We start from the raw sequence: 144,179 nt of genomic DNA on the forward strand, positions 1-144,179 counted from the left end.
GGGCGAGGATTGGTTTTAACACCTTTTCTTGGTGGTTGCTCTCCTGGGCGGAGGAATGTTGTCTTTTGTGTGTAATGTTTTGATGGAACAGGTGGCAACTTATTGGTCATGTTACGCTTGTCTTCCAATGCTAAGGCCAAACATCGCAGCACCTGGTCATGGCGCCAAGTAAACCGTCCTTGGCTAAGAGCCACCTTACATCCTGTCAAAATGTGCCTTAATGTTGCAGGTGATGAACACAAAGGACATGAGGGATCCTCTCCTACCCAGAGGTTTAGGTTCTGTGGTGATGGGAGAACATCATATGTTGACCTGATGAGGAAACTGATCCTGCTCTGTTCCATTGACCATAGGTCTTGCCAGCCAATCTTGCGTTGTTCCACACTCTCCCATCTCATCCATTCTCCCTGTTTGGCCTGGGAAATGGCCTTTATACACCTCATCCTCTCCTCCTGCTTCTGCACCTCGTTGACTACCAGCTTCCTTCTTTGAGCTGGGGCCGCCTTGTGCCATGTAGGAGGAGTTGAACTGAAACCAAGACCCCCTCTTCCATGCTGAACTTGCCCCATGATATCACCAATTCGAAGGGCAGCCTTTGCATCTTCCACAGCTTTCTTTGCCGCCCACTTTCTTCCAGTTTTCAACACAGGTGCTGCCTCCCTTACGCATTTATCGCGTGACTCTACTAATGTCATTTCCAGTCTGACCTTGGCGCACTTAAACTCCTCGGTTAGAGCAGAGACTGGTAGCTGCAGTATTCCTTTACCATAAAGTCCCACTCTGCTGAGGCAGCGTGGAACTCCCAACCATTTCCTGATGTATGAACTGATTAAAGCTTCCAGCTTCTCTACTGTTGTCAAAGAAACCTCGTACACAGTCAGTGGCCACAGCAACCTCGGCAGTAGACCAAACTGAAAGCACCAGAGTTTTAGTTTACCTGGTAGAGCGCAGCTGTCTATGCTCTTCAACCCTTCCACTGCTTGTTGTCTAACTTCTCCCACACAAACTGTGTCCTTTAGATCCCCGTCGTACCATCTCCCAAGACTCTTCACTGGCTTCTCAGACACTGTTGGTATTGCCTCACCATTAATGAAGAATGTTTTATCTACTACTTTGCCTTTAATTATAGAGATGCTCCTTGATTTAGTGGGCTTGAATTGCATTCGTGCCCATTCAATGTTATTGGTTAATTTGCCCAATAATCGATTAGTGCAGGCTACTGTTGTAGTCATGGTTGTCATGTCATCCATGTATGCTCGAATTGGTGGTAGTCGCATTCCAGAAGCCAAGCGCTCTCCTCCTACTACCCATTTTGATGCCCTAATGATTACTTCCATTGCCATGGTAAAAGCCAGTGGAGAAATGGTGCATCCTGCCATTATTCCAACCTCTAGGCATTGCCATGTAGTGCTGAATTCTGAAGTTGAAAAACTGAATTGCAAATCTCCAAAATAGGCTTTCACTAAATTTGTTATTGTCATCGGTACACTGAAAAAATCAAATGCTGCCCAAAGTAGTTCATGTGGCACTGAACCATATGCATTAGCCAAATCCAGGAATGTCACATGGAGCTCCTTCCTCTCCTTTTTAGCTGATTGAATTTGTTGCCAGATCACATTGATGTGTTCTAAGCAACCTGGGAAACCTGGAATGCCCGCTTTTTGTATTGAAGTGTCAATGAAGCAGTTCTTTAATAGGTAAGCTGACAATCTCTGAGCAATAATGCTGAAGAAAATCTTGCCTTCTACGTTTAATAGGGAAATGGGACGAAACTGACTGATGCTTGTAGAATCTTTTTCTTTAGGTATAAAGACTCCACCTGCTCGGCGCCATGCTCTTGGTACAACCTGTTTTTCCCATGCCACTTTCATCAATTTCCACAGAATTCGTAGAACTCCTGAAGCACTCTTGTACACTCTGTACGGAACTCCATTAGGCCCTGGAGATGATGAAGCCCTTGCTTAACATTACATTCTGATGGTACGTACAGACGCACATGGAGTGAGTCCCAGAAGCTCCAGGCAGTATGCACCATTTAGGCCGCAGAGCTGCAAATGACGAGAACCCAATCTTCTTGTCGCTCTTGGAAGGTACGATGGGCCTTGCGAAGGTCGACAAGCATTAAGTGCTTTGGCTTCTTCACTTTCTCTCCATTGATACGCACAGTTACCACCTGTTTTGCTCCTGGACATACGTGACTCACTTCTTGCTCTTCGTAGAAGACTCGTACTTTCGTCAAAGTCCAACCACGTTTAGAGTCAGGCTTCGCCATCAAACCCTTATCCTTTTTTTTAGCTTACGTGCCAGCTTGACTTGATGAACTGACCATGACTCGGGTGCCAGAGTCAAAATCTGGACCTGTAGTTCCTTCGAAGTAGTCGAAGAAAAGGCGTCTTTGAGGTTCTGAAGCACATGATCACTGTCTGGCTGTGAACAGGCTGGCTGAGTGGTGACGTCAGACCCAGGAAAGGAAACACACAGGGCGGTGAAATGAAATGATGAAGGTGCTTGCTTGCGCCGGTTTATTATAAATAAAAGGTTTAAACAAAACACAACATAGGACACGGCACTTGACGCCAAAATAAACAGACAGATAACCAAAACGAACAGACACTAACACACAGGGACGAACACTAAACAAACAAGTACCGTGCTGGTCCTCCAGCACCACGTAGCAATTGGTTATTTACTTTTTTACTCTCGTCACTCCCATTCTTTTGCCCTGAACACACAACCCAGTGCAGCCAATCTGCAGGTCTTTTATATTCTGGCCGAGGGGTTAACTAGCTAGTTATTATCTTATTAGCCCTCGGCCAGAGTCTGCACAAGTTTAAAAATGATCTGCGAATATCAGCTAATTAAATACTCAGTAGCTGATCAGTCACGCATATTCACGATGTTCTAAAAACACACAAAAACAATAACACACAATGGTGGCACTTTTGTCTGCGGCGCAACAAAAATAATACAATAAATCATAATATAATAATGATAATACAAAACATACGAATATACAAATAATAATACACGGGCGAGGTGAACCCCGTAACACTGGCACACTTGGAACATACGCTGGATTGGATGTACTCCAAAAGCCAACACTTTTGAAAGATTACAATTTCTGAACTCAGCAGGCCCGAAAACCCCCAGGTGAATTTTTCTAGCAAAATCTGAGACGGTCGGGCAGCAAAATGCCCCTTTTCTGGTTGAGTTGGCGTGGAATGACTCATGCTTCATCCACCCATTTCCAATGGGTGGATGAAGCAGGCGTGTGGCAGTTCTGCCTATGGAGAGTGCTCTGTGCTGCTAATGAACTTTGCAGATTTCAATTAGTTGTATAATTGAATACTAATCAGTGAAGCACAATGTTTCTGCATTTTTTAAAAGTAGAAATGCTCCGGTAAACATGAATATAAACACAGTGCTGTACATCCAGATTATCCTGTGCATTGTTTCTCCAGTCAACAATTGATACATTCCTTACATGCAAAAACTAAGGAAGAAAACAGTCTACAAAAAGTGCCAAGCCAAGTAAAGTTATACCGAGTCCCTTTGGATACGTTTTATGTTGGCTTTAATAAAAAGTTTATCATTGTTAGTTATTCTAGGTTTTTTTTAGGTTAATGTTTTTGATGTTGTAAACATTTTAAATGGTACACAATTATGCTGAGCTGGGAAGTAAATGGTAACGTGATAATCATTTACAGTGCAGACGATTTTGGATTATTTATAATAACTTTGCCCAATAGAAAGCGAATACATGTGTTTTCAGAGAGATTCTGTGCATCCAGAAAATTGTAATTAAACATTCATGTTGCCATTGAATCTGATTCTAACCCTTTGGAATTTCTGAAGCTACTGCATTCCCTAGATTTTGTCCAGCATGTTAAAGATCATACGCATAATTGTGGCCATACTTTAGATTTCATAATTTCTAGTGGTTCAGTTGTTCAAAATGTCGAAACTATTGATTTCACTATTTCTGATCATGCCATTCTTTTCTAGATTAATTTGCCTTTAACTGCAAATAGTCTGAATGTGGCAGAGCAGGGCTCTGCCCTTAGAAATACTGGCAGGGAAGGAGTTAAATTCTCCTCCCTGCCCAGATTGATTGCTTCAGGTGGGAGCAATCAGTCAATTAATTATTCAATTATGGACTTAGCCACCTGGCATAAAAGGAGGCCTCAGCCTCCCAGTTAGGAGGAGAGTTCTGGAAGGAGAAGAAGAGTGTTTTTGTTTGTGCTGTGTTTTATTAGTTATTGAATCCAGTGAAGGCAACGCCCAGCCTGGAAGCCTTAATTTGTAAGTTTAGTTTTGTGTCTATTTTGTGTTTTGAAACCTTTTTGTTTGGCCCTCGTGCCTGTTTATTTTGTATTTTTGTTTATTAAAAAACTTTATTTTTGAACTTTATACTGTCTCTGAGTCTCAACCTCTGCCAATCCTGTCACAGTTGGTGTCAGAAATGGGATAGCGCCACCTGGAGGCTCCGAGCAGTATTTTTTTTTTTTTTTGAGAAATGGGGAAGAAGAGCAGACAGCGGCAAAGGCAGGAGATGCAGCAGCCGAAGAAATGTAGGCTGCTGCAACAACAGCCACCCCAGCTGGAGGACCCAGCCAGCTTTTTTCCCTGGTGCTCTTGGTGCGGGAAGGTGGATCATCGGTGGAGGTCCTGTCCAGATGGGCCACCAGCTGACTGGTGTGGGCGCTGTGAGGCGGATGGCCACAGCTGGGCAGGATGCCCCCACAATCTGGACCAGGAGCAGCTGCAAACCCCGTCCTCGGCAGCCACCCCACCACTTCCAACATCACCGCCTTCACCACCATCCCAGGAAATATGGGACTGGTTGATGCACCCTGAGGCGGACCTCTCCCACGACCCCCCCCCCCCCCCCCATAGTTATCAACACGCTGTGGCGTCGAGATGGGGGGAGGTGGGAAAAGTGGGAGGAACAGCATCACCCGTCGTCCTTCGCAGAGCTGGCCCTGATGGTCGTTAACTACCTGGCGGTAGATATGGGAGAGCCCCCAGTCATTCCAATAAAGAAGGTGGAGCTGTCTTCCCGAGAGCCAGAGAGGGGTGAGCTGTCGTCCCGAGAGCCAGAGAGGGGTGAGCCGCCGTCCCGAGAGCCAGAAGGGGAGGAGCCGCCGTCCCGAGAGCCAGAAGGGGAGGAGCTGCCGTCCCGAGAGCCAGAAGGGGAGGAGCCGCCGTCCCGAGAGCCAGAAGGGGAGGAGCCGCCGTCGCCCAGAGAGGGGGAGCCCGAACGTCCACAGCCTGAGAGGGAGGAGCCCGAACGTCCACAGCCTGAGAGGAAGGAGCCCGAACGTCCACAGCCCGAGAGGGAGGAGCCCGAGCGGGAGGAGTCGGTGCGTCCACGGCCCGAGCGGGAGGAGTCGGTGCGTCCACTGTCTCTCCCTCCACCGCCAGCAGAGGGGGAACAGCTGGAGCTGTCTCTCCCTCCATCGCCTGGGGTTGCCTGCCTGTCCGCACCGCCTGGGGTTGCCTGCCTGTCCGCACCGCCTGGGGTTGCCTGCCTGTCCGCACCGCCTGGGGTTGCCTGCCTGTCCGCTCCGCCAAGGGGTCCAGAGGGTCCAGCGTTGCCAGAGGGGCCAGGGGGACCCGCATCGCCAGGGGGTCCAGAGGGTCCAGTGCCGCCGGAAGGACCAGAGTTGCTGTTCCCGCCTCCGCCAGCAGAGGGAGACGAGCTGCTGTTCCCGCCTCCGCCAGCAGAGGGAGACGGGCCGCCGTTTCCGCCTCCGCCAGCAGAGGGAGACGGGCCGCCGTTCCCGCCTCCGCCACCAGAGGGAGCCTGGCCGCCGTTCCCACCTCCCGAGGGTCCGCTGCTGCTGCCGTCGCCTCCCGAGGGTCCGCTGCTGCTGCCGTCGCCTCCCGAGGGTCCGCTGCTGCTGCCGTCGCCTCCCGAGGGTCCGCTGCTGCTGCCGTCGCCTCCCGAGGGTCCGCTGCTGCTGCCGTCGCCTGGGGTCTTCGGGGATCCTGCTTCGCCTGGGGTTACTAGGGATCCTGCTTCACCTGGGGTCGCTACACTGTGGCCGGAGCCCCACGGAGGGGAGTTGTATTGTAACACTTGAATGTATTTGTATTTGCTTGCAATTGTAAGTTGCCCTGGATAAGGGCGTCTGCTAAGAAATAAATAATAATAATGAAGAGGGGGAGGGAGGTCAGGAGACCAGCTCCCACTTTCGCGGCAGGATAGTGTGTGGCTGGAGCCCCGGAAGAGGGAGCTGCCGGCCACGAAGAATTGGGTGGTGCCGGACATCCCACCATGGCCACCCCCATGGACACTGTGCTTCCCCCTCTTCCGGGACTGAGACTGAGGGGGGAGGTGGTCATTTAGGCCATGTTGTGCTTGGCACAAGGGGGGGGATATGTGACCGGGGACTGCCCCGTCTTTATGAACGTGGTTGGGACTGGCAGGGAGGGGGATAAAATTCCTCCCTGCCAGGAAAACATGTGAGAATGTGGCTGGAGCCCTAATTGAATAATCAGCAATTATTGATTATTTGGGCTCCAGCCACAGGGGATAAAAGCCAGGGGAGAGGCCCTGGCTAAAGGGGGAGAGTTCTAGAAGGAGAAGCAAGTGTTTTTCTGTGTGTGCTGTTTTTGTTCATGTGGCAAACCAGTGAAGGCAAGGCCCAGCCTGGAAGTCATATTTTTGTAAGTTTTGTTTTGTGTGTTTTTTTTGGTGATTGGAAACCTTTTTGTTTGGCCCTTGTGCCTATTTATTTGATTATTTTTGTTTATTAAAAAGCTTTATTTTGAACTTCAAACTGTCTCTGAGTCTCAACCTCTGCCAATCCTGTCACACTGAAACATACAATTAAAACACGGGTAGTTCATTCTTCAACTGCTGGAAAGTTTTCTGAGGCATGGAGTTCATCTCCACTTCCTCAGTCTTTATCATTAGATGGGCTGGTTAACACCTACAACACCCTGACTGGTATCACAGATGCTGTAGCAGTTAAAACTCAGAGTGTCTTTAAAATAAACTTTGGTTTGGTTTACAGAAGGCATGGTTTAAATTGAAAACTGAGGGTTGTAAACTGGAACTGAGATGGAACGAATTTAAACTGCATGTTCAATACTTTGCATGGAAAAGCCATCAGGAAAAATATAGCAAGGCTCTGGCATTGTTATTATTCTGATTTAATTAAAACCAATAAAAACAGTCATAGGTTTATTTTTGCTTCCCTAGATAACGCTGTATGTGCAGCAAATACCAAAACATGAAATACAGACTTCACAAGTTTCCCATTATACTAAGTTGTAATTGAGGTACACGTATAACCCTACACACCTGTCTGTTACATGCACAGGAGCTGAGAGTCTGTAAACCTGAACTGTCTCGGCCTGTCCCGGTGGTATGCCAAATAGTGTCTTCGGAAGAAAAGTGCCGTTTGGTCACCCTAGTAATAACGACTTTAATGGGTAAGTAGGACGATTTGAAAGTGATGACAGTAACTTTTAATTTTTTATCGATTGATTCGGAATTAAACATGGTTTATTAACATAGGTATTTACTGTCAAAATACTGTAAAATAAGTTTACATGTAGAACGCCATAATAGACAAAACAAGCACAATTTACTGTCGATCACGCCATACCATGCAAAAGAGCATATTTGGATAGGATTCTTCAGTGTGTTGCCAGTTACCATGGTGCTAAACATCACGGGAGCGGTGCTTCGCACATAATGCCGATTCCTTGTTTTGTTTTCTCATTTTTTTGCCGCCCCCCCTAAACTAGTTTGCCTAGGCCTTGCTCGGGGCTTTGGATTACGTGTTAGACTTTAGCAGTCTCTCATCAGAACTAAAACTAGACAGGAGAAAAGGACTAAATAACCGTTTTGACCCAGGTGGCCTTCCATAGTAATAAGAAAGGAGACGCGTGTCAACACAAGCAAATATGGAAGGCCATCTGGCTCAAAAACACATTATTTATTTCGAACACGTTTCACATATTTAGTGCACGTATTGATTTGGACCAATCAGAATAATAATAATAATATCTTTATTTTTATATAGCGTCTTCATAGTGGACCACCATCACAAAGCGCTTTACAGAGGTAGGCTGTGAACTGTGCATTATATGCAGAGTCACTTACAATAAGACATTGATTTAACATCTCATCCACAGGATGGAGCACAAGGAGGTTAAGTGACTTGCTCATGGTCACACAGTGAGTCAGTTAGTGACAGGAGGTGGGATTTGAACCGGTGACCTTCTGGTTACAAGCCCTGGACTTTAACCACTGCATGGATGTCAAGTCTCAATAGGAAATTGATGGTATGTTTATCTCTTTATTTCACCTTAATTTTGGTCAAAGTGACAGGGAGCGCCACACGCTGGTTTCGTATTTCTGTAAAATGATGCTTCTTTGTTTGAATAATGTTGACCAATAATAATAATAATCACATTCAGACACTAACTGAAGATTTTATTAAAACTGAAAATCAATTAAAAAAAAAGTATATTAAATTCTCAGTATTTACAAAGAAATATGTGTAGATGTATTGTATTAATGATTTACATGTTAAACCAGATCGCATATAAACATTCACTGTTAAATGTCATTTTTTGTAGTGTGTGGTGTATCCAGACTATTTCTTTGTTTTATTTATTTAATTTCGTCTCCAAAAAAAGGAGCAAAAGCAGACAGTATTTTCTTTTCATGACTAGCTACAGTTGTGTTTTTTTTTATGTACTCGTGCTGTATTCGTGTCATTTGCTCCAGGTGTGCATAGCCCTTAAGTCTAGGTCATGTGCAAAAATCTTGATCCCTCACCAGTACACCCCCCCCCCCCCCCCCCCAAACAAAATCTAGTGGTCTAGGTTAAGGTTTTTCGTCAATCTAAAGGTTTTTCAGCAGGGGTCTCACTGATATGAACACTCAGGGGTTGACATGCTACTGGACCACACTGCCTCCTAACATAGTACGTGTTCTAAATAAATGTAAATCACCTATGTATTTTCTACATAGGGGCTGGTCATTTTACAGTAGTACCATGTCATGCCAACGTAGTCACTTGTAATGACTTTGTATTTACAGTGTAATTACAGGAGTAGCCAATCACCTTCAGGATAACATCTATTCAGACATGAAACACACAGACAAGAATAAGGACAATTGCAAATATGGCGGAGAGACATTTTCTTATATGGTGTAAATATATATGTGCTGCCGATTTAGGGTTACCAGGTGTCCCAGGATTTGTTGTACAAAACTATAGCAATATTTACAGCCGTTGTTTAACTTTTAAATTATGATTAGTTTATAATTAAACAGTTATTTTAAATCCTTTCGAGTTGCTATGGAGTCTCAGTGAATTGAAGAAACAACATCTGCCAACTTCCTGACTCAGACAATGTTGACGGTGTCACGATTCACTTTATATTCAATTATTAGTATGAATTTCCAATTATCGCCACGAATTGGGTGGAAATGGCAAATGTAAGGCGATTTTTAATTGGATAATTTATTACACCAACTATTTTCTTTAAATTCATTGGATTTTATTAAATTTTCAGTGATATGATTGGCCAAATTAGTAAGTGTAATACTTAAAATTTCAACATGTACTAAATAAAGATGTGAATCATTAAATCAGTAGGAATAAACAGTAAAGTAGCAGCATGGTTACAAGATAGAAAGCAGAGAGTTATAAACAGAGGTCAGGCATCAAACTCGAGTCACGTAACAAGTGGGGTACCACAGGGATCAGTATTGGGACCATTGTTATTCCTAATCTATATAAATGACCTGGAGCAGGTTATGCAAATTTGCAAACAGCACAAATCTGGGAGGGGTAGCCAACTTTAATAATACAAAGAGATTTACACAAGGTTCAAGCTTGGGCTGACACATGACACATTACATGTAATGTGAATAAATGCAAAGTCATGCACATAGAGTGCAAAAACTCTGGGTGCAAGTACAAGATGAACAGGAACGAAATAGAGGAATCTATGTATGAAAAGGACTTGGGGGTCGTAGTGGATGAAATATAGCCAAGACAGTTGAATTCAAAGCTAGAGTTATATTAAAATTATACAATGCACTGGTACGACCACACCTAGACTATTATGTCAAGTTCTGGTCCCCATCTCATAAGAAAGACATTGAGGCATTGGAGAGAGTACAGAGGAGAGCAACACGATTAATTCCAGGATTAAAAGGCATGTCATATGAAGATAGACTAAAAGAGCTGAATCTGTATAGCCTAGAAAGGAGAGCCAGAGGTGACTTAATAGAGGTATTTAATAAATGTCAAGGGGTTTAACAAAGTAACTGCTGAGAATTATTTTTCACAGGTCACAGAGAACAGAACCAGGGGCCACAGGTGGAAGCTGAAGAAGGGCATATTCAGAACCGAGGAGAGAAGGAGCTTTTTCACAGAAAGGGTGGGGAACCATTGGAACAGGCTGCTGGACAGAGTTGTTGAAGCAGAGACTATTGGATCCTTCAAGAATAGACTAGATGCTGTCATGAACAATACTGTATAACCCTCTCTGTGACCTTAATAAGACCTTTAGCTAGCCACCTGGAGGGAGGGCTGTCCGTTTAGCCATGGATTCCCAGAGGTTTCATTCTCCTCCTAACCTGGTTCGGGGGTTTTTGTTTTTCCTCTCCCAAGTGTTAACGGACCAGTCCTGTGGTTGCTTTTAATGTATTTTTCTGCGCATAGTACTACTTTGTGTATGATGTGAAATACGTGAGTGTAAACTACAGTAGGCCTCCTCTGATTTTGGATGTGTGGTTCTTAGAGCTGTATTATTGCTCAGGATACAATGAAAACAGGACGCAAGCAGGACATGTCTTTTAAATTGGCAGCAGTGCAAAGTTAAAACGGTTAGCAAATGTCAAACTAAAGGTGAATAATTACACAGAACCACAAAAAAGCAACGTGGTGAAATGAACTTCTAAGAAACTAGCAGAGCAATATCCCAAACAATCTCACGAAACTTGGGGGAGCAGCTTTAAAGAGAATCAGACTTCAAATTAGCCAAAGCCTTTTGGTTTTGTGCAGATGCAATATACCTCTGCATCCCCATGATAATGCAAACCCTAAAGGGAGGGCAGCTTCCAGTTTGGAGATGCAATATACCTCTGCATCCCATGATAATGCAAACCCTAAAGGGAGGGTAGCTTCAAGTTTGGAGATGCAATATACCTCTGCATCCCCATGATAATGCAAACCCTAAAGGGAGGGCAGCTTCCAGTTTGGAGATGCATGAAACCCTTATTTGCAGCTCTTGCAGTAGCTGCCCTGCGGTGCTGAACAGGTCCTGTGGTCAACAGTGTAGATGCAGAACAATCCTCTAATCTTAATGTGCTCAGGGATGACATCAAACGTGAAGTTGTAATGTAGGTCTTTTAATACTAAACCACAGCGGTGTTTAAATAGACAATAACGAAAAAGATATTGTTGTAAAATTCTCAATTTACAATTACTATAAAAAATGTATTTCAGTGATTTTTTTTTTTTTTTTAACATCGGACAAGGAATACATGTTAATTTAAAACATTCTTGTTACGGTTGTTTTAAAAGGTACTGTTAAAAAAAAAGTTACATACATGAACTAGATGTTTATTTAGCACAAATATTTAAATATTACGATATAGAAAAGCCTTCTATTCCTCAATCCACACTTTTTTTTTTTAATAATTGCCTCTAAACTTACAGGAACTTTTTGAAATACTCTGCTTGGCCAAGTCCCAGGTAAAATCACACCACAAGCAGACTGGTCACATTTTATCACCTCATTCCCATTCTTTAGCCAACTCACGCAAAGCCCTCTGCAGGACGTGCGCCCGTTTGTGTTAAAGGTTACCTTGTGTTCCATTCTCGAACATCCTCTGTGCAACATGGACTATTTTCATGAAAGAAAAAGAAAGATAGTCTGCCTAAGTAGTCTGTTTTCCCTTTTTCATTTATTTTAGTATTTCTAAATGTATAGTTATTAGTGATGCAACAATTAATTGATCCATTGATTATTGAACACCTGGCCTTAGATTTCCCGAGCTTAGATTAATCGATACATCAAATTAGAGTCTCCTGTTACCAGTTTGCATTAAAACCTTCAGTGTGTGAGAGTGCTCTTCTTTTAGTGCTAGTACGGTAGATAAACAATGTCAGCGCGTTCCTAGGATACACACATTTGGCCTCTACATTCACTTTGGACAAGCCAAATTAGAAGTAGGCCTATTGTATTCACGTTTTCTTGATTTAAAAATAATGGCAATACGTTGTTTTTTTTGTTTTGTTTTGTTTTCCAAATGGAAGAAACTGACAAAGATTGGTCATTTTGGGGGCTTAGGGTTAGGGTTAGGGCAATATTATATAAAAAGAATCTGAATTTAGTACGGTAGTTAAATTAGTCAGGATTTGTGAGATTAATTCAAATGTTTTGCTTTGCTTAGGACAGAAAATGTTACCAGTAATGAACAACCATAGTTCAGATAGAAATGACTTCTGTTAAAATATAGTATTTTTTATTATGATAACGATGTTAAAAGGGACATCTGATATTCTTTTCAGTTGTTAAAAACTCAAGTCATAAGAACATAAGAACATAAGAAAGTTTACAAACGAGAGGAGGCCATTCAGCCCATCTTGCTCGTTTGGTTGTTAGTAGCTTATTGATCCCAGAATCTCATCAAGCAGCTTCTTGAAGGATCCCAGGGTGTCAGCTTCAACAACATTACTGGGGAGTTGGTTCCATACCCTCACAATTCTCTGTGTAAAAAAGTGCCTCCTATTTTCTGTTCTGAATGCCCCTTTATCTAATCTCCATTTATGACCCCTGGTCCTTTTTTCTTTTTTCAAGTCAAAGAAGTCCCACGGGTTGACATTGTCTATACCTTTTAGGATTTTGAATGTTTGAATCAGATCGCCGCGTAGTCTTCTTTGTTCAAGACTGAATAGATTCAATTCTTTTAGCCTGTCTGCATACGACATGCCTTTTAAACCCGGGATAATTCTGGTTGCTCTTCTTTGCACTCTTTCTAGAGCAGCAATATCCTTTTTGTAACGAGGTGACCAGAACTGAACACAATATTCTAGGTGAGGTCTTACTAATGCATTGTAGAGTTTTAACATTACTTCCCTTGATTTAAATTCAACACTTCTCACAATATATCCAAGCATCTTGTTAGCCTTTTTTATAGCTTCCCCACATTGTCTAGATGAAGACATTTCTGAGTCAACATAAACTCCTAGGTCTTTTTCATAGTTCCCTTCTTCAATTTCACTATCTCCCATATGATATTTATAATGAACATTTTTATTGCCCGCATGCAATACTTTACACTTTTCTCTATTAAATTTCATTTGCCATGTGTCTGCCCAATTTTGAATGCGGTCTAGATCATTTTGAATGACCTTTGCTGCTTCAACAGTGTCTGCCACTCCTCCTATTTTTGTGTCGTCTGCAAATTTAACGAGTTTGCTTACTATATCAGAGTCTAAATCATTAATGTAGATTAGGAATAGCAGAGGACCTAATACTGATCCCTGTGGTACACCACTGGTTACCTCACTCCATTTCGAGGTTTCTCCTCTAATCAGTACTTTCTGTTTTCTACATGTTAACCACTCCCTAATCCATGTGCATGCATTTCCTTGAATCCCTACTGCATTCAGTTTGAGAATTAATCTTTTATGCGGGACTTTGTCAAAAGCTTTCTGGAAATCTAAATAGACCATGTCGTATGCTTTGCAGTTGTCCATTTTCAATGTTGCATCCTCAAAAAAGTCAAGTAGGTTAGTTAGACATGATCTCCCTTTCCTAAAACCATGCTGGCTGTCTCCCAGGATATTGTTACCATATAGGTAATTTTCCATTTTGGATCTTATTATAGTTTCCATAAGTTTACATATAATAGAAGTCAGGCTTATTGGTCTGTAGTTACCTGGTTCAGTTTTGTCTCCCTTTTTGTGGATCGGTATTACATTTGCAATTTTCCAGTCTGTTGGTACAACCCGTGTCAAGAGACTGTTGCATGATCTTGGTTAGCGGCTTGTAAATAACTTCTTTCATTTCTTTGAGTACTATTGGGAGGATCTCATCTGGCCCAGGGGATTTGTTTATTTTAAGAGCTCCTAGTCCCTTTAACACTTCTGCCTCTGTTATGCTAAAGTTATTTAAAACTGGATAGGAACAGGTCGACATGTGGGGCATGTTGTCCGTGTCCTCCTTTGTAAAAACCTGTGAAAAGTAATCATTTAATATATTTGCTATTTTTTTTTCTTGATCTATGATTTTGCCATTTGTGTCTCTTAGACATTTAACATCCTCTTTGAATGTTCTCTTGCTGTTATAATATTGGAAAAACATTTTGGAATTGGTTTTAGCCCCCTTAGCAATACTGATTTCTATCTCTCTCTTGGCCTTTCTAACTTCCTTTTTGACTTGTGTTTGCAGTTCCAAGTACTCTTTCTGTGTGCTTTGTTTTTGGTCCCTTTTAAACGCTCTGTAAAGTGCCTTTTTTCGCTGAATATTTTTTTTAATTGATCTATTAAACCATTTTGGCCATTTTGTTTTAGATTTAGATTTGTCTACTTTTGGGATGTAATTGTTTTGTGCCTCTAGTACTACATTTTTAAAAGACAGCCACCCTTTTTCTGTGGATGTTTTCTCTATTTTACTCCAATCTACTTCTATTAGTCTCTGTTTCATACCTTCATAGTTTGCTTTTCTAAAATTGTAAACCTTAGCTTTAGTCATTACTTTTGGGGTTTTAAAAAATATTTCAAATGAGACCATGTTGTGGTCTGAGTTTGCCAATGGCTCTCTGACCTCTGTTTTAGTTATTCTGTCTTCATTATTTGAAAAGACTAAATCAAGGCATGCCTCCCCTCTAGTCGGTGCCTTGACAAATTGCGTTAGGAAGCAGTCATTTGTCATTTCCACCATTTCAGTTTCGTCCATCGTGCCCCCCATTGGGTTTTCCCATTTTATATGGGGGAAGTTGAAATCCCCCATTAGTATGGCTTCTCCTTTTCTACACGCATTTCTAATGTCATTGTACAACAGATTATTTTGCTCAGCGTCTGAATTTCTTTTCTGAAAGTCCTTTGTATTTCTTTTATTTTATAATTGGAAGTGTTCTAATTTGAATGTAAGCTGTGTCTTTGTTTAACTTTTATGCACAAGTGTTTTTAGTTATTGGATCTTCTATTAAAACAAATGTTTGTTCGTTATTTTGAAAAATAAAACATGCATTGATAATGCATTGATTATCGTTGATAAATGCCTATACAATAATCAAATAAGAAATGAGATTGCCGATTGCACTACTAATAGTTATGGATGATAAAAATGTTGTAGAACGCAAGTACAGAGTTTTCAAAGCAAGTCAGTTGCAGGAAACTAAAGCACTCAACAGTGAAAGTGTATGTGACCCCTCTTCTGAAACAGGGGGACAGGTAACCAGTGTCTTGTATATACAGTAGAACTCCAGACTGGTGCGCCACACTGTCATGAAGGACTAGAACAGGGATAGATCAAGTTAGCCATTCCAGCCATGTTCAATGATTTATTGAGCCTCCCTCCACCAAGGTCCAAAAGTACTTTATAAACTCCTTGTAGCAGAGGCACCTGGAGTAGAATGACCCTCCAGAACCAGAGGAATCCACCCTGATGTACAAAGCCAGTCAGCTGGAGAGGAGCTGCTAGACAGAAGGACCATTTCCCCACTATAACTGTACAGTGTGAGAAATTCAGCTGCAAATAAAATTGAACTAAAATCCACAAAAGCAAAAGCCCCATCTAAAACCACCCAAGAGAAATCTTTGCAGAGCAGTATATTGGGTGAAAGCACTGTAACTGGAAGTCATCTAGGTTGAATGGGAAAACACTCAAGTGGTTTGCTGTAAATAGATTTTATTTCAGTCAACCGACAGCCACTGTGTTACAGGTTTTCCTTACAATGGATATTATTAATGGAGTACAGTTTTATCCAGCAGTTACAGAGCAGAATACAGCCAGTCAAACAAGAACACTCTCCATAATGTTGGGTTCTTTGAACCTGTGGTGATAATACTTCTTTACACTTGTAAAAGATATCTTTGATTCTAAATGGTACAATTCAACCATTTTCTTAATAAACCCAACCCCTGGCTTCCCTCTCCTCTCCCACCCACAAAAGCGCTTCTTTTTCACAGCTGATATTGACTTAAATAAAAATGCAGAGATCGTTCATGCATAGTTTTTATTTTTTTGTAAAAAGCATGTCTAAAGTACACACATTTATACGCAAGATACATACTAAAATGCGTTCATAACTGTAGAACGTACTACAGCCTCTACCTGGAATGAATAATTTTTGGGTAAACTGGTATACAAGTAACAAAAAAAAAAAAAAAAAGTAGTTTAAAAAAGCAAAGCAGTTTGTATCAGCCCTGTTGATACCCCTGTATCCCACTGAGATGTATGGTCTTCTGAAATGAATGATCAAAACCTTAAACCCAGATAAATGAACATGCACATCATAAAATAAAATCTACAAGTTTGCTTACATGGCTTCATGTGTTAAATATGAGCACTTGCTGGTTCTTCCGTACTGTGATATGAATGCATTTCAATGTGTACCTTAGCCAATCAACCCACACTAACTTTGGGAAAGAGAATTTGCCTTTTTGTTTTTCAGATTTACACAACCCCCTTCCCCACCCCAAGCATCCCCTATTACACTTCTTGTCTTGCAAACTCAAAACTCTTTAGTAATGTCCTTTAATATTTTAATGACGGCTGTACTAATTCCTAAACCAAAAGCCTTTTAACCAGCAAATGGCTTATGGGCCAGTCGTTTGCTTGCGGCGAGAGAGGCAGTTTAGTTTAGTTTAGTTTGTGTTACACCTTCTTCAGCCCCCTTCCCATCAAACAAGCAAAGACGGTCATCACCATCTTGGGCTTCACCTCGACGAGGTCGTCCGGCAGGGCGTACACCCGGGCCCCGATCTTCCTGGCCATGGACACGGCATACCTGCAGGGGAGGAGAGGGCTTGCGTTAGTCCCTAAGGGAGTGAAGACCCACAGACAGGTAAATCACTGACACACCCCACCCCCAGCTATCACTATCCCTATGACCTGCAAACACTGCATGAATGTCGGCTCTGAAATACCGATGCCTCAATATAAACCCCAGGGTCTGAAACGCTCAATGACCCGTCCTGAAGAAGTACTAACAAGGTTTTACAGAATGAGCGGTGCTCTAGACAAGTAAAACTCTGAGATGGACCAATGTAGGTCACACTCTCTCCCTGCCGCTATATGGGTATTGTCCACACTATCTGATGTTCAGGTATTTTCTTTGCAGTAAAAACCACTGAACAAATACACCAATACTATGTACACAAATACACCAATTCTATTCACACACTTACTTGGCGTTTTCTTGCTTGTCTTCATCAGAAAGCTTCCCAGTCTTCACCATATCATAGTCAATGCAGCCAGGCTGAATGGCATCAATCAAGTCAACAACAGCCAAACTTGTGCTAATTTCTTTGTCCTAGTAAAAAAAAACAACAACAAGACAACAGTTAACAAAATAAACATCTAGAGCATAGTACCACTAGTAACTAAAGAAAAAATATATATTGCATACCCATTTTTAAATTAACATGTAATACACGTAATGCAATAAACTTTATGCCAATAGGCAAACCTACGAAATTCACATTTGAGTCCATCCAGAGAGTAGATGGGAAGTACTGAATTGAAGCCCAGTGAATTACAACTCTGGCATATCTCATACCGGCAAGGATTCCGAACAAGTTCTGTACCTTAAAGCTTTGGATCTTGGTTTTCTTGTCAGCCGCAGACAGAGTCGAGTTGACCCACTTTACAATGATATCATCGTTAACTTTGGCCCCATCTTCACCGAGGTCCTCGAGCACATTGAGTGTGTATCTGCAGGGCAGGACGGGAGAGTTAGTACAGAGGAGCACACACACACAGCTAGCAGAGGAGCACACACACCCACAGCTAACAGAGGAGCTCACACACACAGCTAACAGAGGAGCTCACACACACACCTTAGCCAATCAACCCACACTAACTTTGGGAAAGAGAATTTGCCTTTTTGTTTTTCAGATTTACACAACCCCCTTCCCCACCCCAAGCATCCCCTATTACACTTCTTGTCTTGCAAACTCAAAACTCTTTAGTAATGTCCTTTAATATTTTAATGACGGCTGTACTAATTCCTAAACCAAAAGCCTTTTAACCAGCAAATGGCTTATGGGCCGGTCGTTTGCTTGCGGCGAGAGAGCTAGCAGAGGAGCACACCCACAGCTAGCAGAGGAGCACACCCACACAGCTAGCAGAGGAGCACACACACACAGCTAACAGAGGTGCACACACACAGCTAACAGAGGAGCTCACACACACACAGCTAGCAGAGGAGCACACACACACACACAGCTAGCAGAGGAGCACACACACACACAGCTAGCAGAGGAGCTCACACACACACAGCTAGCAGAGGAGCTCACACACACAGCTAACAGAGGATCTCACACACCCAGCTAGCAGAGGAGCACACACACACACACAGCTAGCAGAGGAGCACACACACAGCTAACAAAGGTGCACGCACACAGCTAACTGAGGAGCACACACACAGCTAACTGAGGAGCACACACACAGCTAACAGAGGAGCTCACACACACACAGCTAACAAAGGTGCACGCATACACACAGCTAGCAGAGGAGCACACAAACAGCTAGCAGAGGAGCACACACACCCACACAGCTAACAGAGGAGCTCACACACCCAGCTAGCAGAGGAGCACACACACCCACACAGCTAGCAGAGAAGCACACACACCCACACAGCTAGCAGAGGAGCACACACACACACAGCTAACAGAGGAGCACACACACACAGCTAACAGAGGAGCACACACACACACACAGCTAACAAAGGTGCACGCACACACACAGCTAACAGAGGAGCTCACACACACACACACAGCTAGCAGAGGAGCACACACACAGCTAGCAGAGGAGCTCATACACACAGCTAGCAGAGGAGCTCATACACACACAGCTAGCAGAGGAGCACACACACAGCTAGCAGAGGAGCTCATACACACAGCTAGCAGAGGAGCTCACACACACACAGCTAGCAGAGGAGCTCACACACACACAGCTAACTGAGGAGCACACACACACAGCTTACAAAGGTGCACGCACACACAGCTAACAGAGGAGCTCACACACACACAGCTAGCAGAGGAGCACACACACAGCTAGCAGAGGAGCACACACACACCCACACAGCTAACAGAGGAGCTCACACACCCAGCTAGCAGAGGAGCACACACACCCACACAGCTAGCAGAGAAGCACACACACCCACACAGCTAGCAGAGGAACACACACACACAGCTAACAGAGGAGCACACACACACAGCTAACAGAGGAGCACACACACACACACACAGCTAACAAAGGTGCACGCACACACACAGCTAACAGAGGAGCTCACACACACACACACAGCTAGTAGAGGAGCACACACACACAGCTAGCAGAGGAGCACACACACACACACACACACACACACACAGCTAACAGAGGAGCTCACACACCCAGCTAGCAGAGGAGCACACACACCCACACAGCTAGCAGAGGAGCACACACACCCACACAGCTAGCAGAGGAACACACACACACAGCTAACAGAGGAGCACACACACACAGCTAACAAAGGTGCATGCACACACACAGCTAGCAGAGGAGCTCATACACAGCTAGCAGAGGAGCTCATACACACACAGCTAGCAGAGGAGCACACACACAGCTAGCAGAGGAACACAAACACACAGCTAACAGAGGAGCACACACACCCACACAGCTAACAGAGGAGCTCACACACACAGCTAACAGAGGAGCTCACACACACACAGCTAGCAGAGGAGCACACACACCCACACAGCTAACAGAGGAGCTCACGCACACAGCTAGCAGAGGAGCACACACACCCACACAGCTAACATAGGAGCTCACACACACAGCTAGAAGAGGAGCACACACACCCACACAGCTAACAGAGGAGCACACACACACAGCTAACAAAGGTGCACGCACACACACAGCTAGCAGAGGAGCTCACACACACACAGCTAGCAGAGGAGCACACATGCAGCTAACAGAGGAGCTCACACACACACAGCTAACAGAGGAGCACACACACAGCTAGCAGAGGAGCACACACACACAGCTCGCAGAGGAGCACACAGCCACAGCTAACAGAGTGCACACACCCCCAACGCTAACTGAAAGCACACACACAGCTAGCAGAGGAGCGCACACACACACCTAGCTAGCAGAGGAGCACACACACACAGCTAGCAGAGGAGCACACACACACGGCTAACACAGTGCACACATACCCAACGCTAACTGAGTACACATACACCCAACGCTAACTGAAAGCACACACACAGCTAGCAGAGGAGCGCACACACACAGCTAGCAGAGGAGCACACACACAGCTAGCAAAGGAGCACACACACACAGCTAGCAGAGGAGCCCACACACACAGCTAGCAGAGGAGCCCACACACACAGCTAGCAGAGGAGCCCACACACACAACTAGCAGAGGAGCCCACACACACAGCTAGCAGAGGAGCACACACACACAGCTAGCAGAGGAGCACACACACACAGCTAGCAGAGGAGCACACACACAGCTAGCAAAGGAGCGCACACACACAGCTAGCAGAGGAGCGCACACACAGCTAGCAGAGGAGCACACACACAGCTAGCAGAGGAGCGCACACACACATCTAGCTAGCAGAGGAGCACACACACACAGCTAGCAGAGGAGCACACACACACACAGCTAGCAGAGGAGCACACACACACAGCTAGCAGAGTGCACACACACACAGCTAACAGAGTGCACACATACCCAACGCTAACTGAGTGCACACACACCTAACGCTAACTGAAAGCACACACACAGCTAGCAGAGGAGCACACACACAGCTAGCAGAGGAACTCACACACACAGCTAGCAGAGGAGCACACACACACAGCTAGCAGAGGAGCGCACACACACAGCTAGCAGAGGAGCGCACACACAGAGCTAGCAGAGGAGCACACACACCCACAGCTAACAGAGTGCACACACACCCAACGCTAACTGAAAGCACACACACCCAACGCTAACTGAAAGCACACACACAGCTAGCAGAAGAGCACACACACACAGCTAACAGAGGAGCACACACCCACAGCTAACTGAGTGCACACACACCCAACGCTAACTGAAAGCACACACACAGCTAGCAGAGGAGCACACACACTCAGCTAGCAGAGGAGCGCACACACAGCTAGCAAAGGAGCGCACACACACAGCTAGCAGAGGAGCGCACACACACAGCTAGCAAAGGAGCGCACATACAGCTAGCAGAGGAGCACACACACACAGCTAGCAGAGGAGCGCACACACACAGCTAGCAGAGGAGCGCACACACACAGCTAGCAGAGGAGCACACACACACAGCTAACACAGTGCACACATACCCAACGCTAACTGAGTACACATACACCCAACGCTAACTGAAAGCACACACACAGCTAGCAAAGGAGCGCACATACAGCTAGCAAAGGAGTGCACACACACAGCTAGCAGAGGTGCGCACACACACAGCTAGCAGAGGAGCGCACACACACAGCTAGCAGAGGAGCACACACACAGCTAGCAAAGGAGCGCACATACAGCTAGCAGAGGAGCGCACACACACAGCTAGCAGAGGAGCGCACACACACAGCTAGCAGAGGAGCGCACACACACAGCTAGCAGAGGAGCACACACACACAGCTAGCAGAGGAGCACACACAGAGCTAGCAGAGGAGCACACACACACACACACACAGCTAGCAGAGGAGCACACACATAGCTAGCAGAGGAGCACACACACCCACAGCTAACAGAGTGCACACACACCCAACGCTAACTGAAAGCACACACACCCAACGCTAACTGAAAGCACACACACAGCTAGCAGAAGAGCACACACACACAGCTAACAGAGGAGCACACACCCACAGCTAACTGAGTGCACACACACCCAACGCTAACTGAAAGCACACACACAGCTAGCAGAGGAGCACACACACTCAGCTAGCAGAGGAGCGCACACACAGCTAGCAAAGGAGCGCACACACACAGCTAGCAGAGGAGCGCACACACACAGCTAGCAAAGGAGCGCACATACAGCTAGCAGAGGAGCACACACACACAGCTAGCAGAGGAGCGCACACACACAGCTAGCAGAGGAGCGCACACACACAGCTAGCAGAGGAGCACACACACACAGCTAACACAGTGCACACATACCCAACGCTAACTGAGTACACATACACCCAACGCTAACTGAAAGCACACACACAGCTAGCAAAGGAGCGCACATACAGCTAGCAAAGGAGTGCACACACACAGCTAGCAGAGGTGCGCACACACACAGCTAGCAGAGGAGCGCACACACACAGCTAGCAGAGGAGCACACACACAGCTAGCAAAGGAGCGCACATACAGCTAGCAGAGGAGCGCACACACACAGCTAGCAGAGGAGCGCACACACACAGCTAGCAGAGGAGCGCACACACACAGCTAGCAGAGGAGCGCACACACACAGCTAGCAGAGGAGCACACACACACAGCTAGCAGAGGAGCACACACAGAGCTAGCAGAGGAGCACACACACACACACACACAGCTAGCAGAGGAGCACACACATAGCTAGCAGAGGAGCACACACACCCACAGCTAACAGAGTGCACACACACCCAACGCTAACTGAAAGCACACACACCCAACGCTAACTGAAAGCACACACACAGCTAGCAGAAGAGCACACACACACAGCTAACAGAGGAGCACACACCCACAGCTAACTGAGTGCACACACACCCAACGTTAACTGAAAGCACACACACAGCTAGCAGAGGAGCACACACACTCAGCTAGCAGAGGAGCGCACACACAGCTAGCAAAGGAGCGCACACACACAGCTAGCAAAGGAGCGCACATACAGCTAGCAGAGGAGCACACACACACAGCTAGCAGAGGAGCACACACACACACAGCTAGCAGAGGAGCACACACACACAGCTAGCAGAGTGCACACACACACAGCTAACAGAGTGCACACATACCCAACGCTAACTGAGTGCACACACACCGAACGCTAACTGAAAGCACACACACAGCTAGCAGAGGAGCACACACACAGCTAGCAGAGGAACTCACACACACAGCTAGCAGAGGAGCACACACACACAGCTAGCAGAGGAGCGCACACACACAGCTAGCAGAGGAGCGCACACACATAGCTAGCAGAGGAGCACACACACCCACAGCTAACAGAGTGCACACACACCCAACGCTAACTGAAAGCACACACACCCAACGCTAACTGAAAGCACACACACAGCTAGCAGAAGAGCACACACACACAGCTAACAGAGGAGCACACACCCACAGCTAACTGAGTGCACACACACCCAACGCTAACTGAAAGCACACACACAGCTAGCAGAGGAGCACACACACTCAGCTAGCAGAGGAGCGCACACACAGCTAGCAAAGGAGCGCACACACACAGCTAGCAGAGGAGCGCACACACACAGCTAGCAAAGGAGCGCACATACAGCTAGCAGAGGAGCACACACACACAGCTAGCAGAGGAGCACACACAGAGCTAGCAGAGGAGCACACACACACACACACACAGCTAGCAGAGGAGCACACACATAGCTAGCAGAGGAGCACACACACCCACAGCTAACAGAGTGCACACACACCCAACGCTAACTGAAAGCACACACACCCAACGCTAACTGAAAGCACACACACAGCTAGCAGAAGAGCACACACACACAGCTAACAGAGGAGCACACACCCACAGCTAACTGAGTGCACACACACCCAACGTTAACTGAAAGCACACACACAGCTAGCAGAGGAGCACACACACTCAGCTAGCAGAGGAGCGCACACACAGCTAGCAAAGGAGCGCACACACACAGCTAGCAGAGGAGCGCACACACACAGCTAGCAAAGGAGCGCACATACAGCTAGCAGAGGAGCACACACACACAGCTAGCAGAGGAGCACACACACACACAGCTAGCAGAGGAGCACACACACACAGCTAGCAGAGTGCACACACACACAGCTAACAGAGTGCACACATACCCAACGCTAACTGAGTGCACACACACCGAACGCTAACTGAAAGCACACACACAGCTAGCAGAGGAGCACACACACAGCTAGCAGAGGAACTCACACACACAGCTAGCAGAGGAGCACACACACACAGCTAGCAGAGGAGCGCACACACACAGCTAGCAGAGGAGCGCACACACATAGCTAGCAGAGGAGCACACACACCCACAGCTAACAGAGTGCACACACACCCAACGCTAACTGAAAGCACACACACCCAACGCTAACTGAAAGCACACACACAGCTAGCAGAAGAGCACACACACACAGCTAACAGAGGAGCACACACCCACAGCTAACTGAGTGCACACACACCCAACGCTAACTGAAAGCACACACACAGCTAGCAGAGGAGCACACACACTCAGCTAGCAGAGGAGCGCACACACAGCTAGCAAAGGAGCGCACACACACAGCTAGCAGAGGAGCGCACACACACAGCTAGCAAAGGAGCGCACATACAGCTAGCAGAGGAGCACACACAGCTAGCAGAGGAGCACACACACACACAGCTAGCAGAGGAGCACACACACACAGCTAGCAGAGTGCACACACACACAGCTAACAGAGTGCACACATACCCAACGCTAACTGAGTGCACACACACCTAACGCTAACTGAAAGCACACACACAGCTAGCAGAGGAGCACACACACAGCTAGCAGAGGAACTCACACACACAGCTAGCAGAGGAGCACACACACACAGCTAGCAGAGGAGCGCACACACACAGCTAGCAGAGGAGCGCACACACATAGCTAGCAGAGGAGCACACACACCCACAGCTAACAGAGTGCACACACACCCAACGCTAACTGAAAGCACACACACAGCTAGCAGAGGAGCACACACACTCAGCTAGCAGAGGAGCGCACACACAGCTAGCAAAGGAGCGCACACACACAGCTAGCAGAGGAGCGCACACACACAGCTAGCAAAGGAGCGCACATACAGCTTGCAGAGGAGCACACACACACAGCTAGCAGAGGAGCGCACACACACAGCTAGCAGAGGAGCGCACACACACAGCTAGCAGAGGAGCACACACACACAGCTAACACAGTGCACACATACCCAACGCTAACTGAGTACACATACACCCAACGCTAACTGAAAGCACACACACAGCTAGCAAAGGAGCGCACATACAGCTAGCAAAGGAGTGCACACACACAGCTAGCAGAGGTGCGCACACACACAGCTAGCAGAGGAGCGCACACACACAGCTAGCAGAGGAGCACACACACAGCTAGCAAAGGAGCGCACATACAGCTAGCAGAGGAGCGCACACACACAGCTAGCAGAGGAGCGCACACACACAGCTAGCAGAGGAGCGCACACACACAGCTAGCAGACGAGCGCACACACACAGCTAGCAGAGGAGCGCACACACACAGCTAGCAGAGGAGCACACACACACAGCTAGCAGAGGAGCACACACAGAGCTAGCAGAGGAGCACACACACACACACACACACAGCTAGCAGAGGAGCACACACACACAGCTAGCAGAGGAGCACACACACAGCTAGCAGATGAGCACACACAGCTAGCAGAGGAGCACACACATAGCTAGCAGAGGAGCACACACACACACAGCTAATAGAGAAGCACACACATCCACAGCCAATTGGGTCATGTAAAAAACAGATGCCCTTATATTTCATTTATTAACAGTGATGGGCCAAATATTCAAAATAAACACTGCTTGAAATGTCCTCTACAGCAAAAATATTCTTATTTGTTTATATAACAGAATTACTGTAAAAAGATATCATGCAAAGGGAACCAATGAATGAATGAATGTCTGAAATAAATACAAGGCAATGTGAAGGGTTTGTTTTACTCCAGAGAGATTTGGTTTTCTACAATATGGTACAAATTATACTTTTGTTTTCCATCTAATTTAAAATGAATATTTGAATATTTGTTAATTTTAATAGAATGTTTAAACATGAAAACCCATGTCTGTCTCAGCGCACTTTATTAAGTAGAAACAGGTTAAGTGGACAGCCACTGCTTATATATCAAATCATGATGTGCAACACATTAGGCACAGAACAGAAGGAGAAAAAAGTACTCTACCGTCTCATTAGCTGCCACACCAGCGCCAGGGTCAATGTTGCATTGCCATCATTCAGGTCCTGTCCACCAATACCCACCAGGGAAAACTTAGCAGGATGTTTACCCAATTCAACCGCATAGTTGCAGTTTTCCAGCTGAAAGAGGACGGATAATGTTAGTCAGGAGTGAAATTCCCAACAAGAAAGTGCAGGCAGCCAGATGGAGCAGACCTTTGTTTTTTTTGTTTTTTTCGCACATGTAAACAACGAGTGCCAATTAATAAAACTACTAAAATGTATAGATATCGGTACACGATACATTAATACAAAACAAGCCTTAAATAACTGACCAATTATAACCAATTCACCATAAACAAGGAAGCTAAAACTACTAAAAGCTTTGTACTCTCATCTGCATGTATCACTTAGTCATGTACTGTAATACATCTTACATGACAAGCATTATGAAATATTACTCTATGCAGTAACTGCTGTAGAGAGGGGATTTTGTTTCAGCATGTCCTAAAAAGAAAATATAAAAAAATGTGCTGTGAACAAATTATAGAAAAAGAAAACTGTGCTATGAACACATTATAGAAAAAGGTCCAAGTTAACAATGCACACTAGCAGCTGACATACCTCTATCTTTTAACAGGCACTACTCTATTTATTTTTTTACATGACTTTACTTTTACGATTGACAGCATGGATTAGATTATATGAATATATTGTACAACATGTATGCACATGTTTTGAGTTGTGTTTGTGAAGTGTGACGGAGTACACCCCGCCCCTGTTATTATTTGTATATATGTATGTTTTGTATTGTTATTGTTATTATTATTATTATTATTGTATTTGCACACGGGCGGACAAAGCCGTCCGTCCTAATCATTATTGTGTTTATGTGCGGGCGGTCGAGCACCGTCCGTTTTTTAGTATTTGCTGTCTGAGACCAGCGAGAGAGCCAGTCTTGTAATGTGTAGTAGGTGGGTATGGGGTTAAAACCCCTTCCCTATAACTCTCGTGGGAATGTGGCTGGAACCTTAAGGTAATTTATTAATAGGTAATTAAGGCTCAAGCCACGAATATAAAAGACCCACTCTCGGCTCAGAGGGGGTTGGATGTTCAGAAGTGGAACGAGAGCGAGAGTGAGAGAGAAACAAAACTAAAAAGATTCCAGGAACAGTGACAGCAACTTCCCAGCCTGACCTGGGATCATATTATTTTGTGTTCGTGATTATTTTTGTTTAACCTTTTTATTTCGCTCTGTGAGCAAGTGTTTTGCGTTTAAATATTTTATTTATTTTTTGTATTTAAATAAACGGCGCAACCCGCGTCTTTTTGCCTGCAGTACTGCCTTTGTGTTTTTGCTTCCTGACTCTGGCCTGACGTCACCGCACGTCCACCCTGTCACAGAAGTTTAGACACTTTTACTGCCTGTATCGGATGCTGACTGCACCTCTCTGAATAAATGACAAATGTATCAGCTATACATGGCAGCTACAAACCAATAACTCCCAAAACATTCACAACTCCACCATCTCAGCAGAGGAACCAAGCTCACCTTTTTCATATTGGCACCAAGTTTAGGGTATGGGGGTTTGTTAACTTTGTTCCAGTCAACTGGAACCTTGATCTTTTCATAGAGCTGGAGGATAACCAAGGCATCCTGCAGGTCACTGCAAAACAAACAGACAAAAACAAACTGTAAAAGAAAGACACCACCACACCATTCGAAACATACCAAACTGTAAAAGAAAGACACCACCACACCATTCGAAACATACCAAACTGTAAAAGAAAGACACCACCACACCATTCAAAACATACCAAACTGTAAAAGAAAGACACCACCACACCATTCAAAACATACCAAACTGTAAAAGAAAGACACCACCACACCATTCAAAATATGCCACCACAAACCTCAAGGCACAAAACAAAGTAAACATTTGCTTCTGCTCATTAAAAGGTGCTTCTGCCATTCACTTGTAATAGAAAACAAATGAATACAAATAAATGAGTGCAAACAGTGAAAATGGTGAGACCCCCTGTATAGAGACAGATAAGAGACCCCTCTGTACAGAGACAGATAAGAGAACCCCTGTATAGAGACGGGTAAGAGACCCCTTGTAAAGAGATGGGTAAGAGACCCCCTGTATAGAGACGGGTAAGAGACCCCCTGTATAGAGACGGGTAACCGACCCCCTGTATAGAGACAGATAAGAGACCCCTCTGTACAGAGACAGATAAGAGACCCCCTGTATAGAGACGGGTAAGAGACCCCCTGTATAGAGACGGGTAAGAGACCCCCTGTATAGAGACGGGTAAGAGACCCCCTGTATAGAGACGGGTAAGCGACCCCCTGTATAGAGACAGATAAGAGACCCCCTGTATAGAGACGGGTAAGAGACCCCCTGTAAAGAGACGGGTAAGAGACCCCCTGTAAAGAGACGGGTAAGAGACCCCCTGTATAGAGACGGGTAAGAGACCCCCTGTATAGAGACGGGTAAGAGACCCCCTGTATAGAGACAGATAAGAGACCCTCTGTATAGAGACGGGTAAGAGACCCCCTGTATAGAGACAGATGAGAGACCCCCTGTAAAGAGACGGGTAAGAGACCCCCTGTAAAGAGACGGGTAAGAGACCCCCTGTATAGAGACGGGTAAGAGACCCCCTGTATAGAGACGGGTAAGAGACCCCCTGTATAGAGACAGATAAGAGACCCCCTGTATAGAGACGGGTAAGAGACCGCCTGTATAGAGACGGGTAAGCGACCCCCTGTATAGAGACAGATAAGAGACCCCTCTGTACAGAGACAGATAAGAGACCCCCTGTATAGAGACGGGTAAGAGACCCCCTGTATAGAGACAGATGAGAGACCCCTCTGTACAGAGACAGATAAGAGAACCCCTGTATAGAGACGGGTAAGAGACCCCCTGTATAGAGACGGGTAAGAGACCCTCTGTATAGAGACGGGTAAGAGACCCCCTGTATAGAGACGGGTAAGAGACCCCCTGTATAGAGACGGGTAAGAGACCCCCTGTATAGAGACGGGTAAGAGACCCCCTGTATAGAGACGGGTAAGAGACCCCCTGTATAGAGACGGGTAAGAGACCCCCTGTATAGAGACGGGTAAGAGACCCTCTGTAAAGAGACGGGTAAGAGACCCCCTGTAAAGAGACGGGTAAGAGACCCCCTGTATAGAGACGGGTAAGAGACCCCCTGTATAGAGACGGGTAAGAGACCCCCTGTATAGAGACAGATAAGAGACCCTCTGTATAGAGACGGGTAAGAGACCCCCTGTATAGAGACGGGTAAGAGACCCCCTGTAAAGAGACGGGTAAGAGACCCCCTGTAAAGAGACGGGTAAGAGACCCCCTGTATAGAGACGGGTAAGAGACCCCCTGTATAGAGACGGGTAAGAGACCCCCTGTATAGAGACAGATAAGAGACCCCCTGTATAGAGACGGGTAAGAGACCGCCTGTATAGAGACGGGTAAGCGACCCCCTGTATAGAGACAGATAAGAGACCCCTCTGTACAGAGACAGATAAGAGACCCCCTGTATAGAGACGGGTAAGAGACCCCCTGTATAGAGACAGATGAGAGACCCCTCTGTACAGAGACAGATAAGAGAACCCCTGTATAGAGACGGGTAAGAGACCCCCTGTATAGAGACGGGTAAGAGACCCTCTGTATAGAGACGGGTAAGAGACCCCCTGTATAGAGACGGGTAAGAGACCCCCTGTATAGAGACGGGTAAGAGACCCCCTGTATAGAGACGGGTAAGAGACCCCCTGTATAGAGACGGGTAAGAGACCCTCTGTAAAGAGATGGGTAAGAGACCCCCTGTATAGAGACGGGTAAGAGACCCCCTGTATAGAGACGGGTAAGAGACCCTCTGTAAAGAGATGGGTAAGAGACCCCCTGTATAGAGACTGGGAAGAGACACACCTGTATAGAGACAGGTAAGAGACCCCCTGTATAGAGACGGGTAAGAGACCCCCTATATAGAGATGGGTAAGAGACCCCCTGTATAGAGACTGGGAAGAGACACACCTGTATAGAGACAGGTAAGAGACCCCCTGTATAGAGACGGGTAAGAGACCCCCTGTATAGAGACGGGTAAGAGACCCCCTGTATAGAGACGGGTAAGAGACCCCCTGTAAAGAGACGGGTAAGAGACCCCCTGTATAGAGACGGGTAAGAGAACCCCTGTATAGAGACTGGGAAGAGACACACCTGTATAGAGACAGGTAAGAGACCCCCTGTATAGAGACGGGTAAGAGACCCCCTGTATAGAGACGGGTAAGAGACCCCCTGTATAGAGATGGGTAAGAGACCCCCTGTATAGAGACGGGTAAGCGACCCCCTGTATAGAGACAGATAAGAGACCCCCTGTATAGAGACGGGTAAGAGACCCCCTGTAAAGAGACGGGTAAGAGACCCCCTGTAAAGAGACGGGTAAGAGACCCCCTGTATAGAGACGGGTAAGAGAACCCCTGTATAGAGACGGGTAAGAGACCCCCTGTATAGAGACAGATAAGAGACCCTCTGTAAAGAGACAGGTAAGAGACCCCCTGTAAAGAGACAGATAAGAGACCCTCTGTAAAGAAACGGGTAAGAGACCCCCTGTATAGAGACGGGTAAGAGAACCCCTGTATAGAGACGGGTAAGAGAACCCCTGTAAAGAGATGGGTAAGAGACCCCCTGTATAGAGACGGGTAAGAGACCGCCTGTATAGAGACGGGTAAGCGACCCCCTGTATAGAGACAGATAAGAGACCCCTCTGTACAGAGACAGATAAGAGAACCCCTGTATAGAGACGGGTAAGAGACCCCCTGTATAGAGACGGGTAAGAGACCCCCTGTATAGAGACGGGTAAGAGACCCCCTGTATAGAGACGGGTAAGAGACCCCCTGTATAGAGACGGGTAAGAGACCCCCTGTATAGAGACGGGTAAGAGACCCCCTGTATAGAGACGGGTAAGAGACCCCCTGTATAGAGACGGGTAAGAGACCCCCTGTAAAGAGACCCCCTGTATAGAGACGGGTAAGAGACCCCCTGTATAGAGACGGGTAAGAGACCCCCTGTATAGAGACGGGTAAGAGACCCCCTGTATAGAGACGGGTAAGAGACCCCCTGTATAGAGACAGATAAGAGACCCTCTGTAAAGAGACGGGTAAGAGACCCCCTGTATAGAGACAGATAAGAGACCCTCTGTAAAGAGACCGGTAAGAGACCCCCTGTATATAGACATGTAAGAGACCCTCTGTAAAGAGATGGGTAAGAGACCCCCTGTATAGAGACTGGGAAGAGACACACCTGTATAGAGAGAGGTAAGAGACCCCCCTGTATAGAGAAAGATACGAGAACCCCTGTATAGAGACGGGTAAGAGACCCCCTGTAAAGAGATGGGTAAGAGACCCCCTGTATAGAGACAGATAAGAGACCCTCTGTAAAGAGACGGGTAAGAGACCCCCTGTATAGAGACAGATAAGAGACCCTCTGTAAAGAGACCGGTAAGAGACCCCCTGTATATAGACATGTAAGAGACCCTCTGTAAAGAGATGGGTAAGAGACCCCCTGTATAGAGACTGGGAAGAGACACACCTGTATAGAGAGAGGTAAGAGACCCCCTGTATAGAGATGGGTAAGAGACCCCTGTATAGAGACTGGTAAGAGACACACCTGTATAGAGACAGGTAAGACACCCCCTGTATAGAGACGGGTAAGAGACCCCCTGTATAGAGACAGGTAAGAGACACACCTGTATAAGTGGTTGACGTGTGGATTCACACCAAGAGAGTTCATCCAGTTGCGGAAGGTCCTCTCCTCTCGGGTCTCACCTGGGAAAAACAAATTCAGGGTCAACTATTTAGAAGTTGACAGGGCAGTTTATTCAATTCATCAAACTGGTGTCGCATCTAAATACTGCTACTGTCTAAAAAACACATATCCAACCATGCATGTTGGTCTCTTATGTTTGTTTCTGCCTGTATCAGGTTCAAATTTGAATAGTTTAAAGCAAAGTGGTATTTAGCCCCATCAACTGAAAAGAACCTACAGTGTTGAAACTCTGTCTTCTTGACCTCCTCTACTGGCCGACTGGTCATGCCTTCCCTTCACTCTTCCCATCCACCCACGCCCACTCCTCCTCCTTCCTAGCCTGTCTGTGGTGGAACCAGCTACTGGAGAACTTCAGGACTGCTCTGTCTCTCACTGCCTCCCGCCACCTCCTCAAGAACCACCTGTTTAGACTGCACTTGTACATCTCTTGATCTACCCCGCCTACTCTGCACTGGACTTGCCTGACCTCAGCACCATGTTACTGGACACTCAGCTGATGCACTATCCTGCACTATTGCACTACTATCTTGTCACTGTAGATACAAATACATTTGCATTAATTTTCACTTAAAAAACACTGAGTTGTAATGATTTACAGAAATCGGAGCATTAACTTCCATCTCCCAAATAGGTTACACAGACACGCTGACAGGTGTTACATAGACACACGGACAGGTGTTACACAGACAGGTGTTACACAGACACACAGATAGGTGTTACACAGACACACGGACAGGTGTTACATAGACAGGTGTTACACAGACACACAGACAGGTGTTACAAAGACACGCGGACCGGTGTTGCACAGACACACAGACACACAGATAGGTGTTACACAGACACACAGACAGGTGTTACACAGACACACAGACAGGTGTTACACAGACACACAGATAGGTGTTACACAGACACGCGGACAGGTGTTACACAGACACACAGACAGCTGTTACACAGACACACAGATAGGTGTTACACAGACACACAGACAGGTGTTACACAGACACACAGATAGGTGTTACACAGACACGCGGACAGGTGTTACACAGACACACAGACAGCTGTTACACAGACACACAGATAGGTGTTACACAGACACACGGACAGGTGTTACACAGACAGGTGTTACACAGACACACGGACAGGTGTTACACAGACACACAGACAGGTGTTACACAGACACACAGACAGCTGTTACACAGACACACAGACAGGTGTTACACAGACACACAGACAGGTGTTACACAGACACACAGACAGGTGTTACACAGACAGGTGTTACACAGACACACGGACAGGTGTTACACAGACACACAGACAGGTGTTACACAGACACACAGACAGGTGTTACACAGACACACAGACAGGTGTTACACAGACAGGTGTTACACAGACACACGGACAGGTGTTACACAGACACACAGACAGGTGTTACACAGACACACAGACAGGTGTTACACAGACACACGGACAGGTGTTACACAGACACACGGACAGGTGTTACACAGACAGGTGTTACACAGACACACAGACAGGTGTTACACAGACACTAGTCTCTTGTTTTTTTAGCTGAGAGAATAAACTTGAAAAAGGTCCGAAACGAGGCATCTCCTGGATTCTGGGATTTCACATCATTTCCATCAGCTTATCAGTTGTATTACTATCTGTATTCAGCACCTGCTCATCAATAAAGCTACATTGCTATGGGTTCCTCAGGGATTGCATAATAAACGTGCTCATGTCCTCCATCAATCTGAAGGGATATCACTGAATCTCATTCCAGCCACTCAAGGACATTCATTCCCAGCAAAACTTTGTGTTTTCTGAAACCTTTTCAAAATGATTTTCAATATTGCAAATTTACCACCTGGAACATACATCTCTAATACAAAAACTAATTGTGTTTTTTTCAGGTTTAATAAATGTTATTTTGTAGCCAGAAAAAAAAAGTTTATCAGACATCAATTTTTAAATCTGCAGAGAACAAGGCAAGAATTCTCATGTTTGAAAATGAACCTACGTACATGCAATATAACAAAGAGCCTCTAGGTGGAGACATAACATCAACTTCAGCTGTTAGGACATTTATTATTATTTTTCTCTCTCAACAATTTGATTTAATAAGAAAACTAATAAATAAATAAAAACACAGTCTGGGAGTTATTTTCACATTTGTTGTATGATGCTACTGAATCACATAACTGCATTAGTGTAACAGGCTGTGTTGTGTGACACTCTGCCATTACAGACTGTGTGTCCTGTCAGTGAGAGGAGGTTAAAAGCTCTAAACCCATGAATGCAGATGATCTTGGCTCTCTTGCATTGTGGTTTAGAAGCTCGTTTGCGGTGCATGGGGTCGCCAGTTCACGCCCAGCATCAGCCCCATTACATTCGCATACTGAATATTTCTGTAGAACACAGAATTAACGTGGGTGCAATTTTTTTCTGATTGAAGCTTCCCTAATATACGATACAAACAGCCCCTATTAAGAAAGCAAACTTGATTTATCATACAAGTTTAATGTGGATTCCAATTAACACAACTCAACATGCATACTGCTCTAATACAATATCCTCGCTAGCCATGCTTACCAACAGTGTTTGAGCTGCAAAACAAAGAGGGTCTTAAAGCCCTTTAAGGACGTGATGCTGTAACACGATCATCCTGAAGTGTCATTCTGCAACCGTGATCGGGTAAACACGATTAATACATGCACTTCATTTCTTTGACTTACTGGTCATCATACTTTCTAACACAGCTTGTTTACGCTTATAAAATGGGTATTTTAAATGATTGGTCAAAACAGGTCACATGGGGGTGTTGATATTACAGCTTATTACCATGGGTCGGCACTTCTTTTCAAACGGGGCAAATCACTGGTAGATATCCATACGCCACTAGAATTTTGAAGAATACCAAAAACGGCAGACATATTGGAATTAAATCGCAATAAATATGACTGTCAAGATTCATGTAAACGTTGACCTTTTGGGAAATTGAAGTGTATGTGAATATAAAAATCAATTTAAAGCTCGCCATTCTGATCGCCCTCCGCTCCTTCTCCCTGAACTACAGCGTTTCCCTCTCTCATTCTGAAAATAAACAGTTTTTTAAAAATATCTTAAACGTTCAGCTTTTTAAACAGATTTGGGTCACTCTTAAGAGACTCTGGTGGTTAAATGGATGTTTTGTTGCCGTTGCTCCCGGTCTGTCTGTCTGTTGTTCTCCTCTGGTCGGTCTGCCTGCTGTCACCGGTCCCACCCCCTGCGCTGCTGTGTGATCTGATGCAGAATATTTAGAAATGCACACCTTTCTCTGCACATACATTCGTCCAGGGACGATGGTATCATCTCTTCTGCTGTGCCCTGCATTGTTTTAAATTGTTTAACACGGGCCCAGCAGTTCTCCACATTGTCCAGCCATAAACTGCAGTCAGTTTGATAAGTAACCAGGTAATGCAAATAACATCTTTCTCACCACTGTGAAGCGGTAGCACAAATATGGTATGGATACTGCACTACCCCAGATAACCGTTGCAGGTCTTGTGAGGAAGGGTCGGTGTGATTTAAAGGCAGACTCATTTGTGCTGTGTCATGATGAATATGGCCAGTAATATTTTACATTAAAATGTAATGAACAAACCAAGAATTACAAGAGGTATAATTAATCAAATAAAGAAAAACTGCACTTTTAAATGGATGTTCAATTCAACATCTAGAAATCGTTTTTTTTTTTTTTTTAACTTTTTTCTTAGCTCAGTTTTAGACAAAAGGCTATTTAATAAAAAGGGTTTTTGTTAATTAAAATTATTGCTTTTGTTTTCAATTTAGTAGTTAACCCATTTTCTAAGCGCAATAAGGCACTTCAGGGTATGTGATATGCTCTAATATCACCACGCCTCGGGTGCGTTGCAAGGCACAAGGCAAAGCCAGGTCACCCTGAAGTGCCTTATTGCTTATATATCATTGGATAGGGGAGGGACTGAATTTCACTGCCCGATTGTTTTTTTTTTTTTTTTCTTGTGACGTCACCGAGACGGGCATTTAATTTTTAAAGGGCAGAGAAATTTGACAGCAGCACGCAGAAAGAAAACAATCACAGTGACTTGTTAAAAAAAAAAAAAAAGGTAAAACACTGTAAATCCGATGCATTTGACTTATTATATTAGAACATGTGTTCTTATATATATATATATATATATATATATATATTTACATCATTTATAAATTTCAAAAAACAAGATAATGTTTCATGAACTTAATTTATACGGTACGTTTTCAGGAACTATTATATTTATAAAGATTTTGAGAAAATTAAAAAAAAAAAAAAATCGAGAGTAGTGTCCATTATTGCTTATAAAGACCCTGAGGGCTAAACATTTATTATATCATTTATTATATCATCACTCAGATGAAACAATGTCTTGTAATTTGCCCAAACATCAATATTTTTCAACAAAACTTTCAGGAAGTATTGTTAGGTCCCTTGGGTCATAGAATAACATGCCCGTAAACATGTAACTCTAAGCAGAATACAGGATAATAAAATGATGTTAAAAAATATATATGTGAGTGAAATTTCTTATGGTTTCTTAAGTACTTTATAATGTTCCCCAATGTTCTGAAAAAAGGACTCCATTTAGTCTGTTTGCACCAAATATAGGAATACAGCCAAAAAAACTCACTGAAAAACATTTGGTCCTTAAAGGGTTAACCATATCTCGCCATTTCCTTTCAAGTCACAGACTTACCTTCCAGTAGTTTCCAGTCAATATCTTGGTTCTCTGGCTTGGTCAGTGCTGGGTACTTGTTAAACAGGTTAGCAACGAATGCCAGGTTCAGCTTCGGGTTCCCACTGACCACATCGGCTGGGGTGACAAACTGTCTGCAGCCCAGTCTGTCTGCCTGCTGCAGCAGGAACTCGGCCCTCTTCAGGTCATCCTTCTCCTGTTCATATTAATAAGAGCAGCAGAGACGTTGGAGGATAGCATATCTAAATACTGCTTAGTTTTGCAGATTATTGTAATGCACTTTTTTCTGGTGTCCCAAAAGGTGTGCTTTCCCACTTGTAGCTTGTTCAGAATACAGGTGCTAGAATTCTGACTAAAACCAGGAAAAGTGAACATATTACCCCAGTTTTGGCCTCTTTACACTGGCTCCCTGTGCAGTATAGAATTGATTTTATGATTTTGCTGTTAACTTACAAGGCCCTGAATGGATTAGCACCTAGTTATTTGCAGGAGTTACTGACCCCGTATCTTCCAAACCGCACTCTGAGATCACAGGATGCAAGGCTGCTGGTTATTCCTAGGGTCAACAAAAGCAACACAGGAGGAAGGGCTTTTCTTGTAGAGCTCCTGAATTATGGAATGCTCTGCCTTCGCTTGTCACAGAAGCTGGGACTGTTGCTGTTTTCAAGTCAAGACTGACTTGAAAACAGTTTTAATGTAAAATTGCTGCTTTTGTATTATGTGTATACTGTCATTTAAATGGTCTGACTGTGGCTGTTGTATGTGTGACATGCTATACAAATGTATTGTGGTTTGTTTGTTTTTTCTGCTATGTACTGTACAGTGCTTTTGTTTTGTTTTTATTTGGTGAAAGTCCACATACATTGTTGATAAAAAGAAAGTAGAATATTGAATAAAATGTAAAAAGTTCAAACCTCAATAAAACAGATCAGCAGTGTACATAAAAATCACAAAAATAGATAGACAGCATCGTGACCTAATACCCAGGATGTCAACTTATTTCCACTGGGGTCCTGTTGATAGGAAAAGGGCGGAAACTATATACAAAAAGAAATGACATATTGAAATGAAAATGTTATAATATGACTCGCAAGGGCATTCAGGAAGACATGGTTTCTTCCATCTGAAGTCTCCTATTAGATAAAAATGTCTTTACCTCCTTATTAAAAACATTCACGCTGTTCAAACTCTTAAAATGGTTTGGGAGTGAATTCCATATCTGTATGCCAGTGAAATAAAAAAGTATCCATAGCTGAGCTATTTACCGTTGGCACAACACAGTTATAAATACTATTTCTAGTAGAACCATGCTGTTCTACTACTCTCTTGAAATGGTTATTAAATAATTACTTGATAAATTATTATGAATTTTGAAAACATGATTTAGTTTTAAGTGATTGGCTCTGTCGTTGACATTGAGAAGTCCAATACTAATTCATTATTTCTGTCCAATATGTGACTTTTATAAAGAGAATTACTTTATGTTGTGCCACTTGTAACTTATTCTTCACTTTTTGAGTAAGATCTGAATACCAACATGAACAAGAGTAGTCAAAATGGCATTGAATTAAAGCTTGACAGACCATTTATAATTTTTCCATAAAAAAAAAAAAACATTTTAGACGAGTTAATTTTCTTTATAATTTCATGTGCCACAGAATCGCCTGACATTATTTCATCCAGGATAATGCCAAGATGTTTAACAGAGCTTTTTCTTTCAATGACATGACAAAGCTCACAGTGTGTTTTCTTTTCCTCATAGAGCTCAAATGGATAGCTTCAGTCTTTCCCAAATGCAATGACAGTTTACTGGCTATAAGCCATTGACTACATGTTTCTAATTCAGAGCTTAATATTTTGCAAATTTCTTATGGATCTTTACTTGATACTAATATAGCACTATCATCAGCATAAAGCAGAAGTTTGCATTTAACACTTATTGGCATGTCATTAATGTAACATAAGAACAACAAAGGGCCTAAAATACTTCCTGTGATACTACACAATAAATACTCAAACTTTGATTCAACAGCATTGACATTGACTAACTGTTTCCTGTTGCTAAGATATGATTTGAACCACAAATCGACCCTGCACCCATTGCTTCTAGTTTCTCACAAAGAAATGTTCTGATCAATAGTGTCAAAAGCCTTTTGTAGGTTAAGTGCCATGCCAGTATAGTTACCTTTGTCAATTTCAGATCTAATATAATCTGTAAGATGAGTAAGACATGTATCCGTAGAAAATCCACCTTTGAATCCTGACTGAAACGTTTTGTTAACTATGAAATAACTTTCTAATCACGTATACACTGATCTTTCTAATATATTGGATACTGATGAGAGAATACTAACAGGTTTGCGATACTTTTGTATAAAAAGGCGCTATATAAATGCAATAAATCTATCTATCTATCTATCTATGTAGTCATATCCAGTCAGTCCCCCTAGCCTTCCTCACCATGCATTTCACATTAGAGCTCAGCTCATTGTTTTTAAGGAAATGACTGCATGCATTACAAGAGTTTAGAATAGCTTAGTGTGGGGGGGCGGGGAGCATGGGGCCAACAATAGAGTACAATAGGCAACTGTTTTAGTTAAAGCCAGTATTGAAATGACATGCAGTCTAGTGGATTAAACAAGAAGCACAGAAGTGAAGGTTAATGCACCTTGTCAGGGTGAACCTGCTAACTCACTGCAATACATTCTTGCCCTCCGAACTCCCAAGATGGCTATCTGTGTTTCAGAACGATGCGTCTAAAGCACTGGCACGTGAGGCTTCACAAAGTGGGGTGTGTCAGTTTGTATGTTGAACACCCCCAGGGCTCATTCTCAACATTGAAACACAGTGTAGCACATTTAAACCACTGAAATAAACTACAACAAAACCCAGAAGGGATACAGTGTAGCACATTTAAACCACTGAAATAAACTACAACAAACCAGGATACAGTGTAGCAGTTCTGTGCAGATACATGCTTTACAGAAACTCAGCCAGCTCAGAACAGCAGCTGGGCTTGCAGTTCTCTCAATTTTTCTCATTCAGGTTGGATTACACCCCAATCCTGGATCTTCATCCTCTTAAAAGCACAGGCAGGTATTACAAATTGAGAAAGTGATGCTATGGGAATCTGAAAATATCCAAAGTATATTTTCTCCATCAGAAACAGGAATAATTCCCATTATAAAATGGGTTGGGAGATATCTGCGTCCTGATTGGCTGATACGCATTCCAAGCCATTGAATTATTACAGTACAACCAACAGGTAAAAACAAGTCCCAACAACTAAGACGTTTTACAAACAGATATTATTGCACCGATTTAGACCGCAACAGTTCAGTAACAGAACCGACAGCAATGATTTTAAAAAAAGATAAGGAAAAAAATGAAACCGTGAGTACTACAAAATCTCTCTCTCTTTCTCTCTCTCTCTCAATAAAGAAGAGCGGAATACTAAAGTAATCGCTTGGGCTGTGTCAGTTTTTAATGATTGGTCAGCACACACTAAAAAATAATATGGACTAGAAAGCTGCAAGACTGAAATAAACACAGTTTTAAGAAGTTTCTTTGTTGAAGTGATATCATCAGCTGGCACACAATATTCAGTTAGCAGCTACACAAGCTGGCGTGCTGGCCTGAATCGTTTTTTAAATTCTCCCACAGTAGTACGATCTATAAACCAAATTTTAGACACCCACTTTAAAAAAAACAAAAAATGTCTTCATTTGTCCTGAAAACTTACACGCGACAACAAAAAGACAAGTCACAACATCACCCTGCTGTATCCCAAACAGGCTTAAACAAACTGAAGTCATCAGTACTCGGGACACATATCTCCCAACCCATTTTATAAGGGAGTTTAAGAAGCTATTGGGCACCAGCTGAGATAGCAGGAAGTCCCGGAGTTACATCCTCTCTAAAGTACCGTCATCAACTCAGAAACAAAAGGCAGAAACAAACTCCCCTCCTCACCAAACAGTGCCACCTACTGCACAATCTGTCCAACTGTGTAACCAGCCATTTAATTTAGAAAACTACATTCCCTGGTACAGTTAACTTCATGAGACAAATACTGAAAATATTCAAATAATTTATTTAATTTATTATTTAAAAAAATGTGTTTATCTCTTACATAATATTGACTTACATTAAAGCCGGACATGTTGATGTCAATGCGAGCCTCATCCTCTTTAGTTCCTTTAGGTGCAATTTGATTCAGGAGGTGGAAATAGGCCTTTGAATCCTACAAGAAGGAAAAAAATTACTGACACAATGGCTTAGTCACAATACTCTGAATAGGAAACAAACACATGCAAATTGGGGTTTTGCCAACACAAATACAGACTTTCATGCAGGGAAACCTGAGGTTTTGTGAAATGGTTCTATTCCACTGCTGCCAGAAATGCATTGAACAAGCTTATTAAATCCTGTGAACTGAACTGGAATGCAAGACAATGCAAACACATTTAACTCCTGTGAGAACGAGGCAATGCAAACAGACTAAACTATTAAGTTTCAACATGACAGGCTTAGCTTTCCATTGTTAATGTGACAAGCTCTTATTTTAAATACTGCTGGTTTGCAGTAGGTTTACTGTACAGTATTTGAACTGACATTCACATTACCTTACACTCTTTGATTATATGGAGTTGAAAATGTAAAGAAACAATGACAACAGCACGTATACAAGTATATAAATCAGTGTACCTTCACAGAGTTACTGAAGTCTGTCAGCTGGTGTACAATACAAGGTTAGATCCCAATCAGAAATAACAGTATGGATCCAAAGCAAGTGTTTTAAAAGAGCAGAAGAAAGCACAAAGAAGGAGGAATGTAGTGTGAAACATTTTATACAGTATGGTGATCAGCACAGAATAACATGGGGGAAATGACCTTGCATAAAAGGCACGTGGATAATACAGGTGAAGAGCTTTGAGGACAGCCAGTAAAATTATTTCACAAAGCCTGCGACTGTCATAATGCGGTATGAAGCAAAAACAAAGTGTATATTTACAACTTCAGTAATTAGAAGCTAGGGCATTAGTAGAAAACATTCACATGCCTCACTTACTGCTTTATCAACAGCAAGTGTTTCTAAATCGAAATAATGACCTCATGTTCATGGGATGTGATGAGAGGCAGTGATCGCACAAAGAGTGCACTTGTACTTTTAGCACTGAAAGAGATAGCACTCAATGAGTACCTTGGTCAACAAGGTGACCTCTCGTAACTAGAGCCAATTCTGTTCACTTCAGAATTACAGCAATAGAATTATGAAAAAAGGAGAGAAAAAAAAAAATCTAAAATACCAGAAGGCAAAAATCCAGGTCACTATGAATAAAAACACCCCATAGCATGTGAAATATATTACAGCATGCTCACTCTGGATACTGATCCAAACATTCAAATCAATCCCCAGTGTGTGAAGACAGGGTACCAGACACAGCACACTCGTTTTCTGGGTTAGAAGCAAGTGCTCCCTTGCGGGAGTCAATCATGGCGGTTGCTCTGCCTGTCCCTCAGTGCTCCTTTTTATTTAGCATAAATGTTCAAAACAATCATACTAATGGTATTTATAAATTACACATCTGCAGCTGCAGGGCATTATCAAATTAAAATGCGGCGCTGTGTGGAACAGGTCTGCTGTGAATAGACCCTGCGCAAGAACACCGGCAGCAGGAAAGCAGCCGTGCAGCCTTGAAGGACTGTGCATTAAAACAAATCAGAGATGCTATGGACCCACACAGTGCTTAGAAAGTCAGCTGACAACTTTGCAAAGCAGCTGTGGAGAATAAAAAAAAAAATGTAATTACAAAAAAAAAAAAAAAAATTAAGAGCAATGAAACTGGGCAAGTGCAGGTGCGACACAGTGGAGGCTGGGAGCCACCTGGCAACATTGAAACAGGAGCGTCTTAACAACTGCGCAAGGTAGCCAGGCCCAACTGCACGAGCAGTTCTAGAGCTTTTAACATCATCACACCGGCAAGGTCCTAATCCCAAACGGCATTTCTTCGCGCAACACTGCCTGTTACAAAGGACCCCGTCAGACTCGTTTCACCTGGTGATTACCTGGGTATACAGAGGCACCATTGATGACCAGGGCACTTTCATTGTTACTAATGCTGTAGCAGCTGGCTAGACTATGGCCATCCTTCACTCATTGATAGAGTGTAATGCTCTGAACATCTGAACCAGCTATCTACTAATGTTTTGAAATGTATTAATGCATTCCAGGCTTACCACTTTCTAGGCTAATCTGTTAGACGGCTTACTTTACAATTCTTTAGGCATAAATCAGACTTGATAGGAGTTTATCCCTCGGTTAGACACACAAATTCTCTGGCACAAGGTATTATTGTTTTTTTTTATTGTGACGCTGCACTGCGAGTCCTTGGTAGGCTCCTGGCTGCTGGGGGTATGCATGCTTACCTTGATGTCTGAGCTGAGGTTGTTAATCTTGTGCCAGCCTGCACTCTCCAGGTGGTAGTTGGCCCACCTCAGGAGCAGCTCTTCAGGGGACAGCTTGAGCAGATCCTCCAGACTCTCCCCATCTCGGAGCAGGGCCACCAGAGCTGAGGACACACACACCATCACTACACAGGACTGGACAGGGGTTTGAGAACACACACACACCATCACTGCACAGGACTGGCCAGGGGCTTGAGAACACACACACACACACACACACACCATCACTGCACAGGACTGGCCAGGGGCTTGAGAACACACACACACCATCACTGCACAGGACTGGCCAGGGGCTTGAGAACACATACACACACACACACACACACACACACACACACACACACACACAATCACTGCACAGGACTGGCTAGGGGCTTGAGAACACACACACACGATCACTGCACAGGACTGGCCAGGGGCTTGAGAACACACACATACACACACACACCATCACTGCACAGGACTGGCCAGGGGCTTGAGAACACACACATACACACACACATTAGATTAAGCACTGGTGATGCTGTTCTAATACTCTTGTGTACTCGATGTTCTGCTGTTGAGCTCTTATGTCTGGACACCCTTGTAAACGAGGCTTTGGTCTTAATGAGTACTATCCTGGTTAAATAATGTAAAAATAATGTAATTGTATGTAAAAAAAAAAAAAAAGTGATATCTAGTAACAATTTTAAGTCGCCCTGGATAAGGGTGTCTGCTAAGAAATAAATAATAATAATAATAATAATAATAATAATAATAATAATAATAATAATAATAATAATAATAAATATGTATCAAAAGATCAAACTGCATTGAACCGTATTATTTTCAGAAAAAAAAACTAAGTTCTGCCCCCTCTGCAACTGCAGCCGTTTTGTGTAGCAAATGGAAAATCTCAATACATTTAATTTTTCAAACTGCCTTGCCACAGGCATGCAGGCTTTTAGAGGCAGTGGATGAAAAGGGGTATTAATAGGTAAGCCTGGTAAATAATTAAATCAGTAGAAACAAGAGTGAGCAATGGAGCACAGAAAAGGGTTTAAACTGGAACAAGAGAGCAATGGAGCACAGAAAAGGGTTTAAACTGGTACAAGAGAGTGCGATGGAGCACAGAAAAGGGATTAACTGGTACAAAAATAGATACCAATAACAAGTAGATGGTAAGAAGTATCCTTTTAGCATACAGGGGCAAAACATTAACTGGCCCAGGGACTACATACAGTGCATTGGAAAAGCAGAAACAGTGGAGAAACTGAACAAAATAGGTTAGCTTTAATGCATTGTTATTGTGATCTAGAACATTACTAATGTAGATGTATCTATCATCTATGGATTCTATTTGTTAACAGCTTGATATCGCTAGGTTAGGCCAGTAGTACAGTGCTGGGGGAGAGAAGGAGAGAACTCATTTCCCATTCAACCTCAGTGGACTCCCAGTTCAGCTCTCTATTTCTCCTGGGTGGAGCTGACAACTCTGATTTCAGACAGACCTTGCAGCTTGACCTTCCTTGCTAATGTTCAGTGTTCACAATGCACTTACCATAGTGCCAAGTTAGTGGTATTTTGAAAAACTAAACAGACTGATACTGTTACTTGTAGGAGCGTTCCCCTGTAAGTTTTCAAACATTTGGCTTTGTTTAAAAAGCACTTTGTGAATTTGAGCGTGTATCGAGGTAGACAGCTCCGAGCACTCCAGTTAACACACCTTCATTCTTGCTGAGCTCAATGTCTGCAAACAGGCCAATCTTGATGATCTGCCACAGCAAGCCCAGCACTAGATGAGGCTTCCCTTCACGCAGGTCCAGGGCTCCGATATTCACCACATGGCAGCCAATCGCAGAGGCGGAGTTCAGGGCCAGGTTCAGATTCTCCTACGGGAGAAAGAGGAGCACATTGCTGCTACGAGTCTGCTTAGCTCCAGCATGTTTCAATTGTTTTCTTACACTGAGAACAAATGGAAACACAAACTTCATCTTTGATTTGTAGAACAAGTAAAACATTCAAACATCTGGATCTGAAACGCTTAATAACAGCAACAGAGTTAATGACACCAGCATTAGCATAAACTAAAGATATCCACCTATTGTACAGCCATTACCCCAACCTCCCTCCCTAACTGTGTTTCACCTGAATTGTGAACGGTGTCAGCTTCTTCTTGTTGATTGCTCTTTCATCAATCGTGTCGGCCACAGAGAGATTGATCATTTTACTGGAGCACAACGAAGGACAGCGTTAATGCACATAATACAAGATGCATATAACAAGACAGATTACAAATGTACAAATAACAAGAGGGCTCGTAATAATGGGAATAGAGCGAATGAGACCAAAGAAAATGCATTTTAGATAACCTTTAACCATTTAAGACAAATACAAAAATACAGATTTCAATGTTTTTATTCTCACCACAACACAATGCCATCACCGACAGCTTTAAACATGGAATTGGTGTTGGGGTTCATGGGAAGGACATGCTTGCAGTCTGGATCGTTCTCCAATGCCTTGTTTATCCAGTTGACAAAGGCGTATCGCTCCTCCTCTATTAAACAAGAACAGGAAAGCTGCATTGAAACAATGAGCAGAGTGGGGTGGGACTCGGGAGCAGCACGCCAGGGACCCCCAGGCTCATCTGAGCAGACGGAGGCATGGGAGTGAACAAACACGTACCGTATGTATGTGAAATGAGTTAAACCTGTATGAGACGATTAGGATTTACAGGGCAGAGGAATTACAAAGAAACATTACCTAGAAAAACTAGATACAATAGAAGACGAAAAGCAAAAAAAAAAAAGAGATACCTGCACTAATTTCATTGACAACTGACATACCCTCCACATTAGGACTTATCGATCAGTGTGGTAAACAATCAGAATGGCTGTGCTTTAACTGTGTGAATCCCCTGTGTGTGGCAGAGTGGCTGTACCGGAGAAGGAGTGCTGCGTGCCCTCGCTGGACAGCTCCGAGGTGCCTCCGATGGCCAAGATCCCCTCCTTCCTGTTGATTGCCTTCCTGAAGCTCTTAGCGATGTCACTGCTCTTCAGCTCCTGGAAAATCTGGAACAAGTCATTCAATATGTTACTTTTATACCCAAGAGGTTTTTTTTCTTTTCTAAAACAAACACTGCAAATTAATATTCTAAATGTGTGCTCAAATTTAGACTCCTAGGCTAAAACACAAGCAGTTATGCTGTAAACAGGAAGTGCCAGTTTTTTTTATTATTTATTTAACAATAACAAGATAACAGACCTGCTGCATATTGACATGATCACACACAGCACAAGCTGCTAAATTATATTAGTTAGGCCTCATTAGAGGAGACGTCAAAACAAACAGTGGCCTGTGGACAGTAATGGCTGCTACCCACCAGATGCAATTCGGCAAGCGAAACTGTGCAGCGATGCGACAAAATGAATAGAACCTATACTTTTAATAAGTATCTTTCACACCACAAGTGACACGACAGCGGCATTGGGGTGGCACTGGAGTGACGTGAAATTAATAGGATTCAATCCTATTTTTTTGTGATTTGTCACTCGTCAATTAGGGCATTAAGCAATCAGAGAACAGCTTCAATGCACGTGGTCCAGCAGGGTGAAGCAGCATCCAAAATGATTCAGCTGCAAAGGTTCTCACCGGAACACAAAAGAGAACACATATATAACTCCTGTGCTGGCATCTCTGCACTGGCTTCCTGTGAAATATAGAATTGATTTTAAAATTCTATTGCTTACTTTTAAAGCACGAAATGGAATGGCACCAGATTACTCGTCAGAGTTATTGTCTCCCTATCGGTCCGCTGATAGTGGCCTGCTCTGCAGTCTGAGGGTAAGGCTTAGGAAGAAAGGCGAGGTTGTTTTTTGTGTTTGGGCTCCGTACTGTGGAACTCTCTGCCTGATCATGTCAGATTCACCCACAGTGGCTACTTTTAATACTTCTCTTTATAATTTAGCCTTCTGATTTTATTCTGTCCTCCGTTAGTGTTTTTATAATATCTGTCTTTGTAATTGTAAACTTGTTAACTTGTGTGATGTGCCTTGAACCTTGTGGCATGAAAGGTGCTCTATAAATAAAGATTATTATTATTATTATTATTATTAATATATGGGAGTCCATTTCGAAGGAATTGGAGAAGCCTGGTATGTATGATTTATTGCCATATGTGTTGAAATACCGTAAAAGAATTTCCACATCACATTGATCAATATGTATCATCTTGATCATAGTTTTGTCAATCGCAATTATGAACAGTTGTATAGATCTGGCAGTTTTCAGACCTGTCGCATGGCCTCTGTGTCGCTTCTGGTGTGTGTGGTTGCATCGCTGCGAAAGTATCACGTCGGCAATTTTAAAAACATCGCATCGCGTCTGGTGTGTGGCAACCTTAAACCATGACACTGAATTCCAGTCGTGCTGGATGGCTCATCTCCATGGTGAGGCGTGATGATGTCAGAAGCAGAGGTGCACTTGTGCCTGATCAGAGTTTCCTGTACGGTGCACACAAACACTGCTGGTGACAAAACATTTCAAGGAAGGTGCTGTGAAGCCTGACAACCATAACAGATCTTTTACATGTGTGCGTTTCAAAAGTGGGGTGGAGGGGACAAGGACCCTTGGGTATTTATAAATGTTTTAAATGTTGTTACTGTAGTTTGAACCATGCAATCAATGCATTGTATTATTTTACATAATCTATACTACACAAACAAAGTGGTATGGTCACTGTGGACTATACCATCTCATATCAATTACGCATTCAACCACACCACAAAGTCTCCTTCTCTTCTTGCATTGGCTCGTTTACCTGTTCTAAAATAATGAGAACAAGGCTCTTTTTCTGTTATCCTATGATCCTGACTAATTAGATTCAGGAACCCTAAACCCTTGCTGAGATCCAGTCCCTGAAGATACACACCAGCATTCCTGTCATGTGGAGTAAAGGAAAATCACTGGCTATTCAATATCCCATTACCACAGAAAGAGGGGAGAAAATAATAAAAAGTGCTTTCCTGTTTGTAATGTAAAACCTCAAGCGGAGTGCACGCTATGAATAAACAAACACTCTCTTCCAACCGCAGTGCCAGATTACTGTCTGTGTGCAGGGGTCGTGTTATATTTAGCTGCTTTTCTATTCTCTTTAAAAAGGAGAATACAGTATTTGTCCAGGAGCTTAAATTCTTTAAATATCCTGCCAGCATTGGCTGCAGTCCGACAGGATCAATTCCACACACTGCATTGTTACATTCTTTATCAAAACAAGACAGGATTATATAGCTTGCCTTTAATAAAGACTATACACGTGAGGACTTCCCCTCGTAGTAACTGCTACATCCCTTACCAAGTGCCACTTGGGTATTTTTATGCAGGTTAAACAAACACAGTAATGAACTAAAACACATCTGCAGAGAAGTTGGGCGGACTGACAGTGCAGTGCACAGCCAGGATGCTGAAACTCCACCCACAGCCTTAGAGGAGCACATTTCAAGCCAACACACTGTGTATTAAAAACAATTACAGGCTTCTTATCTGAGGAGGGAGTTCTACAACTCAGCTTATTCAGTCAGCACCAGCACCATACACAACAGATTCAATACTGTGTACATAAGCATTGCATCAAGGAACTATATCCTGCTGTCATCTGTAAAGACTGTCAGAGGGAATATTAACACAAAGCCCAATAACACACACATGGTAAATTCATACAGCCGTGAATCAAAGCCTTTCTCAAAATGTTTTGAATGTTAGTTGTAATGCAATATGATGAAGAGCAGGAGTTTGAGGTGAGCATAGCAGCTATCTGTCTGTCAGGTGCAAGGTCACTTTGCTCACACACTGTGACATTGGAAAACAAATTTCACCCTGTTGTTTTTGTACAAGGTTGAAATACAGGAACTGAAGTCTTGTGCTCAAAGTCTTCAAAGCAATTCAAAAGATTACTAAACATTCAGTGCACTGCCATACCTTCCCATATTATTTTATTTATAGGTTGAAAGAACACACGCATTTTCATTTTAGAACAGAATATTTGGACAGCTTGAACCCAGATGATACAATCACCTCAGGAAGAACACGTTATGAAAACGGGTCCAAAAGGAAGTTATTGAAAAGATTAAAACAGCGGCTTTCGCATTGCTTCCATATATTGCGTTGTAGAATCACTGTGTGTTGCCTACACACACCCTAATCTGAGAGCACAGGAGGAACGGCAATGCGCACAGGAGGAGAAGACTTTAGCTTGTGAAGTTGTAAGACAGCAAGGGTTTGGGTCAGAACACAGGGACATATTGAAGAGACAAGCTGGGACAGCCTGCCAGCGTGCAGGTACAACTCAGACACACATGCAGGCAATCAACTGAAACCTACTACTGAACCAACCAAGAACAAAAGAAGAAAGACGCTGTTGCTGTAAATCAAGAGCAGAGACCAAACAATAAAACCTGCAGAAAAACAAAAAGGAGTTCAAATGAAAATGAATGACAGGCATAATAAAATAAAATACAAAACCAACAAATAACAGCAGCACAAAATTAAACACCTACTAGTTGTTTTATTTTTTTATTTTCAAAAAAGTTAATATTTTAGTTAATTTACCTGCTGTGTAATTGTGAGTGTCTAACAATGCACAATGCAATAGAGCAAGTATAGTTCTAGCCTGTCCCAGTGATCTTGCAGATAGAGGATTAGCATGCATGTTGTTCTCCTGTATGACAGTTTCCTCTTCAGAGGGGGGTCTTTAGGTAGGGTGGCCACATATTTTTTTAGATTTCAACAACAAACAAAAAAAATAGGTTATTATTAACAGTTTTTACCTTAAACATATCTAAAATTAAAATATATAAAAAATGATTTAAAACGTGTAGAAATGCTTTTTTATGCACCAAATCCTGCTACCCTTTCCTTCTCTGCAGCCATCTTGGATTTAAGTGTTGCACTCTACTGACTTTAGCTTTCTGAATTAAAAAAAAATAAACAAAAAAAAATTTAAGAAAAAGTTTACGCTAAGCTTGGTCGTGTTTTTCAATTGAAAGTTAGTTTTTCTTTTAATGCAACAACCTGCCCCTAAAAACGCATCTCACCCAAGTGTCAGGACTGCCCAGAAGGCGTGGCACCTACAGACACGTGTCTGTGCAGTAAATGTGTACTGAAAAAAATGGGTTAGGTGTCATTTTTAAATGCAAGGGTTTTGTTTATAATTTATCGCAACATAACATATTATAGCTTGTTTAAAAGCGTTTTTATGTGTCTGTTAAGAAATTATAACTATTCCAGTTTTGCAATATGTGTTATAGTGTTTGTTTAGGGTTCAAAAGTCATCATAACAATGTTTTACATGTTAAGAATTTGTAAAGAGTGCATTTGCCACTGAAAAGGCAGGTAATGTGATTATTTGTATATAAATAAAGTGTTTAGCATTTTTAATTTATTAATATATTAATCTAATTTAAACTTGTGTAAATTGTTACACAATTGCAACTTTGTCATTTCTATAAAGTTGATATATTTAAAGCATAATATATAATTTGGTATCATATTTGTTGCCGTTGAGTAGTTTAAAACAACAATGGTTAAAATAAATAAAATAAGTATTTAATTAATATGCAAATGACCACTTTGTGACGTTTTGTTACATGTTAAAACTACCAAGCCTAAAAATATTCAACCTACACAGGAGATATGAGCTCAAACGGCAGTCTAATGACAGACACACACACAAGCATATGTCAGAGATCTATGTGATATCAACATTATCTATAGTTTTTAACTGTTTACCTATTATATCAACTACTGTACTAGCGTATTTTAAATGACCTAGTTCATGTTCAGCATTGCTGGAGCCGCGGCACTGTTTCACCCCCCCGTACAACGAAAGGCAGTTTGTCTAAGCTTAATTTCACGCATTTTATTTCTATTTTCAATTAATTCCATTATGTTCTACACGATTTTTGTTTAAAATTTAAGTTCTTGATTTTTTAAATTAAGGATGAAGTAGTGATTAAAATATCACAAAACGCATATTTCAGGGGTTGATCATTTTGTCTAGCAACGGCAAATACATATATTTCATGTATAACTCCATTACTCAAAATCTGTACATATAAATTATCATTTACATTTTTATAATTTAATAACTTTAATAAATGTAATAACTCTATTCCTAATTCCGTACAATAAAGTATTGCTCTGCTGCGTCCGTATAGTACTCGCTGTTAGAACGTTGGGAGCAACGCTCCCCATCATAACAAACAGCGTACTGAGGACTGTTCGAAAATTACAAGTTCGTCACAAGGTCGACCATGATTGGCTCTTGATTTAAATTACGTTTTATTATAGACACCTTCAACAACCAATAGTTTAAGTGTCAGCTCGACCCTGATTGGTTTAGGTGTTGAGATCATCGCGTAAAGGAAAAAAAACGAAAAAAAACGCCCTTCTGTATGACGTACATTTTAGGGCCTACACTGACAAAAAGTTTAGACGGTCTACTTTTAATTTATTACACAAACATGAATCAAAATCGACCAGGACTCATCAACCGTGAGTTTAAAAAAGTGTAGAAAAATAAAACTCGGTGCCGCGGACCCGTTCGAAATGCATATTTTGCACTATCAAGAAAATAGGTGGTGACGTGATGCATTGTTTTGAGATCACTACGAGAAAGTACTACGAGCAAAAATAAATTACATTGCACATGTTATGTCTTCTTCAGTTACTATACTATACTGAAAATGTGTGTTTTAGATTTAATTTAATGTTTTTATTCATTTTCTACCAGTTTGAATATGCTTGAGACCGTATTATTTTCATAAATGGCAGTTTTTAAAGGGAAATAAAACAAAAACCGTCAAAGTATGAGTATGATGAATGTTATTTATGTTTACCGGAGTATTTATACTTCTACAAAATACAGAAAGATGGTGCTTAACTGATTTGTATTTAATTATACAACGAGTTGAAAACTGCCAAGTTCATGAGTATCAGAGAGCGCTCTGAGCAGCGTGGCCATATAGAGGCAGAATTGCCAGGTGCATCTTTGGGCCAACCTACTTTAGGAGTGCTTCTGGCATCACACATGATAAAAGTAGTGCTGGGACGAACACAGGATTTTCATGTTCTGATATTCGCTCAATTTAAATATTTGTTCGTTTTTCAAAAAGTAACAAAAGCCATTATATTGCTCTGAACGCAGGCAGGGACAGCATAGCAGCAGGGGCAGGGTGGCGTGGCCGTGGCCCTGTGTGTGTGTGCCTGTATTTACAGCAAGATGTAACACGTTAAAATAGAAAAATATCCCAGGAGTAAAGAATAAGTTGTGTAGGATTTACTTTGCCCCAGTGAATATTAACTACAAAACAAAAGATGCCAAATAGCAGTTCAAGTTAAACGTTGTTTTGTTTATTCCCAAAATAAATTAGTACATAAAGTTGACAACGCAGATTTATTTCATTTTTTTCATTTCTTGCCATTGCCATTTCTTCACAGTAAACAGTGGCCATCAACATGTTTTCATAAAATAATAAAATGAGGTTTACTTGTGCCTTTATGTAGCTGAACAAGCAAACAAAAACTGAGATTTAACTTTAAACACTTCAAATAAAACAAATGTGCAAATGGCGTTGTGAAGTGAAGGGGAAAAAACTCACCGTTTTGGTTCTCGTTTATTACATTCCACATAACAGAAAGTCACAACAATATTTATAACATGTTCGGTACTGTTTAAGCGAGGCATTTCTGTTCCATGAGATTCTGACTCGCTCTAAAGCAGCACAATGCATTTTTGTCCCAGATGGCTTTCCATAAGGGTGCGCGTGCATAATCTGGTTTCTTTACTTTTTTCTGTCTAAAACTTTAATAGACTTTAATAGAGGCTCAAGAGCTGCTGTGTTGATTCAGTGTTATAAATCTCACACAGAGCTCTTTTTCATTTGCCATTTTTTGAAACTGTTGCGCAAATTCTGGCGAGACGGTAAATAAGTGCAAGGTATTTTTGTCATTTGTAGCGAATACGAATGTCTTATTTTTGTATCCAAATACATGTCAAAAAATATTGGTTTGAATATTTGTCCCAGCACTAGATGAGCGGGCACACGTGTATAATCCAAAGCGAGGACTCAGGAAACCCTTACATTCTTCCATCTGTAGGGAGCTGAAGGAATTGGAAAGTTGCAGTGCTTTATCATAAAACCCTTTCCCTCATGAAATCTCCTCCCTATTAAAATGTAACTATCCCTTTCAGAAATATCTTCTTTATCTTGGATGTGTCTGACCCCACTGCATTAGTGGAACAGAAGAGATTCCCAGAAGCTGTATCATCTTGCCCCTGGGTGACCCAATTCCAGCACAGGGCACTATGCATGTGTGTTTAAATTGCATCTCGTTCTAGGAATACTCACGGAAACGAATTCGTCGAAGCTGATCTTGCCATCTTTGTCTTTGTCTCCTTCCGTCATCAGCTTCTGAATGATCTCCCGGACTTTATAGCCTGGCATTGGAAGGTTAGCCTCTTTGAAAAGTTCCTGGAGCTCATAGTCACACACAAAGCCATTTCCATTGAGATCTGCAATGAAACCCAACACAGTTAACAGTGTAGTACTGCCAAGCCTGTACCCTGCTTAGATGAAGATATTCTAAGATGCATTTACCCATGTAAAACAGTACTCAGATATGGTTCTCATGTTACCATGTTTTTTCTTCCATAACTACGTAAAGTACTCAACAGTAGAATATGTACAAATACTAAGAAGAATTGTAAAATACTCAATGCTAGAATATGTACAGATGCGAAGAATTGTAAAATTATTTCACAAATGTTTATGTTCTTTCTCAACATCTTCATTGAATTACTACACCATGCTGCCCTTATTTCCCATGGTGAGCCATTGACAGACTGTGCTTGGTGTATGGCCCCACAACCAAATGATATTCAACTACTTTTCATTGTCAGACCAAGGAGTTTCAGTTTGTGTTTGTACATCACAACCTGTCATTTCTATACCATGAGTGACCATGAAACACTCACCATGGTCAGCAATGCAGCATGGTTCACCCATGTCCAGAGCCACTACGGTAAAGCACTTTATTAGTTCTGTATGTCAACAATGCAATGCTCACCAACTTTCTCGAAAGCCTCTCGGAGTTCTTCGAGCTCGTCCTTTGAGATCTTGCCCGCCATCTCCCTCAAAAAGGTCCTGTGACGTGTTTCCAAAACTGAGAGTGATCCTGTGGAGAATGAAGTGGAAACTGTGAGCAGCAAGAAGCAAAGCTTCACTCACTCTGCAGCGGCTGGCCTAATATTGGCTTTTCCATTTTTAAATCTTAAGATAAAGAGTTTCCATTTGTATTACAATGCATGTACATGTAACATAACATTTACAAGCACCACAAATTAATTTAAAACTATGACAAACATTTCAGCACTGTGCTTTCATCAGGGTTCAAAAATATCAAAGGAAATCTCCATTGACGAGAATGTGGGGCTCGTTGCCTCTGTGCTAGCCATGCTGTACAGTGTCAATCTGAACTCATCCACTGTTGGGATACTCTGTGCACCTCTCTCCATGCAGTGCACTGCAGTGTGCGGGTTTGTGTTGTAGTGCACATCTATATTTTTTCCCCAACAAAAAGAGAAGAAATTGGATTGCAAGGCAATAAAGGTCATCATCTAGGGCTGTACTGCAGTTTTCATGTCCCAAACAAACTTGATTTACAGCACAGAGAACACAAAGGAGCACATTCAATATGCAAGTGAACCATGAAGAAAAACAACAGCCACTTTATTCTTTTGTCAATAGGTGTTCATGTTCTAAATGCTATAATCTTTGTTTAAATGGCAAACAGTCAGTTATATAAACTAAACATTTCCTCTATTCAACACACAGTAGATATGTACTACTTATTTCCAATTCATTATTGTTACACGGGATAATGTGTATAAATAAATATGAACTTTAATTACATCATCTCTTAGTTCAACAAACCGGCTTATTAAATTAATTAAAAGCCCATCACTCTTTCAGACGAGCAAAGACTCAAGCTCCTGTAATGCAAACCCACGTGTCGACTGCTTCAATAAGCCCTATACCTAGGAACTCTCTCACAAACAACTACCTGCAATAGAAATGTAAACACAGGAGATGAGCCGGCATGACAGTGGCTGCCCTGATTCAGCAGTGAAGCTCATACTAGTTGAACATGGTTCAGTGTGGTTGCTTATAGGGCCGTGAATTTCAAAATAAAACACATTTGAGAACACATGCACATATCCAATACCCACCTAGTTGTAGTCAGCACATTGTCAATTGCTTTACAACTTACTGAATCACAAGTTCTTAGGCCACCCATAATAATTCCATCCAGTATATATTCCAAGCATAGCGTGTGCTGTATTTCATAATACAGTAGTTAGTTTGTGTTTGCCCACTGCATGCTGCTTTCATGTAGGTTACCACACAAGTCTATTACTCCACTGACTCCTGGCTGTCTCCACTGGGTATTTCACTCAAGCATGGAGGGACAGACACTCAGATTGAGCATTCCCAGTGAAGAAGGTACAGCAAGTCGAGTCTGATATTCCACTGACTCCTGGCTGTCTCCACTGGGTATTTCACTCAGGCATGGAGGGACAGACACTCAGAAGGAATGAGTCCCAATTACTGTTCATTATCGACAGCTTCACAAATGCAAGTCAGCGGTGATCACATTCTGTATTTCAGTGGCCTTTAATGTCATTTTCTTTTAGCTTTACAAAAATAATTGCAGTCCAGCACTGCATCATTTGAATGTTGTAAAGTATGAATGGACCTTCAGGCTACATTTAGATAAGAAGCGAACCTCAGGGATGCCATGTTATGTTCACAGTCTCTATCTAAATGGTCTACTCCCTGTTTCACTCTCTATCATGCTGTAACTCCTCTGAGTCTTATTTATCTAAAATCCTGCGAGTGAGGTTGGATGCTACCGAGAGCCTAATGGTTTGACAGCTGCTAAAAGAATGACTATAAACAGGACTGTAATAGTAAAAACCGCATTACATAAAATCACCCTCTCCTTCAGGGGCTGAAACCATGTCCTTCCAGGTCCTGGTATAGCTCTCGATTCTTGATGCTCTTGAGGAAAAGTATAAAAGGGTTCAATTAGCAGGAGCAGATTCTTCTCTTGCCTGTCATCAGGACTGGGGTCAATTCCTGTGTTTCAATTCCAATTCCTTTTTAAAATCCATTCCATTTCCCTTTTAAAACCCATTCCATTTCCTTTTTAAAATCAATCTAATTTCCTTTTTTGAAATCCATTCCAATTCCTTTTTTGAAATCCATTCCAATTCCTTTTTTGAAATCCATTCCAATTCCTTTTTTGAAATCCATTCCAATTCCTTTTTAAAATCCATTCCAATTCCTTTTTAAAATCCAATCCAATTCCCTTTTAAAATCAATTCCAATTCCTTTTTTGAAATCCATTCCAATTCCTTTTTAAAATCCATTCCAATTCCTTTTTAAAATCCATTCCATTTCCCTTTTAAAACCCATTCCATTTCCTTTTTAAAATCAATCTAATTTCCTTTTTTAAAATATTATTATTATTATTATTATTTATTTCTTAGCAGATGCCCTTATCCAGGGCGACTTACAATCGTAAGCAAATACATTTCAAGTGTTACAATACAAGTAATACAATAAGAGCAAGAAATACAATAACTTTTGTTCAAGCAAAGTACAAGTGTGACAAACCACAATTCAATAATACAGCAGATAATAATGATAGTTACAGCAGGATATGATTAAATACAAAATACTACAGGTTAAACACTTGGCAGATTACAGTATTCTGAAGTACAGGATTAAATGCAGTAAAATAGGGGGCAGATAAGAGCAAAATAAAGCACATTTACATGAAGGGTGATAGTGTCCCAGGATACAAACAGAGGAGTTCTACAGGTGCTCTTTGAAGAGGTGAGTCTTAAGGAGGCGCCGGAATGTGGTCAGGGACTGTGCAGTCCTGACATCTGTAGGAAGGTCATTCCACCACTGCGGAGCAAGGGTGGAGAAGGAGCGGGCTCTGGAGGCAGGGGAGCGTAGCGGAGGTAGAGCTAGTCTTCTAGTGCAGGCGGAGCGGAGAGGTCGAGTGGGGGTGTAGGGAGAGATGAGGGTCTGGAGGTAGCTGGGTGCAGTCTGGTCAAGGCATCTGTAGGCTAGTACAAGAGTCTTGAACTGGATGCGAGCGGTGCTCGGGAGCCAGTGGAGCGAGCGGAGTAGTGGAGTAGTGTGGGCGAAGCGAGGCAGAGAGAACACCAGGCAGGCAGCAGAGTTCTGGATGAGCTGGAGCGGACGGGTGGCGGACGCAGGGAGGCCAGCCAGGAGGGAGTTGCAGTAGTCTAGGCGGGAGAGTACCAGGGCCTGGACCAGGAGCTGGGTAGCGTAGTTGGTGAGGAAGGGTCGGATAAATTCCAATTCCTTTTTTAAAATCCATTCCCTTTCCTTTTTTAAATCAAGTCCAATTCTTTTTTAAATCAATTCCATTTCCATTTATTTTTAAAAATAATTCAATTTCCTTTTTAAAATCAATTCCATTTATGCTCTTATTTGAAATCATTCTCTTCCATTTATCATAATTACTATGTGCTCTACTGGACTTTACTCATATATGCAAATAGTTTTACTATAAATTAACTGCTCTTAGTCGAACTCACTCTTAAATGTAATTTACTGTATTCTTTATTTTGCTCTTATTTGAATTTGATCTTATTTGCTACTGATTTTTATTTTACTTTATAACTGCTCTTAACTGTAATGTGATATTCTGCAATTCGATATTGTGTATTGTATAAATTATATTTTGTAATGTGATACTTTGTATTGTGATATTTTGTAACAATTGTAAGTCACCCTGGATAAGGGTGTCTGCCAAGAAATACATAATAATAATAATAATAATAATAATAATAATAATAATAATAATAATAAGTCAAAATTGAACCCTGACTTTGACATCGATTATTGTGCAAATTCTAACTACGATTATCGATCACTATCAAGTTAAAATAAAAAATAAACTTCACAGTAACAGTTCAAAGGAACAACAAGTCCTTTTTATAGTGCATGATATAAAAAAACGAATTCAAACTAATTCTGATGTTTTAAGACATGTTTGATAAATACATTGGCATTTAAACAGAGCACTCTCCAATTTTCATATTCCTACCGTCACTAGCCTTTGCCTTGTTTGTGTAAAATCGGATGCATTTCCAATGTAAACATAATGGTAAATTAAGAAAAATAAATAAATAAATAAATAAATAAATAAATAAATAAAACAACCCCACATCCAAAGGAGAGAAAAAAATACATTAACGCTATGGCCTATTCACATCGAAATAATTCTCTCTCTCTTTTTTTTTTTTTTTAAATTTGCTGTTGAGATTATTTTATGAATTACGTAGCCCAGCCAGGCTGCAGAGATGCATATCACTTTTTGCTGTCACATGTAATCAAAACTTTACATGACTTTGCATAGCCACTTAGATTTACATTATCTTCAGTGAATACAACTACAGTGTACTTTTTCCCCACACAGTTCGTTAGAGGTAGCCTACCCTTTCCTGCAACTGAACTTTCCACAGCAGCACATTCTCTGGTTGATCATTTTGGTTTGGTTGTTGTTTTTTTTTGGTTTATCATCTACTTTTTCTGGATGTTTGTTTTTCAGATGTACAGTGAAGTTTGTTGTATTTCCGTGATAGATAGTTTCTCATTTGCATATTGCACACACTGCCTTGTCCTTGCTTATAAAAGGTACACCGTCTAGTCCATTAAATTTCCCAGAAACGAAAATACTCCCAAACATTACTTTTGGTTGCTCCTGGATTTCACGTACCTGACAAGCAGGTTGCATTCTGGTATTTAACCAGAAACAAAAACAAACAAAAAAAACTTTCAGAAACAGCAGCACATTACAACATAGTAAATGTTAAATAGTATTAGTTTCATTCAAGACAGACAGCTGCAGTTGGGACGGATTTTAAACTAAATAATATGTATAAAATAAATTAATAAAATAACAAGGAGGCTGTGTGGTCCAGTGGTTAAAGAAAAAGGCTTCTAACCAGAAGGTCCCCGGTTCAAATCCCACTTCAGCCACTGACTCATTGTGTGACCCTGAGCAAGTCACTTAACCTCCTTGTGCTCCGTCTTTTGGGTGAGACGTAATTGTAAGTGACTCTGCAGCTGATGCATAGTTCACACACCCTAGTCTCTGTAAGTTGCCTTGGATAAAGGCGTCTGCTAAATGAACAAATAATAAAAATAATATCTATGCAGCATCATCCTGTATTTGTTCACAGTAAATGCATATTCTCAATAACTTTTAGAAGCAACACCACAGATTACGTTCTTGACAGTAAGTTTATATACAAGACAAGTTTTTAATTTCATGGAATATTTGATTTCAATAAAATATTATCGATTTGTTATCGTGGGGTCCCAATCGTGAGCGCTAAAAACATTATCAGTCCATAATGCATTTCATTTGTGCTCCAACAGTATTGTTGAAAACTAATTTATACTTACTTTGGAGCCAAGGTGCACATTTCTTACCAGTCCTTATATTAGTGAATCTATTCCTGAATTATACAGGCATGTAAAACAAGAGGTCATGCAAGTGCCAGAGAGGATAGCATTCACCTACAGTATCTGGTTTCAAATGAATCTCTTTTAGAGAACTCTTTTTTTAAACCTGTCAGATTCTGAAATTCTTGCAAAACTGATCAACTGGCTGCTGAAGTGGAACAGCGAGGATGGAGAGTCCAGGTTTACCCAGTGGAGGTGGGTATTTGAGGATTTGTGTCACATTCCACAACCCGGTTTCTCAGAGACATCGGATTCAGTGGTCAAGAGTTGTATTTTGCATAATGAAGAACTTATCTCAAGCAGCAGAGAGGAGCAGCAACTGGCTCTGGTTGAGACGAAAAGATTCTGGCTCTGGTTGAGACGAAAAGATTCTGGGTGGGGACGTCAAGCATCGCGTAGAAAGAAAGCAACGTCAATGTAAAGGAAGGTAAGTAAGCTGGGCTGAGTGGAGTGGGGGACGGAGGGGGGTGATGCTGGGACGCCAGAATCACTGTCGAGCCCTCTTAAGGTGTCGTGGGCTAGTCGACGAAACACCAAGGATGGAAGGTGCCTACTTGAAGACCCCAGAGAAGTACCCTACTCAGCTCAGTCCAGACAGTTGTCATGCTGATGCGCTAGGGAGGCTGCACAGTGGTTGATCCCTGGAGCCAGCGTTGCAGCCGCTGTGTGTGCTGATGCGTCAGGGAGGCAAAATAGGCTGATCCCTGGAGCCAGCATTACACTTCAGCCATCAACACCAGGCAAAATGATATCTACATCATCAGATGGAAGGAAACGCAGATGGATCACATTAGTTTACAGTAAAAGAAGCTATGTCTAGTTTAAAAAAATGAAAAGCTCTGCCCCACTTTTCAGCTGCTGATGTGCAGGGGTTTTAGTTTGTTGAAAAATAAATAAATAAATAAATTTTACACTAACTAACCTACCAGTGACAGAGATCCCACCCTTTACACTAACCTACCAGTGACAGAGATCCCACCCTTTATACTAACCTACCAGTGACACAGAACCCACCCTTTACACTAACCTACCAGTGACAGAGATCCCACCCTTTACACTAATCTACCAGTGACACAGAACCCACCCTTTACACTAACCTACCAGTGACACAGATCCCACCCTTTACACTAATCTACCAGTGACACAGATCCCACCCTTTACACTAATCTACCAGTGACACAGATCCCACCCTTTACACTAATCTACCAGTGACACAGATCCCACCCTTTACACTAATCTACCAGTGACACAGAACCCACCCTTTATACTAACCTACCAGTGACACAGAACCCACCCTTTACACTAACCTACCAGTGACACAGATCCCACCCTTTACACTAACCTACCAGTGACACAGATCCCACCCTTTACACTAATCTACCAGTGACACAGAACCCACCCTTTATACTAACCTACCAGTGACACAGAACCCACCCTTTACACTAATCTACCAGTGACACAGATCCCACCCTTTACACTAATCTACCAGTGACACAGATCCCACCCTTTACACTAATCTACCAGTTACTCTAGCTTGCTGCTACTGTATGTGCTGCTTGAATAAAATGATAAAATCCTTGCTAAAGCAGACTTACTGAAAGAAAGGCAGGAGTAGCAAACAAGGAGATACACTCAAGATAGCGGGAGGACAGACTTGCCAGAAACTCGAATCTGTAACAGTAGAGTGTGTCTGATAACACTGATGGTTAAGCTGAAGCACACTGCACCTGTATGCAGAGAAGTATTTTCAGGTATGCTGCGTCAATGTGCTGGTATAAAACTGCAACTGTGACTCTCGTTACCATAAGGGTACTTTAAAGGCATACTGTAACTATTCATATTGGGTTTATTACGTACAATTACCAAATCACTATCAATTTTATATTGATTATGACCTGTAGTACTAATTCCATCTGAAGGAAAATGTATGGAAAACAATAATTAAAACCCATGACCAGCAGTCTGAAAATCAGCTGACCCAGCCCAAATCTTTGCATGTCCATAACAAAACCTTGGTCAAAGCCGAAGCCTCCAGCTCATCACTCAGCTATGCCGTGCCTCAGTAGTTCACCAGTGCACAGAGGCAGCTGCCCGCCACTTCACAAAGCCTCTGCAAACCAGGACGGCAAAGTGCTGAGCAGCAGAACGAGGAGGTCAGGGAACATGGCCTCCACACACACCACCCTCACAGAACAATCCAGCGAGAACGCGAGGAGGTCAGGGAGCACGGCCTCCCCACACACCACACTACACCCCGCTCACAGAACAAGCCAGAGAGAGCGCGAGGAGGTCAGGGAGCACGGCCTCCCCACACACCACACTACACCACCCTCACAGAACAAGCCAGCGAGAGCGCGAGGAGGTCAGGGAGCATGGCCTCCACACACACACCACACTACACCCAACTCACAGAACAAGCCAGAGAGAGCGCGCAAGGAGGTCAGGGAGCATGGCCTCCCCACACACCACACTACACCACCCTCACAGAACAAGACAGAGAGAGCGCGAGGAGGTCAGGGAGCATGGCCTCCACACACACCACACTACACCCCGCTCACAGAACAAGCCAGCGAGAGCGCAAGGAGGTCAGGGAGCATGGCCTCCACACACACCACACTACACCCCGCTCACAGAACAAGCCAGCGAGAGCGCGAGGAGGTCAGGGAGTATGGCCTCCACACACACCACACTACACCACCCTCACAGAACAAGCCAGAGAGAGCGCGAGGAGGTCAGGGAGCATGGCCTCCACACACACCACACTACACCCCGCTCACAGAACAAGCCAGCGAGAGCGCAAGGAGGTCAGGGAGCATGGCCTCCACACACACCACACTACACCCCGCTCACAGAACAAGCCAGCGAGAGCGCGAGGAGGTCAGGGAGCATGGCCTCCCCAGACACCCCCCGTCACAGCAGCAGAACAAGCCATACTACACTCATGTTGCTGGAATCTGGTCAGGTTCCTACCGCCTTCCTGGAATGTGTCCCTGTCTCCTTGTTAACATTTTATTTTAAAAGTTTATTTTTTTCCTTTTCAGAACATTAATCTACAGCATCACTGGTTAAAAGAGTTGTGTAAGAAATGCCAGTTCAATAACTCAACAGAATTTACTTCTAGGTCATTTACAAAAACCCATTAAAATGACTGTTCCATTAACAATAAACCTTGTGAACATGTACAGACATGTTACACATAAAAACAAAACACTGTACAAAAAAGAATTATTCACTTTAAACTCAATGTAAAGGGATGCATGGAAGAGAGTGCACTCCCCAGACTGTAAACAACGGAGCACACTTCACCAATTTGCTATTAAATCTGCAGCTCTGCAGGCAGAACACTGAGAAGAAAACTCCCAACCCGGCACACAGGAGCAACCCTGCTGTGAAAATGTAAAGGCTAGACCCCCATTTGTCCCAAAATGAAAGTAAAAGACGACGCCATAGTCCTGACCTGAAGCTGCAGTCCTGTGAGCGGTCTGCCTCCACGCCCTGTGTGCTAATCTAAAAACCCAACATTCCTGTCTGGCTCACAGAGGCCAGTGCAGTCGACATGCCAGAACACTTCCTGCCAGCAGCCTTCTACCGCTTGGTTTGTTTTTATTTCTACTCCCAGCTGAACTTTAGCTAGGCACTCATCTTGCACACAGTACCACAGCTCACCGTGTCTTCGATTACTGTACCTGGAATAACTTCCATGCTTTCTTTTCCTTAATGCATTTAGTGGCTGTGTGTGAAAATACAAATCTGAACAGATGCAATGAAAATGACATGCTGTGCAAGGATATTTATAGACCTTTATTGCCAGTTGCCAGCCCTACTGATTTAGGCTGTCCCATCCACCCCCCCCCGCCGATCTAAAAACCAAGTAAAGTACTTCAAATCAAATTTAAATAAGCCTGATGAACTACCTGAAAAGTCCTGGTACACACAAAATCCAAACAAGTAGAAAGTAGAGTTATAGAGGGGAAAACCCATTCTGCACCACATTGTTCTACAGTTTCACGGATGCTGATTAGCACCCATCTTGGCGTGCTACCATACTGTAGATAAGGTAGTCGAAGAATAATCCGGGTCTGTGAAACCAGCCCTTGTGGGATCTTACAATAAACTGGAATACACGGTTAAACGTGTGTTAAAACGGCTGAATGAAAACCAACCAAGCTGCTAATAAAAGAGGGCACTGGCCAGCAACAGAACAAGGCAAGCAAATCATAAAATAGTGAGATCTTCAGAGACATTACTCAATACGTGCACGAGAGAGAGTAGAGACAATACCCTGCAGCTTGAGGGAATGATCTCTGGACCTGCACTGGAAACAATATCAATCTACATTCATACACTACAGTAGGCACTCATTCAGGGTTAACTGGAGTCTCTACTGTGTTCCAATTTCACAGAAATCACTTTTTTGCAGCTTGTTTGGATAATCAGCAAGTGTACTAGTCGAGTGTCTATTTAGAGTGCTATTGTTTTTAAACAGCTGGCTATTCTTTTTTTATATAGTGATTTTTAATACAGGTCTAAAATTATAATACAAATCGCTACAGTCACTTATTTTGTTTCCCATTGTAGTTTATAGCTTGTGTATTCTGCTCCTTGCATTAAACAGTGCCCAGTGTCTTGTACACAAATTTACCTGCAACAACAAATAAAAGAAGGCTCCTACATCCCCCAGCCAGCACTTCTTGCACAAGAAGACTGATTCATTCCCATATTCTCTGGCCAACCACCTTAAATGGATAACAACTCATAATACTGGAATAGCCAGTGCAGAAAACTGATGCCATTTCAAACAGAATTCCAAAAACAACTCGTCCTATTTACCCAAATAGGGACCGAGTTATCAACATGCAAGTGCCAGGTAAAAAGCTGAATGCCAAGCTGGAAACAGTTAGGAATGAAGCTCAGGTACTGCAGTTTCAGACTTCCAAAAACAAGGAGAAAATACTGCAAAGCAATTTTAAACATTATTAAAAGCATTAATCCAGCACTTCATTTCCACATTATAAATCACATGTGAGAATGTGACAGAAAAAGAATGAATCTTGGTTATAAATCTCCCTCCCGACCTGTTAGGGCGCTGTGTAAAGGGAACAGAGTGCCCCGGACTGGATGGCCTGACAATTCATTCCAAGGGATAGGTGAAAAGGGGGCGGAGCTACGGTACACCAAGTCATCGACCCAGAAGGGAAGCGATGTGGCAACCTTGGATTGAAGGAGAAACGGTTGCACTCGCTAACCAAGGGGCCGTGACTGACAGTACAAAAGGGGACGGAGCAAGGTGATCTGTTCCTTTTGTTATGGTTAAGAGAGAACGGCTAAAGGACGAGCGTAAAATAACCGTGAGTGTTTAGTCTTTGTTTGTTTTGTCGAGTCTAATTGTACTGTTTGTTATTTATTAGACGGCTAACACGATCCGGAGCTGTCACTACAGGCCAGCACAAACCCGGACGGCCCAGGGGACTTTTTTGACCTGAAAAAATAAACAAACAATGACCAGGGGACACAAATGGAGATTAGATAAACGGGCATTCAGAGCAGAAAATAGGAGGCACTTTTTTTACACAGAGAATTGTGAGGGTCTGGAACCAACTCCCCAGTAATGTTGTTGTTAGAGGGCTAACACGATCCGGAGCTGTCACTTAAGGTCAGCACAAACCCGGACAACACTGCACCGTTGTTCATGGATAAATTGTATATTCACCACTTGCACATCAGCACTCACTGTGGACTTGTGATCGTGTGTGTGTGTCTTGTGTGTGTTTAATACTGTGTATATTATTTTGGGACAGTAACCTGTAGTTTAAACAGTGCGATACACATTGCTGTGTATTGCCTGGGATTATTGTTTACGGTTACAAACAACTTGGATTACAACCCCCCCCCCCCCCAAATAAAACATTGTTTGGACATTGCAATCACTTATTTGTCATTACTTGTGCACCGCATTACTTCAACACCTGCGCACTACAGCCACTTTGCCACAGAGAAATATTAAGAATTTGTAATAATGCCAAGAGATCCTATCCTGGTCAGATGTCTCCCCATACACAACATACAGCACAGCACAGCACAATTCTAAAGAGGCATCTCTCTGTGCACACAGCAAAGCACAACACAATTCTAAACAGGCATCTTTCTGTGCACACAGCACAGCACAATTCTAAAGAGGCATCTATCTGTGAACACAGGACAGCACAATTCTAAAGAGGCATCTATCTGTGCACACAGCACAGCACAACACAATTCTAAACAGGCATCTTTCTGTGCACACAGCACAGCACAATTCTAAAGAGGCATCTATCTGTGCACACAGCACAGCACAATTCTAAAGAGGCATCTCTCTGTGCACACAGCACAGCACAGCCCAGCACAATTCTAAAGAGGCATCTCTCTGTGCACACAGCACAGCACAGCCCAGCACAATTCTAAAGAGGCATCTTTCTGTGCACACAGCACAGCCCAGCACAATTCTAAAGAGGCATCTCTCTGTGCACACAGCACAGCACAGCACAATTCAAAAGCTACACTAAGTTAAAGTACAATGCTTGTTTGTGATTCGTAATAAGTTAATGTGTATCATGTGTTGGGTGTCTCTTATTGTTTAAGAGGTATTATTGCACACAGTTTGAGCATCTCAAACTGCACAAGACAAACTTCCAGCACTCATTTCTGTACACAGTATATACTGTTTATCAAGTTTAAGTATTTTCTAGTGAAGATCAGCATCAACCTAATCTGCAAACGTGTTTCGGTGCTTTTTCCAAATGTGGCCAACCTCGGAAGTTCTTGTCCAGCGTCAGTCACTGGGGGATTGTGGGATAGCATTGTGCTATGTTTTAAAGAAACCCATGACAGTACTACATTCAGAAAAAAAACTGCCCGAGCAATGAATGCTTCAACGGAAAGAACGTTTGTCGTTATTTTTATTTTCGCTATACATACGACTTTCGCCAAGGACACGTATATTCCGCGAAGCGCCCATTAAATATTTCTGGGTTTCAGAGTCAGCCCAGATTGTTCAAATCATTTTTGTTTCTTCATTCTCCCACTTGCTGACTCAATTATCTTTTTTGGCTAACCTTTGACAGCCACATTGCAGTAGTGAAAACAGCTTGACGCGTGCAGCTCTGTTCCCGTCGGCTTCTTCTCCAGCCCACGCCTCCCTGCTACGTGATGACTGGCCAAATCCGGTACGATATAGCAAACCAGGCCAGGGGCGACGTGGCAGGCGTGGAACTCCCTTCTCTAAGGCCAGGGCTGATGTGGCAGGCAGTGGAACTCCCTTCTCTAAGGCCAAGGTCGACGTGGCAGGCAGTGGAACTCCCTTCTCTAAGGCCAGGGTCGACGTGGCAGGCAGTGGAACTCCCTTCTCTAAGGCCAGGGTCGACGTGGCAGGCAGTGGAACTCCCTTCTCTAAGGCCAGGGTCGACGTGGCAGGCAGTGGAACTCCCTTCTCTAAGGCCAGGGTCGACGTGGCAGGCAGTGGAACTCCCTTCTCTAAGGCCAGGGTCGACGTGGCAGGCAGTGGAACTCCCTTCTCTAAGGCCAGGGTCGACGTGGCAGGCAGTGGAACTCCCTTCTCTAAGGCCAGGGTCGACGTGGCAGGCAGTGGAACTCCCTTCTCTAAGGCCAGGGTCGACGTGGCAGGCAGTGGAACTCCCTTCTCTAAGGCCAGGGTCGACGTGGCAGGCAGTGGAACTCCCTTCTCTAAGGCCAGGGTCGACGTGGCAGGCAGTGGAACTCCCTTCTCTAAGGCCAGGGTCGACGTGGCAGGCAGTGGAACTCCCTTCTCTAAGGCCAGGGTCGACGTGGCAGGCAGTGGAACTCCCTTCTCTAAGGCCAGGGTCGACGTGGCAGGCAGTGGAACTCCCTTCTCTAAGGCCAGGGCTGACGTGGCAGCAGTGTGTAACAAACTCACCTTTAACAAAAGCTAACTAAATAAAGAAAAAGTTACCTCCCTGAATGAACCATACAGTATATAAATATTAATACAGAGGGAAAGTACAGTGAAAAGGACGCATAATTCTTTGTATTCCACTTCCCAAAGAAAAAGGAAAATATCAATCATTTAAACCAGACCACAGATTTACGGTTATATCAATCCTGCTTTTTTTTTTTTCCTCCATCTAGATTTAACTGAGCTTGGGACAAAAGAGAAAAGAAAAATAATAAATAAATAAAACAATGCTGCAGCAAAGTACCATTAAAAAAGAAATGTATTTGTAATATCAAGCACTGATCAGTAACATTGCATCACAAGATATTACACTCAATTCACACTGTTAAATCACTCCAAACAAACCACATTCAATCATATAGGCTACCGTTCAAAGACAAAGAAAGCACTGCATTTCTATTTTCAAACAAACCAATATACACGGTTAACACGTTTAAACAGCAAACACAGACAACAAAGTGTTAGCACGTTAGCGACTCAATCCCGGTCAAAGTTAGTTTTATAGTTATTTAAACCCAGCCCGCTCATATAAGCATGGTAAACCATTAATATTTTAGTACTTTGGGTTTATTCAATAGGCCTCCAAACCTATTAAGGACAGTAGATCTGAAGTAGAGAGAAAAAAGAAACTCCACTTCAAAACACAGTATCAAAAACAAAAAGAAAGTAAAAAAAATAATAAAAAAAAAAGAAAAAAAAAACATGTTTGATCTCACCACTCCCGGGTACCCTCTTGCTTGCAGAACATTGCATCTCGAGATGAAAGTAGAATTTGGAGACTACAGTCCAAGCGATGTAAATATTCATCAGCTTAAAAGTTTGCTGCATACCATCAATACTTCGCCTTCAAACAATATTTTGTTCGAAATACTAATAAATACAGAGCTAACGGGAGACTGACAATGACGATGAACTTCTGACTAGTGAAACAAACAAACAGATTCACTACTTTAACAGTTTCCCTCATTGCTACACTCCCCAGCACAGCAATTGCTCATAGAAACCGATTGCCAAAATGTGTGGACACACACCTTGAGCATACATAACTCCATTGAGAAAAAACTGCAAGAACACCCCCTCCCGACCCGATATAGAACTGCAGAACCAATAGAAAAAATAAAAGGTCGATTTAAAAGAGCTAGTCCTAACAATGTACCATTAATAGGAGACTTTATTACATTAGAAAAACTAAACATAAACAAGGATACCTGGCCAGGTTTAAGTGTTGTTCAATTAAGTCCAAGACATGGTGCGATTCTTGCAACATATAGAAACATTTATTATTCTTTATGCATCAGTCACCACAAGTGGAACTCCCTTCTCCAAGGCCAGGCCAGGGCGTATTGGGAGTGTGGTGTTACAGTAACTCCCCTCTCTGCACATTGCTGTGGTTTTTGTTTGAGGTGACAGGGGATGTGGTATTACTGCAGTGCAAAAAAGAATCATCACGGCAGATACACAATTCACACATTTTGAATAATGCCGTGCCATCTCATACGTGAACATGAAATCCAACATTTAATCAAACAAATTATTTGATTGCAATCTTATTCCTCTAGGTTTTAAGTAGCATTTGGGTGAAACTTTCTGCTGCTTATTTTAGGTCACATTTCCTATATCAGATTTTAGCACATATAACCACATTGCAAATGGGTGGAGCAATACTGTTATTACACTCGGAGCCTAAAGAGGGCTGTGTGGGAGGGATGCTGGCATGAGAAGAAACAGGAGCCCTGGACAGCTAGAGCACAGTAGTCTACACAGACCCTCCTTCGCTGCTGTCCCTACAGCGCTGTAAACCTGCATTTCATTCACTTAACATTTGAACATTTTTCTATAAACATCCTTTTACCATTTAAACTCAAATACTGGCCTACATTCTCAACAACAAAATAGACTTGATTGAGTTTTTATATTTTACTTCTGTATTTATTTCAAATGTGACTTGCTTTTTACAGCATGCAGGATTCAATTACAGTGGTTTAAAAGGCATCACGGCTTTACCAAACATGAAACCTTTTAAAAAATCAAAGCAAGACCCTCATAAAACAGACTGTTCTCCGTTAACCTTTTACTAAAATACCGCCCCACATGGGATTGATATTTTCATTTACTGTTCAGACCTCTCCAGCCTTAATTCAAACACTGATTGTTACTCCAACAATCAGTACTGTATTTGGATTGATTGCTTTGACTGGTGGGTACATTGCTGGACACTGTGCACATTAAAGAGTGAATAGCCTGCAGCAGCATATTTAACTCCAGTAGAATCTCCTGCCCAAACTGCTTACTGGGGAGTCTTACCCTCCACAGGCCATGGAAACTGTTGGGTGACTGAAGGGGGGGTTGACTGCAATAGAAAATGGACATGCCACGTCTCAAAGGAAAGCAGGTTTGATCTGGAAATACAAACACTACTACACAAATGCACAAGCAGTTGCTTGCCAGCCTTCACTACAATTTGTTTTACTGTACTGTATGGAAGATTAAATGCACACACACTGCTTCTAATAAAATACCTGTACAGTAGCGCTGGATCACAGCACTCTGCTTCTATAATGAAAAGCATGTTTAGTAGCGCTGGATCACAGCACTCTGATTCTATAATGAAAAGCATGTACAGTAGCGCTGGATCACAGCACTCTGCTTCTATAATGAAAAGCATGTACAGTAGCGCTGGATCACAGCACTGATTCTATAATGAAAAGCATGTAGAGTAGCGCTGGATCACAGCACTGATTCTATAATGAAAAGCATGTAGAGTAGTGCTGGATCACAGCACTCTGATTCTACAATGAAAAGCATGTACTATAGCGCTGGATCACAGCACTCTGTGCTGACTCCGCTTCCAGCCTCCTGAAAGGAGGTTCAGAATAATGTTAGGTTATTATCTTAACCCTGGTTCCCTGAAATAGAAATGTATCCATTACATAATGCGTTAACTTTGCTTACCTTTGCAAAGCTGTCCCGCAGTGACCGGCAACATCACCACGCCAGTCTCCACCCCTCCTGGAAGGTACTAGGCTCCATGATGACGGTTGAACAGCACCAGTTAATTTTTTTCTTCTTCAGCCTGCTGTGTGTAATGTACGCAGCGACCCAAGATTGTAGTGGATACATTTCTATTTCAGGGAAGCAGGTTTATGATAATTTTCAAAAATTGCCCCGCCAGGAAGTGAGCTCCTAGAGAGACCGAGTCGATTAACATGGCAAGCAGAAAGTACACCTTCAATGTCAAGGGTGATTTCCCCTCAACAAAATGGTCTTACTGCAGAATGACCGGCATGGGACATGTAATGGGGTTGAAGTGTCGCATCAGACACCAGGTCTGGAACACAGCCCGCATATACCCGTACTGGGCTCACGTAGAAGCGGCCCTGACATTCTGAAGAGTTGAACTAACTCTCTCAGACAGCCCTAGCTGGCTAAAATGCAGCCGTTCAGGGGCCAGACCCAGAGCTGTAGGGCAAATGAGCCAGTCATATAGATAATTTAACTCCGATTCCCATGAGCCTCAGGAGGGGCCAGTATAGAATCTGTGCACTTTCAAAAAGCTAGTGAGGAGCTAGTGAGAGGCCGAACGGCAGCACACAGAACTCGTAGGCTTTTCCGTGGAAGGAGAAGCGCAGGTACTTTCTGTTGCCTCGTAGTACATGGAAGTAGGCATCTTTCAGGTCCACCGTGGTGAACCCGTCGCCTGTCCTGACTGTGCGCAAAGAGTTGCTGTGTGGACAGCATCTTGAACTTTCTGCTCCTCAGGAACAGATTGAGCTGTCCGAGGTCGCGAATGGGTCGGAGACCGCCGTTCCGTTTGGACACCATGAAGAACCGAGACTAACTCCACACACCACTCCCTCCCCCCCCACAGTCTGTAGCTGCTCTCCTTGCAGGTGTCACATTACTGTAGGTGTGTTAGACAGTGCAATGCATGACTCAGAAGGGTTACTCTGTAGCTGAGGGGGTGCAGTATAAGGATGCTTGCACTGTGCCCACCCTGCTGCTGGTCTGAATACAGAGCAGAGCTAAATCAGACCCCAGGACACAGCAAGTCAAGTCATTCCAAGCTGGCTTATTGATCTTATGTACTTGCATTGAAGCATGTGGCCTCTAAGGTAAAGTATGACAATTTAAAAAGAGCCCTTTATATCAGCTGCATTTTCACAACATTTCATTTTCCACCGGTTTAATATGAATAGAATAATGTCTGGGTCAAAAGATATTATTTCACAATAATAATGCATAGGTCAGAATATATTATTATTTCACAATAATAATGCATAGGTCAGAATATATTATTATTTCACAATAATAATACATAGGTCAGAATATATTATTATTTCACAATAATAAGGCAGAGGTTGCGTTGGCTTTTCTTACATGCCCAAAATACACATTTTAACACAAAAGCTAATCAACTCCAGGGATGTGCATTTTGAGACATTTTTATGAACGTTTAAACTCTATGCCATGTAGTAGTTTGAAAAATCTCTGTGTATAGATATACATATAAAACACAGACACACTTTTTTCTGTTATAACTTATATATACTAACAGTAGACCGTTCCCATGACAACGGGACGGGATTCTAAGCAGTGTTTGTTGCCATCATCTACGTGTGGTTTCATATTTTTCCGCATTCCAATAACAGCAACAGCATCGCTGTGTCTAAGCGAAGATTCTTGAAAAACTGTGCGTATGTTTTTTTTTTGCCCAGCAGCTCTTTCACACACAATAACAAAAGCACAACGTTAAATTAGGCGACTGCAAAAATGAAATGAGTTAAAAGTAGGATCGGGGATGAACAATTCATGTAATTTGTCAGCTCTGCTTTAAATAAAATTAAAAAGGGACCAGAATTAGGCTCAGGCAAGATATGAAGGCAAAAGCAAAGATTGTTTTGCAATTAACAGCTTTTTTCTGAGTTTAGTTATGAAACAGAATCAGCTAAATCTGTCACCCGATTAAAAATAAAACACGAAAACTTCAAGCCCTACGAATCCGAACAAATATTCTTTGACATGTATTCGGATACAAAAAATCAGATGTTTGTATTCGCTAGAAATGACAAATTCCTTGCACTTATTTACCGCCTCACCAGAAATTGCGCGACAGTTTCAAAAATGGCAAATGAAAGAGAGCTCTGTGTGATGTGAGATTAATATAAAAAAGAAAAAAAAAACAGAAGCTCTTGAGCCTCTATTTAAAAGTTTTAGACAGCAAAAAGTAAACAAACCAGACTATGCGCGCACGCATAGTGATCTTTAGGGAAAGCCATTTGGGTCATAAAAGCATTGTGCTGCTTTAGAGCGTGCGCAATCAGTGCCCAACTTGCTGGAAATGTATACTGATTTTTATATACTGAATATACTGTACTACATATTTTTTGGTGCGACCTTGTTATGCGGAATGTAATAAACAAGAACCAAAACAGTGAGTTTTTTTCCCCTTCATTTCACAACGCCATTTCCACGTTTGTTTTATTTGCAGTGTTTAAAGTTAAATGTCAGTTTTCGTTTGCTTGTCCAGCTACAACAAAGTAAACCTCAGGTTGTTACTTTATGAAAACGTGTCTATGGTCACCGTTTACTGTGAAGAAACGTCAATGGCAAGGAATGAAAAAAAATGTAAAAAAAAAAAATGCGGTGTCAACTTTATGTACTATTTATTTCGGGAATAAACAAAACAACGTTTAACTTGAGTTGCTATTTGGTAGCTTCTTTACCTACTGTGGCAGAGCGGATGTCTGCCTGGAAGAAATGTGTTGGGGTTTGGCAGGGCTGTTCTAATTTTGTCTTTTACTTTTGTAATTAACAAAATAAGGCACAAAAGTGCTGTTAAAAATACCACTGTTGTCTCTGGGCCTGCTTAAAAAGGGCTATCGGACCTTTAAAATAAGAACAATTTTTCACACTGCTTGAAGTGTGGTTTTGTATAGAGATTTTCCACTTGCAAACTCACTGTTAAAATGAGATTGTCAGCAGTTAGAGGGGGTATAAGTTACAGTTTCACACCCTTGGTGGTTATTTCTAAACCTACATCAAATATGCATTTAAAAAACAAACAGCATTTTCAGATGTAGCACCCATGTTAAAAAAGGACATTGGTTAGTAACAGGGGTAGAAATTAGACTCATTGCATAGCAGCTGGATCCATTCCTGGTTTTATGAGTTTAACAAGACATCCCTGAGTTTGTTACCTTACACACTGTGGCTAATCAAGAACATATTAAAACCTGGAATGGGTGAAACTGCTACAGTATGCAATAGAAGTCTTCCATGTAGGAAGTCTAGCAAAATAATAAAATATAGGCAGAAATAGCAATAGAATTTTACAAAAAACAGAGTGTCATTAAACCGGTGAGAAATCGTCGTCTCCAGCTAAGAGAACACCCCTCAGGAAGCAAGCAAAGTGTTCTCTTAGCCGAAGTGTTCTTTAAAATGAAGTTGACCATCAGACACAATATGAATCAATAAATAAATACATATTTATTTATTACTTGTCAGGACGCACATGCATCCACATGAATAGAATAGAATAGAATAAGAGAAAAGCAACAGGCAAGTGTATATTAATAAACAATAATAATAAAGTAACAGACAGACTAATGTTAATAAACTGTCAAACTAAATTAGCACAGCACCCCTACACAAGTTAAATGCAGCAGCAGGTCTAGATTAATTATGAATACCTGTACAGGAGCAATATTCAAGACATGCACAAAATGATTTAACAGAATGGTGAAGCAACTCACCAGAACGGAAAACACCAAATTGCTTGGCGACTTGTGTCTGATTCAGGCTTTTTTCAGGATCTCGAACAATTTCCAACTTTTTGTAAGAAGAGAAACAGCGGCGCATTTCGCTGTTTGTTTACATGCCATTTTGTAGCAATGAGATGCACTCGTGGAAATCAGAATACAAAACGAGGCAATGACATGACGGTGGTTCTGGAAAGATTTAATAAACCAATCAGTGTGCCTCAAGACACTCTCGCGATGACAAGTTACATTTGAAAAAGATTGAAAAACCATTTGAATTTCAGTTTGATAATGAGGAGAATGGTGAAGCAACTCACCAGAACGGAAAACACCAAATTGCTTGGCGACTTGTGTCTGATTCAGGCTTTTTTCAGGATCTCGAACAATTTCCAACTTTTTGTAAGAAGAGAAACAGCGGCGCATTTCGCTGTTTGTTTACATGCCATTTTGTAGCAATGAGATGCACTCGTGGAAATCAGAATACAAAACGAGGCAATGACATGACGGTGGTTCTGGAAAGATTTAATAAACCAATCAGTGTGCCTCAAGACACTCTCGCGATGACAAGTTACATTTGAAAAAGATTGAAAAACCATTTGAATTTCAGTTTGATAATGAGGAGTTATGGTTACTTTATCAGTTGTGAATGAATTGCTTGTTCCTGTTCCTTTAGGCGGAGCATTTACAACGGAGAAATCAGTTTCACCACAAGGGTGTTCTCTTAGGCAAAGTGTTCTCTTAGGAGGTGCTCCCATACACAGAGACTACTGTATTCTTAAAACGTACTTCGTACAGAATATGGTTCCTTTAAGCTCAGGTGTCAAACTCATAGGAAATCCTGAATCGAGAGAGTATTACCCTGATCTGCTCACTGGACACATTCTACATGAATAGTGGAACCTCTGTGAAAACGCTGTTCCGACACGGTTTCATTATAGTTTGTTCCACTGGAGATTGTGTGCAATCTCAAAATCAGGCACAGCTCCTCCAATACCATGCCAGCTGTTTAAATGACATAATTGCAGTTTACCCGAGACTACTGAGACAAACCACAGCTGCATGGAACTGTACATATCTGTTCTTTGCTGTATTTTACAGTCTCTTCTTAAGACTGGCATACACAGAAATAAAAGCTGTGATAAGGCAACAAGTGTTTGAAACATGCAATGTAGAGCAACCGGCTGGTGTGCCCCTCCCTGTTTGAAACTGAACCCCACAAGCTGCTGCCAGACCAGCGTCCACTCCAGCCAGCTGGACTGCACGACTTGTGCTTGGCTTCGAATACCAGCGAAGAGCAGCCGCAAGGCATTAACATTTACATGAAGCGGCAACTTCGTCCAGCCTCTCAGTAAACAGTGGATTAACCTTCCAGAGTCATTCAAATAGGTCAGGCACCCAACTCCAGTCAGTGCGCACAACACAGGAAAGACAGCCAACACATTTCACATCCATCACATTCAGGATTGTAACAAAAATAAAATACATAAATAACTACTCCCCCAGGAGAGAGTCGGCTCGGCCTAGTACATCATATGGATTATAAATAAAGCACAGGCCATACTGTCTTTGTTTAAACTTATTTCAAACCAATGACTAAAGTAGATAACATGTTTAATCTAATCAGACCTTTAATTAAAGCCTAGCTGGCATGTTTTACCAGGCGACTAAATTCCTAATTCCCATATCAGCTATCCAAATGAATCATGCTTGCTTGGCAGACTTAGCAAAAATGTAATAAAATAAATAACCGATTATCCCTGGTCACCTACATCCTCTAGTTTAAACCATCATTAGGGTGTCAATCTGCCAGGGAACAGAGCCGTCTGACCTAAAGTACATGTGTAATTAGTGAAAGGCTAGTTTGGCTACAGAAATCTTTACACTTTAACCCTGTACTCCCTTGGTATCCTCCCACACCTATTTAATGCCTATGTTCTCAATGGGTTAATTTACATGAGTGTTTGCTTTTTCTCATGAAATAAAACGTGGACATGGTACCTTTTTGCATTTACATGTAAAGTCTCTCATTTTCCTGGAAACACCTACTTTTCCCAGAATGCAATGTGAATGAAGGAAAGGGGGAGGGGCAAATTTAAATTAGCAACGTGTAAGGCCCAGTTTGACTCTCGTGCTGTTTATTGTGAAAGTCCCCAAAATACTGTTTACATGAGCAGAGGACAGTTTCACGAGAGAGAATCCACGTGTCATCGTGTTTTACAAACATGGTTATTAAAGATCTGATTTGCTAATGATAGTGCCTGTTTTTTTAATAGTTTGTTTTAGTGTTGTCGCTCACACTGTTTTTCACACATCATCTGTGGGGTGGGGGTTTATCTTCATTAATAATAAACTGAGCCAAATCCGAGTGGTGGTTGAACAGGCGTTTGGGCTATTGAAAGCGAGGTGGCAGATACTACTGAAGCATACTGAAGTGAACCACAAGTTTGTTCCCTAAATTATTACTGCCTGCTGTATCCTGCAAAATCTTTGTCAGGACCGTAAGGAGGTGTTCAGGCATCGGTGGCTGCTGACGGTGAGCGAAGCAGAGGAACAGCTACCTCAACCAGCCAGCAAGAATTGCACAACAGCGATATGAAGAGGGTCCTGCTATTAGAGATGCACGGCTATATTTCTGTAACTCGATGGTGTACTTTTATTTTCTATCACATTTGGGTTTCAATAGCTTATTTTTGCATCTCTTTATGCCAAGTATAGCATCCTTATCTGTGCTGTACTTGTATGACTGCTTCTGCTAAATAAAGTATTGGAATATTAAGTAGTATTGTTGAGTCTCAAGAAATAAGTCATGAAAATTCCACACCATATTTTATTTTGAGAGTGGGTTAAACAAGTTTCGTGTTGTGTCTTGTATCAAGCTGCCTTATCCTATCCTCTTCCCTTATTATGAATATTAATACCGAGTCTTTTCATCCCTCCAAAGGACGGAAGTGGAGGGGGGACACAGGTTTTGTTCAGACATAACTCGGAGAAATTGCAAGGCAGTATAGTTATACGCATTTAAACACAGTACTTAATAGTATTTTACAATAAAGATGTTTTGACAGTTGTTTGGAAAGCCATTTGCAAGTGTATTCTCAAGTACTGTACAGTAGCTGTAACCACCTGAATTCACAAGCCCACGATGCAGTTTACCAAACATTTTTAGTAATAGTTTTAAACAGAAACTTGGTAAATACAATCTGTATGGTACTTTACAAAAGCATTTCCTTGATTCTCACGGGTAAATGAGACTTTCCCATTAAAATAGTGCAACCGTTTTAGGGGCATTTTCACGAGCTTTCCCTGCCAACATGCCCACGCACGGCCAATTCACGGGAGACAAACCACTCATGTAAACTTGCCCAATGTTAAATACATTGTACACTGGGCATCAAAGGGTTAACTTAGAAGACTATGAGACATGACTGCTTAGCCTGGGCCAGCATTTCCACTGAACAGAACTGAAAAAACTGCACACGTCTTCATAGTCACTGTAGTTACACTGCAAATAACAGACACTGATTGACAACACACACACGAATGGATATTAAACTACTAAGACATGAGCTGCGACTGTACTGTATTGTGAAGTGCTTTGATCTATGCCAGGTATTTACTCTGAACTCACTGTGCCTACACTATGCAACAAGCGAAGGGGTGTAGGTGTGTCTGATCACAGTCCTGGAGGGTCATTCCATTTCACAAGAGTATTTTCAGAAATGTCCTTACCATTGTCAACAACACAACTGCTAAAAATAACCAGCCCCAGTTATTGTTAAAGAATGAACTCATGCCTTGCTCCATCAGTAAAACTGCTCTGCTATGATTATCACATGACTCTTGCCCAGGAAGTGGAACTGGAGTCTCTCCAGCTACCACAATAAAGGCACCACAAGCATGACATCAGCTTCCTCTGCAAAGCGATAAGAGAATTGGACTAAAACACTCCAGCACAGCCACTGCAGCCCTTCCTCTCAATGTCCCTCACCACCTTACAAAAAACAAACAGCATGTATTGCCATCGTTGCATAGGACCCACTGTCCTAAGAGAAACACAAAAACATTCAAGTGAATGGGATTTTAGAATACTGTAGTATGTGTTACAAGCGACTGATGAAGAAAATGTAGCGTTCACTCCTTGAAGGTATTTCAATAGAAAACTTGTTTCACCGCATTCTACTTCAAATGTATGCACCCAATAAGTAGAAGTGATCTTGCACCGAGATCCAGGCGCTATATTCATGAGGTTTTACAGTATTGAAATTTGCACAACCAAACAGTAGGCATGTTTTATTTATTTATTTTAGTTACATTTTTATAGCGCCTTTAGCCAAGGCGCTTTACAAGTTTAAACAAAATGATACAATCAGGAAAATGGATGAAAAGAATGTAAGTTTATTGGGCTAGGATGAGGAGACAGAATAGTTGCTTGAATGAAAGCAAAGGGCCAGAGGCTAGGTCAGGGTCAGGAAAGGGTCAGGAGATCAGGGGCCAGAAGTAGCAGTAGGATGGGCTAGGGAGAAGAGATGCATTTTGAGGGAGGAGTGGAAACTACGCAGTGTGGGTGACTGTTTTAATGATAAGTGGGAGTCTATTCCAATGAAGAGGAGCAAGAAGGGAAAAGGAATGGAAACAGGATTAGGCACAGGGCGAGGGTGGGACAGAGAGAAACAATAGTGATTGGGAGCGTAAGGGACGTGAGTGAATATAGTAGGTAATCAATACAGCCAGATAAGGTGGGGCAAGATCATGGAGACTTATAGCCAGTGAAGCTGGAGGAGGAGAGGGGACGTATGAACGGAGTGGGGGAGGCAGAGGCGTTTTGAATTTGTTGTAATGTAAAAGCGTAAGAGGGAAGGCCAAGGAGGAGGGAATTACAATAGTCAAGACGGGTGAAGATGAGAGAGTGGACCAGGAGTTTAGAAGCAGGAAGGGAAATGGAGGGGCGTATTTTGCGGATGTTGAATAGATGGAAACGGCAGGTGCGTGTTATGGCCGAGATATGATCAGAGAGGGAGAGGGGGGAGTGAGATAGGTAGGACTGCAGCCAATCAAGGGGTGTTCCAGAGATGCCAAGGTTAGAAAGAGTGGAGAGAAGGATGGGGTGATCAACTGTGTCAAAGGCAGAGGAAAGGTCAAGGAGAATGAGAATTGAGGCCAGCATGGGAGGAGTTGGCCAGATGATTCTGGACAGTGAGGAGGGTGGTCTCAGTGGAATGGGAGGGATGGAAACCAGACTGAAAACGGGGGTAAAGTGAATTAGCGGATATATAGTGTTATAGGCGCGAGTGAACTAAACGCTCAAGGAGCACAACCAAACAGTAGGCATGTTTGCAAATATCTACTTGTGACAGGGTAGATAGAAAAGGTCACCTCCCACCAGCAGGGGGAGCAGGGGGGACCCGTCCATCCAGCAGGCTCTGGCAACTATGGGGTTAGCATTCTGTAGGCATCGGTCTGCTAGGAGGCTGGTGGAGGGGAGCGAGATACACCTGGTTCCAAGCCCAGGTAAATCGGGTACAGGGCGGAACCAAGGTGTACAAAAGGGGCAGCCTCTCCACCGGTTGGGACAGTGTTCCTGGGACTGAGGAGAGAGGAGAGAGGAGAGAGAGCATGTGGGGCCTTAACATTTTGGTGTGATTTTTGTTGTCAGACTAAGCACAGCTGTTTCCTGCCTTACGGCTGCCAACGACTGGTCAAGCACGGGACTGTGGTATTAAAAGAACCAGGACTTACTTAATATATGCTCCTCTCAGGACCTGTCAATTGTAAATAGTGTGTTTTAAAGTGATAAACGTGGCGGCACCTTTTCTCCATGTGTCATTCTGAGGCCTCCCACACTACTGTATTTACTGTCTGGAGCGTGGACATACCACTAGGGTTTCTATTTCACTTCCGGTTTGCTGAGTCATACTGTGAGGCCCTGTAAATAACACATTACACTGTGCTTCTAGCACTGCTCCTTAAACCTGTTTCAACAAGGGCAAAGAAGCACAGGTGCAGCTAAAAAGGCATGACAGAACTGCAAGTTCAGTCTGGTTCAATCAAGGAGGATATGGAAGTACAGGTTCAAGGACTGATTACCTACAATAAGCAGAGCGAACCACAGCTACTGGGCGTGGGTTTATTGCTAATATACAGTATGTCTGTTGCCATTTAAACTGTATTTGGATTTATTTAAATTATGGGAGATTAGTTACTTGGACCACTCCATTAGAATCAGAATCCTTATCAATGGAGATATACTGTAGCATGAAGACATTCTCCTAGCATGGCTTCAATAATCTTCTGTTTCTTTTCTTAGCACTTCTTTTACACTGGAATTGGATTGCGAAACCGGTGTATGGGATGGTGATTTTTACACTGCTGCAGGGTACAGGAAACTGGAATATATTCTATAGAGTTGGGAAACAAGTTAAAAAATAAAACAACAAAATAAACATTTGACAAAGTACATGTTTCCATAAACACAGCTCATGAGCTGCAAGAACAGGGATAAAACGGAAGACATAATCATGGTTCCCCAATACAATTAGGACACATTGCAGAACCTGCTCTTTGTTAAATGCAGCACATGTCAGTTTGTTTAAAGCAAACTGAGCCTTTTGAGGTGTGGCCACCCAATTTAATAGAGAACACTCTAAAATCGACAGAATACATGATATTGCCTGTCACGCCTGACTTCCAGGCATCACAGGCAATGGTTTTTGTAATGCATTTTAGCATAAGAAAACAGAAACTTAAAAAAGGTTACTGATAACCTTGGTGCCCAGTATACAGGCTATAAATAAGGTATTGACTTTCTCGTAACTAAATGCTTATGCTTACTGACAAAAGAAAACACCACTCCTCCTGAGGGAGCAAGCCCAGTGACTGAGGGAGGAGAAGACCTTGAGAAACACCGCTCCTCCTGGGAAAGCAAGCCCAGTGACTGAGGGAGGAGGAGACCTTGAGAAACACCGCTCTACCTGGGGGGGAGCATGCCCAGTGACTGAGGGAGGAGGAGACCTTGAGAAACACCACTCCGCCTGGGGGGAGCATGCCCAATGACTGAGGGAGGAGGAGACGATTTAGCTCAAAACAGGCAGCAGAACAATGTGACCTAGGCTGCAGGCTGCAGGCCACACCCAGGTTTTATTTTTTCAGCATATGGCATTTTTTAATAAAGCACTAAATAATTTAGTGTCTGAAAGTCAATTACATGCTGGCTTCCACTCAACAAATTGATTGAGCTACAACGGACTCCTCTGATATTCTGCAAATCCACAATGACTGCTTTACACTATCTGAACAGGCTGCATCGTGCAGCATTCTCACCAGCAGCGGCATTTTAAGGACAGCAATGTTTGTGGCAGTCACTGTCAAGCAAGCCTTCCGTACCCAACCACTGCATCCAGGCCATGGCATGCAGCACATGTGAACAAAATGATCAGGACACAGCTGCACCGGCACACCTCATCCTCAATGGCTGGGACAGTGCATCAGGTCACTGTGTCTATCGAAACTGCAGCCTCCACAGCCTTTATATTAATATAGTGAAGTCTGAGCAGACAGCCCTGCCCCCAGAGGTCTGACTCCCAATTTAATCATCAACTAGCTCTTGTTGCAGTACATTACTGCAGTTAGTTTTGTTGACCTTTTTCAGGAAAGCAACACATCAACAGTTGGAAAACACTGATCTGTTTTGAATTCTCTTCATTTGTTGTATTACTGCATTGTTTTCAAGCCTGACAGGATCAAAAGGGACAGAAGCCATTTCCAACTTGGCTCCTTTCTTGGAAGCAAGTGCAATGCTACACATTTCTGTGGCTTTGTAACTCAGACACAATGTCTGCTTTTAGAGTAGCTTCCTAATCACCAAGTTCAACCCCTGTGAGATGAAGTAACCACCATATAAAAAGCACATTCCAGCATCCATTATTTGTGTTTCTCCTGCTGAATTAACTGCACTTGATCAGTGTGCACTCAAAAGCCAAACACCCAAAAATCCCCCTCCAGAGTCTAGAGGAGAAATCTGCACTCCAGCACTCATCTGTGGGTGTGGCAGTGTTTGCACTCCAGCACTCATCTGCGAGTGTGGCAGTGTTTGCACTCCAGCACTCATCTGCGAGTGTGACAGTGTTTGCACTCCAGCACTCATCTGCGAGTGTGGCAGTGTTTGCACTCCAGCACTCATCTGCGAGTGTGGCAGTGTTTGCACTCCAGCACTCATCTGCCGGTGTGGCAGTGTTCTTCATGGTGCTACTGTACTTCACACATGATGCAGCTGTGCCCCAGGAAAGAGAAGCAGTGCAGGCACATACAGAGGCTCCCCATCATGTTGTCATTATTAGAAAAGCAACATCAGATTACACCCAATCGCAAGCCAAACGATCAAGCAGGCTAGAATAAAGATTTTGAGAGGAAGTCATGGTGTTCACCGAGGGTGACAGACAGAAAGACTGATCGGTGCACATTTCAAATGAGGACCCTAAAAACTAATAACAGAATTGTGAAAAGAAACACAGATATTTTAAAGCTTTTATAAATGGAAAAACGAACCATTAATGTTGCAAAACTTTAACTAAATAATTCAGTGTGTTGATTCAATGGCTCCTATGTATAAATAGCTTTGTTGTAACATTTCCAGTTTGTTTTTCCTCCTTATTAAAAAAAAAAGGTACAGATTCTACAGAGGAGTAAACGCTCAATGAATTCAGACCCATTAGTGTCTATTCCTCCTTATATGCTGTTTTGTGATGAAATGAAGATTGAAGTCTACAGAGCAGAGATAGAACTGCTGTGGCATTGGCAACACATGCCTTCCCATGCCTCAACCTTTAAGGGTTACTGTTACTGTTCATTTAACCACAAGGGGCTGGCCTGAGACACACGATCACAAACAGAACTCCACAGAATATCAGCAGTCCTGTGCCACAACTGTCCTGCGATCACTTCCTCAGGACCAGCTCATGAACCTTTTCGACTGCTGCACCTCATAAATTAACTTTCCCTAACAGGATCAATTTGACGCTTCACCTGCAGAGGAAAGCACAGGACCTTTAGACGCTTCCGAGCCAGGCTGCAGCCACACTGGAGAGAGCGACGCGAACAAAGTCACCGAACGTCAATCCACACCAGACACAACTTGGAAACGATCCAAAAGACTGGAAATAAATACATGACCCTGCCCATGCATTCCTATTGGACATAGTAGAGATGGGCTGTCCCATTACAAAACAGGGCTTGTTTTGATAAAAGGTTACCAGCCTCACCTCCAGCAACCCTGTTGTAAAATAAAGGTTAGACTTGTAAAATCTATAGATCAGAGTTATTGAACATCCCTATATATCCAAGTTTTATTGTTATCATATATTAGTAGTAATTATACAGTTGTACTCGTAGTAGTAGTATTTTTTTTTTTCTTCGTGGTACCAGTAGTAGTACCACAGTCTGATTTGAAGCCCGGTACATCTCCAGCTGTCAGCAGACAGCTAGACAATAGTAGTATAGAACTGATATTTTCAACAAAATTATTTTATTGTTATACATTTATATACACAACTTACTGCAATCTCAACTGTGTTTCTTTAGAAATTCCTTCTTTGATCCTTTGTTTATTAACCAAGTATTTTAAAGTACATTATTATTATTACGTTGTTGTTAAGCACTACATAATCACCATCTTCATTATTATTATTATTATTATTATTATTAAAATCTGTGTTATTATGCTCAGGTCACCACTTACCTTGTATTATTATTTACTTTTATTTAGTGTTCCTTTTAAAACAGTCCGGTGAACATGACAGAACATACTTTATAAATATGGCTCATAATCTTGATGTATGTATGAGCTTGGTAATGTTGGGACGTGTCACATAGAAGACAAACGTGTTGCTGGCTTTGTTTTACAATGTACAGAACAGCAGGACCTCGATAATATTTCTCTTTGTTTGGTGAATCTCCACAAAACTTTGCTTTATGCGTATGTGAAGACCACCTTCTTATCACAGATTTGTGCCAGAGAACAATTTAGTGAACAAAACGTTATTTATCATAAAAACAAACAAACAAACAAACCAACCAAAGAAAAAAGCCATAGCTTAAAATTAGGTCACATGTTCAAGTTGTGTGAATGCAGGACCTTTTTTGTGTCATTTTTAAAAGCCAGCAAAAGTGCACATTTTTCATTTAAATGCTGGATATGTAGACTGCATGTATGGTCCAGTTTATTTTTGCTTAATAATAAACCTATTTTTATGCAACTTGCATGATCAGAAGGAAAATGTCTCGGTGCTGTTAAATGCACCACCTGCAAGCCACCCAGGCATTGTCTTTCTTCTGGATGTCTTTGTAGTCGTTCAATTTGCAGTCATATAATAAAGGATACTGCTGCACCTCATCAATTTACTTTTGAATTAACTTGTTTTGAGGCGGGACGTGCTTTGAGGCGTGTGTCAAGGGTGTTAACCTTGCTTCTGATTGGGCAGTTTCATTCCTGTACCTTTTTAAAACATGGGATTTTGGGGAGCTCCCTAATAAAAGCTGAATCTCAAAACAAGAATTGTGTGAATATAGTAATTATTACAGATGTGTATAATCTGATTTAAAACAGGATTCATTTATCTGCCTTTTTACATATTCGCCTTTACTCTGGTCCCACCGCAGTTGGATACGCGACGATTACTGAATGAATATATTATATATATTATATATATATATACACACACACACACAGTGGTCGAAATGGAAATTTAAAAGTCCCGGTATGAAACCGTGTTGCTGTAGTCCTGCAGCCCATGTTAACCGTTTCACCTCTGAGAAAGAATAACGTTTTTCATTTTATATTTTAGTGTAAAAAAAATGTACACTTAGAAATACCTTTTTAGTCAATATTTTATTCATATTAATATGTTAAATTGCGCTTACCTTAAATCATCCCAGTAGGTCCCAGACAGATTTCTTGCCTGCCGTGACAGTTGATTTGTTTTTCTCAGTCTGCTTTGAGCGACAAGCGGTGAAGTCTGCATGACGCTGGCCCTTTCCCAGCCAAGATCGAACATAGCTTTCCGGTTTGAAACGTTCAAGTGGGGGACCAACAGTTTTTTAAAAAATCAGCTTGGATGTATTTTCCGGCGACAACGAGTTTCTGATATTGGTTAGAATGTCGTTCATTGCGCTGAACGACCGCTCACATTCTGCAGTGGATATTATTAGCGTCTTTAACACATCCAGCAACTGTTTGAGTCTCTCAGGTACTTTGTCTTCCTCATCTGACATGTCACGGACATATTCTCAAAATCCACTTACTGCTCCCTGGGCTTGAGAAATCCTAAAGAAAGCACAAAGGTGCTTGATTGACTCGTCTCCGAAACAAATATCTGGATCGCGTGGCCACTTAGATTTATCAAACACTTCCATGTGTTTCAAGAGGTCTTGATACTTTGTTTTATCTTCATCTTGTTTGGATTGACCCAATGCGCGATGTGAGGAGCGAGTTGTGAGCATTCGCTGTTCCATTTTGATTGAAAGACAGTTGAAAAATCGAGTGTGGTCAATAGCTGTCATTCTCCCTTTTTGTAAAGCTACTCCTTTGAACTCTCCACTCCGAACTGCTTGCTGAGAAATTAAAAAGTGTTCTCCAGGACGTTTCGACATTGATTAAAAAACCAGACACTTTTCTTCAATTAACTTGTGAGCACGCATCAGTGTAGTAGATCACTTCTGTAGCTCCAAGGAAAGCTCCTCTAATTCCACTAATGCATCAAAAAGTACACCCATGTTCAAGACAAATGACGTGTCATTGTGACGATCTTTGAGCCCCTTGTATGTCGCCCGTTGTTTGGAATCTCGGCTAGCGTCTTTCGACGCATTTTCAAAATGCTGTACTAAAGCTGCATAATTTTGCCATACAGCACGTACTGATCTAGCGCTAGAGGATACCCAGCATGTTCCTAGTATGCGTCCAACAGCATTTAATCGTATACTCAGTGCTCTGGCACATTCTTGAAGTTCAGCTTTTTTTTTGGTGAAGACGAGTACAAAAACTGTAGTTTGTCAAAGAATAGTTTTCATCTAATTTGTTGCACTTACTTCTTCCACCACATCTGCATCTGCTAATTCGAGCTGGTGGTTACTGCAGTGCCACACTATGATATCAGGAAACATTTCTTGCAATAAGGTGGCTACACCCGATTTTCGTCCCAACATATTAGAGGCTCCATCCGTTGCAAAAGAAACAAAATTCCGTGAAAGAAACTCTCGAGTAAATCCATTGTCATACAAAGCTTGTAGAAATGTATCTAGGATTGTACTGGCAGTAGTATCAGCCAATTGGACTAAATCAAAAAACATGCTACTAGCCTCATTGGATTTTGGAAAAACAACTTTCATGCAAATGACTAAGGACGCTTTTTTGCTTACTGTAGTTGATTCGTCAATCATGAAGCCAATTTTCAGATCCCTGCTGATAATTGATTCAATTAACTTTCTTCTCATAGATTTTGGGATGTGATCCGTGATGTTGGCGCAAGAATGATCAGTCTGCAGTGCTCGTCCAATATGTAACCCATTTTCTGATTGTAAATCTAGAAGCACTTTCAAATCAGTAAACGGTCTGTTTAGTTTCGCTAGTGTGTATACTGTGAGAAATACACAGCATGTATTTTCCTGATATGCAGACTCTTGACGGGCAGTTGCTTTTTCAATTTGTTCCTTTTTAGCTGCCTCACATATCTCTAAGCTTCTTTTGTGCGCTATGCTGGTTTTGTGGTCAAATATCTTTTTCCTTATAGACTGACGTTTCTTTTCATCTGTGTCACCGAAGCAAGACACTCTGCACTCTATCCACTCTCTAGACAGTTTTAGGCCTTGTGATTTTAAAGGGCCCAATGTATCCGCAGATTTGCATGCTCGGCAGCCAATGTCACCTTTTCCCACTATTAACCACTCATGTTCTTTTATTTTCTCCAACCACTGTTCCTTCTTCCAGTAACTAGGAAAATAGCCACAGCAAGAATCACTTACATGAATGAGTGTCGCTATGTCATCGCTTGTTGTTCCCTCCCTCGAAGATGGTTCACATTGCCCAAGTTCATTTGTTTTTAATTCTGTTCCTGTTTTTCCACAATCTTCGTCATCCACAGAAGCAGGAACCTTGCATGTATCTATCATTAATTTTGGACGTTTAATAAGAAATCGATCCATTACTTTATTTCTTTTACTAATCTATCACACTTGCAAACTCAATCTGTACCGTTTTTTTTTCAACGCATGTACGTGTATGCGCAGGAAGAAAGGGCGGGTTATGGATGAGGCGGCGTTGCCATGGAAACACAGCACTGCAATAGGAAGTGCCACACCATAACTACTAGAACCTTTCTCATTTGTTTTACAACAAATTTTTATTTTTTTATTTTTAATTTTTATTATTATTATATAATTTGTCAACGTGCATTTGGTATTTTTTGAGAAGTGCCGGTATGGCATACCGTTGTATACCGGCCCATTTCAACCACTGTGTGTGTGTGTATATTATATATATATATATATATATATATATATATATATTTAAACAGCAAGCATTCCACCATGTTGTATCATTATTATTTGTGTATTAGCCTCTTTGCACTTTGTACTTGCAAAAAAAGGAATTTGGTAACGGACTTAAGATCCAAAGGATCACGATAGTATTGTATATCATGATTCTGTGCATGGTATCGTATTGAGGCTCCCTAAATGAGGTATCGCAGAACACTAATTACAAAGCATCTTTTTCCGTGGATGGTAAATTTTTCTGGTCACTGATTTATAGACGTTTACGCGGACTCCCTCATGAGCCTGTTGCCGAGGTAGTTTCGATGCTGGAAACATTCGTATCTCTGGGATTTACCCGATTTTCACTGGCCATGGAGGGCTCTGGAGGATTTCTTTATCAAGTACACACTGGAGAAGTGGGGAGATTTTTGCTGTTTGACAGCTCGCACTGGGGTAGCGTTCTGTCGCTGTATTAATGAGGCTGTGTTTCCCACGCGATATGGGAAATATCAACTGGATGAGCCTTTTGAAAAAATTGCTCACCAGTTCATTATATATGTATGCAATAAGGTCCATATAAGTCGACTATACGGATGCCTCGGGGCGTTGTGCAGCACGAGACGAAGTTGTGTGGCTCCAATTGCATTATTGCATTTATAATCCAGGTCAAACAGTGGATTTAAAAAATAAACAAATAAATAAATAAAATAAATAAAAAGCAACTCTAAAATTTCAGTAATTTTGGGTGAGTGAGTATAAAGACAGCAATTTATTTTTTTATTTTGGTATTTTTTTCTGTTTTGCTATCTTCCAGTTCATTTAATTGTTCTTCATCCAAATCGGCATGTCTATGTACTACTTTGGGGATTTTTTTGCTGGTAATTGGTCGCTCTGTTTTATAGCTTTACTGTACATCTGTAACTGTAAACAAGATGGCTACCGGTACTTTAAATTCTGTGAGGCAGCGCAGTGATTTAGAATATGTGACAAGGCTCCAACTGTCCATATCCATCCAATATATGGTCAAGCAAGGTTCCAGCGGTTCGATCACATTGCTTGTTTCACGTTCCATTGCCAGCCCTGGAGATTATATATATAGAAGAATAGCTGAGCTGGCCGGTCTAGGCCAGGTGTAGCTGGAGGATGTTTCCACTGACGCTCAGCTACAACTCAAACAGCACAGTTTCATGTCTCTTATGTCTCGTGAATTAGGTATACATCTCTAGTCACCCACCCAGGGAAACCAAAATGTAGCGAATTACTAAAATATATATATACATACAGTGCCTTGCGAAAGTATTCGGCCCCCTTGAACTTTGCGACCTTTTGCCACATTTCAGGCTTCAAACATAAAGATATGAAACTGTAATTTTTTGTGAAGAATCAACAACAAGTGGGACACAATCATGAAGTGGAACGAAATTTATTGGATATTTCAAACTTTTTTAACAAATAAAAAACTGAAAAATTGGGCGTGCAAAATTATTCAGCCCCTTTACTTTCAGTGCAGCAAACTCTCTCCAGAAGTTCAGTGAGGATCTCTGAATGATCCAATGTTGACCTAAATGACTAATGATGATAAATAGAATCCACCTGTGTGTAATCAAGTCTCCGTATAAATGCACCTGCACTGTGATAGTCTCAGAGGTCCGTTTAAAGCGCAGAGAGCATCATGAAGAACAAGGAACACACCAGGCAGGTCCGAGATACTGTTGTGGAGAAGTTTAAAGCCGGATTTGGATACAAAAAGATTTCCCAAGCTTTAAACATCCCAAGGAGCACTGTGCAAGCGATAATATTGAAATGGAAGGAGTATCAGACCACTGCAAATCTACCAAGACCTGGCCGTCCCTCTAAACTTTCAGCTCATACAAGGAGAAGACTGATCAGAGATGCAGCCAAGAGGCCCATGATCACTCTGGATGAACTGCAGAGATCTACAGTTGAGGTGGGAGACTCTGTCCATAGGACAACAATCAGTCGTATACTGCACAAATCTGGCCTTTATGGAAGAGTGGCAAGAAGAAAGCCATTTCTTAAAGATATCCATAAAAAGTGTCGTTTACAGTTTGCCACAAGCCACCTGGGAGACACACCAAACATGTGGAAGAAGGTGCTCTGGTCAGATGAAACCAAAATCGAACTTTTTGGCAACAATGCAAAACGTTATGTTTGGCGTAAAAGCAACACAGCTCATCACCCTGAACACACCATCCCCACTGTCAAACATGGTGGTGGCAGCATCATGGTTTGGGACTGCTTTTCTTCAGCAGGGACAGGGAAGATGGTTAAAATTGATGGGAAGATGGATGGAGCCAAATACAGGACCATTCTGGAAGAAAACCTGATGGAGTCTGCAAAAGACCTGAGACTGGGATGGAGATTTGTCTTCCAACAAGACAATGATCCAAAACATAAAGCAAAATCTACAATGGAATGGTTCACAAATAAACATATCCAGGTGTTAGAATGGCCAAGTCAAAGTCCAGACCTGAATCCAATCGAGAATCTGTGGAAAGAACTGAAAACTGCTGTTCACAAATGCTCTCCATCCAACCTCACTGAGCTCGAGCTGTTTTGCAAGGAGGGATGGGCAAAAATTTCAGTCTCTCGATGTGCAAAACTGATAGAGACATACCCCAAGCGACTTACAGCTGTAATCGCAGCAAAAGGTGGTGCTACAAAGTATTAACTTAAGGGGGCTGAATAATTTTGCACGCCCAATTTTTCAGTTTTTTATTTGTTAAAAAAGTTTGAAATATCCAATAAATTTCGTTCCACTTCATGATTGTGTCCCACTTGTTGTTGATTCTTCACAAAAAATTACAGTTTCATATCTTTATGTTTGAAGCCTGAAATGTGGCAAAAGGTCGCAAAGTTCAAGGGGGCCGAATACTTTCGCAAGGCACTGTATACACACACACACCCCTTATGAGTTCCACATCATGTAGAACCCGAATTCCCTTGACAATCGACAGTCACACAACGTGTCAGAAATATAAAAAGATTTTATTTAAGAATAAAAAGGGTGCACAACTAATATAATATTACAGAAAGGAAAAGCGGTTGGTTAGAGATCTTCGTGAATAGCATACAGTTCATTGATTTCTATGACCAAACTACTACAACGACCACAAAATTATTAGCATACTTGGCTAATACTAATTTTATTTAGGGCTGATCACACAAAGTATCTACTTTTCATTAGTATTTCTAATACTCGTTTCTCGCTTTCATATCAAAATACACGAGAATGCACGAGGTGTTTAGAATATTTCACTGAAACACCACAAGTCCTCTTAAATACGTACCCTTCAGATTACAAGTCACCGGGATTATCTCAGCACCAGTGCACTTAAAGTTATTTAAGTTCATTTAAGCATCCTTGGTTAGAATTATGGTACGGGATGCAGGTCTCAGAATCTGAACGGCTGTTAGTTTCTCTTCAGTTCCTTTCTGTGTGAATTGGTTCCAAGCAGTTTGTGACAGGGCCTGTCGTGGGTCCTTGCAATCGTCCCTTTACCTGGTTAGAGTTTGCCGAGCAGAGCCAAGATTTGAAAGATGCGCTCCTCTTAAATTGTCAACTTGCCCAGTTCTACGATTGGTCAATTTCAATATTTGAGTCAGTGATTAACTCACGCCACGTGTCTACTTATTGGTAGAATTTAATTTGTCTTTGTGCCACTCCTTGGCCTTGCCCACAGCTTGTGAGTGACAGTTCACTCGAATTTCCTTTGTCTTGTCAAGCGTGATTGATCAGTCCTCCAAGCTCAGGACTGGCTTTTGTCAGTCCAGCAGGGGTCATGATCTGATGAAGGCCATTTGGTCAACTTATCAAGCGCCGATCTGAAGAGGAATTTTTACGACTCAGCTTCACAAAGCTGTATTTGTTTACTTTGACCATGGGATGGATTGGGGGGGGGGGGGGGGAAGAGAAAAAACATTAACTTGAAACTTTCTCAAAACAAGTTTAAACAGTGTATATTACATCCAGCAATGACCTGATTTGACTGTGCTGTCTGCTAGGTATGCAACAGGGCCAAACTTTGCTGTACGGAAATTCATCATCGAAAGGAGTGTGCTAAAAAGACAGCTGTTGAATAATGGAGACTGTAAGCGAAGGTTGTGTAAACGAACTGTCAAAGCTGTTGTTTCATAGGATGAAGAAGAAATTCCAGCTCTCCTCAACATTTGGGTGCAAAACCACACATTCAGAGCAGCTGTCAGGCACAGTTAGAAATGTAAAAGTGTTTAACAAAATCCTCAGTCACCTATACCTGACAATTACACTGGAACGCAGACAGCCATCTTTAACTACACCTTGCCCAGACTGGCCAGCTCAGCTACCTGGGAAAAGGCAATGGAAATGAGGCATGAATGTTTGCTCTAGTTTCTTCAGAATATGAACTAAACTATGCTTGAAATGTTTACTTCCAAGTGGTGTTACCTTGTAAGTTCGTTTTCTATGTGCAAAAGACTAAGTCCAGCTGTTGTTCACATTGAGGTTTAGCAAGCGAACCAGACTCGGTGCATTTGCCAAACGGACCGGGACCACCTCTTTAGGTGGACTCAGTACGGTTCGTTTTCCAAGCAGACTTTGTTGTTCACACTTCACACCAAACGTACCGAACTGTAGCGAGTGCGGACCAAGCCCTCTAAACAGACCCAGTGTGAACACAGCCTTATTTTCCCAGTTTCTTAAGTTAAGAAAACAATAAACAAATAAAATATATATAAATTGAATCAGTTTTATATCATACACCTTTTATTTTCACAATTTTTCAAAAACCACTCACCATGCACCATAGGTTCTATGAGAAATTGCCTCTCTCAATATCATCTCACAAACCCGCTTATTGTCAAGGTTTGTGGAGCCTGTCAAATGCTGCGTGGCCAGGTTTCACTAAGTAACCACAGAACAGAATTAATTTTCAATGCAACTACAACCAACAATCATCTCGGCTGACAAGTTGACATTTTGTGCAGCCTGTCAAATGCTATGTGGGCGGGTCTTATTGGGATACAGTTAAGTTACAAAACACCAACGTCGCCACAGTTTTCTTCTTTAACAGTCTTATACAAACGCACACAACAAAACAACAAAGTGCAGCACCTAATTCACAGCTCAGTCGACAATTCATGCCTTTTTTAGATAAAGACACAAAGGGCTGTATTCTGATCATAGCGCAAATGTGAGTTGAAGCACAAACGGCGTTTGCACCCGATTCTGTGGCGCAAAAATGGAGCGGAGACGTAAAAAAAACCCCACTGCGCTGACATGGTATTCTGAAGACATGTCCTGCGCAGTTACATAGTGCCTGCTCCATCACCACATGCCAGCGTAAATATCGGGGTGTGGTATCATTAACATATTCACCAAAGTGATTTTGACAGGGGACCCAAATAGACAACTGAGCACTGCGTTAAGACCCGCTGAAACCAGGTTTATTTAGTGGTGCAGTCAGGAACTTTAACAATTGAACACACTATAAAAAGCTAAGCTGTCCTAAGTAGCAACTGCGTGCGCTTGGACTGACATAGAAATTGGAAATCAAAGAAAGAAAAGTAAAAGAAAAGAACCTAAGATGAAAAAACGACAAAATGTAAGAAACTAACAATATTATTTGTAAATTAATAATAAACAAATATTAATTTGAAAACATCCTATTTTGCAGATTAAGTTGAGTACTACATTTATCTTCATAGCAATTATTAAACGTGAAAATATTTCCGTACAGTATATGGAGAGCAGCATAACAGGAGCGCCACTTCTGTATCTGTGTGTCTGTCCTTTCACCGATTACTGCTAGTGCTGTGTGTGTGTGCGTGTATCATGTGCAGCTTTAAACCAGTTAACTGCTGTGTAAACTTAACACAATGTATTTGCTTTGTTTCCATGATTGAAATAAGTCACTACTCTCAGCAGACCTGAAACAAGATAACGGCAGAGAGCCTGATACTGCATGAGCAGCTTATAACGAATTAGAAAATGGATCAGATTTCCTCTAACCTGATTGGTCAATACGAGGGCTTAAATCTCTGATGAAGGACCTCAAACTGTTTAATCACCGTTCCAAATCAATCCACCTGAAAATACGTAAATACAGTATAAGTATGTTACCTTTTGCCTGCTTGTTGAAAGAAAGTCTCCATGCTTGTAGTGCACACACCCTCTGAATGTTGTCTGTCAATGTAAAATATTCTGCTTCCTCGCTGTCCTATCTATTTCTTTAAATTTAGTATAGCAAATAAAGAAAAATTTAAAAATCGAAAGTGTTTGCTGTCAGTGGCAATACAGTAACCACAATACTATAGCAACCTGCACGCAGTCTGATTAGTTTCAGCAATTTTACTTAAGCATATCACAGTAACAACACAGGCACGTCGCATCTCTCCTAAAGCCAGGAGAAGGAGGCTTTAACTTTATGAACACACACTGTGAACAAGTACAAACAGCACGATCAGGATTAACACATACTGCAGAAAACTAGATTATTTTTAATTACTAAAACTTTTTATTTGATTTATTTTGCTAATGAATGTTAGGACCCAACAGTATCTTAAAATACTGAAACATACACAAATGCACGAACATGCACTCAAATGCAAAAAAAAAAAAAGTTAGCTGTACTTTTATTCTTTACATGATCTTTTCACAAACGGGGGGGATTCCATGAGAATTAAAGCCCTGGTTATATTGAAACTCCAGTACAGTACAAGAGTAAAGCCCTGGTTCAATTGAAACTCTAATAGATTACAAGAGTAAAGCACTGGTTCTATTGAAACTCCAGTACATTACAAGAGTAAAGCACTGGTTCTATTGAAGCTCTAATAAATTACAAGAGTAAAGCACTGGTTCTATTGAAGCTCTAATACATTACAAGAGTAAAGCACTGGTTATATTGAAACTCTAATACATTACAAGAGTAAAGCGCTGGTTATATTGAAGCTCTAATACATTACAAGAGTAAAGCACTGGTTATATTGAAACTCTAATACATTACAAGAGTAAAGCACTGGTTATATTGAAACTCTAGTACATTACAAGAGTAAAGCACTGGTTATATTGAAGCTCTAGAACATTACAAGCTCAGAGGGAACGTGATGCAACACTTCAGGTCCCACTACAAAATGAATCAGTTGCTGCTACTGGTAGACAGATCAGGGAGGGTAGTAAGTATTTTACACTTTACATGTAGTAATGTCAATGCCATGAAATAATGTACCTTGTATAATTATTACAAATAATACATGATTGCTATATTAATAGAAGAGGTAGAGGCACGTAGGACAATCTCCTGTGTTGTGAAGCGTGGTTTACATATTCTCTCGGCGAGTGATCTACCACTTGCTGTTCTGACTTGCGCTAGTTCTTGCTCTGTGCTGCTGCGACTTTACATGATCGTCACTTCTACATTAAAAACGGAGCCTTGCAGTGACGCAAGCACATTGTGTCTCTTAAAGGGATTGTTGCCAGGCCCCGATTGGACAGCAGATTCCCCAACCTACTCAGCATTGATTGGCTAGGCGCTGTCAGTGCGCCACTAAACAGTCTTGCGCTTGGTTTTTATTTTGATCAGAATCGTACTTTTGGAGACGTTATGCCCTACAGGGCGGACGCGTTTGACTTTAACCACTGCGTCTGCGATTGCACTCGTTTCATCAGAATCAAGCCCAAACTGTTTCGATCCAGTTAATGATACAAAACGTATAATAAGTATTTGTCCTGTAGTAAACTACATGCATGTGTTTAAATGTAATGAACGACTAAATGTACAGTATGAAAACACTGCTCTTTAATTCACTGTTAGTTTTCTTTCTTTTTTCTCGCACTTGTAATGTGCTGTCATAGACAAATGTGAAACCCGGTTCATATCATGACCCACTTTATATCAAGAATGATACCTGCACAGCAATCCTGATATAAAGCCAGTAGGGCTGTGTCCGAAGGTCTAAAGGTTTGTTCACTAAACCTTCTAAGGTTCGTCAGACGGGTTCACAGTGTATAGCTTTTTTTTTTTCTTCCTATTAACAGAAATTGTTTGACAATGTGTGAATACTATAAAATCACACATTAAATGTCACTCACATGCAAAATGTGATCTTTTGATTTGTATAATGCATATTACGTAAACAAAAGTTGTTAATAAAATCCGCTACCACATCATTATACATTACGTACAACTGGAGCAGGGTATAGTACCCAAAGCAGTGGGTCGTACCTCTAGTGGCTCTATTGCTTCAGTAAAATATATCCTGAATACCTTGTGTACAAGACAGTGTAAGAGAAGTGCTATGGTAGAATATGTTTGAAACATACAAAATATACGCAAACACTAATAATTTTAATTTCGAAAACCAAGCACCGTCCGCCCCTCCTCTCTCCAGCTCGTGTTATCCAGAAGCAAACCTTTAATTTCTTCATTCTCCATCTCGACAGGAAAGCGTTGCATAGCGTAAGCTGTATTGAAAGAAATGTCTCGAAACCCGCTGTTTGGGATTTTTTTGTTAAATGCCCAGACAACCCAAAAAAAACTTGACTGCAAACTGTGTAAGCGACTCGTAACATGGAGGCATAACCATGGGGTCCCTGGGGTCACTTGACAAGCATAAGTTCATATTATTATTAGTATTATTAATATTTTTAGTAGCACTAAAATGTGACTGATCACCTGCTTGGAACAGTGACTGTTAAATAAAGCTTTGTCCTCTGCAGTTGGTGCTGTTGCAATGCAAGCTTACTGTATAGATCACAAGCAGGCTCAATTACGAGTAAATAAACAACATGTATTTTTATTTAAATTATAAAAACATGATTACTGTTCTATATAACGTATTTTTAAACTACATGTGAATGTTTTATTCCATTTATATGGATTACCTGTAAAATAATAGGATTTTCGATCAAATATGAACAAGTAGCTATGGTGACGTCACCAATAAATTATGCAAATGAGTACCATCGAAGGTTCGATCCTTGAAGGTCAAAATGTACCCTTCGTTGCAGCCCTAAAAGCCAGTGACCTGTACACTCTTGAGTCAGTATAATAATGCTGCAAGGTTAAACCAAGGATCATTAAACAGTGACAACAACATTACTGGAATGCATGTATTTTTGCAAGAAGGTTTAATTAAACAAAATGTATATTTGGGTCATTCCATGCCAACTCAACCTGAGCCGTTGCCCGACTGTCTCAGATTTTGCTAGAAAAATTCACCTGGGGTTTTTGGGCCCGTTGAGGTGAGAAATGCCAAACTTTTTTTCCCCCCCCTTCGAGCTGTGACCTAAAGTGAAAAATCACCCTGGGCTCAACTTACACGCTACCATCATGTGTAGCACCTCGTTCGACTGGTAATGAACAGGGTTTTCAGGAAAAAAATCCCAGGAGCACCTAACTTTTGGCAAGTTGCCAGACGAGGGGTAAGTGACGAGTTTTATTCAAACTTCAGCCCAACCCTTTACCCTTTAGGGGAAGCAGGTCCTAAAATATTAGTATTGCTTTAAGAACCTTAGGGACCACTCTTCCAAATTTTGTGAAACCCTCCCCCCCACTGGTCATTAACCTCTCTGAAATTTGACTTTTTGGTATTTCTACCAAGTTTAGGCCAAAATAACTCATGAGGGGGGCTCAATAAAAATCACCCAAAGATATTTTTGGGTAGATGTTGAAGAGAGGGTGTTAATGACCAGAGAGCCAATCGAAAAAGAAATGAGAAACAATGCTGAGACTAGCATACCACAAAGTATTTCACATGCTATCAGGTTTTATTTTAATTTATTACTGATATAGTGTAATAAACTGCAGTATCGGCAGTGAATTTAGATAAAGGACTGTTTTATGGATATTGCTTTCATAAACAATCACAGTAGAAAGCTATAACAACCTAAGACAATACAGGAGATACAATAATGTGGAGTAAATGGACTGATTAGGCCTGTATGCACACAGAATCTGTGCTTTTGTATCCATTCCTTATTTGCATTTGCCAGGTCACATTCACGCTACAGCAGAAGATGAACAGATCTTACTGCAGACTGTAACTCCACTCAAACAGGTACACACAATAAAAGCACTTCTCATGTGAACCGGCCACTCTTTGCACTTCAGCCCCAACCTATTTCTTTCTACACATTAAAGTTAGCTTTACTGACAGATTGCCAGGTGGGCGCTCCCCTAGAATAAACCTCCTCATTAGTAAAACACAAAACAGTAGCAAACTTTCCTAACAACTAAATGATTGCTCAGACATTTACTCTGCAGGATGGTCAATACTGCAATATCCTCCAGAATGACTTGCTTTCTGGTACAGTAATACGGGATGTGTGACTCAAGGTACAGCACATATAAGGGTACAACAATTATTATTATTAATTTCTTAGCAGACGCCCTTATCCAGGGCGACTTACAATTGTTACAAGATATCACATTATTTTTTTACATACAATTACCCATTTATACTGTTAGGTTTTTTTTTTTTTTACTGGACCAATCTAGGTAAAGTACCTTGCTCAAGGGTACAGCAGCAGTGTCCCCTACCAGAGATTGAACCCACGACCCTTCGGCCAAGAGTCCAGAGCCCTAACCACTACCAACACTGCTACCAACAATAAAGGTACACTATGTTTATTCCCTACTGAGTTTACAGAGAACACAAGGCAACACCCTTTACTAGTGGCAGCAGTGTGGAGTAGTGGTTAGGGCTCTGGACTCAGGTGGGGGACACTGCTGTTGTACTCTTGAGCAAGGTACTTTACCTAGATTGTTCCTTTAAAAACCCAACTGTATAAATTGATAATTGTATGTAAAAATAATGTGATATCTTGTAACAATTCTAAGTCGCCCTGGATAAGGACGTCTGCTAAGAAATAAATAATAAAACATACAGCCACCTGTACAGTATTACTACAGAGTAGGGAAAACATTTTTAATATGACCTCTAATAACCAACTCGCACAATCTCTGCAAACAGTAATTGTAAATGAAACACAACTAAGCACATTGCTATTCGATCAACACCGGCCCACGAGTATGGAGGAAATCTAAGCGCGGCTGCTGCTCACTGAATACAGTTAACAGCACACATTAGCTGGATGCGTAACAAATGAAATAAGTTCGCCTCGAATAATTCGCTACAAAGTTGAGCTATGACAAATGTTGAAACCATGCCGATACAGTACCATATATATATATATATATATATATATATATATATATATATATATAGTGCATTGCAACACTGTATCAGCTTTCTCAAACGCATTAGTCAGAAACACACACAGTGCAGCCCAAACACACTGTAGACTGCAGTACACTACTAGAGCTCCGAGTCCTTCCAGCGTTTTACTCAAACTACTACTGTCGCTGTATTTTATTAACTGTTTGAAGCCACGCTACTGAAAAAAAATCACAATTGACAGAAAAACACTGCCGCTTTCCTCATTTTAAATAAATGCATTACAGAGACATGTTTCATATTACACGACCTAATACATAAGCATGGATTCAGTATATGCTACTGCTGACACGTTCTGATTGCTTCAATTTGATCAATTTCAACATGCTCGCTGAACTGAATACAGTCAGAAGGCAAGATTGGAGCGCATACAAAATACTGTCCGTATATGCAACTAAATAACAGCTTGTAATATTTTTTAATTCAGAGTATTTCTTGATTTATTTATAGAAATCTGGCTATGCAGACGCTCTCTACTTATACCAGAAGAAGCGACGTGGAAAAACTTGTGATCCATAGAAAGCGAGATGAAGAATGCTACCTGCCGTACCCCAACAACGATTCATTCCATGCTGCACTGCACACAAGCAAAATACCTTTGCAAAATAAGTCGCAATACACACCTCTTAATAATATTATCTAAGAAAAACTTGAAATCTTACTTTTTCCCCTTATATTCCGTTAACGTTCCACCTCCACCAGTAACCTCCACTGTCTCCTACCAAAAGAACACAAAACTAAAAAAAAAGAAGAAAAAAAAAAAAAAAAAAGAAAGGGAATCAGTCCCGCCCACGCCTGCTTTCATTGGATAAAGCGCTTCATCTGTGTGCAGGAGTCTACAAAGTCATTTGATGATATCTGTGACGATCAAATCAGGAATCTCCAGTTTGGAAAAAGGAAACTGGATTTGAACTTCCTCCGTGGATTGCGTCACTTTTTGCTCTGATTTTCTGATGGCTGTGTTGTTTATATGTAAGTTACACCGTCGGTTCAAGTTTTTTTTTTGTTAAACATCTTTAAAGCGACATAACACAGTTTACAGCCAAATCAGAAAACAGATTGACCTCGTGGCGTCATTACCTTTGTCTGCTACCTGGTCCGTCTTTAGCCCCTAGTCCTGGATAGTTTCCAGACACAGGTTTAATTGTTCACAATGACGCACCTGGGAGTTAAGAATTCCATGCCTGAGGAGAGAGACCTCAGCCCCTGTGTGATGCATGCAGATACGGGAACAATCAACATGCACCACAAGCTCAAATCTTGGGCTCGTCTATTGTTGCTAAACAGGAGCACTGTATAAAAGTTAAGCATCATTTTTGTTGTATTTGTTTGTTTTTACCATAAACTACTGTAATCTTCTTATCAAAGTCCTGGCATCAAATGCTTTAACAATCATATGCAAAAAGACAATAAAAAGTGATAAGACAACAACAAACACACACAAAATCTATAAACAAGAGGACCTGCTGATAAGCATGTTGAGGCTTGGGGAAAAAAAGCACAATCGGGACAGGCCAGTACTTCCTCATGTATATTACCTTTAGACCATGCAGAACAACAGACAGCAAAACATCTGCACTGAATTACAGGCAGGACAGTCTCTCCAGTTATTATTATTATTATTATTATTATTATTATTATTATTATTATTATTATTATTATTATTATTATCATCATTTAAAATAACATAGAAACGACAGCAGGCAAGTTGCAGTCTGCGGTGTAAATAAATCTTTACACAAGAGCAAAAAGTCAGTGGGTACTATCAATCAATGGGTACCAATCAGTCAGTGGGTACCATCAATCAATGGGTAATTGCATATCAATTAAAATATACATCTGTACCATGTGCTTGGACTGTTATTGAGGTATTTCCTAAATAATCTTCAAACATTTGTTGTACTTGAAGAACTATTTCTTTTCCGTAGCCTATTCCAGATGCAATGATCTCAGTTTGACATGTGGTATGAATATGATCCCATTGAGGGGTCATTGTCCTTCAAATAGCCAGAAGGGTCTGGAAAGATGGATTATGGTTCAGGATAGCAGCATATAAAGTCTTCAGAGCAGAGTATTAATAGCAAACATGCTATCACTCTGACGGTGAAGGGAGAGTCGATTTACACATTAATATGTACTTTAACTGATAAGACTGGAATATCAGAAGTCACCGGTAATTTCAGCATAAAAGCTTAGCTGAGACAACATGCAATATGCTCTGCTCCATGAAAACAGAAGAATCAAGGCAATAATGTTTTCTTTTTTTTTGGCATATGAACACATTCAGCTTTTCAATTCAATTCTCAAATCAACTTTAAGATGCACAACAAATGGATCGACTTACTCAGCAACATGTTATCGGATTGTGTTGGAGCAGGACATTAATAATGAATGTACAGCACAAACTATTTAGTACAGTATTAACTTCCAGATTAAGAACACTTAACTGTACAGTCATAAAGCATGCAAAGCATGAGCCTCTCCCACGACAGGCTTGTATTGAACTGCAGTGTCCCACAACCATGCACAGTTCACACTTCATTCTGAGGCACACACAGGCTCACAAGCGTTCTTTTTAAACAGTTCATGTTTTTGCTTTGGAAGCCACACAAGAAATGTGGTCTGTAGCAGGACAAGCTACATACTGCGGAGTGGTTCTGAGTGTAATGAACCAGCGCTGTCTCGGCTCAGGAAGCCCGTCACAAATCCAGGAAGGGCCTTGCCTTTTTACTGGATGTGCTTTATATCATTTGCAGTTTTTTTTACCATAAGCTGGCAAGATATTTTTAAACTAGACAGGGTCATGTTCTTTTGATTGGAGTATTGCTCAGCTTTTGCAGTTTATCCTTCAGTCTGCTTATGTCATTGGGAGGTGATGGAATGTATATTTACTTTGTTGTGTTCTGTCTGACCTTTGAAACATGATTGTAACTTTTACTGATTGTTCCCTTTAGAAATCAAGTTTAAATACCAAGACAGAATACACACATGCCTGTGATAGAAGTAGACCTTTCTGATGAGAGGATCAGGCACTGGATTATTTCAGATCTTTCATCCTGGCAAAAAGGTTTTGCTTTGCAAGCTTCTCTAACTGGACATAACCACAAATGTCCGGAATACCCCTGTCCCTATTGCATCATGTTGAAACTATGCTACACCATGTTTATTCCATGGTTAAACCACAGACTATTAACACGGTCAGCACTGATTTCCATGAGTAGCCATTGCTAGACCATGCTTGCTATAGTATATGGAACCACAGTCAAACCATGTTGAACTCATTTCCATTTTCATTATCAGAGCATAAAGTAATCAGAACCAGTCACTGCCATACCATGAGAGGCCATGAAACAATCATGGTCAGAAAATGTCTGGGCATGGTCTATTGAAAGCGATTCAGAAATTGCTCATTATGTTGTGTCTTATACTCTATACTGCATTGTTGCAATTCCTTGTTTATCATCATGGTTTTGATTATTTTTTTTTTTATATAAATTTAGTCATCGCCAATCTTTTTACCCCGGTTTTTTCCCCAATTTAGCATGCCCAATTATTATCTGTATCCTCGGCTCAGCGCTCGCAACCCCCCCGCCGACTCGGGAAACGGAGGCTGGAACACGCGTCCTCTGAAACGTGCTCCTGCCAAGCCATCATTTTTCGCACTGCAGATCCACAGCAATGCCACCAGACCTATAGTACCGGAGGACAACACAGATCTGGCGGCTCCACTGCAGAACCACAGGCGCCCTATCGGCCGAACCTGCGATCTCCAGGCTATAGGGCACATCCTGCACTCCGCGCGGAGCGCCTTTACTGGATGCGCCACTCGGGAGCCCCTATCATCATGGTTTTGATATTTTTGTTCACAAGCAATTAAACACTGAGGTGTAGCTGATTCTTACCAATTTCCATATACGTATTCAATCATTTATTTAATGTTTTAAAAAATGATCATAAAAGATAACACATCAACAGCTTGAAGAACTGATTAGAAAATACATGTAATTGTGGTAACTGGATCAGTGAAAGACCAAGATTGTATTGTAGTCATTATACATGTAAACCTAGTGATTAGGTGATCTCTTTATTGATGTATAAAATACAGGGTATAAGGAATGATGAATGCCAAGCACAAGTGGATAGGATTGTGTAGGAACACTGTAGTTAAAATAGAAATGCATTGTTAAGGTGTTGCATTGTCTGAGAGATTATTGACATCATTTAAAATGATATATTGGAAATACTTATACATTATTATTTATTTCTTAGCAGACACCCTTATCCAGGGTGACTTACAATTGTTACAAGTTATCACATTATTTTTTACATACAATTACCCATTTATACAGATGGGTTTTAATGGAGTAATCCAGGTAAAGTACCTTGCTCAAGGGTACAGCAGCAGTGTCCCTCACCTGGGATTGAACCCACAACCCTCCGGTCAAGAGTCTAGAGCCCTAACCACTACTCCACACCGCTGCCTGTTAAAGCTTTTTATGATAAGGTACAATGATGTATGGCGCTGCATTATTAAAATGGTATTTAGATCAGATCACCAAACATCCCCAGCTTGAGCGGGACTGTCCCGGTGTCCCAACATTTTTCCCAAAACCTTTGCAACCGCCCCAGATAACACTCCTTATATAATTTACACAGACAAACAGCAATTATATTAAAATGTGGCTCCATGATCTATATTTTATCATCTTATCATTTACTATTACTCTAAATTGTTTTGTACATGATTATTTATTTTATTTATTTTTATCTGTAAAGCGCTTTGAGATGATTTATCACAAAAGGCACAATATAAGTAATAAAGATTTATTGATTGATTGATTGATGGAGGCGGCACGGTGGTGTAGTGGTTAGCGCTGCTGCCTCACAGCGCCAGGGTCCTGGCTTTGAATCCGGCCTAGCGTACTGTCTGTGTGGAGTTTGCATGTTCTTCCCGTGTTCGTGTGGGTTTTCTCTGGGTACGGTTTTCTCCCACAGTCGAAAGACATGCTGTCCAGGTTGATTGGTCACTCTAAATTGCCCTCTGTGTGTGTGATGCCCTGCGATGGACTGGCGTCCCATCCAGGGTGTAGTCTCACCTTGCGCCCTGTGTATGCTGGGTTAGGCTCTGGCTCACTGTGACCCTGTAAAGGAGTAAGTGGTTAATGATGATGGATGATTGATTGATAACCAATGGAAGTGGAAGAACTGGAAACTTGCCGTTGATTAAATACAAAAAATAACAAAAGGTCTTCATTGCAACAAGTGAAACCGCCATATTAAAGGTTAATTGAGCAAAAACATCAAGGAAACAAGAGAAACAGATTTGCCAAAATGTAAACCTGTATTTTTAACAGTGATCTACAGAAAGAATTCCTGTTTCATGTTGTAAAACACACCCAGAGTTTTAAGTTGATGGACTGTACATCTAAAATAATTCACAAGTTATATGATGAAACGATTTACTGTGCTCGCACTAAGACTGAAGCCACAGTGATTAACGCATTGGCTCTACTTGCAACGAAAGAACAGTGACCTAAAAGTCTACTGTTGTGAAAAGTACTGCGGTACTACATAGAGTGTAAGTGTCTGTTTATAATGCATTAACAATGTCCTATACATGTGCAAAGTAATATGTTCCAGAGTTATTACACTACATTAAAAGTATGCACAATGATAAGGGAAAAATAGCAACACATAAGGTTATAACATATAGTCTAACCTGTAGCAACACATAGGGTTTTAACATATCGTGTAAGCTGTAGCAACACATAGGGTTATAACATATAGTGTAAGCTGTAGCAACACATAGGGTTATATAGTGTAAGCTGTAGCAACACATAGGGTTATAACATATAGTGTAAGCTGTAGCAACACATAGGGTTATAACATATAGTGTAACCTGTAGCAACACATAGGGTTATAACATATAGTGTAACCTGTAGCAACACATAGGGTTATATAGTGTAAGCTGTAGCAACACATAGGGTTATATAGTGTAACCTGTAACAACACATAGGGTTATATAGTGTAACCTGTAACAACACATAGGGTTATATAGTGTAAGCTGTAACAACACATAGGGTTATATAGTGTAACCTGTAACAACACATAGGGTTATATTGTGTAAGCTGTAACAACACATAGGGTTATATAGTGTAAGCTGTAACAACACATAGGGTTATATAGTGTAAGCTGTAACAACACATAGGGTTATATAGTGTAAGCTGGCCACAGAGTGGAAGTAGTTGTGCAGCAGTCAGACTCAGAGGTTGTTGTTGTTGTTTTTTGTTGGTTTTAATGTAAAAACAGTAATAGTGATAAAAAGCACTATATTCAAATACACCCCCTATTTTTTATCTATGTCCAGGTTCTGAGCTCTGGAAACCTGGCCCCTCTATATTTAGAAACAGATATTAATATATACAGCTGGTAAAGCAAGACTAGTGCTAACTGGGTGCTTTGACACCAGCCACAGATTAAATGAATACACAGAGTACATCACAATTTTGGTTTTCTATTTGTATAACACTGTATTAAACGTATTTTTCAAGAGGAAGTACAAATACGTACCCATTTCACAATAACAGATACCGTTGATAAATACAGTAAGTTTTTATCAGAGAAATTGAACCAGCGCTCCAGTACTGTACCCTGCACATGGCATTGCAATGAGCAAAAAGGGAAGTCAATAGCAATCTGATCTGTGCTGAAAACCCCAGTAATCACAGTGTCTGCGCAGGGTGTGGTTTTACAGCACCTCAGCATTACACCTGATTGCAGGGCTTGGCCCACTGTTAGGCAAAACCACAAAACCAGACACTATTAGAATCACAACAAAGGTTTTTTTTTTTTTTTTATCACTAAAGCTCAAAATTAGACATTGACTGATCGTCCACAAAAAGGTTGTAGATCATTTTCAGATTCACAAGGTTGATTTGTAATTGACATAAATAAAATGTGAATTCTGGCATCGTTATTTTCACAGCAGCTTTAACCCCTGTTAAGGTGGTGTGTAGATTAGTCAGAGCTGCCCCTTATCCTTGCAAAGAGCATCTCATTCTATTGAGGTCCTGCAGGCTGTCCCAGGCGAGGCTTTCGAAGCCGAATTGCAAGTGGACATGAAACCCTGATGCAGATTGAAACCCAGACCTTTCCGAGTGTGAGGGGTCTGCTTTGAAAGATTGCATTATTCTGCTGCACCACCTACATCAGAATTTGAGCTGTAAGATATCTGCAACAGGTAAGTGTTGGGCTCAGTGGCACACAGGGGAAATCAAGGAGCTCCAAGAGAGGGATCAGAGCGGCGAATCAGAAGTGTGAGGGCAGCTGGAAGGAATGATGCTGCTGGTAATAAAGGGGGTGAGAAGGGTTAGGGTGGGAGGAATGATGCTGCTATTAATAAAGGGGGTGAGAAGGGTTAGGGTGGGAATGATGCTGCTGTTAATAAAGGGGGTGAGAAGGGTTAGGGTGGGAATGATGCTGCTGGTAATAAAAGGGGTGAGAAGGATTAGGATGGGAATGATGCTGCTGGTAATAAAGGGAGTGAGAAGGGTTAGGGTGGGAATGATGCTGCTGGTAATAAAGGGAGTGAGAAGGGTTAGGATGGGAATGATGCTGCTGTTAATAAAGGGGGTGAGAAGGGTTAGGGTTGGAATGTTGCTGCTGGTAATAAAGGGAGTGAGAAGGGTTAGGATGGGAATGATGCTGCTGTTAATAAAGGGAGTGAGAAGGCTTAGGGCGGGAATGATGCTGCTGGTAATAAAGGGGGTGAGAAGGGTTAGGGTTGGAATGTTGCTTCTGGTAATAAAGGGAGTGAGAAGGGTTAGGATGGGAATGATGCTGCTGGTAATAAAGGGGGATGGAGAAGACACTGGGTGATTTACTGTGATCAGCACACTGGAACTCTCCATGCTGCTGGAACCTGGGCTTCAGCCCAAAGCAATCAATCAGGTCCTTGCATCAGGGGAACTCAGGATTCAGCAGGCTATTGTAAGATCAGCATGTGGAAAGAGGAAACCTTTGAAAAGCTGAATTGGCTCTTAATAATCAGGCTTAGCTCTAAGAGGTTCCAGTTCTAATTGGCTTTGCTTGACACTACCCGCTATAGGCTTGGAGGACTAATGGAAGTAGACAACATGAAAAGGGATGAAGAGGTTTGTTTTACTGCAATCCTGGAATCTGCAGCACAAACCATTGATAATTATGGGCAGGATACTATTTTGGAGGAGATTTTTTTTTTCTGTGTACAGGTAAAAAGGGTTAAACATTTTTATTCCCACAAGTCATTGCTTTTCATGCCTGAAATAGCAATCATTTGTTTCCGTAACTCTAGAGGTGTTTGTACTAGATTAGTTTGGTGGAGTATTCAAAAGTCTGCTTAACTATGAGTCAGCTATTGTTTTCTCCCATTAAAAAAAAGAAAAAACCTGAGAATACAAATACAACGAAAGGCGCTTTTAGAACACAGTCAGGCCTGTGAGTTTACAGCAAGCCGGGATCGTTGTGTAACAGTGTTGATACAAAGATACGATGCTATGTATCCTTGTTGAGAATCCACAGTGGGAGCTATTACAGCTCTGTGTAACAGGCAGTGCTATGTATCCTTGTTGAGAAGCCACAGTGGGAGCTGTTACAGCTCTGTGTAACAGGCAGTGCTGTGTATCCTTGTTGAGAATCCACAGTGGGAGCTGTTACAGCTCTGTGTAACAGGCAGTGCTGTGTATCCTTGTTGAGAATCCACAGTGGGAGCTATTACAGCTCTGTGTAACAGGCAGTGCTGTGTATCCTTGTTGAGAACCCACAGTGGGAGCTGTTACAGCTCTGTGTAACAGGCAGTGCTGTGTATCCTTGTTGAGAATCCACAGTGGGAGCTATTACAGCTCTGTGTAACAGGCAGTGCTGTGTATCCTTGTTGAGAATCCACAGTGGGAGCTGTTACAGCTCTGTGTAACAGGCAGTGCTGTGTATCCTTGTTGAGAATCCACAGTGGGAGCTATTACAGCTCTGTGTAACAGGCAGTGCTATGTATCCTTGTTGAGAATCCACAGTGGGAGCTGTTACAGCTCTGTGTAACAGGCAGTGCTGTGTATCCTTGTTGAGAATCCACAGTGGGAGCTGTTACAGCTCTGTGTAACAGGCAGTGCTGTGTATCCTTGTTGAGAATCCACAGTGGGAGCTATTACAGCTCTGTGTAACAGGCAGTGCTGTGTATCCTTGTTGAGAATCCACAGTGGGAGCTATTACAGCTCTGTGTAACAGGCAGTGCTGTGTATCCTTGTTGAGAATCCACAGTGGGAGCTGTTACAGCTCTGTGTAACAGGCAGTGCTGTGTATCCTTGTTGAGAATCCACAGTGGGAGCTATTACAGCTCTGTGTAACAGGCAGTGCTGTGTATCCTTGTTGAGAATCCACAGTGGGAGCTGTTACAGCTCTGTGTAACAGGCAGTGCTGTGTATCCTTGTTGAGAATCCACAGTGGGAGCTATTACAGCTCTGTGTAACAGGCAGTGCTGTGTATCCTTGTTGAGAATCCACAGTGGGAGCTGTTACAGCTCTGTGTAACAGGCAGTGCTGTGTATCTTTGTTGAGAATCCACAGTGGGAGCTGTTACAGCTCTGTGTAACAGGCAGTTCTGTGTATCCTTGTTGAGAATCCACAGTGGGAGCTGATACAGCTCTGTGTAACAGGCAATGCTGTGTGATCCACTACACATAAGGATTGAGACCCCTGCTGGTGTACAGGGTTGAAAGCTGTATAACCACACCTGCAGAGCAGCCTGGCTCTTTCACATAGTGGTTAAGATGTGCCTAGTCGCCAGTTTGCACCCAGCCTCCACCCTCTTACATAAGAACATACCTCCCGAACTTCAGATTATTGCAGCTATGGCAGGTCAGGCAGATATTTAGGGTGAGTTTGAATTAATCCTGGATTCGGTCAAAAACTGTGCTTATGCAGCATTATCACAGACAATACTAATAGTAAGTAATGGGTCAAATACAGTCATTCTTCTTCTGTACTGTGTTATTGACATGTGCTAACGTAATTTACATATTTAACTTTTGAAGGGTTGATAAACCTTCATGTTTTTTTGCTATCTGACTGGCTAGAAGTCGAACTCGCTCTTAAATGTAATACTTATTAATGTATTCTTTACTTTGCTCTTATTTGAATTTGATCTTATTTTCTACTGATTTTATTGTACTTTATAACTGCTCTTAACTGTAATGTGATATTCTGTAAGGTGATATATTGTGATATTTTGTAATAACTGTGAGTCGCCCTGGATACGGGGTCTGCTAAGAAATAAATAAATAAAATAAAATAAGTAGAAACATAAACTAACATCTATAATAACAGTGCATTGTTAATATTAGTTGTCTCACTATTTCATCCAGGTGTGAAATATCTTTCAGCAAAGAGGAACAAATTCAAATCATTTTGATATATAATGTTGATAGTCAACGGGGTGTGACCTGGGCAGTCCTATACAGTGTTAAGGAAGCAAATAGCTTAGATATACTTTATGTTACTTGAAAAAGGGTCTCCAGCAAGCTCTGTTCCCATCAATGAATATTTAACAACACTCACGGAAGGCATGATATGTAAGCTAAAGGGTAAAAGCCTTTTGAAGGAAGTGGCAGTTTCCTCTTGTGGGAAAGCGAGCTCTTGAGCAAGGCTCTTTTCATGAGTGCTGTGGAGCCAAGGTGTTGAATAACCAGGCCTTGAAATTCTGTAGGGTAAGAACAGGAAACTGTCAGCTCATAACACTGCACAGATTTACACAGTTGAAATAACTGGGAACTTACATGGGCTATAAAGCAGTGCTGTATTTTTGTATTTGATTCAATCCTTAAGAGATACAAGTGGTATTGCAAACTATATTCATTGCAGTATTTGAAGCATCATCTATAAAAATTAATTATCAGCTTAAAAGCAGTTGTTGGGATTTCCATAGCAAAACAAAAGAGAATGGACACTGTGTAGATCTTAATGTAACTATGAAGACCCAGCTATTTGATGAGGTGGGTGAGAGGCAGGCGTCTCTGCAGGCCGAAGCCTGGTGTAAGGTTACAGAGCGGCCCACACTAATGAAGGCACTGCAGCCCTGGCCTGGAAGGACCAGCCTCTCAGTGGAAGGACAGGGTGCTAAACTCTGAACCTCTTTAAGCAGGCACACTGCCCAGTCACAGACTTAGTAGCAGACAGCTGTCGATTTCCTGCCATTCATCTGGTTTTACTGGAGATCAGGTTCACGTTCAAAGACTGTACTGAAGATAAGAAATGCCATTACTGTGCATCAAACTACTGTGTGACTGCTTTGTTCTCAAAGTGACATATTTCAAGGCTAAATTGCTGAGAATTTTTTTTTTTTTCCTGTTGAAATGTTGCTTTAAGCAGAACAGCCGCTCCTAAAAACATTAATGAGATGCTTGGTTTGGGTGTATAATACTGACCAAAAGCAATTGTGCTGAACAACATCTGTATCTGTAAGATGAAAAAGGACTTTGGGGCATCTTTACATTTTTTTAGGACAAAATGTGTATTTTTTTATTTATTGTTTGGATTTTTGAGTGTAATACATTGCTTATTGTGTACTAGAGGCACAAAACAATTACATTCCAAAAGTAGACAAATTATAATTAAAAAAAAAAAAAATGTCCAAAATGGCTTAATAGATCAATTAAAAAATAATCCAGAGAAAAAAGGCAAGAGACCAAGAACTCGAGTCAAAAAGAAGGTTAGAAAGGTCAAGAGAGAGATAGAAATTAACATTCCCAGGGGGGTTAAAACCAATTCCAAACATTCTTTCCAATATTACAATAGAAAAAGAACATTGAAGGAGGAAGTAAAATGTCTAAGAGATACAAATGGCAAAATCATAGATAAAGAGGAAAAAATAGCAAATATATTCAATTATTACTTTTCACAAGTTTTTACAAAGAAGGATACAGACAACATGCCCCACATGTCGACCTGTTCTACATTAATGAGTTTGATTTTGGTATAGTAAGCAAACTTGTTAAATTTGCAGACGACACAAAAATAGGAGGAGTGGCAAACACTATTGCAGCAGCAAAGGTCATTCAAAATGATCTAGACAGCATTCAGAACTGGGCAGACACATGGCAAATGACATTTAACAGAGAAAAGTGTAAAGTATTGCATGCAGGCAATAAAAATGTACCATATGGGAGATTGAAGAAGGAATCTATGAAAAAGATCTTGGAGTTTATGTTGACTATATAGTGAAAAGTGTTTAATTCAAATCAAGGGAAGTAATGTTAAAACTTTACAATGTATTTGTAAGACCTAATCTAGAATATTGTGTTCAGTTCTGGTCACCTCTCTACAAAAAGGATATTGCTGCTCTAGAAAGAGTGCAAAGAAGAGCAACGAAAAATATTTTAATTATTTAAAAGGCATGTCATATGCAGACAGGCTAAAATAACTGAATCTGTTCAGTCTTGAACAAAGAAGACTACGCAGCGATTTGATTCAAGCTTTCAAAATTCTAAAAGGCATCGACAATGTCGACTCAAGGGACTTTTTCAACCTGAAAAAAGAAACAAGGTCACAAATAGAGATTAGATAAAGGGGCATTCAGAACATAAAAAAGGAGACACTTTTTTACACAGAGAATTGTTGGAGTCTGGAACCAACTCCCCAGTAATGTTATTGAAGCTGACACCCTGGGATCCTTCAAGAAGCTGCTTGATGAGATTCTGGGATCAATAAGCTACTAATGACCAAACGAGCAAGATGGGCCGAAAGGCCTGCTCTTGTTTGTAAACTTTCTTATGTTCTTATGTTCTTCTTATTGTCAATAGACTGAAGAGATGCTGATTCGTCAGTGCTCTAAAAAGACGGCAATGTAAGGTTTGGAAGGACAGGATGCCCATTATCTGTCACCTACCACAGTTATCCTTTGCATACATATATTAGGTTTGTCCTCGTGGTGTATTTAGGTCTGCGTTTGCTTGACCTCTTACAGAGGTACATTTCTGCAACAGTTTTTATGTTGGACGATTGAACATGAACCCTGCAACTGTAGGTCAATGTGGAGGGAAATGACATAGTCACGGGGTGACATAGTCACATAGTCGCATGTAAATAACAATGGTGTTTGCATCTAATTTTCAGAAGTAACTTTGCATCTCTGTGGATTGCTGTTCACTTAACCCTTAACCCTTAACCCTTAACACTTAACCCTTCCTGGATATGAAACATTTTCTAGCTCACAGTTGAAGTGCGTCTCAGTCTTGAAAAAATGCACTAAGTTTCTAGACAACCTAATGATAAGTGTCTAACTGCCTAATTCATGCTGATTCACGTACACCAGGAATAGCTTTTAAATAACAGTAACAACACAGTGGCCATTACCAGCTTGATAATCATGCACAATGATAGTTCCACATCCTCAACCATAGGCAGATAATTCTGCCATCGACATGTGTAATGTTAGCTGTGCACGGCCCAGCAGAACAGTAGAAGTCAAATGTATCCGAAGTGGCAGATCGCTAGATTGAGCTTGGTCTTATTTCTATAAAGACTAGTTGGCTGATCTAGCCTGTGTTACATATATCTATGACAGGAAACTAGAACTGAAGAGCAGCTGCTAGTCACTCATAGTCACTGTTTTAACCTTTCCAATCAAAGCCTTTGTTCACTAATATTTCTTTGAGACATTTCAATATGAGCCACTCAGTATGAGTGTAAATATCATAAAAAGGCAAGGACAGTAAAAACCAAAGCATGGAATGTGAGGCTGCTTCCTCTTTAAAGGGGCTTGAATACACTGCTAGGTGCTGTACAGAGAGAGCATGGTTTACAGAATCCTCATCAACATAGTCACACAGTCTGCCCCCCTGGGTATCACTGCTAGGTGCTGTACAGAGAGAGCATGGTTTACAGAGGTGAGAGAGAGGGTTGATCCATTATATGCTGCACAGGACTGTAATATGAGGTGAGAGAGAGGGTTGATCCATTATATACAAGACTGTAACGTGAGGTGAGAGAGAGGGTTGATCCATTATATACAAGACTGTAATGTGAGGTGAGAGAGAGGGTTGATCCATTATATACAAGACTGTAACGTGAGGTGAGAGAGAGGGTTGATCCATTATATACAAGACTGTAATGTGAGGTGAGAGAGAGGGTTGATCCATTATATACTGCACAGGACTGTAACGTGAGGTGAGAGAGAGGGTTGATCTATTATATACAGGACTGTAACGTGAGGTGAGAGAGAGGGTTGATCCATTATATACAAGACTGTAATGTGAGGTGAGAGAGAGGGTTGATCCATTATATACTGCACAGGACAGTAACGTGAGGTGAGAGAGAGGATTGATCCATTATATACAAGACTGTAACGTGAGGTGAGAGAGAGGGTCGATCCATTATATACAAGACTGTAATGTGAGGTGAGAGAGAGGGTCGATTCATTATATACTGCACAGGACAGTAACGTGAGGTGAGAGAGAGGGTCGATCCATTATATACAAGACTGTAACGTGAGGTGAGAGAGAGGGTTGATCCATTATATACAAGACTGTAATGTGAGGTGAGAGAGAGGGTCGATCCATTATATACTGCACAGGACTGTAACGTGAGGTGAGAGAGAGGGTTGATCCATTATATACAAGACTGTAATGTGAGGTGAGAGAGAGGGTTGATCCATTATATACAAGACTGTAATGTGAGGTGAGAGAGAGGGTTGATCCATTATATACAAGACTGTAATGTGAGGTGAGAGAGAGGGTTGATCCATTATATACAAGACTGTAACGTGAGGTGAGAGAGATGGTCGATCCATTATATACTGCACAGGACTGTAACGTGAGGTGAGAGAGAGGGTTGATCCATTATATACAAGACTGTAATGTGAGGTGAGAGAGAGGGTTGATCCATTATATACTGCACAGGACAGTAACGTGAGGTGAGAGAGAGGGTTGATCCATTATATACAAGACTGTAACGTGAGGTGAGAGAGAGGGTTGATCCATTATATACAAGACTGTAATGTGAGGTGAGAGAGAGGGTTGATCCATTATATACTGCACAGGACAGTAACGTGAGGTGAGAGAGAGGGTTGATCCATTATATACAAGACTGTAACGTGAGGTGAGAGAGAGGGTTGATCCATTATATACAAGACTGTAACGTGAGGTGAGAGAGAGGGTTGATCCATTATATACAAGACTGTAATGTGAGGTGAGAGAGAGGGTTGATCCATTATATACTGCACAGGACAGTAACGTGAGGTGAGAGAGAGGGTTGATCCATTATATACAAGACTGTAATGTGAGGTGAGAGAGAGGGTTGATCCATTATATACAAGACTGTAACGTGAGGTGAGAGAGAGGGTTGATCCATTATATACAAGACTGTAATGTGAGGTGAGAGAGAGGGTTGATCCATTATATACTGCACAGGACTGTAACGTGAGGTGAGAGAGAGGGTTGATTCATAATATACTGCATAGGATAGCAGCTGGCTTGAGATGCATTATGAATTATTCAACTGGGAGACATCAGAATTTTAGAAGGTCGTATTTAGTAGAAACAAAGAGTTATACTGTTATCATTGCTAACAGTATTTTTCAGTACCTACCCACAGGGATAATGGCTTGTTTTCTTCTCATTTGAATCTGTCTCAAATGTTTCTCCCAATAGTTTGTGTCTGGTTTGTTTCATATGTATCAGCTTCTTTAAACTTTATTTATAACACCATACATATACTTGTAAAAGTTGAATGGCTTCCCACAATATATCTCAGTCTTGTAAACACCCACAGGTAGATTGGAATTACTACATGACACGCAATTGGATGCAAATGTCACCTGACCCTCCCCCCAACTTTCATTGCACATTCCACAGTACTAGCTCTGCCTTAGAGAATGAAACCTGAAACGTTAGACTTAGAAACCGATCATAGAATGGGAAACTTGACGTACACTGGTACGGCATGGTACTGTAAGTGGGTTTTCATTATGGTGTTAAAGTGGTTTAACCATAATCCAGAAATCCATTGAACTGATAAGTGGCATGCTGTATTAACAGCATCGTCACGGGTCTCAGCGATCAATCAGACTGACCACACTCATGAGTAAGACACTAATAAGTGACCTGCTGTATTAACAGCATCATAACGGGTCTCAGAGATCGATCAGACTGACCACACTCATCAGTAAAGGCCTGCATATCAGTAGAGTCTTCTTAGACAGTGCAGCTACCACCTCTAACAGGGATATAGTCCGACTACGCCATCCCAGATTGTCTAGACGGGAGGCGCTACACATCCATTTAGATTTCAGGCTTTTTTCACTAGGGATGGAAAATGGGATATATCACTGTGGCAGTGTGCCCCGCCCCTGTGCATATTTTGTGTTTTGCGTTGTATGTGGTGTGTTTCATGTTGTCTGTTATATGTGGTATAGTAGTGCACGGAATATAAATTGGGCTATGTAGCACGCGTGTTATAATATGTATTTAGGCACGGGGATTGCACAATCACTTCACATGCAGATAAAATGTGTATTAGTATGTGGGCATGGGGATTGCACAAATTAGTTCACGTGCTGGGATTCAAGTGAATAATTAATTAGTAATTGAATCCCTGCAAACTGTATATATAGGTGCACGTTTCACTCACTCTGGGTTGTGTTCGAGAGTGGAGAACGGGAGAGTGAAAGTAGGGAGTAAACTTTAAATTAAAATAACACTTGGTATTTCGTGCTGGAAGCACCAGCACGGTACTTGTTTGTTCGTTCACTGTGGTTTCGTTTAGTCTGTTTCGTCTGTCTATTTATTTTGGCCAACGCACCGTTTGTTTTCTTAAGTGTTTGTCATTTGTTCAACTGTTTTATTTGTTCACTTACAATAAACCGACCCAACAACGCCATTCACTATTCACCATTCACTTACCACTCGTTTTTTTGTCTGTTCCGGGTCTGACATCACCACACAAGCCATCCTGTGACAATCACTGAACCCTTTTATGTGATCATGTGGTGTGTAAAGTCAGGATATCAAATAGTATCATGAGTCACACAAACCAGAATTATAGCAATAGGACTGGCTTCAGCCCCAACAGAAAACGAACCGATTCAAAGTAATATCAAGAGTATGGATGTGTAAGTGTTTATATGCAGCTAATTAAAATGATTTGCCTTGCTAATTGAGTCAAACTATGTACATTAAATTCAACAGTGATATTCTATTTGAATTACTTTATTCAGCACATACTGTCTAGACCATAACATCGGGGCAGTTTCCATGGAAACTGAACAAAAGTCTTACCTTTTTGAAAACTTCTTAAACCCTGACAGCAAGTAACACTGGGGCAGTTTCTATGGAAACAGAACAATAAGTCTCATCATTTTCTCACTATGTTTTGGTAGTTTTAGGGTTGTATGTGTTTCCATGTAGTTTTTTCTTAGCCAGATTGTAGCAGGGCAGAAGTAAGCCCTGCTGTTTAAATGTATTTATTTTTAGAACGGGGTCTCCCCCTCCGCCCCTGTGTTACTTTGTATTTGTTTGTTTTATTATAGAGGACGAGCGAGGTGCTGTCCTTCAGTATTTTGTATATGTTTTGTTGTATTTGTTATGATTTATTTTATTGTGTGTAAATGACGACGAGCGCCGTATGATTTGTTATTGTTTTGTTTAAATGACGACGTAGTCGCATTTGTTTGTATTAAGTAGCGTGGATGGGAAGCCCCATCCACAAAGTAATTAATAAACTTGTGCAGAAGGTGGCCATCTCCCGAATTAATTAAGTGATTCATTTTGTTGCTAATCGGGAGAGGGTCACCTGCATAAAAGCCTGCAGCTCTCTACCCTCACAGCGGGTGTATGAGGAGCGAGAGTGGAGAGAGTGAGGAGAGAAAAACGAAACTAAAAAAAGATACAGGAACAGTGAAAGCTACAGCCCAGCCTGACCTGTATGGTTTATTTATACTTTGTGTTCGTGACTTGTTTTTGTTTGCCTGTTTTATTTTTGGCTCTGTGAGCAAGTTTCATTTTGTTTAAACCTTTTATTTATTTTTGTATTTGAATAAACGGCGCTGCCGCGTCTTTATTATTTTGAAATTTGCAGTATTGGTGTCAGTATTTTTACTTCCTGCATCTGGCCTGACGTCACTGCCCAGCAATCCTGTCACACAGATAAATCCTCCTTCCAAATGCTGTGAAGATGTGTTTCTTGTAATAATCCAACCAAATAGAAATTAATGAAATGAAAAATGATGTAGTGTGTGTTTATTTACAAACAAAACAAGATAAACAAAACAAATTCCTAACCCCTTTCTGGGGACGTAACTCAACACTTTTTTCCCCTCTGTAGCAACAAAGCAAGCTGATCTTGTTCCCCTGTAAACACAAATAACCGTAACCAAATCGCAAATCCAAACTCTTTGTCAATAACACAGTGCCACAGAGTCGGTTTACCAAAATACCTTTGTTTTTCTGGAATTTCCTTCCCAACAATCTTTACTCAGGGTTCTCCTCTCCCTCTTTTCAGTGTTCATCCAAAATGGCCACCTTTTAAATACTTGCTTAATTAATCCAATTGATCCCAATCAAGCAATCAATCATACAATTACGGCCAGTTTTCCCTGATGAGTACCTGTTCCTAACCCCAGGGTCCTATAGCCTCTATATTACAGTTTGGAATATATGTCCCATCACATATCCTCACCCTCTGCAAGATCCTGTGTGGTTGGGCATACAAAGTTTCTACACAGGAGGCTGTGTGGTCCAGTGGTTAAAGAAAAGAGCTTGTAACCACGAGGTCCCCGGTTCAAATCCCACCTCAGCCACTGACTCATTGTGTGACCCTGAGCAAGTCACTTAACCTCCTTGTGCTCTGTCTTTCGGGTGAGACGTAATTGTAAGTGACTCTGCAGCTGATGCATAGTTCACACACCCTAGTCTCTGTAAGTTGCCTTGGATAAAGGCGTCTGCTAAATAAACAAATAATAATAATAATAATACACTCTGTGGAAACCTAGAAAATAAGTCAGCATTTATATGCTCTTTTCCCTTTCTGTGCTCAACATTAAAACAATATGGTTGTAACACCAAGAATCACCTAGTTATTCTGGAGTCTTTCTGCCTGTACATCCATTTTAATGGGGCATGGTCCGTAATGAAAGTAATGTTTCTGCCCCACAGATAATACATTAGTGATTCTATTGCCCACTTTACCACTAAGCACTCCTTTTCCACTGTGGCATAATTTTTCTCTCTGGGCAGAAGTTTTCTACTTAAAAACAATATGGGATGTTCTTCCCCATCAATGACCTGTGAGAGGACTACCCCCAAACCCTCTTCAGATGCATCTTAAAAACAATATGGGATGTTCTTCCCCATCATTGACCTGCGAGAGGACTGCCCCCAAACCCTCTTCCGCCAAAAATGGCTTTTCAAAATCTGACTTTAAATCTGAAAAGGCCTTTCCAGCTTCAGGTGACCATTTTACCATATTTGGTTGTGAAGCTCTAGTAAGTTTTGTTAATGGGATGGCTCTTGTGGCAAAGTTTTCAATAAACCTACTGTAATACCCTAGGTTCAAACCTGCTTTTTATTCACTGGAGGCTTACAGGCTACAATAGCGTGTATTTTATTAAACAGAGGTTTTATTAACCCCTGTCCCAGTGAAAAGCCCAGATACTTTGTCTCTTTAAATGCGAATGCACACTTTTTTGCATTGGCCGTCAAACCTGTTTCCCTTAAAGAACTCAGTACAGCTTCTACCTTTCCCACATGAGATTTCCAATCTGTACTAAAAATGACAACAAACGATTTCCAATCTGTACTAAAAACCGCTGCATATTGACCATGTGGTCTGAGTACCCAATTCATCAACCTTTGAAAGGTTGCTGTTGCGCCATGTATCCCAAATGGTAACATGTTAAAGTGATATAAACCCCCTGGAGTTGCAAACACTGTTTTCTCCTTGGAGGCAGACGACAAGGGTACCTGCCAATATCCCTTAGTCAAATCCAGTGTTGTTATGAATTTTGCTATTGCACCCACACACCTAGGTGAGTTACAATGTGATGTTCTATGAAACTTGTTCGTCCTGGCAGATCAGAGAACACGCCTATTACTTAAAGACTTAATCATACCTTCCTGTTCTACTGCTAAATGTTCCCCAGTTTTTATTCCTGTGGAACTCTCATTGTCTACAACTTCAGGGCCCAGATCTAAGTTCTGCGCCTGGATAGTACTGACCAATGTTTCCCTTTCCCTCCACAGCTTCAACAAGTTCATGTGGTATATCTGATATGTTTTCCTCTTTCCAGGTGGGAACACTTTGTAATTTACATCAGATGACCTCTCTACAATTTGATAAGGACCCTGCCACTTGGCTAGAAACTTATGGACATGCAAGGGCAGTAAAATGACTACCTTGTTCCCTACTGAAAACTTTCTTAACCTGGCTCCTGCATTATATGCTTTCTTTTGTTGTTCCTGTGCTTTTATCAGATTTGTATTTACCAATTTACTGATTTTTCCCATTCTATCCCTCATTTTTAGCACCTTATCAGATTATCTCCAGTAGTTACTCTCTCCTCCCACATTTCCTTTACCACATCCAAAATTCCTCTTGGCTGCCTACGGTAATGTAACTCAAAGCCGGTTGATGCCTGTGGAACCTCCCTAAGCAAACATAAGGTAGGGTAAAAACGTATCCCAGTCCTTCCCATCAAGCTGTATTACTTTCTTCAGCATTTGTTTTCAAGTTTTGTTAAACCTTTCTACAGGCCCAACCTTCTGCGGATGTGTGATAAAGAGAGAAAGAGTCGATGTTGTAAATCTCCCTCCCGATCAGAAAGGATGCTGTGTAAGGACGGTGGTATGCTGCCTCCCAGATGGACCGCCTTGATGGTAGGTGGAAACCGAAAGGTGACCATATTGGGGGGAGCGCGTAGTTGCACGTACCCGGAAAGACTCTATTGCAATCAGCTGCAGGACGGCCCTCTATTGGAGAAACCATGGCAACGGGTTGATTGCAGGGAGGAGTTTGTGGGTACAAAGGGGAAGCAGCTACGTCAGTACGCCGCCTTGCGCTGATGAATGTAACCAGACGGCCGGAGCCTGTAGTGTTTGTTTTGATTCTGTGTTATGTTTTCGTGGTCTGTGTTTTGCAGAGGAGGATTGAGCACTGTCACCACGTCCATCTTTCACCCTTGCGGCACGGAGGACGGTGGATCATCGTGATCCATTGGATTATTGTTTTTGTTTAAAAGTATTATTTTCATGTTTTTCAAAGCCCGTCGTGTACCTGCTGATACCATCGTGGTAGAGGAGCGGATCTTTTTGTTTGTTTTTCAAATAAACACATGATTATAGAATAGGGGTATTGAAGGGGTACTTTATCCCATGTACATCTTCAGAAGATTTAATGTATTAATTGTTTAATATCCTACTATGTGTGTTCTGTATACTGTAATTACCCATTGCTGTTTCTGTTAGATTTCTAGATCATTATTTATCAGCTGCACTAACATCGTCCTTCTACCACGGAGGCTGCTTCTGAAAAGACTCCTAACAGCTGAGTTTTCTGGAGTCAGACATTTTAGAAAATGGTCCCTAGTTGTGCAAGTGTAATTTCTGCATTTTTGCTGGAATAGTAAGTAAGCACAGTAAATAATGAGCAGAAACCGCCATAGCAAATATCAGGATATACAGTAGCAGGATATCAAACGGGTAAGAAATGAAACACTAGGGAGCACAGAGTCGTTCAATATACACAACACTGTGATCATGATCTCACCCTTTCTGCTGGGGTTCCTTCTGTCAGTTCTATACAACAGCATGTGTCACACGAGAAATCACACATCGGAATATAAGAAAATGTAAAAAACGACAACAACATCACATGCTTCACATTCCCAAAGTAGAATATGTGTTTTCTACCCCCCCACCCACCCTTGAAAACAGTTGCTAAATTCCCAGATAAGCAACAGACATTCCACAGCAGCTGCATCACTGCAGACTTTGTTTCCATGCAAACACACAAGCAGGCTGGTGCAGTGCGGCTCAGGAGGTTGAATAGCTGCAACAGTAAAAATGAAAGAATGCATCTGTACTTATACTGTAGATATTGCTGCACCTGGAGCTGATTACTTTAAGTAACAGTTTTTTTGACATCAGCATGCTGTTTGTTTTACATGTTTGGCCAAAGGACTCCCAGTTTTAAATGAATGTCATAATTTAATAAAAATAAAAATAAATCATGGAATCACCAGCACCTCCTGCGTAAGGAAGATTAAATCTACAAACTATCAACAGAACAAATGTAAAACAATGACATTATTGTGTCTATGCAAAAAAACAACAACATTTAAACCTGACTTATGCCCATTAAGTACCTGGCTCAAAACCTATTAATCACAGATTCAAAAAGGCAGGAGCCTATGTCAGTTCCTTCAGACATCCCACCTATCAATCCACCAGAATACCAAATGGAGGACTGTGCACCTAAGTGGAAAGAAGTAGGGCAAGCTGTGAAAAAAGCAAGGGCTTCATCATCTCCAGGGCCTAATGGAGTTCTGTACAGAGTGTACAAGAGTGCTTCAGGAGTTCTACGAATCCTGTGGAAATTGATGAAAGTGGCATGGGAAAAACAGGTTGTATCAAGAGTATGGTGCCGAGCAGGTGGAGTCTTTATACCTAAAGAAAAAGAGGCTACAAACATCAGTCAGTTTCACCCTATTTCCCTATTAAATGTAGAAGGCAAGATTTTCTTCAGCATTATTTCTCAGAGATTGTCAACTTACCTATTAAAGAACTGCATTCCAGGTTTCCCAGGATGCTTAGAACACTGGGTTTTCCCATCAATGTGATCTGGCAACAAATTCAATCAGCTAAAAAGGAAGGAGCTCCCTGTGACATTCCTGGATTTGGCTAATGCATATGACATGAACTTCTTTGGGCAGCATTTGATTTTTTCAGTGTACCGATGACAATAACAAATTTAGTGAAAGCCTGCTTTGGAGATTTGCAATTTAGTTTTTCAACTTCAGAATTCAGCACTACATGGCAATGCATAGAAGTTGGAATAATGGCAGGATGCACCATTTCTCCACTGGCTTTTACCATGGCAATGGAAGTAATCATTAGGGCATCAAAATGGGTAGTGGGAGGAGAGCGCTTGGCTTCTGGAATGAGACTACCACCAATTCGAGCATACATGGATGACATGACAACCATGACTACAACAGTAGCCTGCACTAATCGGTTATTGGGCAAATTAACCAATAACATTGAATGGGCACGAATGCAATTCAAGCCCACTAAATTACGGAGCATCTTTATAATTAAAGGTAAAGTAGTAGATAAAATGTTCTACATTAATGGTGAGGCAATACCAACAGTGTCTGAGAAGCCAGTGCAAAGTCTTGGGAGATGGTACGACAGGGATCTAAAGGACACAGTTCGTGTGGGAGAAGTTAGACAACAAGCAGTGGAAGGGTTGAAGAGCATAGACAGCAGCGCTTTACCAGGCAAACTAAAACTCTGGTGTTTTCAGTTTGGTCTACTGCCGAGGCTGCTGTGGCCACTGTGTACGAGGTTTCTTTGACAACAATAGAGAAGCTGGAAGCTTTAATCAGCTCATAAATAAGGAAATGGTTGTGAGTTCCACGCTGCCTCAGTAAAGTGGGACTTTATGGTAAAGGAATACTGAAGCTACCAGTCTCCGCTCTGGAAATTACATTAGTAGAGTCACGCGACAAATGCGTAAGGGAGGCAGCACCTGTGTTGAAAACTGGAAGGAAGTGGATGGCAAAGAAAGCTGTGGAAGATGCAAAGGCTGCCCTTCGAATTGGTGATATCATGGGGCAAGTTCAGCATGGAAGAGAGGGTCTTGGTCTCAGTTCAGCTCCTCCTACATGGCACAAGGCAGCCCCAGCTCAAAGGAGGAAGCTGGTAGTCAACGAGGTGCAAAAGCAGGAGGAGAGGATGAGGTGTATAAAGGCCATTTCCCAGGCCAAGCAGGGAGAATGGATGAGATGGGAGAGTGTGGAACAACGCAAGATTGGCTGGCAAGACCTATGGTCAATAGAACAGAGCAGGATCAGTTTCCTAATCAGGTCAACATATGATGTTCTCCCATCACCACAGAACCTAAACCTCTGGGTAGGAGAGGATCCCTCATGCCCTTTGTGTTCATCACCTGCAACATTAAGGCACATTTTGACAGGATGTTAGATGGCTCTTAGCCAAGGATGGTTTACTTGGCACCATGACCAGGTGTTGCGATGTTTGGCCTTAGCATTGGAAGACAAGTGTAACATGACCAATAAGTTGCCACCAGTTCCATCAAAACATTACACACAATAGACAACATTCCTCCGCCCAGGAGAGCAACCACCAAGAAAAGATGTTAAAACCAAGCCTCACCCAGGACAACTGGATGCTGTTAGAGACCAGATATTGTCTTGTGGTCTGGATCAGCACGCCTTGTTCACCTGGTAGAGTTAACAGTGCCATGGGAGGATGCTGTAGATGAGGCGTATGAGACGAAGAAACTGCGGTATGCTCAACTAGCCGCTGAAGCGGAACAACGAGGATGGAGAGTCCGGATTTACCCAGTGGAGGTGGGTTGTTGAGGATTTGTGGGATGCTCTACAACCCGGTTTCTCAGAGACGTCAGATTCAGTGGCCAAGAGTTGCGTCGCACAGTGAAGAACTTATCTGAAGCAGCAGAGAGGAGCAGCAACTGGCTGTGGTTGAGACGGAAAGAGTCTGGTTGGATATCTCAAGCACAATAGAAAGAAAGCAACGCTGATGTACGGGTAAGTAAGCTGGGAGTTGAGTGGGGGACAGAGGGGTGTGATGCTGGGATGCCAGAATCACCGTCGAGCCCTCTTGAGGTGTCGTGGGCTGGTCAACGAAACACCGAGGATGGAAGTTGCCCACTTGGAGACCCCAGAGATGTACCCTACTTAGCTCATTCCAGACGGTTGTCATGCTGATGCACTGGGGAGACCGCACTGTGGTTGATCCCCGGAGCCAGCATTACACTTCAGCCATCAACACATAGGAGGCTGTGTGGTCCAGTGGTTAAAGAAAAGCGCTTGTAACCAGGAGGTCCCCGGTTCAAATCCCACCTCAGCCACTGACTCATTGTGTGACCCTGAGCAAGTCACTTGACCTCCTTGTGCTCCGTCTTTCGGGTGAGACTCTGCAGCTGCTGCATAGTTCACACACCCTAGTCTCTGTAAGTCACCTTGGATAAAGGCATCTGCTAAATAAACAAATAATAATAATAATAACACTAGGCAGAAGTATATCTACATCATCATATGGAAGGAAAAGCAAATGGATGGAGATGCAGATGGATCACATTAGTTTACTGTAAAGCTACGTCTTAGTTGGTCCTTATCTTGGTGAGAGCCAAATTCAAATCAGCATGAAGTTTTGACATCTGCTTTCGTGTAATGGAAATCAGCCGGCAAGCGAAACTGTGCAGCGATGTGACAAAATGAATAGATCCGATATTTTAATAAGTATCTTTCACACCACAGACGATGCGACAGCAGTATTGGGGTGGCACTGGAGTGACGTGAAATGAATAGGATTGAATAAGGCATTGAGCAATCAGAGAACAGCTTACACGTGGTCCAGCACGGTGAAGCAGCATCCAAAATGACGGAAGAAACAATAATACTTGCCATTGAAAAAATACTTTATAACAAAGGGCATCACAATTATAAAGATACAGATTTGAAAGACAATATATGGGAGTCCATTTCGAAGGAACTGGATAAACCTGGTATGTATGATTTATTGCCTTATTTGCTGAAATACTATCAGAGAAGACACTCATAATTTCCACATCATGTTGACGAATATGTACCTGTCTTGATCATAGTTTTGTCAATAGCAATTTCTAATAGTTTTATAGATTTGACAGTTTTCAAACCTGTCGCATCGCCTCTGTGTCACTTCTGGTGTATATGGTCATGTCGCTGTGAAAGTATATTAAGAACATAAGAACATAAGAAAGTTTACAAACGAGAGGAGGCCATTCAGCCCATCTTGCTCGTTTGGTTGTTAGTAGCTTATTGATCCCAGAATCTCATCAAGCAGCTTCTTGAAGGATCCCAGGGTGTCAGCTTCAACAACATTACTGGGGAGTTGGTTCCAGACCCTCACAATTCTCTGTGTAAAAAAGTGCCTCCTATCTTCTGTTCTGAATGCCCCTTTATCTAATCTCCATTTGTGACCCTTGGTCCTTCTTTCTTTTTTCAGGTCAAAGAAGTCCCCTGGGTTGACATTGTCTATACCTTAAAGGATTTTGAATGTTTGAATCAGATCGCCGCGTAGTCTTTGTTCAAGACTGAATAGATTCAATTCTTTTAGCCTGTCTGCATACGACATGCCTTTTAAACCTGGGATAATTCTGGTTGCTCTTCTTTGCACTCTTTCTAGAGCAGCAATATCCTTTTTGTAACGAGGTGACCAGAACTGAACACAATATTCTAGGTGAGGTCTTACTAATGCATTGTAGAGTTTTAACATTACTTCCCTTGATTTAAATTCAACACTTCTCACAATATATCCGAGCATCTTGTTAGCCTTTTTTATAGCTTCCCCACATTGTCTAGATGAAGACATTTCTGAGTCAACATAAACTCCTAGGTCTTTCTCATAGTTCCCTTCTTCAGTTTCACTATCTCCCATATGATATTTATAATGCACATTTTTATTGCCCGCATGCAATACTTTACACTTTTCTCTATTAAATTTCATTTGCCATGTGTCTGCCCAATTCTGAATGCTGTCTAGATCATTTTGAATGACCTTTGCTGCTTCAACAGTGTTTGCCACTCCTCCTATTTTTGTGTCATCTGCAAATTTAACGAGTTTGCTTACTATACTAGAATCTAAATAATTAATGTAGATTAGGAATTGCAGAGGACCTAATACTGATCCCTGTGGTACACCACTGGTTACCTCACTCCATTTTGAGGTTTCTCCTCTAATCAGTACTTTCTGTTTTCTACCTGTTAACCACTCCCTAATCCATGTGCATGCATTTCCTTGAATCCCTACTGTGTTCAGTTTGAGAATTAATCTTTTATTCGGGACTTTGTCAAAAGCTTTCTGGAAATCTAAACAAACCATGTCGTATGCTTTGCAGTTATCCATTTTCTATGTTGCATCCTCAAAAAAGTCAAGTAGGTTAGTTAGACACGATCTCCCTTTCCTAAAACCATGCTGGCTGTCTCCCAGGATATTGTTACCATATAGGTAAATTTTCCATTTTGGATCTTATTATAGTTTCCATAAGTTTACATATAATAGAAGTCAGGCTTATTGGTCTGTAGTTACCTGGTTCGGTTTTGTCTCCCTTTTTGTGGATCGGTATTACGTTTGCTATTTTCCAGTCTGTCAGTACAACCCCTGTGTCAAGAGACTGTTGCATGATCTTGGTTAGCTGTTTGTAAATAACTTCTTTCATTTCTTTGAGTACTATTGGGAGGATCTCATCTGGCCCAGGGGATTTGTTTATTTTAAGAGCTCCTAGTCCCTTTAACACTTCTGCCTCTGTTATGCTAAAGTTATTTAAAATTTGATAGGAACAGGTCGACATGTCGGGCATGTTGTCCGTGTCCTCCTTAGTAAAAACCTGTGAAAAGTAATCATTAATATATTTGCTATTTTTTTTTCTTCATCTATCATTTTGCCATTTGTGTCTCTTAGACATTTAACCTCCTCTTTGAATGTTCTCTTGCTGTTAATAATACTGGAAAAATATTTTGGAATTGGTTTTAGCCCCCTTAGCAATATTGATTTCTATCTCTCTCTTGGCCTTTCTTACTTCCTTTTTGACTTGTGTTTGCAGTTCCAAGTACTCTTTCTGTGTACTTTGTTTTTGGTCCCTTTTAAACACTCTGTAAAGTGCCTTTTTTCGCTGAATATTTTTTTTAATTGATCTATTAAACCATTTTGGCCATTTTGTTTTAGATTTAGATTTGTCTACTTTTGGGATGTAATTGTTTTGTGCCTCTAGTACTACATTTTTAAAAAACAGCCATCCTTTTTCTGTGGATGTTTTCTCTATTTTACTCCAATCTACTTCTGTTAGTCTCCGTTTCATACCTTCATAGTTTGCTTTTCTAAAATTGTAAACCTTAGCTTTAGTCATTACTTTTGGGGTTTTAAAAAATATTTCAAATGAGACCATGTTGTGGTCTGAGTTTGCCAATGGCTCTCTGACCTCTGTTTTAGTTTTTCTGTCTTCATAATTTGAAAAGACTAAATCAAGGCATGCCTCCCCTCTAGTCGGTGCCTTGACAAATTGTGTTAGGAAGCAGTCATTTGTCATTTCCACTATTTTAATTGCGTCCGTCGTGCCCCCCATCGGGTTTTTCCATTTTATATGGGGGATGTTGAAATCCCCCATTAGTATGGCTTCTCCTTTTCTACACGCATTTCGAATGTCATTGTACAACAGATTATTTTGCTCAGCAGCTGAATTTAGCGGTCTATAGCATGCTCCTATTATTATGCCCTTTGAATTTGTGTCCATTATTCTGACCCATATTGATTCTGCATTGTTTTCTTTGTCCTGATTTAACACCTGGGCTTGAAGACTATTTCTTATGTATAGCGCTACCCCTCCGCCTCTTCTGTACTGCCTGTCTTTCCTATATAGTGTGTACCCACTAATATTATGTTATATTGCCGCTTGTGGTGGCCTTCATTGCTGAAACCCACACCAGAATGAGAGCACTTCATTTTATTGTTAAGAAAGCGTTTGAAATACCCACCCGTTCATTACACTCTCTGTGGTGAAGAGGAAGGAAAATCCAGAACTGTGCATTAAAGCACAAAGTGACGTTTAGGATTATACCGATAATGTACTCTATTTTGTTTGTTTGTTTTTCAGGGGGTTTTTTTCATATCAAGAATGACATTGATTCTTTTTTAATGGTTTCTGGTTCTGTAAAGGTCTCTATCATACCCTTGACGCAATTGCGATTCCTCAAACAAGCTCAAAGCCATGTAGAGATGATTTCCCAGTCCCTGACCACATTCCGGCGCCTCCTTAAGACTCACCTCTTCAAAGAGCACCTGTAGAACTCCTCTGTTTGTATCCTGGGACACTATCACCCTTCATGTAAATGTGCTTTATTTTGCTCTTATCTGCCCCCTATTTTACTGCATTTAATCCTGTACTTCAGAATACTGTAATCTGCCAAGTGTTTAACCTGTAGTACTTTGTATTTAATCACATCCTGATGTAACTATCACTATTTAATCATATCCTGATGTAACTATCATTATTATCTGCTGTATTATTGAATTGTGGTTTGTCACACTTGTACTTTGCTTGAACAAAAGTTATTGTATTTCTTGCTCTTATTGTATTACTTGTATTGTAACACTTGAAATGTATTTGCTTACGATTGTAAGTCGCCCTGGATAAGGGCGTCTGCTAAGAAATAAATAATAATAATAATAATAATAATAATAATTAAATTCCAATAATGGGGAAGCAGACTGATTGCACACCGAAGGGGGAAAGAAACAAAGTGTATTTGAAACATATCACCTTTAACTGTAAAGGGCCCTCCAGTTCATGCCCACTGTTGCAATAACGTTGAGACACGTGATTCCTAATGATCCTCAGCTGTGAAAACAGCTCTTTTCCTGTGCCCGGTTGCACTGCAGTTCTTTCATGGGGTGTTTGTGCAGTGCCTCTGTTTCATGACTGTAATGCTAGAGTGTAGCAAGGAAAGCAGCTCTATTATACTTCATTTAATAAAGATATGGAGTTACATTACGCATGCTGATGCCAGCTGTTTTCCTTTATAATAATTTTCAACCCCCTCCCCCCAGCTACTTAGGCGGGGCAGCATTGACAAAGCAATGAACAGTCAGTCTTCTTTTCTAGGGAGCACAAACAGGTCAATGTGGTGCAACTGGCAGGCAGCTGCCACGCGACGACAAAACTAGAATGGAAAAGCACGTCAGTGGTCTGAAAACTCACGTCACACTAAGAGCAATCTCTCTGAGCTACACAGAGAACGCAAAGGAAGAAAAATAAATAGATTGTAATTTAACCTTCAGCTGGATAAATACTAAACTTGCAATGCTACAAAAATAATAACAAATCTCTCAGGCTTGTTGGATATAAAAGTATGCTATTCAGTTCCTGCAGACAAACCAGCTTGGATCTGCTCTTGTGAGACCTCCGAAGCAAAGAAGACATGGACGCTATGCACTGGATGAGGTCCTGTCTACTCCATAGACATTGTGGATACTGTGACACTATCCACTTCATGGACACAGTGCAGTGATTGTAGTCACTTAAACCACTCAGGTTCCCCAAATGTTTACGCCAATGTTTTATTTTATATCCTGTGGTCAGGTGTAGTGGTGCAGTGAATGAATGAGGTCCACACAATCTTTCTCCCAAAACAGTCTGCGTGTTTTAATAATAACCAACAATAATAATAATAATACCAATAAGTCCACCCCTTTACCAGCGATGGTATTGGGGGGTACACGGCAGCTCTCAACAAAAAGTAAACAAAAACGGGACTTTGTCCGTCCCACGTTCTCCGTGCACGCAGTGCTCTCGGTCCTGAGACGCGTGGTGCCGTGAGTGGTGCGGTGCGGTGCTGTGCTGTGCAGTGCAGGGACGTGCTCTATGTATATATTTTGCCGGTCCGCGGCTCACTCCTCCTCTGCAACACAAAACACACGTAATCCTCAGCGCAAGCGGAGGTTTTGACATAGCTGCTTCCTCTTTGTACCCAGCAAACTCCTCCCTGCAGCCAATGCGTCGCCATGATTTCTCCAATAGAGGGCTGCCCCGCAGCTGACTGCAATGGAATCGTCCTGAGTACTTGCAGCTACGCGCCCCTCCTAATATGGTCACCTTCCGGTTTCCACCGGTTTCCGTTTTCTAGGAGGCAGCTTACCTTCCCCCTTACACAGCACCCTTTCTAATCGGGAGGGAGATTTGCAGCATCGATCCTTTCTCTCTCTATCACATATCTCACCCCTCAGAGTGATGCCGAAGGAACACTCGGCCAACACTACATTCCCCAATGGTCCCCCCTCCCTTGAAAAAAAACCTGCATTTTGATGCTCCTTACCCGCACGATGTTTTACTGTATAGTGGAAGGGTTGCAGCGCTAGATACCACCGAGTTATCCGAGCGTTATTGTCCTTCATCGTGTGTAACCACCTTAAAGGAGCATGATCAGTGACAAGCGAGAAAGAACGCCCCAACAAGTAATAGCGAAGAGCATGAGTAGCCCATTTGATGGCTAAATGAAATTGAAATGTTTTTGCTTACGATTGTAAGTCGCCCTGGATAAGGGCGTCTGCTAAGAAATAAATAATAATAATAATAATAATAAACACTCCTTCTCAATGACGGAGTAGTTAATTCCCCTAGGAGCCATTTTTTTGCTCAAATAAATGATAGGGTGTTCCACTCCGTCAACTTGTTGGGACAGGACCGCCCCCAGACCAATGTGGGAGGCATCAGTCTGAAGGATGAACTCTTTGCTGAAATCTGGTGAAATCAGAGCGGGGGCTTGACAGAGTCGCTTCTTAATCATATCAAATGCTTCCTGACACTGCCCTGTCCATTTAACTAATTTTGGAGCAGCCTTTCGGGTGAGATCGACCAGGGGGTTGACTATGGTGGCATACTCGGGGATAAAACGGCGATAATAGCCGGCTAACCCCAGTAGTGATCTCACCTGTGACTTGGTTCTCGGGATCGCCGTCTCCACCAGCGCCTGGACTTTGGAGGCGATAGGCTTTACCCGGCCATTACCCATAATGTAGCCAAGATACTGGGTCTCCTGTTTGCCAAATGCACACTTGCCCAGCTTGGCTGTTAGCCCAGCCCCCCTTAGAGACTGTAGGACGGCTGAAAGCCTAATAATATGCTCCTTCCAGGTGGAGCTAAAAATCACTACATCATCGATGTATGCGGCTGCGTACTGATGATGAGGAGCTAAGACCTGGTCCATCAGTCTCTGAAAGGTGGCGGGAGCTCCATGCAACCTGAAGGGCATGGTCCGAAAATGGAACAAGCCATCTGGGGTAGAGAAAGCAGTTTTCTCTTTTGAGCTCTGAGTGAGTGGAATCTGCCAGTACCCCTTGATCCAAAGTCGAAATTAACCGCGCCTTACCCAGTCGGTCGAGGAGCTCGTCCACTCGGGGCATTAGATACGCATCAAACTTAGAGATGGCATTGACCTTCCGGAAATCCACACAGAACCGAGTTGAGCCGTCCTTTTTGCCCACCATCACGATAGGACTGCACCACTCGCTCCGGGAAGGCTCAATGACTCCAAGCCTGAGCATATCCTCCACCTCCTCGTGAACGGGACCCCTGCGACTCTCCGGGATCCGGTACGGTCTCTCTCGGACCCTGACACCTGGTGGAGTAATAATAGCATGAGAAATAACATTAGTTCTGCCGGGCAAATCAGAAAAAACATCACTAAACCTTTCCACCAACTGGAAGAGCTCACGTTTCTGATCCGGAAGTAACTGTTCTCCCATCGGAATGTTAGTTGTAGCTAATGGATTGACAGTGGGACCAAAATCCTCTTCTAAACTGTCACCAGCTATAAACAGGGCCTCCCTTTCATTCCAGGGTTTTAGCAAGTTAATGTGATAAATTTCTGTCTTATTTCGGCGATTGGGATGTCTAATTTCATAATTCACATTACCAATTCCCTGTATCACCTCATATGGCCCCTGCCATTTAGCATAAAACTTAGACTCTGATGAAGGAAGTAGCAGCAGTACTTTATCACCTGGCCGAAAAGTCTGAATTCTTGCTTGTTTGTTGTACTGCTGCTCTTGGCGATGCTGAGCTAGTTTTAGGTTTTCTTGTGCCAAACGACCAACCAATTCCAGGCGGTCTCTTAACAGGAGTACGTATTTGACTATGTTTTTGGAAGTTTTTGTTTGCTCCTCCCACCCTTCTTTCACAAGATCCAGAATGCCCCGTGGTTGCCTCCCATACAGCAGCTCAAGGGAGAGAACCCGGTTGAGCTCTGAGGCACCTCTCTCACTGCAAACATCAGGTAGGGGAGGAGTTTAGCCCAATGTTTCTGCTCTTGGGTGACAAACCGCTTCAGCATCTGTTTTAAAGTCTGATTAAAACGTTCCACCAAACCGTCCGTCTGCGGGTGATAAACAGAGGTTCGAATGGACTTAATTTGCAACAATTTATACAATTCTTTCAAACACTGTGACATGAAGTTCGTTCCGTGATCAGTGAGGATTTCTTTTGGAATCCCTACTCTCGTTATAATCTGTACTAACTCTCAAGCAACTGCTGCGGCACTAGTAGATCTCAATGGTACTGCCTCTGGATATCTGGTCGCGTAGTCCACCACTACCAAAATGTGCGTGTATCCAGAGTCAGACTGGCTCAAGGGACCCACTATGTCCATAGCAATGCGTTCAAAGGGAACTGAGATCAGGGGCAGTAGGACCAGCGGGGCCGGGCGAACCCGCCCCGGCGCTACTTGCTGGCATTCCGGACACCCCGCTACATATCGCGTCACCTCACTATAGACCCCCATCCAATAAAATCGAGCCAATATTCGTTCCCGAGTCTTATCGCTACCTAAATGGCCCGAACATGGGACATCGTGAGCCAACCGCATGATCTCACGTCGAAAAGACTGAGGAACGAGTAATTGTGTTACAATCTGGCTTGTGCTCGTGGCTTGGGATACCCTATACAGCAAATGCCCGACAATAATGTGGTGAGGATATGTAAGCGGCCGGTTATCCTCTACATCCTTCCCCTCGATAGACCGAACCTGCCCCCAGATGTGTGCCAGCGAAGGATCATTCTTTTGTTCCAACGCTAGGTCCACATCTTCGGGATATCGAGCGGAGCTACAGTAGCTTCAGCACTGGGGGCCCCAGTAACCTGCCCCCTCAGGTCACACTGAGTCCCAATCCCCTTTCCCTTACATTTAACAGACTCTGAAGTTTCCCCCACCAAACCCCAGCCTTGTCTTATTGACATTCCTTCCCATTTTTCGACCCTTCGCTCTTTTTTTGTTTTTTTCGGGCGAAATCGGGAATAGAACAAATCAGCTTGCAGCGGGAATATTTTCCCAATAGTTTCCCCCGCTGCTCCCATGGTCTTACCGGAGACTGGCGTTACCGTTTTATTAATCATTGTTTCAAAATATGGCCAGTCTCGACCTAAAATAACTGGATATGGCAACTTTGCAGCCACTGCCACGATTACGTGGCGGGTATGACATCCAATCGTCACATCTAATTTAGTGAGGGGGTAGTCCTTGTTATCCCCGTGAATACAGGAAATGACCACGACCCCGCGTGACCACCAAGGTACCCCCGCCAACAGAGCTTCTTCAATTAAAGTCTGCCCACATCCTGAGTCCACTAACGCGTGGGTACTCACATCACCAACCCGTACATCAACAATGCAAGGCCCCTCCCAATCATTACCCCTGTTGGTAGGTAATGGGAGGCCGCACCACATTCCATCGCTGCCGGACAATTCCGCGCAAGGTGGCCGACCTCATGGCACCGGTAACACGTGGGGTGAAAGGGCGCCCACGGAGCTTGTATGTCCCGCTGCCGGTTCGGCAGTGGGGAGGGGTTCTCTGCTCTCACCCCGCTGGGGGTCGACCTCGCCCTCCATTGGGGTGGAGGAAGGCCGCCCGTGGGGTGCCGATGAGAAGTAGCCCCGTGGGGGGAGGGGGTGAAGTGCTGTGGGGGTCCTGTCCTCGGAGTCGGTCCTGTCCGGGGTCGGTTGGAGGGAGGAGCGGGGGTAACGACCACGGGAGCTGATGCCAAGGCATCCTCATACCCCTCAGCCAATCGGACTGCTGCCTCTAGTGTGGTGGGTCGATGCCTGGTGACCCAGTTCTGGGTGTCCGGCCCCAGCACCTTCACGAACTGCTCTATGGCAATCAGCTCGGTGATCTTTTCTGCATCGTTGGTGCCGGGGCAGAGCCACCGGGTCACATGATCCACGAGTTGCTGGGCCACCACGCGGGGTCGCAGTCCTGGGGGGCGCTGGTACTCCCGGAACCGGCGGCGGTGTGTCTCCTCTGTGATGTCCAGCCGCTGGAGAATGGCCTGCTTCACCTGGTCGTACACCAGGGCTTGCTCATGTGTCAGGGCTTGGTAGGCTGCCTAGGCCTCTCCGATCAAATTGGGGCCCAACTGGGTAGCCCACCACTCCCGAGGCCACTGAGCTGCTGTTGCCTGCCTTTCAAAGGCAACTAAGTAAGCCTCAGGGTCATCCTCCAGCGACATCTTCACTACCCTTACCCTTGGTAGGGGTACTGCTGGTTGAACCGCCGGTTCCCTCCCCCGATTGGCCTCCAGGAAAAAGCCATGCATCCTTTCCATCATGGCCGTCAATGATTCCTGATGCCTCCGCTCCTGCGCCTCCAACAGCGCTGCCAATGCGGTTGGGTCCATTTATAATCCCTCTTCTTGACACCAAGTGTGGTCAGGTGTAGTGGTGCAGTGAATGAATGAGGTCCACACAATCTTTCTCCCAAAACAGTCTGCGTGTTTTAATAATGACCAAAAATAATAATAATAATACCAATAAGTCCACCCCTTTACCAGCGATGGTATTGGGGGGTACACGGCAGCTCTCAACAAAAAGTAAACAAAAATGGGACTTTGTCCGTCCCCACGTTCTCCGTGCAGGCAGTGCTCTCGGTCCTGAGACGCGTGGTGCCGTGAGTGGTGCGGTGCGGTGCTGTGCTGTGCAGTGCAGGGACGTGCTCTATGTATATATTTTGCCGGTCCGCGGCTCACTCCTCCTCTGCAACACAAAACACACGTAATCCAAAACAATACAATAATACAGTCTCCGGCCGTCTGTTTACCTTCTCAGCGCAAGCAGAGGTTTTGACATAGCTGCTTCCTCTTTGTACCCAGCAAACTCCTCCCTGCAGCCAACGCGTCGCCATGATTTCTCCAATAGAGGGCTGCCCCGCAGCTGACTGCAATGGAATCGTCCTGAGTACTTGCAGCTACGCGCCCCTCCTAATATGGTCACCTTCCGGTTTCCACCTACCACCGAGGTGGTAGATCTAGGAGGCAGCTTACCTTCCCCCTTACACAGCTCCCTTTCTAATCGGGAGGGAGATTTGCAGCATCGATCCTTTCTCTCTCTATCACAATCCTGTAGCAGGGTACGGGGCCCTGCACATGTAAATAGTCAATTTTGTTAGTTTTTTTCTTTTGTGTATTTTGAATTGAAGTTTGACAGGCCATCCCCACATTGGTTAACTGATTCACAGTTTGGGAGTGGCCATCTGTATAAAACAGTAGCTGGGAGCCAGATCTCTGGTTAGTTAGTTTAGGACTGGGAGCAGCAGGCTGTGTCTTTTGTCTCTACACTGAGGGAACCTTTGTGGATGTGTGATTTATTGTTGGTGTTTTGTTTAAATATTTTGTTTCTTTGTTTTGTAAAATAAACTGCAGTCTCTGTCTCCTGGCTCTGCTATACCCGTTGCTAGTGTTGATCGCAACTCTACCCTTCCACAGACAAATAAGTTAATTATATGTCAGCCAAGCAAATTTGCTAAGGTGAACTTAGGGATATACCATCCCTATAATGAGTTCAGAAAAGGTTTTGAAAGGATTTCCATCTTCATTACTATAGTCCAGTTCTCTGTGTGGGTGCTCAGAATGAAGCAATCTTCATTACTGTAGTTCAGTTCTCTGTGTGGGTGCTCAGAATGAATGAATGTGAGATTGTTTGTGCTGCCCACCACCTCCCCCGTCTCCACACACCTTCATTCGGGCATTACCATTCTAGTTCAGTGTGGAGTAAACCCTACGCGTCGACTCCACACTGAACAGCTATTATATCAGAGTCTCTGCTCCATAGACCCCACGCGTCGACTCCACACTGAACAGCTATTATATCGGCAGAGTCTCTACATAGACCCCACGCGTCGACTCCACACTGAACAGCTATTATATTAGAGTCTCTGCTCCATAGACCCCACGCGTCGACTCCACAGTGAACAGCTATTATATCAGAGTCTCTACATAGACCCCACGCGTCGACTCCACACTGAACAGCTATTATATCAGAGTCTCTACATAGACCCCACGCGTCGACTCCACAGTGAACAGCTATTATATCAGAGTCTCTACATAGACCCCACGTGTCGACTCCACACTGAACAGCTAATATATCAGAGTCTCTACATAGACCCCACCCGTCGACTCCACACTGAACAGCTATTATATCAGAGTCTCTGCTCCATAGACTCCACGCGTCGACTCCACACTGAACAGCTATTATATCAGAGTCTCTGCTCCATAGACCCCATGCATCGACTCCACACTGAACAGCTATTATATCAGAGTCTCTACATAGACCCCATGCGTCGACTCCACACTGAACAGCTATTATATCAGAGTCTCTACATAGACCCCACGCGTCGACTCCACAGTGAACAGCTATTATATCAGTCTCTGCTCCATAGACCCCACGTGTCGACTCCACACTGAACAGCTATTATATCAGAGTCTCTGCTCCATAGACCCCACGCGTCGACTCCACAGTGAACAGCTATTATATCAGAGTCTCTACATAGACCCCACGCGTCGACTCCACACTGAACAGCTATTATATCAGAGTCTCTACATAGACCCCACGCGTCGACTCCACAGTGAACAGCTATTATATCAGAGTCTCTACATAGACCCCACGTGTCGACTCCACACTGAACAGCTAATATATCAGAGTCTCTACATAGACCCCCACCCGTCGACTCCACACTGAACAGCTATTATATCAGAGTCTCTGCTCCATAGACTCCACGCGTCGACTCCACACTGAACAGCTATTATATCAGAGTCTCTGCTCCATAGACCCCATGCATCGACTCCACACTGAACAGCTATTATATCAGAGTCTCTACATAGACCCCATGCGTCGACTCCACACTGAACAGCTATTATATCAGAGTCTCTACATAGACCCCACGCGTCGACTCCACAGTGAACAGCTATTATATCAGTCTCTGCTCCATAGACCCCACGTGTCGACTCCACACTGAACAGCTATTATATCAGAGTCTCTGCTCCATAGACCCCACGCGTCGACTCCACAGTGAACAGCTATTATATCAGAGTCTCTACATAGACCCCACGCTTCGACTCCACACTGAACAGCTATTATATCAGAGTCTCTACATAGACCCCACACGTCGACTCCACAGTGAACAGCTATTATATCAGTCTCTACATAGACCCCACACGTCGACTACACACTGAACAGCTATTATATCAGAGTCTCTACATAGACCCCATGCATCGACTCCACACTGAACAGCTATTATATCAGCAGAGTCTCTACATAGACCCCACACGTCGACTCCACAGTGAACAGCTATTATATCAGAGTCTCTACATAGACCCCACGCGTCGACTCCACACTGAACAGCTATTATATCAGAGTCTCTACATAGACCCCACGCGTCGACTCCACACTGAACAGCTATTATATCAGAGTCTCTGCTAGACCCCACGCGTCGGCTCCACACTGAACAGCTATTATATCAGAGTCTCTGTTAGACCCCACGCGTCGACTCCACACTGAACAGCTATTATATCAGAGTCTCTGTTAGACCCCACGCGTTGACTCCACACTGAACAGCTATTATATGAGAGTCTCTGCTCCATAGACCCCACGCGTCGACTCCACAGTGAACAGCTATTATATCAGAGTCTCTGCTCCATAGACCCCATGCATCGACTCCACACTGAACAGCTATTATATCAGAGTCTCTGCTCCATAGACCCCACGCGTCGACTCCACACTGAACAGCTATTATATCAGAGTCTCTGCTCCATAGACCCCACGCGTCGACTCCACAGTGAACAGCTATTATATCAGTCTCTGCTCCATAGACCCCACGTGTCGACTCCACACTGAACAGCTATTATATCAGAGTCTCTGCTCCATAGACTCCACGCGTCGACTCCACACTGAACAGCTATTATATCAGAGTCTCTGTTAGACCCCACGCGTTGACTCCACACTGAACAGCTATTATATGAGAGTCTCTGCTCCATAGACCCCACGCGTCGACTCCACAGTGAACAGCTATTATATCAGAGTCTCTGCTCCATAGACCCCACGCGTCGACTCCACACTGAACAGCTATTATATCAGAGTCTCTGCTCCATAGACCCCACGCGTCGACTCCACACTGAACAGCTATTATATCAGAGTCTCTGCTTCATAGACCCCACGCGTCGACTCCACAGTGAACAGCTATTATATCAGTCTCTGCTCCATAGACCCCACGTGTCGACTCCACACTGAACAGCTATTATATCAGAGTCTCTGCTCCATAGACCCCATGCGTCGACTCCACAGTGAACAGCTATTATATCAGAGTCTCTACATAGACCCCACGTGTCGACTCCACACTGAACAGCTATTATATCAGAATCTCTACATAGACCCCACACGTCGACTCCACACTGAACAGCTATTATATCAGTCTCTGCTAGACCCCACGCGTCGACTCCACACTGAACAGCTATTATATCAGAGTCTCTACATAGACCCCACGCGTCGACTCCACAGTGAACAGCTATTATATCAGAGTCTCTACATAGACCCCACGTGTCGACTCCACACTGAACAGCTATTATATCAGAATCTCTACATAAACCCCACACTGAACAGCTATTATATCAGTCTCTGCTAGACCCCACGCGTCGACTCCACACTGAACAGCTATTATATCAGAGTCTCTGCTCCATAGACCCCATGCGTCGACTCCACAGTGAACAGCTATTATATCAGAGTCTCTACATAGACCCCACGCGTCGACTCCACACTGAACAGCTATTATATCAGAGTCTCTGCTAGACCCAACGCGTCGACTCCACACTGAACAGCTATTATATCAGAGTCTCTGTTAGACGCCACGCGTCGACTCCACACTGAACAGCTATTATATCAGTGTCTCTGCTCCATAGACCCCACGCGTCGACTCAGCAGAGTCTCTACATAGACCCCACACGTCGACTCCACAGTGAACAGCTATTATATCAGAGTCTCTACATAGACCCCACGCGTCGACTCCACAGTGAACAGCTATTATATCAGCAGAGTGTCTACATAGACCCCACACGTCGACTCCACAGTGAACAGCTATTATATCAGAGTCTCTACATAGACCCCACGCGTCGACTCCACACTGAACAGCTATTATATCAGAGTCTCTACATAGACCCCACGCGTCGACTTCACACTGAACAGCTATTATATCAGAGTCTCTACATAGACCCCACGCGTCGACTCCACACTGAACAGCTATTATATCAGCAGAGTCTCAACATAGACCCCACGCGTCGGCTCCATACTGAACAGCTATTATATCAGAGTCTCTGCATAGACCCCACGCGTCGACTCCACACTGAACAGCTATTATATCAGAGTCTCTGCTCCATAGACTCCACGCGTCGACTCCACACTGAACAGCTATTATATCAGAGTCTCTACATAGACCCCACGCGTCGACTCCACAGTGAACAGCTATTATATCAGCAGAGTTTCTACACAGACTCTTCAGAGGTGGGTAACTCAAAGGTAGAGAGGGAAGAAGTTTCCCACAGAAAGGCCTTTGGCAGAGAAAGTAACATTCATAATTTACACTCGACTGGGGGAAACTAACCTTTTTCTGACCTGCATTTGCAGTCAGGACTCACATGCATTCCCGTTACAGATGTCAGTTCACCATAAAACACAATACAATGTCACCTCACTCTTTCTCCTCCTCTGCTTTGTACTGCAGTGGTTCCTGTCACGAAGTGAAAGATATTTCTTTCACAGTTTGAATATGTTTATTAGGTGCTCTGTAATGAACTCTCAAATGGAACCTGGCTCTTTCTGCACAGCTCTGTCCGATCCTCACTCATTACCTTCTACACCATTTTAAGAATGCTGATATAAGCATAAGGAAAATTGTCCCATAATTAAAACGGAATCACAGTAAATAATGAAGTCATTCCAGTCCTGATTCCTCGTGATTAGCCAGGCCATGCTTGGTATATAATAATAATAAATAAAACACAATAATAATATGGTGCAGTATGTGGCACCACTGCCAAACCATGTTCAACTCATTGACATTCTCACTGTCAGACCTGGGCGTACATCACAACCACTCATTGCTGTACCGTGAGTAACATGGTCCGCAATGACACCATGGTTTACTCAATGCCTGGGTCAGACAATCCACCTCCTAAAGCAATGCTGGTTAGTGTGAATAACCCCACTGGGATGTTTTTCTCAATAGATTTGCTTAATGCAGCGTGGAAAGGAAATGGTGCCTAAAGGCACAGACCTCAATAAGTACATAACGACATGGAGATAAGTATGAATGCATGGCAACATTAGAGACGTCATATAACATGAGGGTGTGGAAGAGCACCAATGTGGAAATGTTTTTTTTTTATTTTCTAAAATTTGCTGAAGTAACCCTGGGGCACTGATGGTCCCACTCCCACTGAAGAAAGACCAAAACTGACAATACAAACTGAAGTAACCCTGGGGCACTGATGGTCCCACTCCCACTGAAGAAAGACCAAAACTGACAATACAAACTGAAGTAACCCTGGGGCACTGATGGTCCCACTCCCACTGAAGAAAGACGTCAAGAACAAAACTGACAATACAAACTCAGGTCCTGGGATCGATCAATACAATACTGAGGTGCTTAGAGATCCTGTTTAAATCAGAGCTCGTAACAAGGTCATGGCGTGAATTATAAATGAGATGGTGGAGTTCTATATTAAACTGCTTTCAATGTGACTGGAGATATGGAATACAATGAAATGTAAAAATAAATATTACTGAGAGGGAAACAAATACATTCCCAACAGTATCCCTTAGAGAAATATTGGAACAACACCATTGGGCTACCGTTATATTGCAGTCTTTAGAAACCCTGGGACCTCAGCATTGCCAGCTCAATGGCAGAGTGGTCCTGGTGTTATAGCACATGAACTGGGACTGAGGGGGTCCCACGATACTGAAATGGATTACCATTGTATTATTCCATACCACTATTATACCATCGACCAAACAATCACATGTAAAATAATACTGCTTCATACACCATTATTTACAGCAGCTGCATTCCTTTGGAATAAACCTCTTAGGTTACGTCTACAGTATATTTTGCTACAAAGTAATGTGCCTGTAGGCAGAATCTTTCAAGTGTTCACACAGCCGTGACAATCCAGTCTTCTCTGATGTATTGAGACAGTATTCGAAACGACAAAAGGGCCCTGGCTTGCTGGGGTCAATGGAATGTATGTCACATTAATGACATTTGCTGTGCACTCCCCCTAAATTAAACCTGTGGGCTGTTGCTCATCAGCACATTTGTGCAACACAGTTTTATTTAAACTGCCTGCCAAGAGATTGTAGGCAATCTGTGTTTGAAGTGGCAGTGGACTGATGAAGTGACAGTGTTATACAGATGGTGGGAGGTGCTTTAAATCGTACATGTTCCTTATGTTTAATGTGGTACCTATTTAAAATCCATTGGTGTGTGTTCTCTAAATAAGTATACTGTATGTGAGTCGCTGTTTCCTTCAGAAGAAGTTTTACTGAAGTCTGGTAAGTAATAATCTGAGCAGAAACACCAATAGAGAATCACACAGAGCACACCCAATAAGAAACAGGCAGCATGTCAAATATTAGAACATTGTAGGAGTTCGAAAGTATATATTTAATCAACAAAGACAAAGAAAGGATTACTGGTTAGTGATTAATCTTTTTCTGTCTAATAATTACTTCCCTGAAAATGGTTGTGTGTCATGCTCCCAGTGGGTTAGTGTAGGTAGCTGCCTTATAGATTTGGAGTATTTGAACAATGCAATTCATGACTCTATGGATACACTATGCTCTGCAGATAGTTTCCTGGATTTGTATTTCTGCCATTAAATGATTGTAGCTTCCTGGAATTTCTCAGTGGATGTTCTGAAATATTCCCAAATGTTGAACTCTGCATTTCAACAGCCCGGCTTTGCATTGTGGCTGATTTCAGTAACAGTGTTATGACTGGTGTCTTGTTTTTCCACAGTCCCTGTACAAAATGATAGTTATTATTTAACATTTTACTTTATCAGTAGCCATGATGTCACAATCCTTCACGACAGCTCCTTTCAACAAATTCTATTGTTTCTGTTTGTGTCGAATTGGTAAACAAATTAGTTCCAGACAGGAAGCCACTGCTATTCAGATAATGGAATTATTCATTCCAGTGCACCTGGGATTGGAGGACAGTGAAGCAAAACACTGGGAGAACAAGCCAGCACGGAGGGTGCAGCACACAGTACAGCAACCTCTTAACCCATGCAGAGAGAGGCAGCGAGGCCAGAGCCCAGAAAACACCTTCTGTGTATCCTTCTGGAAATGTGCCTTCAATATGATGATCTTCGACATCACAGCTGCTTTATCAGCCTGCACTTCAACTACGCTGTCCCACAGTCACGCTCAGCTATTCAGAATTTAAATAAATCCTTTCTTACCATCCTTATAAAGGGTTACCATGGTATTTCTGCATGTTTGCCATGCTTAGAATATGTTTTACCTTACCTCACTATTATTTACAATGCTTGCATATGCTTACCATACCTCACTATTATTCTTTTTACATTTACTGGTCCAGGCCCTGGTACTCTCCCGCCTAGACTACTGCAACTCCCTCCTGGCTGGCCTCCCTGTGTCCGCCACCCATCCGCTCCAGCTCATCCAGAACTCTGCTGCCCGCCTGGTGTTCTCTCTGCCTCGCTTCTCCCACGCAACTCCACTACTCCGCTCACTCCACTGGCTACCGATCACCGCTTGCATCCAGTTCAAGACTCTTGTACTAGCCTACAAATGCCTTGACCAGACTGCACCCAGCTACCTCCAGACCCTCATCTCTCCCTACACCCCCACTCGACCTCTCCGCTCCGCCTGCACTAGAAGACTGGCTCTACCTCCTCTACACTCCCCTGCCTCCAGAGCCCGTTCCTTCTCCACCCTCGCTCCGCAGTGGTGGAATGATCTACCTACAGATGTCAGGACCGCCCAGTCCCTGACAACATTCCGGTGCCTCCTTAAGACTCACGTCTTCAGACAGCACCTGTAGATCTGTTTTTCCCCTGGGACACTATCACCCTTCCTTAAATGTGCTTTACTTACTCTTATCTGCCCCCTATTTTACTGCATTTAATCCTGTACTTCAGAGTACTGTAATCTGTCAAGTGTTTAATCTGTAGTATTTGGTATTTACTCATATCTTGATGTAACTATCACTGTCACTGTTATCTGCTGTATTATTGAATTTTATTTTGTCACACTTGTACTTGCTTGAACTAGTCATTGTATTTATCTTGCTCTTACTGTATTATTACTTGTACTGTAACACTTGAAATGTATTTGCTTACGATTGTAAGTCGCCCTGGATAAGGGCGCCTGCTAAGAAATCAATAATAATAATAATAATAATTTACAGCCATCTTATTTATTTATTTATTTTCAAAGATAACTTTGAGTTTCCTCATATTTTCCCCCTGTTTTCCTCCCCAGTTTTGAATGTGCAATTATACTCCCTCAATGAAGCAATTCCCCACATAGCTC

At 42.3% G+C, this 144,179-nt stretch overlaps 1 protein-coding gene across 3 annotated transcripts; it reads right to left on the reverse strand.

Annotated features, from left to right (window-relative positions):
- Positions 1-15,883: 15,883 nt before the first annotated feature.
- On the reverse strand, positions 15,884-100,256 carry LOC117430773 (plastin-3). 3 transcript variants are annotated; one of them, XM_034051229.3, is made up of 17 exons: positions 100,152-100,256; positions 54,506-54,613; positions 53,788-53,951; positions 46,323-46,452; positions 45,806-45,938; positions 45,527-45,608; positions 45,105-45,270; positions 43,361-43,503; positions 41,639-41,665; positions 41,079-41,174; positions 36,932-37,127; positions 32,104-32,182; positions 27,896-28,010; positions 26,351-26,484; positions 17,802-17,928; positions 17,403-17,527; positions 15,884-17,002 (listed from the first exon to the last, which is right to left on the reverse strand). In XM_034051229.3, the coding sequence occupies exons 2-17, from the start codon at positions 54,564-54,566 to the stop codon at positions 16,870-16,872; spliced, it is 1,911 nt and encodes a 636-aa protein (XP_033907120.1). In that variant the 5' UTR covers positions 54,567-54,613; positions 100,152-100,256; the 3' UTR covers positions 15,884-16,869. The 3 variants fall into 3 exon arrangements, with proteins under 3 accessions (XP_033907120.1, XP_033907121.1, XP_033907122.1); XM_034051230.3 differs by lacking the exon at positions 100,152-100,256 and adding an exon at positions 63,470-63,559; XM_034051231.3 differs by lacking the exon at positions 41,639-41,665.
- Between the last annotated feature and the right edge of the window lie 43,923 nt (positions 100,257-144,179).

The sequence above is a fragment of the Acipenser ruthenus genome, chromosome 26 (genome assembly GCF_902713425.1).
Source record: "Acipenser ruthenus chromosome 26, fAciRut3.2 maternal haplotype, whole genome shotgun sequence".
NCBI lineage: Eukaryota > Metazoa > Chordata > Actinopteri > Acipenseriformes > Acipenseridae > Acipenser > Acipenser ruthenus.

Bases quoted from the DNA above. Each gene is read 5' to 3' on its own strand.
- LOC117430773 (XM_034051229.3), bottom strand. From the start codon at position 54,566: ATGGCGGGCAAGATCTCAAAGGACGAGCTCGAAGAACTCCGAGAGGCT. The intron at 37,128-41,078 runs GTAAGTCAATAT...TAATATGAACAG, and splicing joins TCAACATGTCCGGCTTTAAT to GAGAAGGATGACCTGAAGAG. The intron at 17,003-17,402 runs GTAAGTGTGTGA...CCTCCCCTGCAG, and splicing joins GACAAGCAAGAAAACGCCAA to GTATGCCGTGTCCATGGCCA.